The sequence below is a fragment of the Pleurodeles waltl genome, chromosome 4_2 (genome assembly GCF_031143425.1).
Source record: "Pleurodeles waltl isolate 20211129_DDA chromosome 4_2, aPleWal1.hap1.20221129, whole genome shotgun sequence".
NCBI lineage: Eukaryota > Metazoa > Chordata > Amphibia > Caudata > Salamandridae > Pleurodeles > Pleurodeles waltl.
Genome location: NC_090443.1, coordinates 1,048,535,591 through 1,048,679,769, shown reverse-complemented (window position 1 = coordinate 1,048,679,769; position 144,179 = coordinate 1,048,535,591). Strand labels below are relative to the sequence as shown.

Below are 144,179 nucleotides of genomic sequence, written 5' to 3'. Positions count from 1 at the left end.
TAGGTGCCGCGGGTACATTAGGTGCTGTACTGTAGGTGCCGCAGGTACATTCGCTGGTGTACTGTAGGTGCTGCAGGTATATTAGGTGCTGTACTGTAGGTGCCGCGGGTATATTAGGTGCTGTAGGTGCCGTGGGTATATTAGGTGCCGTACTGTAGGTGCTGCGGGTACATTAGGTGCCGTACTGTAGGTGTCTCGGGTACATTAGGTGCCGTACTGTAGGTGTCTCGGGTACATTAGGTGCCGTACTGTAGGTGTCTCGGGTACATTAGGTGCTGTACTGTAAGTGTCGCGGGTACATTAGGTGCAATGATTAAGGTGTTGCGGGTACATTAGGTGTTGTACTGTAGGTGCTGCGGGTACATTAGGTGCTGTACTGTAGGTGCCGCAGGTACATTAGGTGCTGTACTGTAGGTGCCGCAGGTACATTAGGTGCTGTACTGTAGGTGCCGCAGGTACATTCGCTGCTGTACTGTAGGTGCCGCAGGTACATTCGCTGCTGTACTGTAGGTGCCGCAGGTACATTAGGTGCTGTACTGTAGGTGCCGCCGGTACATTCGCTGCTGTACTGTAGGTGCTGCGGGTACATTAGGTGGCGTACTGTAGGTGCCGCGGGTACATTAGGTGCTGTACTGTAGGTGCCGCAGGTACATTCGCTGCTGTACTGTAGGTGCTGCAGGTATATTAGGTGCTGTACTGTAGGGGCCGCGGGTACATTAGGTGCTGTACTGCAGGTGCCGCGGGTACATTAGGTGCTGTACTGCAGGTGTCGCATGTACATTAGGTGCTGTACTGTAGGTGCCGCGGGTACATTAGGTGCTGTACTGTAGGTGCCGCGGGTACATTAGGTGCTGTACTGTAGGTGTCTCGGGTACATTAGGTGCTGTACTGTAGGTGCCGCGGGTACATTAGGTGCTGTACTGTAGGTGCCGCGGGTACATTAGGTGCTGTACTGCAGGTGCAGGAGGTACATTAGGTGCAGTACTGTAGGTGCCGTGGGTACATTAGGTGCCGTACTGTAGGTGCCGCGGGTACATTAGGTGCTGTACTGTAGGTGTCGCGGGTACATTAGATGCAATTATTAAGGTGTTGCAGGTACATTAGGTGCTGTACTGTAGGTGCCGCGGGTACATTAGGTGCTGTACTGTAGCTGCCGTGGGTACATTAGGTGCTGTACTGTAGCTGCCGTGGGTACATTAGGTGCTGTACTGTAGGTGCCACGGGTACATTAGGTGCTGTACTGTAAGTGCTGCAGGTATATTAGGTGCTGTACTGTAGGTGTCTCGGGTACATTAGGTGCTGTACTGTAGGTGCCACGGGTACATTAGGTGCTGTACTGTAGGTGCCGCGGGTACATTAGGTGCTGTACTGCAGGTGCAGGAGGTACATTAGGTGCAGTACTGTAGGTGCCGTGGGTACATTAGGTGCCGTACTGTAGGTGCCGCGGGTACATTAGGTGCCGTACTGTAGGTGCCGCGGGTACATTAGGTGCTGTACTGTAGGTGTCGCGGGTACATTAGATGCAATTATTAAGGTGTTGCGGGTACATTAGGTGCTGTACTGTAGGTGCCGCGGGTACATTAGGTGCTGTACTGTAGCTGCCGTGGGTACATTAGGTGCTGTACTGTAGCTGCCGTGGGTACATTAGGTGCTGTACTGTAGGTGCCACGGGTACATTAGGTGCTGTACTGTAAGTGCTGCAGGTATATTAGGTGCTGTACTGTAGGTGCCGCAGGTACATTAGGTGGTGTACTGCAGGTGCCGGAGGTACATTAGGTGCTGTACTGCAGGTGCTGCGGGTACATTGGGTGCTGTACTTTAGGTGCCGCAGGTACATTAGGTGCTGTACTGCAGGTGCCTTGGGTACATTAGGTGCTGTACTGTAGGTGCCGCAGTTACATTAGGTGCTGTACTGCAGGTGCTGCGGGTACATTAGGTGCTGTACTGTAGGTGCCTCGGGTACATTAGGTGCTGTACTGCAGGTGCCGTGGGTACATTAGGTGCTGTACTGCAGGTGCCGCAGGTACATTAGGTGCTGTACTGCAGGTGCCGCGGGTACATTAGGTGCTGTACTGCAGGTGCTGCGGGTACATTAGGTGCTGTACTGCAGGTGCCGGAGGTACATTAGGTGCTGTACTTTAGGTGCCGCAGGTACATTCGGTGCTGTACTGTAGGTGCCGCAGGTACATTCGGTGCTGTACTGTAGGTGCCGCAGGTACATTCGGTGCTGTACTGTAGGTGCCGCAGGTACATTGGGTGCTGTACTGTAGGTGCTGCGGGTACATTGGGTGCTGTACTGTAGGTGCTGCGGGTACATTCGCTGCTGTACTGTAGGTGCTGCGGGTACATTCGCTGCTGTAGGTGTCGTGGGTATATTACGTGCTGCACTGTAGGTGTTGTGGGTACATTTGGTGCTGTACTGTAGGTGCCTCGGGTACATTACGTGCTGTACTGTAGGTGCCGCGGGTACATTAGGTGCCGTACTGTAGGTGCCGCAGGTACATTCGGTGCTGTACTGTAGGTGCTGCGGGTACATTGGGTGCTGTACTGTAGGTGCTGCGGGTACATTCGCTGCTGTAGGTGTCGTGGGTATATTACGTGCTGCACTGTAGGTACCGCGGGTACATTACGTGCTGCACTGTAGGTGCCGCGGGTACATTAGGTGCTGTACTGTAGGTGTCGGGGGTACATTAGGTGCTGTACTGTAGGTGCCTCGGTACATTAGGTGCTGTACTGTAGGAGCCGCAGGTACATTAGGTGCTGTTCTGTAGGTGCTGCAGGTACATTATGTGCTGTACGGTAGGTGTCGCGGGTGGTTAAGGTGCCGTGAGTAGATTAGGCGCTGTACTGTAGGTGTTGCAGATACATTAGGTGCTGTACTGCAGGTGCTCCAGGTACATTAGGTGCTGTAGGTGCCGCGGGTACATTAAGTGCTGTACTAAACGTGCTCCAGGTACATTAGGTGCAGTACTGAAGGTGCTCCAGGTACATTAGGTGCTGTACGGCAGGTGCTGCAGGTACATTAGGTGCTGTACTGCAGGTACATTAGGTGCTGTACTGCAGGTGTCGGAGGTACATTAGGTGCTGTACTGTAGGTGTCGGAGGTACATTAGGTGCTGTAGTGTAGGTGTTGCGGGTACATTAGGTGCTGTAGTGTAGGTGTTGCGGGTACATTAGGTGCTGTAGGTGTCATGGGTATATTAGGTGTGTACTGTAGGTGCTGCAGGTACATTAGGTGCCGTACTGTAGGTGCCGCGGGTACATTAGGTGCCGTACTGTAGGTGCTGCGGGTACATTAGGTGCCGTACTGTAGGTGCCGCGGGTACATTAGGTGCCGTACTGTAGGTACCGCAGGTACATTTGGTGCCGTACTGTAGGTGCCGCGGGTACATTAAGTGCTGTACTGTAGGTGCCGTGGGTACATTAGGTGCTGTAGGTGTCGCGGGTACATTAGGTGCTGTACTGTAAGTGCCGCGGATAGATTAGGTGCTGTACTGTAGGTGCCGCAGGTACATTAGGTGCTGTACTGTAGGTGCCGCGGGTACATTAGGTGCTGTACTGTAGGTGCCGCGGGTACATTAGGTGCTGTACTGTAGGTGCCGCGGGTATATTAGGTGCTGTACTGTAGGTGTCGCGGGTACATTAGGTCCTGTACTGTAGGTTTTGCAGGTATATTAGGTGCTGTACTGTACGTACCCCGGGTACATTAGATGCTGTACTGTAGATGCTGTACTTTAGGTGCCGGGGGGACATTAGGTGGTGTACTGTAGGTGCCGGGGGTACATTAGGTGGAGTGCTGAAGGTGTCGCAGGTACATTAGGTACTGTAGGTGTCGCTGGTACATTAGGTGCTGTAATGTATGTACCGCAGGTACATTAGGTGTAGTACTGCAGGTGCCCCGGGTACATTAGGTGTTGTACTGTAGGTGTCGCAGGAACATTAGGTGCTGTACTGTAGGTGTCGCGGGTACATTAGGTGCAGTGCTGAAGGTATCGCGGGTACATTAGGTGCAGTACTTTAGGTGTCGTGGGTGCATTAGGTGCTGTACTCTAGGTTTTGTGGGTACATTAGGTGCTGTACTGTAGGTTCTGCGGGTACATTAAGTGCTGTAGATGCCGCAGGTATGTTAGGTGCTGTATTGTAGGTGCAGCGGGTACATTAGGTGCTGTACTGTAGGTGTCGCGGGTACATTAGGTGCTGTACTGTAGGTGTCGCGGGTACATTAGGTGCAATGATTAAGGTGTTGCGGGTACATTAAGTGCTGTAGATGCCGCAGGTATGTTAGGTGCTGTACTGTAGGTGCAGCGGGTACATTAGGTGCTGTACTGTAGGTGTCGCGGGTACATTAGGTGCTGTACTGTAGGTGTCGCGGGTACATTAGGTGCAATGATTAAGGTGTTGCGGGTACATTAGGTGCTGTACTGTAGGTGTCGCAGGTACATTAGGTGCTGTACTGTAGGTTCCCCGGGTATATTACATGCTGTACTGTAGGTGTCGTGGGTACATTAGTTGCAGTACTGCAGCTGCCCCGGCTACATTATGTGCAGTACTGTAGGAGATGCAGGTACATTGGGTGCCGCAGGTACATCAGGTGTTGTACTGTAGGTGCCGCGGGTACGTTAGGTGCTGTACTGTAGGTGCCACGGGTACGTTAGGTGCCGTACTGTAGGTGCCACGGGTACGTTAGGTGCTGTACTGTAGGTGCCGCGGGTACGTTAGGTGCCGTACTGTAGATGTCGCGGGTACATTAGGTGCCGTACTGTAGGTGCCTTGGGTACGTTAGGTGGCGTACTGTAGGTGTCGTGGGTACATTAGGTGCCGTACTGTAGGTGTCGCGGGTACATTAGGTGCCGAACTGTAGGTGCCACGGGTACATTAGGTGCTGTACTGTAGGTGTCGCGGGTACATTAGGTGCCGTACTGTAGGTGCCTCGGGTACGTTAGGTGCTGTACTGTAGGTGTCGCGGGTACATTAGGTGCCGTACTGTAGGTGCCGCGGGTACATTAGGTGCTGTACTGTAGGTGTGTCAGGTACATTAGGTGCTGTACTGTAGGTGCCGCGGGTACATTAGGTGCTGTACTGTAGGTGCCGCGGGTACATTAGGTGCTGTAGGTGCCGTGGGTACATTAGGTGCCGTACTGTAGGTGCTGCGGGTACATTAGGTGCTGTACTGTAGGTGTCTCGGGTACATTAGGTGCCGTACTGTAGGTGTCGCGGGTACATTAGGTGCAATGATTAAGGTGTTGCGGGTACATTAGGTGCTGTACTGTAGGTGCCGCGGGTACATTAGGTGCTGTACTGTAGGTGCCGCAGGTACATTAGGTGCTGTACTGTAGGTGCCGCAGGTACATTAGGTGCTGTACTGTAGGTGCCGCAGGTACATTCGCTGCTGTACTGTAGGTGCCGCAGGTACATTCGCTGCTGTACTGTACGTGCCGCAGGTATATTAGGTGCTGTACTGTAGGTGCCGCAGGTACATTAGGTGCTGTACTGTAGGTGCTGCAGGTACATTCGCTGCTGTACTGTAGGTGCCGCGGGTACATTAGGTGCTGTACTGTAGGTGCCGCGGGTACATTAGGTGCTGTACTGTAGGTGCCGCGGGTACATTAGGTGCTGTACTGTAGGTGCCGCCAGTACATTAGGTGCTGTACTGTAGGTGCCGCGGGTACATTAGGTGCTGTACTGTAGGTGTCGCAGGTACATTAGGTGCAATGATTAAGGTGTTGCAGGTACATTAGGTGCTGTACTGTAGGTGTCGGGGTACATTAGGTGCTGTACCGTAGGTGCCGTGGGTACATTAGGTGCTGTACTGTAGGTGCCACGGGTACATTAGGTGCTGTACTGTAGGTGCTGCGGGTACATTAGGTGCTGTACTGTAGGTGTTGCGGGTACATTAGGTGCTGTACTGTAGGTGTCGCGGGTACATTAGGTGCAATGATTAAGGTGTTGCGGGTACATTAGGTGCTGTACTGTAGGTGCCGCAGGTACATTAGGTGCTGTACTGTAGCTGCCGCGGGTACATTAGGTGCTGTACTGTAGGTGCCGCGGGTACATTAGGTGCCGTACTGTAGGTGTCGCGGGTACATTAGGTGCCATACTGTAGGTGCCTCGGGTACATTAGGTGCCGTACTGTAGGTGTGTCGGGTACATTAGGTGCCGTACTGTAGGTGCCGCGGGTACATTAGGTGCCGTACTGTAGGTGCCGCGGGTACATTAGGTGCCGTACTGTAGGTGCCGCGGGTACATTAGGTGCTGTACTGTAGGTGCCGCAGGTACATTCGCTGCTGTACTGTAGGTGCCGCGGGTACATTAGGTGCCGTACTGTAGGTGCCGCGGGTACATTAGGTGCTGTACTGTAGGTGTCGCGGGTACATTAGGTGCCATACTGTAGGTGCCTCGGGTACATTAGGTGCCGTACTGTAGGTGTGTCGGGTACATTAGGTGCCGTACTGTAGGTGCCGCGGGTACAATAGGTGGCGTACTGTAGGTGCCGCGGGTACATTAGGTGGCGTACTGTAGGTGCCGCGGGTACATTAGGTGCTGTACTGTAGGTGCCGCGGGTACATTAGGTGCTGTACTGTAGGTGCCGCAGGTACATTCGCTGGTGTACTGTAGGTGCTGCAGGTATATTAGGTGCTGTACTGTAGGTGCCGTGGGTACATTAGGTGCTGTAGGTGCCGTGGGTATATTAGGTGCCGTACTGTAGGTGCTGCGGGTACATTAGGTGCCGTACTGTAGGTGTCTCGGGTACATTAGGTGCCGTACTGTAGGTGTCTCGGGTACATTAGGTGCCGTACTGTAGGTGTCTCGGGTACATTAGGTGCTGTACTGTAAGTGTCGCGGGTACATTAGGTGCAATGATTAAGGTGTTGCGGGTACATTAGGTGTTGTACTGTAGGTGCTGCGGGTACATTAGGTGCTGTACTGTAGGTGCCGCAGGTACATTAGGTGCTGTACTGTAGGTGCCGCAGGTACATTAGGTGCTGTACTGTAGGTGCCGCATGTACATTCGCTGCTGTACTGTAGGTGCTGCAGGTACATTCGCTGCTGTACTGTAGGTGCCGCAGGTACATTAGGTGCTGTACTGTAGGTGCCGCCGGTACATTCGCTGCTGTACTGTAGGTGCTGCGGGTACATTAGGTGGCGTACTGTAGGTGCCGCGGGTACATTAGGTGCTGTACTGTAGGTGCCGCAGGTACATTCGCTGCTGTACTGTAGGTGCTGCAGGTATATTAGGTGCTGTACTGTAGGGGCCGCGGGTACATTAGGTGCTGTACTGTAGGTGCCGCGGGTACATTAGGTGCTGTACTGTAGGTGCCGCAGGTACATTCGCTGCTGTACTGTAGGTGCTGCAGGTATATTAGGTGCTGTACTGTAGGGGCCGCAGGTACATTCGCTGCTGTACTGTAGGTGCTGCAGGTATATTAGGTGCTGTACTGTAGGTGCCGCGGGTACATTAGGTGCTGTTGGTGCCGCAGGTATATTAGGTGCTGTACAGTAGGTGACACGGGTACATTATGTACTGTAGGGGCCGCGGGTACATTAGGTGCCGTACTGTAGGTGTGTCGGGTACATTAGGTGGCGTACTGTAGGTGCCGCGGGTACATTAGGTGCGTACTGTAGGTGCCGCAGGTACATTCGCTGCTGTACTGTAGGTGCTGTAGGTATATTAGGTGCTGTACTGTAGGTGCTGCAGGTACATTCGCTGCTGTACTGTAGGTGCTGCAGGTATATTAGGTGCTGTACTGTAGGTGCCGCGGGTACATTATGTACTGTAGGGGCCGCGGGTACATTAGGTGCTGTTGGTGCCGCAGGTATATTAGGTGCCGTAGTGTAGGTGTGTCGGGTACATTAGGTGCCGTACTGTAGGTGTGTCGGGTACATTAGGTGCCGTACTGTAGGTGCCGCGGGTACATTAGGTGCCGTACTGTAGGTGCCGCGGGTACATTAGGTGCCGTACTGTAGGTGCCGCGGGTACATTAGGTGCTGTACTGTAGGTGTTACGGGTACATTAGGTGCTGTACTGTAGGTGCCGTGGGTACATTAGGGGCTGTACTGCAGGTGCCCGGGTACATTAGGTGCTGCGGGTATATTACATGATGTAGTGTAGGTGTCGCGGGTACATTAGGTGCTGTACTGCAGCTGCCCTGGCTACATTAGGTGCTGTGCTGTATGTGTCGCAGGTACATTAGGTGCAGTACTGCAGGTGCTCCAAGTACATTAGGTGCTGTAGGTACATTAGGTGCTGTAGGTACATTAGGTGGTGTACTGCAGGTGCCGTGGGTACATTATGTGCTGTAGGTGGCACGGGTACATTAGGTGCTGTACTGCAGGTGCAGTGGGTACATTATGTGCTGTAGGTGCCGCAGGTACATTTGCTGCTGTACTGTAGGTGCTGCAGGTATATTAGGTGCTGTACTGTAGGTGCCGCGGGTACATTAGGTGCCGTACTGTAGGTGCTGCGGGTACATTAGGTGCCGTACTGTAGGTGTGTCGGGTACATTAGGTGCCGTACTGTAGGTGTGTCGGGTACATTAGGTGCTGTACTGTAGCTGCCGTGGGTACATTAGGTGCTGTACTGTAGGTGCCGCGGGTACATTAGGTGCTGTACTGTAGGTGCCGCGGGTACATTAGGTGCCGTACTGTAGGTGCCGCGGGTACATTAGGTGCCGTACTGTAGGTGCTGCGGGTACATTAGGTGCCGTACTGTAGGTGTGTCGGGTACATTAGGTGCCGTACTGTAGGTGTGTCGGGTACATTAGGTGCTGTACTGTAGGTGCCGCGGGTACATTAGGTGGCGTACTGTAGGTGCCGCGGGTACATTAGGTGCTGTACTGTAGGTGCCGCAGGTACATTCGCTGCTGTACTGTAGGTGCTGCAGGTATATTAGGTGCTGTACTGTAGGGGCCGCGGGTACATTAGGTGCTGTACTGTAGGTGCCGCGGGTACATTAGGTGCTGTACTGTAGGTGCCGCAGGTACATTCGCTGCTGTACTGTAGGTGCTGCACGTATATTAGGTGCTGTACTGTAGGGGCCGCAGGTACATTCGCTGCTGTACTGTAGGTGCTGCAGGTATATTAGGTGCTGTACTGTAGGTGCCGCGGGTACATTAGGTGCTGTTGGTGCCGCAGGTATATTAGGTGCTGTACAGTAGGTGACACGGGTACATTATGTACTGTAGGGGCCGCGGGTACATTAGGTGCCGTACTGTAGGTGTGTCGGGTACATTAGGTGGCGTACTGTAGGTGCCGCGGGTACATTAGGTGCCGTACTGTAGGTGCCGCGGGTACATTAGGTGCCGTACTGTAGGTGCCGCAGGTACATTCGCTGCTGTACTGTAGGTGCTGCAGGTATATTAGGTGCTGTACTGTAGGTGCCGCGGGTACATTATGTACTGTAGGGGCCGCGGGTACATTAGGTGCTGTTGGTGCCGCAGGTATATTAGGTGCTGTACAGTAGGTGACACGGGTACATTATGTACTGTAGGGGCCGCGGGTACATTAGGTGCTGTTGGTGCCACGGGTACATTAGGTGCCGTAGTGTAGGTGTGTCGGGTACATTAGGTGCCGTACTGTAGGTGTGTCGGGTACATTAGGTGCCGTACTGTAGGTGCCGCGGGTACATTAGGTGCCGTACTGTAGGTGCCGCGGGTACATTAGGTGCCGTACTGTAGGTGCCGCGGGTACATTAGGTGCTGTACTGTAGGTGCCGCGGGTACATTCGCTGCTGTACTGTAGGTGCTGCAGGTATATTAGGTGCTGTACTGTAGGTGCCGCGGGTACATTAGGTGCTCTACTGTAGGTGCCGCGGGTACATTAGGTGCTGTACTGTAGGTGCCGCGGGTACATTAGGTGCTGTACTGTAGGTGCCGCGGGTACATTAGGTGCTGTACTGTAGGTGTTACGGGTACATTAGGCGCAGTACTGTAGATGCCGCGTGTACATTAGGTGCTGTACTGTAGGTGCCGTGGGTACATTAGGGGCTGTACTGCAGGTGCCCGGGTACATTAGGTGCTGCGGGTATACTACATGATGTAGTGTAGGTGTCGCGGGTACATTAGGTGCTGTACTGCAGCTGCCCTGGCTACATTAGGTGCTGTGCTGTATGTGTCGCAGGTACATAAGGTGCAGTACTGCAGGTGCTCCAAGTACATTAGGTGCTGTAGGTACATTAGGTGCTGTAGGTACATTAGGTGGTGTACTGCAGGTGCCGTGGGTACATTATGTGCTGTAGGTGGCACGGGTACATTAGGTGCTGTACTGCAGGTGCAGTGGGTACATTATGTGCTGTAGGTGCCGCAGGTACATTTGCTGCTGTACTGTAGGTGCTGCAGGTATATTAGGTGCTGTACTGTAGGTGCCGCGGGTACATTAGGTGCTGTACTGTAGGTGCCGCGGGTACATTAGGTGCCGTACTGTAGGTGCTGCGGGTACATTAGGTGCCGTACTGTAGGTGTGTCGGGTACATTAGGTGCCGTACTGTAGGTGTGTCGGGTACATTAGGTGCTGTACTGTAGCTGCCGTGGGTACATTAGGTGCTGTACTGTAGGTGCCGCGGGTACATTAGGTGCTGTACTGTAGGTGCCGCGGGTACATTAGGTGCTGTACTGTAGGTGCCGCGGGTACATTAGGTGCCGTACTGTAGGTGCTGCGGGTACATTAGGTGCCGTACTGTAGGTGTGTCGGGTACATTAGGTGCCGTACTGTAGGTGTGTCGGGTACATTAGGTGCTGTACTGTAGCTGCCGTGGGTACATTAGGTGCTGTACTGTAGGTGCCGCGGGTACATTAGGTGCTGTACTGTAGGTGCCGCGGGTACATTAGGTGCTGTACTGTAGGTGCCGCGGGTACATTAGGTGCCGTACTGTAGGTGCTGCGGGTACATTAGGTGCCGTACTGTAGGTGCCTCGGGTACATTAGGTGCCGTACTGTAGGTGTGTCGGGTACATTAGGTGCCGTACTGTAGGGGCCGCGGATACATTAGGTGCTGTTGGTGCCGCAGGTATATTAGGTGCTGTACTGTAGGGGCCGCGGGTACATTAGGTGCTGTTGGTGCCACGGGTACATTAGGTGCTGTTGGTGCCACGGGTACATTAGGTGCTGTTGGTGCCACGGGTACATTAGGTGCTGTTGGTGCCACGGGTACATTAGGTGCTGTTGGTGCCGCAGGTATATTAGGTGCTGTGCTGTTGGTGCCACGGGTACATTAGGTGCTGTTGGTGCCGCAGGTATATTAGGTGCTGTACTGTTGGTGCCGCGGGTACATTAGGTGCTGTTGGTGCCACGGGTACATTAGGTGCTGTTGGTGCCACGGGTACATTAGGTGCTGTTGGTGCCGCGGGTACATTATAGAATGGTTGTAAACCACTGAGAAAACAACACTGAACACGGGACGGCCTAACTACATGCTAGGAACAGATGTTTTCAGGGTAACATTTGCATTCACAGCATCTGTTGTAGATACACATTCTCTGCAAAGTCTGTAACACAGTACCTCACCCCCCCACCTACAAGCAGTGGGGAGTGTTTGTGAGTATTTAGGACATCTGCATCATCCAAACGCCAGCTAGCAGGATGTTGATGGAAGGCCCATGGTTGCTGCTCTTGAGTGTAGCCTGCACCTGGGTAAGTCATGAGGGCTCTAGGCTTTGTGATAACAAGTCTGGACTCACCTGACATCCAGCCTGGCGACACAGGCCTCGGGCAGAGGCTGCAACAGGTCAGCCTTGCAGAAGGGATTGGCCACGTCCACATATTGCATGAGAGCCCATGTGACGTCTATGGTGTGAAGGGCTAGCTCTGCTCACGAGGCTGGTTGAGGTAAACAATCGGGAGATATATTGTTTGGTTGAGGTGAAAGGGGGGAACGTCGTGTTGGCTCTCAGTACAATCCTATCTTCGTGGACCAGAATGAAGGGTTCTTCTAGCCTGAGGGCCTGCATCAGATGTTCTTGCTAGGAAGAAGGCAACACTCCAGGGAAGAAGAGACGAGGGCAAGAGTGCAGGGGCTCAAGGGAGATGGGGGAGAGCATGTTAAGGACCATATTAAGAGAGGGATCATCCATAAACCCTTCACTACAGGGATGCAGAAAAGGGAGGTGTCTCCTGTTTTGCATGCAAGTGGTTGTACCTGTTAATGGAGCTGTACTGAGGTATATCCAAGATGGAGCAGGTAAATGATTATTGTCCTGGACAGTAGCCTTAAGGGGGTCCAAGTGGATGCAATAATAAGCATATCTCTTCCATTTTTCCGCATAGCAGGCTTGTGTTTTAAGCCTGCAGGACTTAAGGAATATCCACGCACTCCTGCGGAGGGCACAGGTAGCTGAAATCTAGGACCTCGTGTGCTAGACTGAGGTGTCCGATCTGGCCTTGGTTCTTTTGGAGAAGGTCCGTCCTTGTGGGAAGCATTTTGTGGGGGCTGTTGTCATCAAGGAGTTTTGAACACCAGGGCTATCAGGCCCAAAAGCGACCAAGTGAATACATATGCAGGTGCAGACAACGCCTGACTTCTGCAGGTGAAGTAGGGAACAGACAATATCCTGAACTGTAGGTTTGAAAGCGTTCAAGCATTTTCAAATACAATAGTGGACACACACTTGCTGCTTGGCAGCATAACAGGTGAGTTTTAAGGGTCAGCGTGCTTCTTTGAAATGGTCCATGCATTCTTCCACCTCAGGAGCCAAAGGGCCATCTTGAGCTGCTTAGGGTTCAGGTGTTTGGTCTTGCATGTATCCTGCATGAGAAGGTCCGGCAAGTTGTGGAGCTTCATGTGGGACATGACTGACATCTTGAAAAGGGTCGTGAACCAGGATTGTATAGTCTACGTAGGAGCCACCAGGCTAAGGGGTGGGGGGTGGTCAAGCTTCCTGACCATGTACGGAAGTCATGGGAAAGGAGGAAAGCGTAGGCCAAGATCCCATCGAGTGTTGCCCATGAATGAGTGTGGAAAGCTGAAGTTGAGGGCAAACTCTGGGACCCCACAGAATGAAAATGTCACTTACCCAGTGTACATCTGTTCGTGGCATCAGTCGCAGTAGATTCGCATGTTCTGCAATAGCTCGCCATCTGGTGTTGGGCCGGAGTGTTACAAGTTGTTTTTCTTCGAAGAAGTCTTTCGAGTCACGGGACCGAGTGACTCCTCCTTTTGTCTCCATTGCGCATGGGCGTCGACTCCATCTTCGATTGTTTTTCCCCGCAGAGGGTGAGGTAGGAGTTGAATTGTAGTAATAGTGCCCATGCAATGGAGTGACTAAGTATGCACCTATTTAAGGTTGAGATGATACATATATAAATAATTGAAGGTAACTTCCAAACTGCTACAGGCTCCCGGGGAGGCGGGTGGGCACATGCGAATCTACTGCGACTGATGCCACGAACAGATGTACACTGGGTAAGTGACATTTTCAGTTCGATGGCATCTGTCGCTGTAGATACGCATGTTCTGCATAGACTAGTAAGCAGTTATTTCCCCAAAAGCGGTGGATCAGCCTGTAGGAGTGGAAGTAGTGTGAAATAATGTTCTTAATACGGCTTGACCTACTGTGGCTTGTTGTGCGTCTAGCACGTCTACACAGTAGTGCTTGGTGAATGTGTGAGGCGTAGACCATGTGGCTGCCTTACATATTTCTTGCATTGGGATGTTTCCTAGAAAGGCCATGGTAGCACCTTTCTTTCTGGTTGAGTGTGCCCTTGGTGTAATGGGCAGCTGTCGTTTAGCTTTAAGGTAGCAGATTTGGATGCATTTAACTATCCATCTGGCTATACCTTGTTTTGATATTGGGTTTCCTGCATGAGGTTTTTGAAATGCAATAAATAGTTGTTTAGTCTTTCTGATGTTTTTTGTTCTGTCAATGTAATACATCAATGCTCTTTTGACATCTAATGTATGTAGTGCCCTTTCAGCTACGGTATCTGGCTGTGGAAAAAACACTGGAAGTTCCACTGTTTGATTTAGATGGAACAGTGAAATAACCTTTGGCAAAAATTTAGGATTGGTCCTTAGGACGACTTTATTTTTGTGTAGTTGTATAAAAGGTTCCTGTATTGTAAACGCCTGAATCTCGCTTACTCTTCTTAGGGAAGTAATGGCGATGAGAAATGCCACCTTCCAGGTTAGGAACTGTATGTCGCAGGAGTGCATGGGTTCAAAAGGTGAACCCATAAGTCTAGTTAGGACCACATTTAGGTTCCATGAAGGAACAGGTGGTGTTCTTGGTGGTATAATTCTCCTGAGGCCCTCCATGAATGCTTTAATGACTGGTATCTTATATAGGGAAGTTGAATAGGTAGTCTGCAGGTATGCAGATATTGCTGCAAGGTGTATTTTAATGGAAGAGAAAGCCAGGTTAGATTTTTGTAAGTGAAGCAAGTAACCCACTACATGTTCTGGAGTTGTGTGTAATGGTTGTATTTGATTAATATGGCAGTAGCAAACAAACCTCTTCCATTTACTTGCATAGCAGTGCCTGGTGGATGGCCTTCTAGCTTGTTTTATGACTTCCATACATTCTTGGGTAAGTTGTAAGTGCCCGAATTCTAGGATTTCAGGAGCCAGATTGCTAGATTCAGCGATGCTGGATCTGGGTGTCTGATCTTTTGGTTGTGCTGTGTCAACAGATCTGGCCTGTTGGGCAATTTGATGCAGGGTACCACTGATAGGTCTAGCAGCGTTGTGTACCAGGGTTGCCTTGCCCAAGTTGGTGCTATCAATATGAGTTTGAGTTTGCTTTGACTGAGTTTGTTTACCAGGTAAGGAAGGAGAGGGAGAGGAGGAAAAGCGTAAGCAAATATCCCTGACCAGTTCATCCATAGGGCATTGCCTTGGGATTGTTCGTGTGGGTATCTGGATGCGAAGTTTTGGCATTTTGCGTTCTCCCTTGTCGCAAACAAGTCTATCGGAGGTGTTCCCCAGAGTTTGAAATAAGTGTTCAGAATTTGGGGGTGAATCTCCCATTCGTGGACCTGTTGGTGATCTCGAGAGAGATTGTCTGCGAGTTGATTTTGGATCCCTGGTATAAATTGTGCTATTAGGCGAATTTGGTTGTGAATTGCCCAACGCCAAACCTTTTGTGCTAGCAGGCTTAACTGCGTGGAGTGCGTCCCCCCCTGCTTGTTTAGATAATACATTGTTGTCATGTTGTCTGTTTTGACGAGAATGTATTTGTGAACTATTATTGGTTGGAAAGCTTTTAGTGCTTGAAAAACTGCTAGAAGTTCTAGGTGATTGATATGCAGTTTTGTTTGATGTACGTTCCATTGTCCTTGTATGCTGTGTTGATCGAGGTGTGCTCCCCACCCTGTCATGGAAGCATCTGTTGTTATTACGTATTGTGGCACTGGGTCTTGGAAAGGCCGCCCCTTGTTTAAATTTATGTTGTTCCACCACAGAAGCGAGAGGTAAGTTTGGCGGTCTATTAACACCAGATGTAGAAGGTGACCCTGTGCTTGAGACCACTGTGATGCTAGGCATTGTTGTAAGGGCCTCATGTGCAGTCTTGCGTTTGGGACAATGGCTATGCATGAAGACATCATGCCTAGGAGTTGTAATACCATCTTTGCTTGTATCTTTTGTGTTGGATACATGCGTTGTATGATGGTGTTGAAATTTAGAATTCTTTGTGGACTTGGAGTGGCTACTCCCTTTGATGTGTCTATTATGGCTCCTAGGTATTGTTGTACCTTGCGCGGCAGAATGTTGGATTTTGTAAAGTTGACGGTGAACCCGAGTTTGAAGAGGGTTTGTATGATCTGATTTGTGTGATTTGAGCACTCTATGAACGAATGGGCCTTGATTAGCTAGTCGTCCAAATATGGGAACACATGTATTTGCTGCCTTCTTATGTGTGCAGCGACTACCGCTAGGCATTTGGTAAAGACTCTTGGTGCGGTTGTTAATCCGAAAGGCAGTACCTTGAATTGGTAATGTATTCCTTTGAATACAAACCTTAGGTATTTCCTGTGCGATGGGTGTATTGGTATATGGAAATAAGCGTCCTTGAGGTCTAAAGTTGCCATGTAGTCGTGTAGTTTTAGCAATGGCAATACTTCTTGTAGTGTGACCATGTGGAAGTGGTCCGATTTGATGAAAGTGTTCACTACTCTGAGGTCTAGGATTGGTCTCAGCGTTTTGTCCTTCTTTGGTATCAGAAAGTACAGTGAGTAAACTCCTGTGTTTATTTGTGTGTTTGGCACTAATTCGATTGCATTCTTTTGCAATAGTGCCTGCACTTCTATCTCCAGGAGATTGGAGTGGTGTGTTAAATTTTGTGCTTTTGGTGGTATGTTTGGAGGGAATTGTAGAAATTCTATGCAATAACCATGCTGGATAATTGCTAGAACCCAAGTGTCTGTAGTGATTTCCTCCCATGCTTTGTAATAATGACCTATTCTTCCCCCCACTGGTGTTGTGTGGAGGGGGTGAGTGACATGTGAGTCACTGTTTAGTAGTAGGGGTTTTGGGGCTTTGAAATCTTCCTCTATTTCTAGGGAATTGCCCTCCTCTATATTGTCCCCGAAAACCTCCTCTATACTGTCCCTGGTAACTGGACGGTGTTGCTTGTGAGGTGCTGGCTTGTGTGCTCTGACCCCGAAACCCCCCTCGAAAGGGCGTTTTACGGAATGTGCTGTAATTCCCTCTGCTCTGCGGGGAGTAGAGTGCGCCCATGGCTTTGGCAGTGTCCGTATCTTTTTTGAGTTTCTCAATCGCTGTGTCCACTTCTGGACCGAACAGTTCTTTTTCATTAAAAGGCATATTGAGAACTGCTTGTTGAATCTCTGGTTTAAATCCAGACGTTCGGAGCCATGCATGCCTTCTGATAGTTACAGATGTATTAATTGTCCGTGCAGCTGTATCTGCAGCGTCCATGGAGGAGCGGATCTGGTTGTTGGAAATGGCCTGTCCCTCCTCAACCACTTGTTTTGCCCTATTTTGTAAGTCCTTGGGCAGATGTTCAATGAGATGTTGCATCTCGTCCCAGTGGGCTCTGTCATAGCGCGCAAGTAGTGCCTGGGAGTTCGCGATGCGCCACTGGTTTGCAGCTTGTGCTGCGACTCTTTTACCAGCTGCATCGAACTTGCGGCTTTCTTTATCTGGGGGTGGTGCATCTCCAGATGTGTGAGAGTTGGCCCTTTTCCTAGCTGCTCCTACAACGACAGAGTCTGGTGGCAGCTGTGTAGTGATGAAAACCGGGTCTGTAGGAGGCGGCTTATACTTTTTTTCCACCCTTGGTGTGATTGACCTGCTTTTGACCGGCTCCTTAAAGATGTCTTTTGCGTGCCGGAGCATACCAGGGAGCATAGGCAGGCTTTGGTACGAGCTGTGGGTGGAGGAGAGTGTGTTGAATAAAAAATCATCCTCGACCTGTTCTGAGTGGAGGCTTACGTTGTGAAATTGTGCTGCTCTAGCCACCACTTGAGAATACGCGGTGCTGTCCTCTGGTGGAGATGGCTTCGTAGGGTATGCCTCCGGACTATTATCTGACACTGGGGCGTCGTATAGGTCCCATGCGTCCTGATCTTGGTCACCCTGGCTCATGGTGGTGTGAGCTGGGGAGAGTGATGGAGTTTGTGCTGGTGAGACGTGAATCACGGGCGGAGGAGAGGGTGGTGGGGTAACTCTTTTCACCACTTTTGGTTGTGGTGTCTGTTCAGTCTGGAACTCCAACCTTCTCTTTCTCCTAATAGGGGGAAGGGTGCTTATCTTTCCTGTCCCCTGCTGTATGAAGATACGCTTTTGCGTATGGTCCACATCAGTTGCTTGTAGCTCTTCCTCAAACCTATGCTTTTGCATTTGGGAGGTTAGCGAGTGCTCTTCTGTATAAGAGCCTGAAGCTGGGTCGCTTGCAGTTTGTTTCGGCATCGAAACCCTGTCTGCGTGTTTTTTCGGCTCCGAGGTGACTTTTTTCTTTTTCGGGGCCGAAACCTCTCGGCGTCGATCTGCTTCGGTGCCGCTGTCTCGGCGTCGAGCCGTGTCCACACCGGCATCTCGGTGTCGAGGCTTGTCTCCAGCACTTTCTCGGTCCGAGAAGGCTGCGTGCCGGTGTCTCGACCGGAGTCGGACGACCTCGGCACTGTTTGGGCCTTTTTCGGTGCCGACGGTCGGTCACCGAATTTATGGGTGGAGCCATGGCCGGATGGCAGTGGCGTCCCCTGGGCCTTGTAAATGTGTCTCTGTGTGGTTTTCGACGTCTTACTCACGGTTTGTGTATCGTCGAATCCTTCGGAGTCTGAGTCTTGGATCGAGAAGGTACCTTCCTCTTCCTGTTCCTCGAACTCCTGTTGGGCTGTCGGTGCGGACGCCATCTGAAGTCTTCTGGCTCGACGGTCTCGGAGTGTTTTTCGGGACCGGAACGCACGACAGGCCTCGCAGGTGTCTTCGCTGTGCTCAGGTGACAGGCACAGGTTGCAGACCAAGTGTTGGTCTGTGTAGGGGTATTTATTGTGGCATTTGGGGCAGAAACGGAACGGGGTCCGTTCCATCGGCGTTCTTCAGCACGCGGTCGGGCCGACCAGGCCCCGACGGGGGATCGAAAAAACTACCCTGAAGGGCACCGGAGTTTTCGATGCGGTGTGGAATCTAAGTACGCCGATCCCGAACGCAACAATACCGACGAAAATCTTCCGAAATTAGCTAATTTTCCGTTCCGAAACTCGGAGCGACAGGAACACGTCCGAACCCGATGGCGGAAAAAAAACAATCGAAGATGGAGTCGACGCCCATGCGCAATGGAGACAAAAGGAGGAGTCACTCGGTCCCGTGACTCGAAAGACTTCTTCGAAGAAAAACAACTTGTAACACTCCGGCCCAACACCAGATGGCGAGCTATTGCAGAACATGCGTATCTACAGCGACAGATGCCATCGAACACAGAATTACAGGAATTAGGACTTGAGTGGAGCTGCCACTCATGGACTTGTTACAGCCCCCTCCTGAGCAGGTCTGGAAAGTTCTCCACTCCTTCAAGGTACTTTGCCAGGAAGTGTAGCTGATGGTGAATCGCCCAATGCCAATTACTCTGCATCAATGCGGGTAGCTGTGGGTAGTGTCTGCTGCCTTCTTCTGTAGGTAATCCATTGTGGTTACTTCATCAGTCTTCAAGGACTACTTTGTATTGCATGACCTGAAACGCAGCCTTGAGAGCTGGCTGGCTAAGGGCTCCCTGGACTGCCCACAAGCCCTGAATTGTTAGGTCTTGGAGATGTGCTCTCGATCCTGAAAGTAAAGCATCTGTGGTCATGGTCACCTGTAGAACGGGCACTATGAAGGTCCAGCCCCTCCACAGGTTGTTGCTGTTTCACCACTGCAGAGCGCAATAGGTGCTGGCCCACACCAACACTAGATCTTCCCAGCGACTCTGATCATAGTGTGATTGGTACTGCTGGAGAAGAAACATGTTGTCTGGCATGGGGGGGGGGGGGGTTACTATGATGGAGGCCATCACTTCTAGGAGAAACACTTATGCCTGTTAGGTGGTGATGTGGCTTCAATAGAGGCACCAGATGTTGGAAAGCCTGTACTCTTGGGTGGCTGGTGTAAGCTTTGCTTGTGACCGAGTTCTCGACAGCCCCTAAAAAGAGGCTGAATCTAAAGTAATTGGAGATGCGATTTGGTGCCATTTACGATAAATCACAACCTGTTAAGGATGGAGGAGAACGTCTGATTGTGCACCAGGAGGGCTTGCCTGCACTCTTGATCAGCCAATCTTCGAGACAGTTTAACACGTGAACGCTCCTCACCTCTACCTGAGATGGGCAGCCACCATAGTTGGGTTTTAGTGAGAAGCCTTGTGGCTGTGGTGACTCCAAATGGCAACACTTTGAACTAAATGTTGTCCGCTTACCATGAAGCATAGGTGGCAGCGGTTAGTGAGATAGATATGAATGTGGGAGGAGGTGTCCTTCAGATCGAGTGCAGTCATGAAGTCACATTGCTGCAGTAGCAGAATGACATCTTACAGAAAAGTCACAGAAGTGTTCTGAGGATGACATAGTTGAGGGGCCTGAGGTGCAGCATGGGTCTTGGGGACAAGCCTTTTTTTGGGATCAGAAAGTATAGAGAGTAAACCCACTTGCCATGTTAATGCCGTGGTACTGGCTCTATAGCACCGTTGAGGGTGACTGCTTGCACTTATTTTTGCAGGCGGTGCTGGTGTCAGGCTGAAGGTGTAGGGTGGGATGTTTAGTGGTGCTCAGATGAGCTTGAGGCCGTACACATGCTCTATAATGGAAAGAACCCACCAATCAGAAGTGATCTTCCCAGCAAGGAAGAACCCCTGGCATCTCCCCCCCCCCCCCCCCCCCCGTAAGATGGTGTGGTCCGGGGGGGATGAGGCATGTCAGTTTCTGGAGGTAGAAGCCTCTTAGAGGGAGTGCCTCTGGAGAGGTTACCCTTGAAGGAACCCTGCATGTAGCCTCTACTCCTTGCTGCTGCTGGCGCTGATAGGCCTGGGATTGGTCAGGGGAGATGGCGTTGGAGTTGCCTCTACCTTGCTACCTCCAAAATGAACCCCTGGCTGAAGCGGTCTTAAGAAGGACACTTCTAAAGCCATCGGTGCCCTTTATTTTCTCTGGTACCTCATCAACTTGTGACCCAAAAAGGTGTTCCATATTGAAGGGCAAGTTGATGAGATGCTGCTGGGTGTCCGGCTTGAAGACAGGAGCGCCAGTGCATAAGGAAGCGGTATTAGGCCCTCTAGCAGAGGTATCTGCAGCATCTAGGGCACAACTGATAGTCAGAGATGAGCTTCCCGCTATCTTTTCCCCTGTTTTCCTATATTCTGGAGGGAGATGATGGAGCAGGTCTTCCATCCCACTGCATTGTGCCCTTATAATGACACAGGAGGCCCATAGAGTTGACAATGTACCAATAGGTTGTGGCACCTACCGCTACCCTCTTTCCTGCAATATCCGTTTTTTTCCTTTATGAGGAAAGGCAGGGGTGGGGGTGTTGAAGAGTCACCCATGGCCTGTCGGCCACTCGCTTCCGGGCAGTGGCAACCACTAGGGAAACATGTTTGAGGCAGGCATGTCCTCTAAAGTATAAGAGGATGGATGAGGAAAAAAAAATATTATCTTCTCTGCCCTGGGTGTGACAATCAGGAATGTCAGTGGCTTCCTGAATATCTCTGGGGCAGCCTTGACCGTGGGAAGGAACAGAAGCAAATGTTCCATCCTAGAGAGTACCTCCACCAGGAAGTAGTCATCCTCAGGAATGGTGTGCATGTCTACAACATGGTAGGCTGCTATACATTGAATTATTACCCCATGGTGTGCAGCAGCGTCATCTGGGTGAGAAATCCTGCCGGGGGGGGGGGGGGGGATATGCTTGAGGTGTTCCCCTGGGGGCTCTATGTGATAGTCTTCCCAGGGGTCATAAGTGGGGTGCAGGAAGAGAGCTTGTTGAAGTCCTTTAAAGGGTAATAGGGATTGTGGCTGTGTCCAAAAAGGACTGTGGTGACCCTGGGAGAAGCTAAAATGGAGGGGGTTGTGGGTGGCACCGGAGGTTTGGAATAGGAGGAAGGCTGGTGGCCTTGCAGAAGAGTGCCTTCTTGGGGGCAGGAGCTGACGAATCAGAAGAGCAATCTGGCTCATGAGAGTCCCCAAGGAGAGACTGATTTTCTTGGGCTCCCCTACAGCAAGGCCAAAAGAAATGGATGAGAATAGTCTTTGCCTTAAGTTGAGCTTATGCATTCATCTTTTTGAGCATTGGTCTGTTGAAGTCCGCTTTTGAGGTCTGTTTTGGGTCCGACAGCTTTCGGTACCGAGCGCTGTGGGAGCTGGCAGGGCTTTTGGCTTCAAAGATAGTTTAGGTGCTTCAGCCCCAAGGTGTTTCTTCAGTCTCTAAGGCCAATGGAGGTCAAAATGAGGATTGGTCAAGCGTCACGGCTAGATCCAGACTCTGCTCCGATGCCTTGCCTCAATGTCGACCGGGGCCAGAGGTAGCGGAGCACCTTGAGGTAGTGGTGGCTTGATACCCAACCACTGTAGGGGAGGTGATCCACCTCGGTGCGTGGGAGTTGTCTCGACAGTATTTGCGACTCTGCATCCTCTTGGTGCGTAGGCCACCAATGGGAATGTGGATGGCGCCGAGGAGTCAGAACCGATAACTTCTGGACCGGGTTGATGGGCAGGAAACCTGCGCCGTCCTCTTTCAGCGCTGAGCATGTCAGCTTCTCCAAAGATATCTGGCGTTTCCTCGAAGGATCACTGCTTCCCGAGTTGGGCCCGGTGTCTGGCTCAGCTGTCCAAGGGTCTTCTTGCGCCTCAAGGGAAGGCAGTAGGCACAGCGAGTATAGTCATGCTCTGGGAAGAAAGATATTAGAGACCCCGTGCGGGTCAGCCAGGGAAATTCTGCACGGCATTGAGGGCACTTGCTAAAGAACATCCTGTTGCATCACCCTCTAAGCCTCTTCATTCTCCAGGGTAAGAATGGAGGGAGCATCTGGAGCAGGGGCGTTCCAAAGATGGAGGACCTGGACTTCGATGACAGCCTCTGAAGCACGTCGAGCAAGAGAAGAATGACCAACAAAGGTTTGTCGATGATGGGACAGGAGAGGATCAAGCTCTGGGAACCACGAACGTCAAAGGCAAAGAGTCGAAGAGCTGCCATCAAAACACTTCCAAACCAGATGACGAAAAAAAAAAAAAAGTCTAATAATGGAGCAGATGTCCATGCGCATTGTCAACTATGGGTGGATATCATATACCTCGTGACTCTAAAGACTTTTGAAGAAAAACAAATTGCAAACATCCGAACCCAGCACTAGATATCAGGAGTATGAAGAGTATGTGTTTCTAGAGGCCATATGCTATGAACAAGAAGTTTCACATGAGTGTTGGTGCCCACCACCATCTGCAACCACTGGCTTATAGGAGGCACCACCACAACCCCTCTTTCAGCATCCAGCTTCTCAGCTTACTCCACCCTGGTCAGACATTTTTTTTCCATTTACCACCACCTAGGTTGCATTACTGCAGATGGGACACCAGAGTTCAAGGTTTGAACTACTCTGTACTTTCACATGGCTAAGGGTTGCTGTCTATGGCTGCTGACAGCTGCATGGTCCATAGCATCCTGTGACGGGATAGGAATTTGATGGCATCTGTTATATTCTAGTACAAATTTCTTAACCCTATGGAGAAGCATCTTGAGGTGCACATTATCAGGAGTGGAGGTTGACAAGCACCCCGCCAATTTTCCAAGCCATAGGTAGTTACGCAGATGAAATGAAGAGAACAAGGAATAGAGAAGATTGGTGAACATGGGCTTTAAGAGAGATTCAGAGATATAACTCCTAGCTGATCAGAAGACTGCCTGCTGACAGCCACTGCACAGAAGGAACTGTGTGAATCACAGCAGTAGTGTCTATGAACACACTGATTGGCAGACCACATTTGGGGTTGGGGGTTTGGTCACAGAACTGAGGCTACTGAGCCCCAAACCTCAGCAGTTGAGGTAGTTCACCTCCGGTGTCCTGGGCTAAGAACAACCTATTTCCACATGTGACCCAGTGTAGCAAGAGCAACCAGTCACAAGCTGCTCAGGGAGGTAATGGGGCGGGTCAAGAAATTTGAATGAGGCAACAGACAATAACAATGTACAACCCAGTGGTTGTTTTATTATTAGATAAAAAGAAAGTACTTTAATGACAGAGGAGAACTAAATACTACAAAATTCAATGCGATTAGTAAATAGGGTTGCATCCCTGGTGCTGATCTTCAGTGATCACTAGAGCCCACCACGTACGCCGATTCCCTCCCTGCCCGATAGTTACTGTACTGGGACTGTGGGGAGAGGCATGGGAAGGCGTGGGCGCACATTATTTCACTTTTACCCTCAAGGATTATATCTGCAGCTCAGTCTGATAGCTATTGGCCCAGGTATCAAAAAGACTCAACTGCAGACGCTTTGTGGTTGCAACTCTTAGCCCTAAGTCTATTTGCAGGCTAAGCGACCCTTGAGCTGTTCAATGGCATTTTGCAGCTTGTGTGGGTTGGCGGGTGAAGTGGCCTCAGGCTTCAGAACCAGAATTACTGATTTACTTAAGCAATATAGGTCCTGCATAGTAGCACATCTTCACCATTTGCAACCCTGCCGGGCAAGTGCAGACTAGTCTAAGGAAAAGCAGTTGTGGCCCGCCCAGGCCAATAAGTGGTGGCCTCCTAGCGGCAGGTCCTAGGCTCCGCTCTTCCCATGCTGCTCTTGATTTATCCCCCTCGATTGTGCGCATTCTCCATGCTTTTCCACACACCTCCAGACCATCACCTCACTTCCAGAACTCCAAAGGGCCCTTGAGACCCGGCTGTTCAAATGAGCCTCTGGAGCCTGCAAGCACCTGGATACCCGGTCAGGTGATTCACTGCCCTTTACAAATCCCGACTTAGGCTGACTGAGCTCCATGCAGCTTTCCTCTGGCGTTGGCAATAGCACCACCAGCTCACAGCAGCTGCCAGTAGACAATGACACTTCTACCTCTGAAGTCTTCGGCGGTTAACAATGGAATAGCGTAGAGACCAGGTGACACCCTCAACACTAGGTGGGTCACTTCAGAGAGTGACCAACCCCCTTTTTTGGGTTACTTAAGGGCTCCCTCGTGGGTGGGTCCTCCGATTTGTTGACCAAGACTCTATAAGGAACTCTGCAAGACATCTTCTGCTTCTAGCCTCGGGAACCACTGCTGGTCTGCTTTGAAACCGAAACATGCCTCCTTCTGGTGGGAAGGCTCCCATTGCAACATTGCTTCTGAGGATCCAGCAAGAATTCTGCAACATCAAAGGCTGTGCATCCTCCAGGGTCAAAAGGACTCTGTACCTGGAAACACGAAGGAATCTCCCTCGGAGTGAATGAGCCACTCCTATGCAACCGCAGGCACCTCAAGAAAACATTGGCCAGCTGGTGGGGTCTGCTGTTCCATGAACACCGAAAGGCTCTACTTCACAGATGGTGAGTCTGACTTCTTCTGGGTCCTGCTTGTCTTTTGAATAACTTGGGAGACTGTGGGCCTTTGCTACTGGAACCCCTGTGCACTGCGACTGTTGCACTTGCTAAGGCCTGTTAACTCTTCCTCCAGGAGATCTTCAGGTGCCCAGAAGTCCCAGCCTACAGCACTCTCCAACTCAAAGATCAGTCCCTGTCCTGCGACTCCTGCGTCTTCTGTTCTGTTGTGCTGGTGAGGCCTCCTTGTGACTCCGTATCACCATCGCCTGAAGGTCAGTATTAGGCGCTCCATCGACTGCTGCCTTCCTGCAAGCTAAGGGTCAGCCCTGACTCCTCCTCAAGGGTAGAGTCTCCCGAACCCTGCTGGTCCCCAAAACTCTGCAAATACTTCTTCAGCTCCTGCTTGCATTTGTCTGTGCTTGTTGGTGACCTGGCTGGTCACTAACCCTCCTGCAATCCGAAGACTATTGAGGGACAGCTCGGAGGAGACTTCTGGGATCTTCTGCAGCTCCTGGACCCTGCAGCTGGACTTCTTCCACAGACTCACCTCCAGGAGAGTGGGCCTTGTCACCTGCACCACCAAGGGTGCCGGACTGTCCCCTTCCTTTGCAGGTCCACAGGTCGTGACAGCAGCTGGACAATCCAAGGCTTCCAAGAGTCCCTTCTTTATTCTGCATTTGTGTCTTGGGGTGCAGGTACTCCATCTTCTGGGTAACCTCGGGTGGGGGCCCTCTCCAACCTTCCTCTTGTCTTGGTTTCCTCAGGGTCCACTGGGAAGGGTCCTGAATCCCACAAACTCCAACCACTACTCTCTGTATTAGTCTATGGGATGACTGGGTGTGTAACTACCTTGCACCTGGTTGCTGGGGGCACTTACCTCTAGTGTTTTTTGCACTACCCTCAGCTAACTACCATACTTACCTTGGTTGGGGTTCACTATTTCACATTCCACTTTTAGTACATAGTCCTACCCCCCCCAAATCCCTATTATGACCCTGCATATTTTTATGCTATTTCTGTTGGTTATTTTGTGTACATATTGTGTGTATATATCTCCATAGGGAGATATACCAATGCTAGTCTAGTAGTTAGTGCTGTAATAAAGAATTAGTTATTTTTGTAACACGTGTGGTCCTTTCTTGTGAGTAAGTTACTGTCTGACTACTGTGGTATTGCAGTGCTTTACATTCATCCTGGAAAAGCTTCTGCTACCGCTAGAGAGCTTTTGCTATCTGACACCTATTCATTATCACTAAGGGTTGCCTGGACTCAGTATAGGGTACCACACCACAGATGTCGACCATAAACCGAACCAGCCTCCTACATCTCTGAACACATTCTTTGCATATTTCTGGGAGTGACTTGGAGTGTGCAAATGCTCCATAGCATCTAATTCATTTAGCCACTGTGCAACTGGCCTCATTTACGTAATCAATTACGGGCAGTAAGTGTGCCCGGATGAGTTGCGCCACCAGCCACCGGTTATGGAATCATATCTGTTTCAGGGTTAATGAGAACTCAAGTCTTCTGTCAGATGCCACCACATCAGGTCTTTGATTTGTCGATGTGTGTGTATGGTCTCTTCTCACTTCTCCAGTAACAGGTCAAACACAGGGTCCTCAAGGGCATTTGACACAGGCATGCTACTGGAAGCTTTCGTCCAACTTAAGGTCCACGAGCTCCTATCAGTTCAAGACCTGAAAGGTGTTGCAAACACGGCATAGCCAGACAGAGCACATTGGTAGCTGCGTGCCACAAGAGAGGTATAATGAGGATTTCAGGCGGGATCACAGTGGGCTCAACACGTCTTATTTCATTAAATGAGTGAGGATGTAACGAAGACAAACTAATTTAGACATTAATGCCAACACCTGGTAGTCTAGGTTCTCTCAGGTCAAGACTGGTGGTATTGTTTCTGAAATAAGACAGCCTGATGATCAGGTGAGCACAAAAGTAAACAGGAAGACAAAGCAATTCTCAGCTGCCAAGATTATCCTTTATTAAAAGGTTTTTATTAAATTCAAATAGCAGAAAATACATAAAATAGCACAAGAAAAATCAATGACGTGTGAAGATTGATGGGAACAAGAGGATGCGCTGGTCCCAAGCCCAGGCACCCCGGGTATGTGGCAAGAGTTCTTGGTCCATGGGACTGGAAACTTTTTCTAGCTCTGCCTTCCAATGCTTCTGGTATCTGTACCACTGTTTTACATCATAGCCCACACTCCTTACGTTCAAAGAGTCTGACATATCATGGCAGGGCAACAAGGTCAGCGGTAAGATTATAGAAGACAGGCCTGATTGCTCACGTCCATTTCTCTAGATCCTCACACCATTTGACAGGTCATCTGACAGGTCCGATGAAAGATTATTGCTAAGCAAACCCTCTAATCTATACCCTGCAGTCTGTCCAACTCTCTGCAAATGCTTAAAGTCTCCAAGGATATGCCACAGATGCCAACACACAGTGTGGCACATAAGTTTTCTGTTCCCTGGAGCGGTCCTGAGGAGTAAAGGGTGTGCAGTCAATTGTTGGCAAGAACTGAAGGGAGAACAGGCAGGAGACTGCCACACTGTCCCTTGGGCTGCTTTAGCAGGGATAGCCACTTCAATGTGATACCTCAACCTGTCCTCCCATGACTACCTATTCCTCATCAGATCCAGATGCTTCTGAGCTAGGCGGTGTGCTAAGGATCTCCTCCTCCTCTTCATCAGAGCCCTGCTGAGAGATGAAAGAAGAGCAGTTAACACAAAGCAAGAAGCTTTTTTTTTTCCATAATAAGTACTAAAACCTGGGCTCAGAATAACAAACTGCAGGGGTAAGGGTTCAAGGACAGTAGAGAGCAAGTTAATCACATTTTCTGAACTATGTCCAGATTGCTAATTTAGAAGTACCTTCAGCCACTGACCCGGAGGGTGTCACTTCTAAAGTAGTAAGGAAGCTTACAAAAGGCACTATGCAACAGAAGGAGCAGGCACCTGGACACCCTGAGAGCCTCTGCTTACCTGCGCCAGGACTTATTCCTGCTCCTTTTTCTTTCAACTCCGCTGCCGGTAACCCCTCCCCCAGATTCTTAGCCCCGCCAACCGCAGGATTTACTTAATGTAGGCCGCAGAACAACAGCATAGTGAATGCACAGCTATCGTGCCAAAGAAAAGCCCGTCCGCACCTGGACTGTGCCCAGGGCAAGGAACCCTGCTCCTCCAGGGGCCAACAGATGCTCCCCGACAAACATCTGCGACTCAACCCTGGGACGCCACCAAGACTGCTGCGGCCGCACTGCACCCCAAAACTGCTGCTTCACCTGCTGCACTGCCGCAACCTACAGACACACCCACTCATGCAGTACCTCTCCTGACGCCACCTCCCACAGCTCAAACACCTCACCAACAGTTGTTAACATGCACACACCTAAACACCCACTCGCTTAAGCACGCCACTGAGGTCTGGAACTTCATACACACCTGACAGTCTTCCTCACCGAAACCTGCCTTGGTATTATCGGGGCAGACAAAGGGCTAACGCCACAAGGCATCACACCAGGATACAAGATACTGCACCAGGACCGAACCACAAAACCAGGAGGTGGCATCGCCACCATCCACAAAGACAACATCATATCCACCAAAGACCCAGAAACTACTTTCATAAAAACACTCATTTCAAGTTCCAGACAGACAGAAAATCCACAATCATGGGGATCCTCACATACTGGCCACTGGGATCCCGGAGCAATTTCAGCAACCTCCTCATCAACTTTGTCACCCCCATCGCCATTAATACCAAAGACTTCTTACTCCTAGGCAACCAACTTCCATTTTGACGACCCGCAGACTCCAATACCACAGACCTATGACAACCTACAAAATATCACCACAACTTGTGAAGAGGCTCACGGACTCTGCAGGAAACACAGTGGGCCCTATCTTCACCAGTGACCAAACCAAGCTCAGCCACGTCTCCCAGATCACTTGGTTGGACAATGTCATCATACACTAACATCTCGACCGCATCCACTGAACCGACAGACTACGCATCCCTAGCCGCAGTTGGAAGACTGTGACCAAAGTCACTTGGCTCAACACCCTACAGCTCCAGCCACTGACATTCTCCAATGACACCAACAGTAACAGACTGTTTAAGTAAATAGATCTCCACCAGTGCCAACATCCTCACACCCCTCAAAAACACCAACCCGAAGAGGACAAACAAGCAAGGTGGTACACCAACCCACTCAAGAATCCAAGCGGTGATGTAAAGCATTAGAAAACTGAGAACCTCACATAAGCCCACCTCTAGGAATGCCTTTAAGACTTCACTCAGGAGTTACTATCCCAAACTGAAAGAGACCAAGAAGAAAGCTCTGACCCAGAGGAGTGAAGCCAGCAACAACAAATACAAAAAAACTCTTTGTTAAAGAATTCAAACATCCTGCAGCTACCTCCAAATCCATTACCCAGTCACAAGGATTCTGCAACCAACTATCAGGCTTCTTCCATGACAAGATATCTACAAGAACATCGACCCTCAACCACACAGAGTGTCCCTCTCATCTCTGACCTCCACCACTAAGGTCACCCCTCTCACAGAGGGGACTCCGCTGACAAATGACAGCAGCCATAAGATCCATCCACTCAGGGGCTTCCACGGACCCATGCCCCCCACCACTTCAGCCTAGGGAGACCCACCATAAGCATGGCACTCAAACACCTCTCACTACAGCCACCTTCGAAGACACCTGGAAACACACCACAGTCACCCCACTCCTCAAGAAACCATCCTCAGGCCCGGAAATTCTCAGCAACTACTGACCCATCTCCCTGCTCCCCTTCCCAGCAAAAGTCATAGAAAAGGCAATAAACCATCTGCTCTCTCACTACCTTACACACTACCTACTCCTGGACAACTCATAACCAGGCTCCGCAGCAACCAGAGCACCAAGACAGGCCTCAATGCACTAGCAGACATTCACACCATACTAGATCAGGACCAGACTGCTGCACTCATTCTCCTGGACCTTTCCGTTGCCTTCAACAGACTCCCACCACCCACTCAACTCCAGACTCCACAAAACCGGAACCCAAGAACAGGTTCTCAAGCTAATAGCCTCCTTCCTGACCATAAGAGCGCAACAGTTCAAGCTCCCTCCGCAGACGTGGTCCTTGGGTTCTGAGATCAATCAATCAGTAATTTGTAAAGCGCACTACTCACCCGTGACGGTCTCAAGGTGCTGAACAGAGTCCCACAAGGCTCTTCACTCAGCCCCACTCTCTTCTACGTGTACATAACTCCTCTAGCAAGCATCATTTGCACCCACAGACTCATCTTACGCCAGCAACACCAAACTCATGTTATCCCTCTTAGAAGAGGGAAACACTACCAAAAGTAAGCTCAAAATATGCATGGCCAACAAAGCCAACTGGATGAGGGAACTGCCTTAGACTCAACGCTGACAAGATGAAAGTTCTGATATTCGGCAACAAGAGCTCACCCTGGGACTCTACCTGGTGGCCCACAGAACTAGGCCTCACACCAGAAACCTAGGCATCATCTTGGGCACCAGCCTCACCATCAGATCAACACTGTCACCTCCGCCTGCTTTCACATACTTCACATGCCCAGAAAATTGATCAAATGGCTCCCTCCTGACATCAACAAGACGGTCACCCAGACAGTCATCACAAGCAGACTGGACTACGGCAATGGGCATCTGCGCACACCTGCTGTACAAACTGCCAACCATCCACAATGCCACTGCCAGACTAGTACTCAACCATCCTCGCCACACGCACATCACACCTCTTCTCCGACATCTTCAATGGCTCCCTATTCAGGAACACTACCAGTTTAAGATACTACACTTCCATTAACCAACTAGGAACCTCTGTGGCCTCACTTGCGCTCCCCCACACGCCTGGTATCCGCTGAAACAAGACAGGAGGCAGGGCGTTCTCTTACTTGGCAGCCAAATCCTGGAACGACCTCACTCAGCACAATATGACAGCCACATCTCTTATGGAGATGCACAAGAAACTGACAACCTGTCTCTTCAACTGAGCCCGCTTGCATAGCCCTGCACCTACTAAACACCTGATCACCCTTGAGGGGGTAAAACGTTTGTGCTCTACAAATCCACATCACATTACAGATGATACTTGCCTACTGATGGTGACTGATCCTGAGACTAAAGAAATGCCCAAGATGTAATATTCAAATGAGGAACCACCCGGCAAAATCTGTATTAGACAGTGGCGTGTCACTGAATTAAATCTGTGTCAAGGAATACAACAAAATGAACTCGAAGCACAGGTTGCACAAAGTGTAGGGGTTCAAGGGCAGGACTCCTGAGTCGAGAGAGGACGACACGGAGCTTCCACATGTGCAGGGGTGCATTTGTACCTTAAGAGAGGAGTACTTTCTGCTCTGAAAATACATCGCAACTGCGATCAAATGTAGGCGTGTAAAAGTGTAGACAAGGCCTCTCATGCACAGGTGCAGGAGGTAAGAAACAGTCTCCTGCACTGAAATCTTAGAGGTCTACCTGTTTATAGATGCAGTGATGCATCAATCTTTTCCACGTAGCCATGTAACGCCACTTAGCCTTTTGCACCTCCAGCAGAATAGCCGAGCATTCTTCAGGAAACTGAGGCAGCCAAACTCTTGTGAACACAGGTGTCTGCTTGCAAGGTTCAGTTGCTTGGATCTGGGAGCTTGAGCTGACCCGGATGCGGACCGAGATGGCCTGGCCTTAGAGGGAGTTTCATGTGGGGGTGACTCATCTCTAGGATCAGTGAATAACAAGGCTGTCTTGCCGGGTTGGTGCCACTAGGATGAGGGTCATGAACACCTGCCTTATCTTCTTCACCACATATGTGGAGAGCTGGAAAAGCACAGGCAAATATCCCTCACCAGTTCTTCCACAAACTGTTGCCCATGGACTGTGGGTGCACATACTTGAAGGTTAAGTGTTGGCATGAAGAAAGCTGGGCAGAGGTTTGCCCCGCATAGGAATGTGGTACATGGCTATCATGCCATCTGTCTTTATTAGTACCGTTTTCCTCCAAATAAGAGGGAGGAACGCCTTCAGGGCTAGTCTGATGGCTAATAAGCTATTGTTAGTTTATATGGTGCCCCGGTGCTGAAGGGGGCCAGATGCCTTGGACCGTAATCTCGTGGAGACGAGCTCCCCATGAGCGGGGCTCTTCACGGGCAGGTGAGCTCCTCACAAGCAGGGCTTCTCTAGTGATGGTCACCTGCAGAAAGGGCCTGCCAAGCAATGGATAGCTGCTGTTTCACAGAACCAGAGTGCTGAGCCCTGGTCATTCCTAACACTAGATCTTCCCAATGACCTTCCGTTTGTACTCATTGCTGTTAGAGACACTGGTAGTAAGTGCATGCCTATTGTGGTACTATCACTGTGCATGAAGTCATCATCCCCAACAGTTTACTCATAGTTCAGAGATAGATGGTTTGTCTGAAAGGGAGGTTGCGGCTCTTGGAACGCTATCATCCTCTGTTCGTTAGAGTATTATTTGCCTGTTACCGCATTCACAAAAGTGCAGAGGATTGACAAACTGTTGCACCTGAAGGTGTGGCTTGTACGTGTTGATTGTGAGACTAGGCTATGAAGTAGGCACTTTGCTTCCTAAGTGTGTGCTTGGTAGTGCCATTTGCTGTGCCTCTTGATGAGCCAATCATCTAAGGTTGGAACAGCGTGTGCGTTTCTGTGGGGGTGTGCTGCTACTCCTGCGAGGCACTCGTAAACCCCCTTGGAGCTCTAGTGACTCCAGAGGGTACTACCGTGAACTGTCAGTGTCATCCACTTCAATCATCAACCAAAGGTATTGGTGCAGCGCTGGGTGGACTGGATATGAAAGCATGCTTCTTTCAGATCCAGCCCTGGAATGAAGTCTCCTTGGCATAGCAGCGGGATGACGTCCTGTAAAGTGATCCTTTGGAAGTATTCAGATAGGATGAAGCTATTTATTGATCAGAGGCAGAGGACTGGTTGGAGCAGGCCATCATCTTTCAGGATCAAACAGTACAGAGAGGACATCCTTATAACACATTAGTCTATGAGTACTGGTTCTACTCTGTCTTTGCAACTCTGAGGTTAGGGTAGTCTGAAATCAGTACCTGGAGAGTGGGTTGTTGGGAGGGGTGAGAGGCAGTACCCTTCCCGCTCAATGGAGAGAACCCATTGGCTTTTCCTCCTGAGAGAGGAAATACCTCAGCGTTACCCCAAACTGTGTGATGAGTCAAAGGGAAGGGACGAAGAGCCAGTGTCCTGCAAAAGTGGCACACTTTGCAAAGCACCTCTGCTCATCCCAAGCCCATTTCCCCTCTTGCAAACGTTGTAGGTTGCTAAGGATCATGAATAGACTGTTGGTACGGGGGTCTGACCTGAGCCAGCAAAGTTTTCCACTTCCCTTACTTTGCTGCCTGTGGAAGGTAGATTTGGGACTGGGTGAACTGTAGGGCGGCTCATGGATTTGACTAGGTCAATGTCCTTTTTTATTTTTTAGATCTGGCTTTCCTGGAGGCCGAACAAATGCTTTCCAAAAAAGATGTTTAGGAGATGCTGTTGAGTGTGTCAAGCCCAAACCCAGATACCCAAAGCCAGGCATGACTGTGGAGGAGGATCCTGGCAGTAACACCTCTTGCGTCCACATCCGCTGAGTTGAGAACAAATATAATTTTGGCACTGAGGATGATTTTTCCCCTCAGCAACCAACTCCCTGGTGCCTGAGAGATGTTTTGCCAGCAACTCCATTTCCTCCCATTAGCAACAGTGGTACCTGGAGAGGCGACCCACAGAGTTTGCAATACGCCTATGAGTGGCTATCGCAAGCACTTCCTGCTTCCTAGCGATGTCTATATACTTGGACTCCTTATCAGGTAGACAAACCTCACACCTGTAGCCTGGGCCGACACCCTTATAGGGGCCATATGAACAACTAGGAAGTTGTGGTAATCGGTCCACAAATGTGAGACGGATAGTCAGGAGCAGGCCTGTATTTGTTCTCAATCTGAAGAGTGACCACCTCGGCCTTTACCAGCTCCTTAATGCTGTAGCCGACTTAGATATTCCCTTCAACATGCTAATGTAATGCACTGCACGCTCAGTCTTGGACAGGGTCTCAACCAAGAAGTCAACCTGAACTGTATGCATGTCAACCTGTTGGTGCAGTGCGGCTCGCTGAAGTAAAGCGCAGAGATGTGAAAGAGGGGTGGGGGTGTGGGGCGGCGGGGCAGTAATGGTGAAGAAGGTGGCATGGGTGGCAATGGAAGGGGCGGTGTAGTATTGGCCACTGAATCTGATCCTTTTGGCACTTGGTGGTCTGGAATGGTGGAGTCATCACTCTGCACTTGGACACGGGGCGGAAGGCTGGGCTGAACCACACGTCCCAGCAGAACCCGAGGGAGGAGGCCGCCGCCCACAACGCCCGACACGCCAAAGTCACCTTAATTGGGACTTGCGCTTCCACTGCACGCATCACTCTGCACTTGGACATGGGGGCAGAAGGCTGGGCTGAACCACACCTCCCAGCAGAACCTGAGGGAGGAGGCCGCCCACAACGCTTGGACCGTCAGCGGCTGGGCCCACCCTCTTGGTTTTTAACTTTTTTTCCCTCTTATGTTTTATAATTATACATACTTATGGACCTTTTAAACTTCCCTGTTATGTAGCATGTAGTGTGAGAAGAATAGACCTGCAACCAGGACAGATTCAATACCACAAACGTAGGTTTTTGGGTAACAAAGCCATAGAGAGAACACAACTACCTAAGGAGGCGGGAAATCTAACTTAATTATGGGCAAGAGGAAGGTGGGGGGGAGGGGGTCAGAAGGTAGATACGGAACCCGGCCACACAACGATTGACTCCTTCCTAGTTAGAGCGCTAGGGGTCATCTCAAAGGAAATTGACCTCGCGGAAAGAGGTTTATCCATGGGGACAGCTGGATTGGGAGATGGGATAGGGGAACTTTAGCACCACATGAATATATACCAGTTACTCACCCCTCAGCTGACACAGTGGCTCTGATAAATGGAGATTCCCAAATAGAGCCAATGACCCCCACAAGTAAAAACCCCACACCTCAAAGTCAGTCACCCATCATAATAAGAAATAAACGATGCAGAAGGGGGCCCGAAAGCATATTTTCACCCATGGTAGGGCCCAGGTTACTATCTACTGACCAGAAAGATCTCACATCCCTCCTTGATAACCTGCTTAAGCCTATCTATACTAAACTGGATGAATTGGAAGAGGAGGTGGGGAAAATTCTGGAAATCTACCATAAAACTCCCCTTGCCAACGTTGTCCCTTAACCCTAAGAACCGAACAGTACGGAATGCTACTCCGATTGTGACAGGCCATTCACATGTGCCACAGGGCACAGATACCTTAGATCTGCAAGGAACTGTATTGAGCACTAATCCTGGGGCCCCTACACAAGGGCAAGTAAGGAAGTCCCTAAATAGACTCCATCCTAGTCAACCAAGGGCGGCTCAAAATATTGATCATCCTAGTGGGTGGCACATAGCCTATAAGAGCAGAACACAGGGCTCCGGCTTCAGATGACCCATACCCGATACCAAACCTTGCAGCGCTAGGACACTTTTCCTCGAACCCCCTGAAAAATGGCTCCGCCCGCCAACACTTCAGAGAAGAACTGCCTATTGTTAATTTACGCCACAAGTCTTGCCCCTATGTTATCATGACCAAAGCCCCCCCCCCCCACCCACCCACGGTCTGATCAAAGTCAGCAACAGGGTGACCTACCTGAAAAACACGGTTATGCACTGGTTAGCGCAGAACAATCTTTTCTCAATGAATGATTTCCCACCAGATCATACTAACCCGGAACGTAGGGTGGGTGGGGCCTTAGGGAAAGATCATTTTGGGGGGGAGGGAGGACAGGTGGGGGGGGTTGTGTAATTATTAATTTCAGAAGCTCCTGGATGGTGAGGGATATCCTGTGCAGGGCCTCTTATCACCCCCAAGATAGAAGCTCCCCGGAATTGTTACCACTAGGTGTATTTTATAGACATTTGCAACTGGGCCAGTCAGGACGTAGATTCGTGCCCTGTATGCCGCCATGGTCTACATTGGCATACCCAGGCCCCGATCCTATCAATAATGCACACCCTACTACCCTGCTACTACTAAGCAATAAATATCAGACATTAGGTACTTTGTCAGATAATGACTGACTGTTAGGCAAGGGGTCTGTAGCCTGCGAGAGGACGAGGTTAAGGGCAGAGGAAATAACCATACATAAGATGGATACGAGCCCTAACAGGCTATTATTAGTCCAGCAGGACAAGGATGACATGGGCATTGGGGATACAACACATAATGGGGATAGGGAACCAATTGAAGTAACTCCAAATGCAGTAAGCTATGGTAGGGAAGAATCATGCAACCAGGAGCCTGCCGATAGCACCTTTGGGTGCCACTATTTTGCTACATGGAATGTACAGGGCCTACGTGGCACAACCGAGGCTGAAGAGTGGGGTTCATTAATCACTAAGCTAGATGTGGTTTGCATCCAAGAATTCTGGTGTGCCTCACCTGCCTATGTGCATGGATTTACCTCACACTCACTGCTAGCTACACCATCACCACCTGGGAGGGCCAAGGAGGGGGAGGGGCTCCTGGTGCTTATTTCTAATAAACTCCCTATAGTGGTTAAAAAGACCTTTATGGAGACCACACATTTCCAATTGCTGTGGCTCAAGTACAAGAATAAGGTAGATATGGTCATAATTAACTACTACAATAACATTGTTGACGCCACCAGCTGTAGGATTGCCTATTCCTTGAACCAAAGCCTAAGTAAGTTTCTATACCCACATTAGCTCCAATCCCACTATTATTTGGGCCGGGGATTTCAATATCCAGCCTTGCACCCGCACTGCCCCTCAGTCCTGAGGACTTACCACCCCAGATGGGACAGGATTTTACCATTTTTGCCACAACAAGTATGGAGAGGCCCATAATTTGATGCCGTCCACTTTTGACTTAACGCTTATGGAACGTAAGTGCAGAGCTTCCGACATAATTCCAACTCATAGGGGTCCCAACTCAACTTCCGTTGTAGACCACATTATTTTGTCAGCTAAATGGTTGCAACACCCTATACTGAGCTGACCCTTCTTAGTGATCATGATCCGATTATCCACCCTACGTTCTTCTGGGGGCAAAGGGATGTGTTTTATACTACCCCGAATCAGATCGAAGTACATAGAACCATGAGGGTGAGACAGAAATGGGAGGATATTGAGCCTGCTGATATTCCGGGATGTTATATGTGGCTGCCCGCATGAAATTGGCTACTGCCTACAGGAGGGTATTGAGGTTCCTATGTTATTAAGATGTTTTAGCACAATCACCGCTTATATCCAGGGGCTCCTGACCTACAGCCCACAACACAGACGACCTTTACATAAAAAGGGGTGGTTCGACCAGGCCTGCACGAAAGCTAGGAGGAATCTTAAACTAGCCCTGCAGACATCCCCTACAGACCCGATAGTAATTAAGTGGCCCACTACTCAGAGGTTTTCAAGGAAGGAACTGGGTCGGTAGATATAACCGGGCAGATCGAGCTGGGTCAACCTAACTTCTTAGAGATCACTACAGATGAGGTCCACTCTGCTATCTTGCTGGTGCTGAAGGTAAGGCCCCAGGACTGGATGGTGTTCCAGTGGATGTTTTTAAACATAACATCTTTTTTGGGGTACTAATTTTGACTAGAATATTCAATTTGGTCATTCTGGTGACACCCTGTTGACATGGTACACATCTACCAATATAGAAGAAGGGAGATAAGGCCGACCCTAAAAACTATCGAATAATTTCTCTGCTGGACTCCTCTTTCAAAACATTTAGTAGAATTATATTGGAAAGATTAAGCGACTGGGTCGTAGAAAATAACATCTCATCACTGGTACAGTTTGGTTTTAGGAAAGGTCTAGGAACCATAGACTAATGTGTTAACCTAGACCTAATTATAGGAAAGTATACCAAGGCTAAAAAAGGTGTCCTATATCTATGCTTTGCAGACCTCAGTAGTGCTTTTGACCTACTAGAACATGCTCTCTTATGGCCAACTCTGATTGAGTTAGGCGCCCCCAGGTATATCATCAATTTCTTGGCTCTCCTGTATAGAGACCTGACATCTAAAGTCCATTTCGGCCAACTCTGAGAATGCACCACCTCTTTCAAGCTAGGAAGAGGTATCCGACAAGGTTGCGTCCTTGCCCCATTATTGTTCTCTTTATACATTAATGGGATAGATAAACATTTCCAGCGTTTAAAGGCCGATCTCCGTACGTGGCCGGACGTCTGGTGCCTGCACTACTTTATGCAGACAATGTTGTCCTGATCTCCCAATCACCCATGGGGATCCAGAAGTTAATGTGTGGATTTGATCAGTTTGTCATCCAAGGTTATGATAATCAATAAATCCAAAACATTTGCTATGGCCTGTGGAAAGAAGGTAAGGAAATGCAGAAGTTTTTATATTCACATTATGGAGATTAGTACTGTCAATTGCTTTAATTATTTTGGGTGGTTTATTTTCTAGCAATGGAAAGTGGGACCAGCTGCTTTGTTCGGGTAGGAACAAACTTTGAAGAAATTCAGGTGGTATATTCAGATTTGCTAGTAAACTAGGGAGTCGCTCCATAGCCACCATGTTGGACATTTACAGAGCTAGAGTTGTTTCCACGGTTACGTAGGGTGCCGGGTTATGCCAAAAGCGCTCACCTACAACTAGAGAATTGTTTCCTAACACACGTTATGTCTACCAACATCAGCCTCTAACTGGATCACGCATCAAGAAATGGACTTACAATATCTGGAAGATGTGCTACAGGCGAGACCCCTGCTTTTAAGGCATAGTATATGGTCTGAGGAAGCCACTGGTTTTACTAAAGATCTTATACTAGACTGTGAAACTGGACTATGCCATGTGTATACCCTGGATAGCTTTTATTGAATAGTCCTTTAAATCTGTTTTTAACAGATCTAAAAAACAATCCAGAGGACGTGCGGTCATTATCAAAAAAATGTATCAGGGATACTTATATGATATTTAAGGCAGATGCAAGGAAGCTTACTGAATCTACTAAAACCACTGTTGGTCTTTACTTGTCTTCTCATTAGATGCAAGTACGTTTGGTTACCTTTCCATAGTCACCAACAGGAAGCACAGGTTTGTGTTAATTAGTCTAAGACTAGGTATTGCGCATCACATAGAAGCCCTCTAGAGTCAGATAGATGCCCTTGTAAAGCAGTTAGCAAACAAAGCACTTTGCATTTTGTCCTACTCTGTAAATTCTATGAACATCTTAGAATCACCTAGCTTAAACCACTTTTTAATATATTTAATATAAGAACCTATCAGGAAGCACTTGAACTCCTTTTAGCCTTAGATTCCCCGAATGTATGCTACAAGGTGGCAAACTATATCCTAAAAGCAATTCGCGTAACGAAAAGTCTTACTGCACTCTAAAAATTTGTTTTAAACACCAACTGTATTTTATCTATTTTAAATTTCATTTCCCAGCCTTTTTTATGAGTTTGTTTCATATATTACTGTTCTATTGTATTTTATGCACTTTTACGGCTTACCCTTGGTATAGCTGAATAAAGATTACAAACTGGTGGAGTCAAGGTTCTTTCTCAAAGGACAGCTGGTGTTTTTTCAGTGATCTGATGATCTGGGGAAAGAGACTTTTCCCCATATCTGGGTGAATGAAGAGCTTAAAGGAGTGCCTTGATGCTGGCTTTGAAGCCATTGCAGCAGATTTGGCCATCTTTTTTGCTCAGTGTGACTTTTCGGAGCTTCGGGCAGATGCGGATGTTGAAGCCTGATGCAGTCTGATTTCCGATCAACCCACCCCTCCAAATTACAGGAGGTGGGAGATCAAAACCCAAATGTCTGCAGTTTCTGGATCAACGCTCAACTCCCTCAGTTGATGGGCATGTCGGAGATTGAGACTGATCTTGCAGCTGTGAGCAGGCAAGTGGAGTTGACCTGTTCCTTAGCCCCAAAGCTGGTGTGTGTTGTGCACCAACTTGAGGAACTCTACCTCCACTTCAACGTAAAAGCTGGTTTAATTTCTGCCACATTTTTTTTTTTTTTTTAATTACCCCAAAATTTTGCCATACCCTTTGCAGTTATCTGTGTTAACTTGTTTATTTTATTTTTCTTATTGAATTTGTATTTTGTGTTTTAACAAGGTACCACCATTGCAAAGTCTTGATAGTATTTCATTTCTATTCTGCCTACTGGTTTACATAATCTTTCCAGCTAAATTATCAAATGTGGAGTAAGGTGAGAAACATGTTACTGAAACCTGCTTAGCTCTGGGGATCATTATACAATAAGCAAGTATCACACACAACAGAAGTCACTGTGAGAGCTGGGGAGCAGTGCGGGAATCCACGGTTACTTCAATAGAGAGCAAGCTGTGGAACGATGCTTTGCCTCAAAGGTTGTCTCTATACAGGTTTTACTTCAGAGTACTGCAAAACAGTCAAAGTTTGGGACACTTGGGCAGTAAGCACAGACTTTACCCCGCACTGAGCTTTTCTATATAAATGGGAGGGGTTACAAGCTGTACACCACAGCCTAGTGCGAACAGCTTCCTAGAAAGACATTTTTGACCTCTCAGACTTAGGGGATTAACTGGTAAAGCACATTTCAATACACAAGAAGCCAGGGAAAAATCTGCTTGCTTTACCTCACTCTTCTTCTTGCTCCCACTCTCACCCGAGGAGCTCTCGTCACTGGATACAAACTCTTTGCTCTTGAAGCTCTCGTTCACGGACTTGTTTGCGTTCTTGGATGGAGTAGACTTCTCAGATTTTTTGTCCGCTTTCTTGTCCGGCTTCTTGTCAGATTTCTTGTCTGACTTTGCTTTTGATTTCTTCTCCTTTTTATCCCTGGAAGAGAATTTCTAATGAGTGGAACGCATGCAGCTGGTCTAAGGACAACAAGAGACTGACCGGATCATGTCCAGCTAGGAGTTGTTGATCCACTACAAACAGCGCGACACAATAGACAACTGATAGTTATTAACACAAACACAGCTGACGAGAGGACTAAACGGCATATCATTCACATCTCACCAAGAGAAACTTTTCTGGCAAATGATCTGGGTGCAGACAAAATCTCCTTGGTCAACAGTTACTTACTAAGGATAAATAGTTACAAGATACACAACTACAATTACGGGGACAGAGAAAAGTATGCGTAGATAAGATAAAAACTCCAATAGTTACCAATATGTCTTACATGTAATAAGTTACTAACAATTTACATACTGCCAACTGAGTAACATACCATGAAGACACAAACTAGAATCACCAATATCCGCACATCCCAAAAGGGCTACTGGCTATAAATACATTCTAGCACGCAGTACATCAAACAGCTATTGGTACAGGATAGACGCAAACAAACCACAGCCAAACTAGTATATTTATCAACAAAAATCACCAACATGATTCACTCCAGCACGAGTTCAAAAAATGTAACCCAGCAGCTTGCTAAGAACTGCTGATGTGTTTGAAAGTCTTAATAGGATACGAGATTCAAAGAAAGGTTAGCAGCCACATAAAAACTTAGTTTTCATAAATGACAATTTATTAACGCAGTGAACTTTTATGCAAGTGATACCAAAAAATGCATTAATTACAGATGCAGGCCATTTTCAGAGCTCAATGTTTGTATTTGAAGAAATATCTTTACACAAATTATTAGTTTAGCATTTTGGGAGTAAGTGTTTTAGCTAATTTATAAGAGCACAGCAAACAGCGTGTCTCTCATTACTAATAAGTCCATATTTAGGTCTGTTGAGTTTAGAGACCCCCCCACCCCCTTGTCCGTACCTCTGAATCTAGGCTCCAAGTATGCTTTTAAATCTATGCCTACTTGTGGATTCTACACTGTAAAAACACGTCCGGTAACCAAAACTGCTGAATTATCATAAATCCACAAACAGTAATGGGTAATGTGCTGTTAGTTGATGCAACCCAAAAGAGGGTCTCCTTCACCCTACGCAGAAGTGAAATATAACCGTCTAACTAGTAATGACTGGGGGCGTTAGCTGAGTAGCTGCGAGTACTAGCAGAAGGGGAACTGTGTTCTGGCGTGCTGGGAATACATCACAACAAAAAATCATCACTGCAGCCCTGCTCAAAACGCAATGCAGCAAAGATGAACTGCATCAAGAACATTTTTAAGTGTTGATGAGGATGCCACATTCAAAGGACAGCTGTATGCATCCCAAAGTCGTGTCCAATCTGATCACAGTGACATCACCATGTGGCAGCTCTGGCATGGTCTCTTGTGAGCTGGAGGGTTAATCCTGCAGAAATCTGGGATTTTAGTCCAAAAAAAGAAAAAAAGACCACAAAAAAGCACACAAACAAGCGTGCATGGAGGGCCATCAGTCGACTGGATCTTGGAATGGGTAAGTACGTGAAGTACAATCAACAAACAAATGGTTAAACCAAACAAAAAATCTACCAAGCAAACCTGTCACTGCTCGAGATGCTGGTAACAACGGAAGAAAGGAGAAAGCAGATGTTAAGAAAAATAAAAAAACAAAAAAAACAACAACAAAAAAAAAAAAAGGACAGCACAAAATATTCTACTATTTGTTCAGTGGTTTTCAATTTACTGAGGAGACTTCAAGCCTTTTCTATTAAGGACTTCTAAGACCATCTAATTTGCATAGTCCGAAGAACCACACAAGAAACATTCACACTTCACAACGCTTCATCCTTCCTCAAAGATCATATTTTCCCAGTGACTTACAAGCAGTGAACATCCACCCAAAAAATATTGAAATTAAGGGCTTGAAATGCCGTGCAGTGATCAAATCTACCGCTCCTCTTAGATTACATGTACGCGAGAGCACCAATACAACCACTGTGACCAACCGCTTAAGGTAAGCTTTAGGTTACCAAGTGTGATGGAGAACAAAATTAGATCAATAAAGAAAGTCGCTAATAAGACATTATTACTCCTGTGCTGTGGTAGAGTTCAGAGGAAAGAAGACTTTGTGAAGCAACATAACTAAATACCTTCTCTCCAATCATATTTTACCACTCTTTGTTGTCACATACGATTCTGAACAGTCACGGTGCATATGAACAAAAATTGGGTTCCCATGCACTTTTTAAAATAATCATAAGAACCTTTACTTTTTATTTTTTTTAAAGAACAAAGGAAGTTAAAAATAATAAAAATAGGAGATCAACTGGCCAAAAGTCCAACATAGTAAATGTATATGTATGTACATTCATTACAAAATATAGGTTTATGTAGTCCATGCCATTTGGCTGATGGCACAAGTCTTCCTCTGACACACTGCACTGAACGTTCACCTTAGTTTAACTAAGAAGAAGTGAATTTTCCAAAAGTGATAGACAACAGTGCTGACGTGTTAATGCAGCTACAGGGAAAGGTGCTTGAAAGGTTTTCTACCTGCTGTCTGGTTTTCTTTGCCACACAAAATGGTGCTGTGATTGTGTCTGACTTCCAGTACAGGGGTGTTAGTAGGCTGTGCTTGGGAAAGATTAGTGGGGACTTTTTCTGGCTTTCTTACATTGGGGAGATGTTTTCATTTCACTGCATTCATGTGAACGTAAATATATATTTTATTCTTAAGACTGCCAAAAAAGCAAATGCTGAAATGTTACAATTACTCAACATAGGTAAATAAGGAGTGCACATTCCACGAGTGACTCGGATTACTGGTAACTAAACTCTGAAGTGTACAAATGGTTATCGTTATCAGGAAGTTATAACCATTCAGACAAAAATAAAAAAATAAAAGAAACAGCAGGGTAAAGGCCTCTGCTTCCGCTGTCTGCTGTTTGTTCCTAGATTGAACAAGGTTCGCCTGGAGGAGGCAGAGACTACTTTGGCAGCTATGCTTTGGAATTCTTTCCTTTCAAGCTCTGCTTTATTTCCTCCATGAGAGCTTTTAGGAAGGCTTTCAAGACGTGGCTTTTTTTTGGTTGCTCTTAAGGAGGGAAGAGTCAGTCACCTCACCTTGGGATATGAAACCTGTTTGACAGTGCAGTTCAACAATACATACACAACCTTAAGAGTTTTGGAATATTCAGGTAGGATATTTTGTTTGACTGAATAATAAAACATGTTTATGCATCTATACGCCGACAACATAAGTCTACTCATGTGCCTCTAACCCACCCAGCATAATCTGGAGATCATCCTTGAAAAACGAAGCAACTGGATGTGCACTCTCTGAAATGGACTCCAACTAAAACTGGATTTGTTCCCTGCTCCGACGACTCTCTACCCACATTACATAGTGCATTTTCTCCCTTCTGGTGCCTCACAGAAAATCTGATGTCTTTCTCACAGACGGACATCTCAACCTAACAAACCACATTGCCAATTTGAGAAAATCCTCCTCCTTTCAACTACATTTGCTAAGAAAAGCCACCGACTTCAGATCAACTGGTCAACGATGGTACTAAGCCATTTGGATCGAGGAAACGCAGTCTTGGCACACATTCCTACCTCTGCTGTGGAGCATCTAAAATCTCTTACCTGCAGCTAGTTGCCAATCATGGCAGCTGTAAAATTACATCACACCACACAAATTCTAAGACACCTCCATTGGATCCCTTTGGAATCAAGAATTGATTTCTTGCTTGCTTGACACATACGGCATCCTACCTGGATGACAAACTTCAGCTCACCTAAGCCCTCAGTCCAGGAATAGTGGAGAGATGCACATTGTGAAAGATGGTAGTGTCTTGGAGCAAATAGTTCAATGAATGGGGTAGGTGTAGGAAACTGCATGGTATACCTTTTTTTGGTATACTAAATAAAGAGCCAAAAAGTCCAGGTATCCCTTATAAGTGGACCAGGCTTGCTCTGGCAATCCCAAGGTGCTCTTAGGGAGTAGTGTGGTCGAGCAGCCTTAGGCTTATCAGAGGAGTATGAAACATCTGCTGCATGCACACAGTCAATAAATGACACCTCAATAAGGAGATCCACACCAATTTATAAAAATAACTTATCTTTATATATTTTAGGCACCAAACTCATCACAATCTGGTAAGTACGTTTTAAGTTAGTGTAGGAAGTTGGCTCTGTATGTACTATTTCAAAGTAAGGAATAGTATGCACAAAGTCCAAGGGTTCCCCTTAGAGGTAAGATAGTGGCAAAAAGAGATAATACTAATGCTCTATTTTGTGGTAGTGTGGTCGAGCAGTAGGCTTATCAAAGGAGTAGTGTTAAGCATTTGTTGTACATACACACAGGCAATAAATGAGAAACACACACTCAGAGACAAATCCAGCCAATAGGTTTTTGTAAAGAAAAATATATTTTCTTAGTTTATTTTAAGAACCACAGGTTCAAAATCTACATGTAATACTTTGCATGAAAGGTATTGCAGGTAAGTACTTTAGGAACTTTGAATAATCACAATAGCAAATATACTTTTTAAATAAAACACATATAGCTATTTTAAAACTAGACGGTGCAATTTTCAACAGTTCCTGGGGGAGGTAAGTATTTGTTAGTTTTTGTAGGTAAGTAAACCACCTACGGGGTTCAAGTTTGGGTCCAAGGTAGCCCACCGTTGGGGGTTCAGAGCAACCCCCAAAGTTACCACACCTGCAGCTCAGGGACAGTCAGGTGCAGAGTTCAAAGTGGTGCCCAAAACGCATAGGCTTCAATGGAGAAGGGGGTGCCCCGGTTCCAGTCTGCCAGCAGGTAAGTACCCGCGTCTTCGGAGGGCAGACCAGGGGGGTTTTGTAGGGCACCGGGGGGGACACAAGTTAGCACAGGAAGTACACCCTCAGCAGCACGGGGGCGGCCGGGTGCAGTGTGCAAACACACGTCGGGTTTGTAATAGGAATCAATGGGAGACCAAGGGGTCTCTTCAGCGATGCAGGAAGGCAAGGGGGGGCTCCTCGGGGTAGCCACCACCTGGGCAAGGGAGAGGGCCTCCTGGGGGTCACTCCTGCACTGGAGTTCCGATCCTTCAGGTCCTGGGGGCTGCAGGGTCTTTTCCAGGCATCGGGATCTTAGAGTCAGGCAGTCGCGGTCAGGGGGAGCCTCAGGATTCCCTCTGCAGGCGTCGCTGTGGGGGCTCAGGGGGGACAACTTTGGTTACTCACAGTCTCTGAGTCGCCGGAGGGTCCTCCCTGAAGTGTTTCTCCACCAGTCGAGTCGGGGTCGCCGGGTGCAGTGTTGCAAGTCTCACGCTTCTGGCGGGAAACGCTGTTGCCTTTAAGTTGCTCCTTTGGAAACAAAGTTGCAGTCTTGGGTGAACAGGGCCGCTGTTCTCGGGAGTTTCTTGGTCCTTTTAGAGCAGGGCAGTCCTCTGAGGATTCAGAGGTCGCTGGTCCTGGGGAAAGCGTCGCTGGAGCAGTTTTCTTCAGAAGGGGAGAGACAGGCCGGTAGAGCTGGGGCCAAGGCAGATGGTGTCTCCGTCTCCTCTGCAGGGTTTGTCAGCTCAGCAGTCCTCTTTTTCTTAGGTTGCAGGAATCTGAGTTCCTAGGTTCTGAGGAGCCCTTAAATACTAAATTTAAGGGCGTGTTTAGGTCTGGGGGGTTAGTAGCCAATGGCTACTAGCCCTGAGGGTGGGTACACCCTCTTTGTGCCTCCTCCCAAGGGGAGGGGGTCACATTCCTAACCCTATTGGGGGAATCCTCCATCTGCAAGATGGAGGATTTCTAAAAGTTAGAGTCACCTCAGCTCAGGACACCTTAGGGGCGGTCTTGACTGGCCAGTGACTCCTCCTTGTTATTCTCATTATTTCCTCCGGCCTTGCCGCCAAAAGTGGGGCCGTGGCCGGTTGGGGCGGGCAACTCCACTAGCTGGAATGCCCTGTGGTGCTGGAACTAAGGGGGTGAGCCTTTGAGGCTCACCACCAGGTGTTACAGCTCCTGCCTGGGGGAGGTGATAGCATCTCCACCCAGTGCAGGCTTTGTTACTGGCCACAGAGTGACAAAGGCACTCTCCCCATGTGGCCAGCAACATGTCTCGAGTGTGGCAGGCTGCTAAAACCAGTCAGCCTACACGGGTAGTTGATTAAGGTTTCAGGGGGCACCTCTAAGGTGCCTCTGGGTGCATGTATTAAGAAATCCATCACTGGAATAAGTGTGGGTTTATTAACACGAGATGTCTGATACTAAACATCCCTCGTTTCAGTGAAGCCCCATCTTGTAGCTGGTGAACTCACTTTGAGTCTCCAGCACATGTATTTGGAATGGCTTCCCGGGTCACTCACTATGTCCAAGAATCGAAAGACACAGAAAGGGAGTAGCTGCTCTTGCTGTTATGTCCTCGCATCCAATTTAATGCACCCTGCCCTAAGGCTGTAAGGCCTGCTGTAGGGGTGACTTACGTATTATTGCATGCTGTGTTACGGGACATGGCACACAGGCTGTTGTGTTTTCACTTTTAGTTGCACCAAGAGACAGCCTGCAATGTTTTTGGTGAGGGGTCCCCGAGGGTGACACAATACATGCTGCAGCGCTTGGGGACCGTCTTTGGCACCCATGCCCTAGGTACCTGGGGTACCATTCACTAGGGACTTAGTGGTGCCAAGAGGTATTGCCAATAGGGGGAACAATTGTACAGTTTAGGGAAATATCTGGCTCTGGGGACCTGGGCAGCAGGAACTCAGTGCACTTTGTCAAAATTGCATCAATTACAGGGCAAAAAGTAGGAGTGACTATTTAATAAGGGCCACTTTCCTACAGTAAGCTAAGAATCTGTTCGAGCAAGAGGAGTGGATTTACGTGAGAACAAAAATAAAGTGGCAATATTGCCTCCGGAGAGGAGTATTGACGGGGGAGTATAACACTCGCGGTAAATTGGGTGGGCACTGGATAAAACTTTAAGATGTGGCTCTGCCTTAGTTTGGGGAGTTCCACAGCTTAAAGAACTGAAGATGGCAGTAACGTTGAGTCTGAAATAGGATTGTTATACTACAAAGGAGGTCTTTGAAAACCTTTTGCTGTTGTCATAAGTTTACGAAGAGAATACTTACTTGTTTGTAGGTTGATCCGATAAAGAACAGAATTAGTTATTCTGCTGAAGGGAATAGTTATTTAGTGGACTGGCGCGACTTGTCCACCGGGGGGCAGAAGCCTCCTGCAGATTCATTTCTGATGCGATTCGTGACCACAGAGCCATATACTTCATTCCTGTATAGATCGCCACAGATGAGGGGAAGCATTTATTCGTAATGTACGTGAGGCTTTGGTTGTTTTAATGCATCAAAAGCAACCAGGAGGTTTCGCGGACAACCAAAGTGCTTCAGAAGACGGCAGGGTCTGTCGGGGACTCTTGTAATGTTACTCCCGGGTTACTCCGCAGTTTGGGACGAGTGTGTTGAACGGATCTTTAGCGCACGGTTCCGCCTCTCAACCCCACGCTCCGAGGGCTTGCAAGACAGGGGGGGCTCGCTCTGCTCTGGGGGCTTCTGCTCTTTATGCCTCCCCCTCTCCAACCCCCCCCCCCCCAAAAAAAACCTCCTCTCGTGGAAAGTGCTTGTACGCAGGGAGATTTTAAGGATTTGGGGTGGGGGCCCTGGCCAAGCGTATTTTGGGGGCTCCTGTTCGGAACAGCTTTGCATTTATGACCCAGTTTCTCCTCTCGTGCCCTCTTTGCCCAGGTCACTGACAGTGACACACACTGGTTGGAATTCTAAATGTGTTTATATCTAATATTCAGAAATAGTGACGTGTGTTTTCAATATTGTAACAGCAGCTGCTCACTAATGTTACTGCAAATAATCTGACAGGCTCACACTTCTTATATGTGGTGACCTGCATTGAACTTTAAGAAAACGAAAAAAAAAAACGTCGCCTCTGTATTCCGTGCTCGCACATTTAATTGCAGAAGCCGCGAATTTCAGAGGAGAGCTTTGGGCACCGGCACCTTTTTATTTACAAATTAAGCCCTGCCTTATAGCAGACACTTCCGGTCCCGCCCACTGCTCCCTGTGCAATCACCTCTTCACTGCTCATGTACCTCGCCTCCTCCGGACTGAAGGGCGCCAATGTGTTCGTGCTCCGCACAGCGACTGAGTTCCCGCAAGGGCTGGATGAGCGCCAGAGTATGGCGGCCGCAGTCATGTCACCCGTGCACAGCACTGCAAGAGGCAGGTCTCCGCTTCGGACTGATGTATGCAACCTGTGATCGCAGGTGCATCTCCAACTGGGCTGCCTGACGTCACGCCGAGGAGTCTATTCATTACATTAATTAATGTGATCACCAGGCACACAACTCATGGAGTATGAACGGACTGTGATGGTGTCGTTCTATGCTTACAAATACCTCTTTAATTCACATTAACAGCAATCCGCCCTCATCACAGCCCTACAGACTAACAACTGAGAGTCACAATAAAGACATCCGGCTACTGCCTTCGCATAACTCATTAAAAACCACCAGGCGCCATTTCTAAAGGCCTCTGTGCTCAGTCCCTTCTGTAATCAACGAAGTCCATCTCTGAGGTCCCACAGAGGGTGGGCTCTCAGGTCCCTCACTCCAGCCAGGGGCTTGCATGGCTTCTGGTCTGCCATTGGTTGGCGGGGCTGTCAATCAGGGTGACGCACTCGGTGCCCAGTTACACTGCCCCGTCTATATTCTCATTGCGTTTCCACGGTGGCTTCAAGCTGCCGTTTTGCCAGATTTCAGGATCCACATGTAATTCTGGCTCCGTGAGCGGCTTCTCTGCCGTGTCTGCTTTTCCAACAAGTCATCGATGGTTTATAACTTTCTTCCTTGAAGGAAACACGTTCACTCTGGTCACGCAGTCTGTCCAGCAGAGGTCCCTACACCCAGTTTGCACATCTCGAGGTCGTTTTCTTGTCCTCAACCGAAATTATTTCAGGTGTGTTTTGTGGCGCTATAGTTTAATCTTGGTTTCTAAATTGATAGCACAGTCGGTCTGTGTAGGAAGTTGGCTCTGTACGCACTATTTCAAAGTAAGGAATAGCATGCACAGAGTCCAAGGGTTCCCCTTAGAGGTAAAATAGCGGTAAAAAGAGATAATACTAGTGCTCTATTTTGTGGTAGTGTGGTCGAGCAGTAGGCTTATCCAAGGAGTAGTGTTAAGCATTTGTTGTACATACACATAGACAATAAATGAGGTACACACACTCAGAGACAAATCCAGCCAATAGGTTTTGTATAGAAAAATATATTTTCTTAGTTTATTTTAAGAACCACAGGTTCAAATTTCACATGTAATAGCTTGTTTGAAAGGTATTGCAGGTAAGTAATCTAGGAACTTTGAATCATTACTTTAGCATGTATACTTTTTGCATAAAACACAATACGCTGTTTTAAAAGTGACACTTCGTGCAATTTTCACAGTTCCTGGGGGAGGTAAGTTATTGTTAGTTTTAACAGGTAAGTAAGTCACTTACAGGTTTCAGTTTTTGGTCCAAGGTAGCCCACCGTTGGGGGTTCAGAGCAACCCCAAAGTTATCACACCAGCAGCTCAGGGCCGGTCAGGTGCAAAGGTCAAAGAGGTGCCCAAAACACATAGGCTTCAATGGAGAGAAGGGGGTGCCTCGGTTCCAGTCTGCCAGCAGGTAAGTACCCGCGTCTTCGGAGGGCAGACCAGGGGGGTTTTGTAGGGCACTGGGGGGGACACAGGTCAGCACAAAAAGTACACCCTCAGCAGCGCGGGGGCGGCTGGGTGCAGTGTGCAAACAAGCATCGGGTTTCCTTTAGTTTTCAATGTGAGACCAAGGGGTCTCTTCAGCGAGGCAGGCAAGGGGGGGGGGGCTCCTCGGGGTAGCCACCACCTTAGCAAGGGAGAGGGCCTCCTGGGGGTCACTCCTGCACAGAAGTTCCGTTTCTTTAGGGGCTGGGGGCTGCGGGTGCAGGGTCTTTTCCAGCCGTCGGGAAATGGAGTTCAGACAGTCGCGGTCAGGGGGAGCCTGGGGATTCCCTCTGCAGGCGTCGCTCTGGGGGATCAGGGGGGACAACTTTGGTTACTCACAGTCGTAGAGTCGCCGGAGGGTCCTCCCTGAGTTGGTTGTTCTCCACCAGTCGAGTCAGGGTCGCCGGGTGCAGTGTTGCAAGTCTCACGCTTCTTGCGGGGAGTTGCAGGGGTCTTTAAATCTGCTCCTTGTAACAAAGTTGCAGTTCTTTTGGAGCAGTGCCGCTGTCCTCGGGAGTTTCTTGTCTTTTTCGAAGCAGGGCAGTCCTCAGAGGATTCAGAGGTCGCTGGTCCCTTGGAAAGCGTCGCTGGAGCAGGTTTCTTTGGAAGGCAGGAGACAGGCCGGTAAGTCTGGGGCCAAGGCAGTTGGTGTCTTCTGTTCTTCCTCTGCAGGGGTTTTTCAGCTCAGCAGTCCTTCTGGTTAGTTGCAGGAATGAAAATGTCACTTACCCAGTGTACATCTGTTCGTGGCATCAGTCGCAGTAGATTCGCATGTTTTGCAATAGCTCGCCATCTGGTGTTGGGCCGGAGTGTTACAAGTTGTTTTTCTTCGAAGAAGTCTTTCGAGTCACGGGACCGAGTGACTCCTCCTTTTGTCTCCATTGCGCATGGGCGTCGACTCCATCCTCGATTGTTTTTCCCCGCAGAGGGTGAGGTAGGAGTTGAATTGTAGTAATAGTGCCCATGCAATGGAGTGACTAAGTATGCACTTACTTAAGGTTGAGATGATACATATATAAATAATTGAAGGTAACTTCCAAACTGCTACAGGCTCCCGGGGAGGCGGGTGGGCACATGCGAATCTACTGCGACTGATGCCACGAACAGATGTACACTGGGTAAGTGACATTTTCAGTTCGATGGCATCTGTCGCTGTAGATACGCATGTTCTGCATAGACTAGTAAGCAGTTATTTCCCCAAAAGCGGTGGATCAGCCTGTAGGAGTGGAAGTAGTGTGAAATAATGTTCTTAATACGGCTTGACCTACTGTGGCTTGTTGTGCGGATAGCACGTCTACACAGTAGTGCTTGGTGAATGTGTGAGGCGTAGACCATGTGGCTGCCTTACATATTTCTTGCATTGGGATGTTTCCTAGAAAGGCCATGGTAGCACCTTTCTTTCTGGTTGAGTGTGCCCTTGGTGTAATGGGCAGCTGTCGTTTAGCTTTAAGGTAGCAGATTTGGATGCATTTAACTATCCATCTGGCTATACCTTGTTTTGATATTGGGTTTCCTGCATGAGGTTTTTGAAATGCAATAAATAGTTGTTTAGTCTTTCTGATGTTTTTTGTTCTGTCAATGTAATACATCAATGCTCTTTTGACATCTAATGTATGTAGTGCCCTTTCAGCTACGGTATCTGGCTGTGGAAAGAACACTGGAAGTTCCACTGTTTGATTTAGATGGAACGGTGAAATAACCTTTGGCAAAAATTTAGGATTGGTCCTTAGGACGACCTTATTCTTGTGTAGTTGTATAAAAGGTTCCTGTATTGTAAACGCCTGAATCTCGCTTACTCGTCTTAGGGAAGTAATGGCGATGAGAAATGCCACCTTCCAGGTTAGGAACTGTATGTTGCAGGAGTGCATGGGTTCAAAAGGTGGACCCATAAGTCTAGTTAGGACAACATTTAGGTTCCATGAAGGAACAGGTGGTGTTCTTGGTGGTATAATTCTTCTAAGGCCCTCCATGAATGCTTTAATGACTGGTATCTTATACAGGGAAGTTGAATAGGTAGTCTGCAGGTATGCAGATATTGCTGCAAGGTGTATTTTAATGGAAGAGAAAGCCAGGTTAGATTTTTGTAAGTGAAGCAAGTAACCCACTACATGTTCTGGAGTTGTGTGTAATGGTTGTATTTGATTAATATGGCAGTAGCAAACAAACCTCTTCCATTTACTTGCATAGCAGTGCCTGGTGGATGGCCTTCTGGCTTGTTTTATGACTTCCATACATTCTTGTGTAAGTTGTAAGTGCCCGAATTCTAGGATTTCAGGAGCCAGATTGCTAGATTCAGCGATGCTGGATCTGGGTGTCTGATCTTTTGGTTGTGCTGTGTCAACAGATCTGGCCTGTTGGGCAATTTGATGCAGGGTACTACTGATAGGTCTAGCAGCGTTGTGTACCAGGGTTGCCTTGCCCAAGTTGGTGCTATCAATATGAGTTTGAGTTTGTTTTGACTGAGTTTGTTTACCAGGTAAGGAAGGAGAGGGAGAGGAGGAAAAGCGTAAGCAAATATCCCTGACCAGTTCATCCATAGGGCATTGCCTTGGGACTCTGTGTGGGTATCTGGATGCGAAGTTTTGGCATTTTGCGTTCTCCCTTGTCGCAAACAAGTCTATCTGAGGTGTTCCCCAGAGTTTGAAATAAGTGTTCAGAATTTGGGGGTGAATTTCCCATTCGTGGACCTGTTGGTGATCTCGAGAGAGATTGTCTGCGAGTTGATTTTGGATCCCTGGTATAAATTGTGCTATTAGGCGAATTTGGTTGTGAATTGCCCAACGCCAAATCTTTTGTACTAGCAGGCTTAACTGCGTGGAGTGCGTCCCCCCTTGCTTGTTTAGATAATACATTGTTGTCATGTTGTCTGTTTTGACGAGAATGTATTTGTGAACTATTATTGGTTGGAAAGCTTTTAGTGCTTGAAAAACTGCTAGAAGTTCTAGGTGATTTATATGCAGTTTTGTTTGATGTACGTTCCATTGTCCTTGTATGCTGTGTTGATTGAGGTGTGCTCCCCACCCTGTCATGGAAGCATCTGTTATTACGTATTGTGGCACTGGGTCTTGGAAAGGCCGCCCTTTGTTTAAATTTATGTTGTTCCACCACAGAAGAGAGGTAAGTTTGGCGGTTGTAAAGAAATGGCTCCCTGTTGCAGTTACCCCCCACTTTTTGCCTGATACTGATGCTGACTTGACTGAGAAGTGTGCTGGGACCCTGCTAACCAGGCCCCAGCACCAGTGTTCTTTCACCTAAAATGTACTTTTGTATCCACAATTGGCAGACCCTGGCATCCAGATAAGTCCCTTGTAACTGGTACTTCTAGTACCAAGGGCCCTGATGCCAAGGAAGGTCTCTAAGGGCTGCAGCATGTCTTATGCCACCCTGGAGACCTCTCACTCAGCACAGACACACTGCTTGGCAGCCTGTGTGTGCTAGTGAGAACAAAACGAGTAAGTCGACATGGCACTCCCCTCAGGGTGCCATGCCAGCCTCTCACTGCCTATGCAAGTATAGGTCAGTCACCCCTCTAGCAGGCCTTACAGCCCTAAGGCAGGGTGCACTATACCATAGGTGAGGGTACCAGTGCATGAGCATGGTACCCCTACAGTGTCTAAACAAAACCTTAGACATTGTAAGTGCAGGGTAGCCATAAGAGTATATGGTCTGGGAGTTTGTCAAACACGAACTCCACAGCACCATAATGGCTACACTGAAAACTGGGAAGTTTGGTATCAAACTTCTCAGCACAATAAATGCACACTGATGCCAGTGTACATTTTATTGCAAAATACACCCCAGAGGGCACCTTAGAGGTGCCCCCTGAAACTTAACCGACTGTCTGCGTAGGCTGACTAGTTCCAGCAGCCTGCCACACTAGAGACATGTTGCTGGTCCCATGGGGAGAGTGCCTTTGTCACTCTGAGGCCAGTAACAAAGCCTGCACTGGGTGGAGATGCTAACACCTCCCCCAGGCAGGAGCTGTGACACCTGGCGGTGAGCCTCAAAGGCTCACCCCTTTGTCACAGCCCAGCAGGGCACTCCAGCTTAGTGGAGTTGCCCGCCCCCTCCGGCCACGGCCCCCACTTTTGGCGGCAAGGCTGGAGGGAACAAAGAAAGCAACAAGGAGGAGTCACTGGCCAGTCAGGACAGCCCCTAAGGTGTCCTGAGCTGAAGTGACTAACTTTTAGAAATCCTCCATCTTGCAGATGGAGGATTCCCCCAATAGGGTTAGGATTGTGACCCCCTCCCCTTGGGAGGAGGCACAAAGAGGGTGTACCCACCCTCAGGGCTAGTAGCCATTGGCTACTAACCCCCCAGACCTAAACACGCCCTTAAATTTAGTATTTAAGGGCTACCCTGAACCCTAGAAAATTAGATTCCTGCAACTACAAGAAGAAGGACTGCCCAGCTGAAAACCCCTGCAGAGGAAGACCAGAAGACAACAACTGCCTTGGCTCCAGAAACTCACCGGCCTGTCTCCTGCCTTCCAAAGAACTCTGCTCCAGCGACGCCTTCCAAGGGACCAGCGACCTCTGAATCCTCTGAGGACTGCCCTGCTTCGAAAAAGACAAGAAACTCCCGAGGACAGCGGACCTGCTCCAAAAAGACTGCAACTTTGTTTCAAGAAGCAGCTTTAAAGAACCCTGCAATCTCCCCGCAAGAAGCGTGAGACTTGCAACACTGCACCCGGCGACCCCGACTCGGCTGGTGGAGAACCAACACCTCAGGGAGGACCCCCGGACTACTCTACGACTGTGAGTACCAAAACCTGTCCCCCCTGAGCCCCCACAGCGCCGCCTGCAGAGGGAATCCCAAGGCTTCCCCTGACCGCGACTCTCTGAAACCTAAGTCCCGACGCCTGGAAAAGACCCTGCACCCGCAGCCCCCAGGACCTGAAGGACCGGACTTTCACTGCAGAAGTGACCCCCAGGAGTCCCTCTCCCTTGCCCAAGTGGTTTCCCCGAGGAAGCCCCCCCTTGCCTGCCTGCAGCGCTGAAGAGATCAGTTGATCTCTCATAGACTAACATTGCAAACCCGACGCTTGTTTCTACACTGCACCCGGCCGCCCCCGCGCTGCTGAGGGTGAAATTTCTGTGTGGGCTTGTGTCCCCCCCGGTGCCCTACAAAACCCCCCTGGTCTGCCCTCCGAAGACGCGGGTACTTACCTGCAAGCAGACCGGAACCGGGGCACCCCCTTCTCTCCATTCTAGCCTATGCGTTTTGGGCACCACTTTGAACTCTGCACCTGACCGGCCCTGAGCTGCTGGTGTGGTGACTTTGGGGTTGCTCGGAACCCCCAACGGTGGGCTACCTTGGACCAAGAACTGAACCCCGTAAGTGTCTTACTTACCTGGTAAAACTAACAAAAACTTACCTCCCCCAGGAACTGTGAAAATTGCACTAAGTGTCCACTTTTAAAGTAGCTATTTGTCAATAACTTGAAAAGTATACATGCAATTGAAATGATTCAAAGTTCCTAATGTACTTACCTGCAATACCTTTCAAACAAGATATTACATGTTAAATTTGAACCTGTGGTTCTTAAAATAAACTAAGAAAAGATATTTTTCTATAACAAAACCTATTGGCTGGATTTGTCTCTGAGTGTGTGTACCTCATTTATTGTCTATGTGTATGTACAACAAATGCTTAAAACTACTCCTTTGATAAGCCTACTGCTCGACCACACTACCACAAAAAAGAGCATTAGAATTATCTCTTTTTGCCACTATCTTACCTCTAAGGGGAACCCTTGGACTCTGTGCATACTATTCATTACTTTGAAATAGTGCATACAGAGCCAACTTCCTACAATGAGTCTTCAGAGAGGTGTCACACGGAGTGAATGTATATTATGTCTTAACTGTGATAAATGACTGCTGTAAAACCCAAGCGGTCAGTCCTGCACTGATCCAGTAGCCAGTAACATCAGACCCTGAAGAGGTCAGAAGACAGAATTTAGCCCCAGCAGCGCATGCATCCCAGCTCTCACAACAAAAACAATTAAGGAGAAAATATTCTGCAAGCATTATCCTGGTCTCTCATCTTTAGGTGGCTAAATATGAAATAACCACACACCTAAATCAATGACAAATCATACATGTTAAAGAAAATGCTGGTAAATGGATTATTTCACACTAACTATGAAACCTTATTTGGTTAATCCGAGGTTTGGGGTGTAACCAGAGAGGAGGGCGGACTTGGGGGGGGGGGGGGGGGGGGGGGGAATGGAACAGTGACTACAGTGTTACTGGGCTACAAGCTCGCAGCCGGTGACTAACCTCAATATGTACATTGTTATAAACTTGTGTTACACACAATGTAAGGGAGTCGGTCGCAAAACGTGCAGACATTCATAGTTTATTATAAAGCAAGTTGTAACCTCCGTTTCAGGGGTTCTGCAGCAGGTTCGCAATATTTTTAGAACTTCTCATTACTCAAAACGAAGTCATTTCTGATAAGTATCTCTTTCCTTGCTTGCTTTAACTCAGAGACCGCGTCACTCTGCACACATTTAGCAGTTTAATGTCACTCAGTGCACTGGAACCACTGTGAAGCCAGACAAGCACTCTCAAAACTTGGCAGCTCTGGCCTGGGGAGGAAGGTCTAAGCCCCTGAACTCTGACCAAGGAATCCGCCTGCGAGCACAGCTCCAAGGATCCAATGAGCAGCAGCTGTTCAGAAACAAGTCTGCTAAAGTCAGCTTTTAAAATGAGGCAGCCCTGCAGCAAATACAGGACCAGAAAAAACTAACCAACATGTGAACTCGCATGAACGGACCATAAAGTACCCCAGCCGGAAATTACATCACTGTCTCACCTCAGAGTTCCAGGGCTTTATGGAGGCGTTCAGCTAGGGATCTCATATGTCTCTATGTCTTGTACTCTGACGTAGCTCTGAATACCCTCAGTAGTCTCACATTACACAGATTGTATTCCTTGTAATACACTGCTTTAATCACCTCTCACACAGGCCACAGGCACTGGTCGGCTCTGGGCCGTTTCCTATACGGCCTATGTCACAGCAAGGGAAGTTAACCTGTTTAATTACATTAGCTTAAAAAGAAGGCAAACACCCCGCCTATAAATTGTATTTACCTTTAGAAAAGCACTAGCTCTACGACCACTTTAGGGTCCCAGCCCCATGAAGGACCAGAAGAGATGGAAACAGCTTGACGGTCTGAGGGGGCAGAACACTTGAGTTTAATCTTGGGACCGTAGGAGTATTAATAACACGTTTTTAACCTACCACTACATTTTGGATCTTTATTTGGGAGCAACATTAAAAAAAATAAAAAAATAAAAATAAAAAACACCCTTTCAAAAATAGATACAAATAAATGAAAAATAAACAAAAGAATGTCAAGATCTGGATGCTAAGAGCCTGAAAAAGGCACGCCTTAGACTCATGCGCTGGAGGAGGCGTAACCCTACAACGAAGCGCATCCCTTTGAGCGAGTGAGTTTGCGCCTTTTTTAGAATCAACATATTAAAAGGTTAGATGGCGGTTTAGCACTCCCTCTTGGCTACAAGTATATCAGTTCTGTGGTCTTCGTGAAAGAGCGTGGGAAGAATGATCTTATACACTCTGACGCGGATGAGTATGTGCCAACACTGACGTGGCTGAAAGGTAGGTACTGCCATACCCCCATGTAGACTTCTCTTGCTCTCTCTATAGCTTTAGGGTTGATGTGCCTGGCGAGTGACATCCGTGCTCTGTGTTTAAAGCACATGCAGAGGCTCCAATTAGAATCTTTACTCCAATCATGGCTGCAAGGGTCTGATCCATCAGCCTGATTTCCACACTGTGGGTCACAACACGTGACAAGCGGTTTCATGTCGGTTACTCATTCGAAAGAGCTGCGGTACAATGCAAGGCACTCACCCGCTGTCTGAATCCGCTGCTCCCGCTGCTCCCCCGCCGCTCTCGTTGTACGCCTTCATGGCTTTCTCGTAGTCCTTCTTCGCTGCTTCAGCCTTGCGGTCCCACTGCTACGAAAGGGAGACAAAGCACACAGTAGTCACAAGACTAGACGGGGCGACGCGTGGGAGGGGCAGAAAATGAGGGGGTGGGGTTACGTGTGCACTCCCAGCAATCCTCACTCACATTCACTCAACCACTAACTCTAGGGCTCCCAGTTTTCCGTTTTTACTGATTTTTACAGAGAGAAAGTATCTATTTTTCTATCTGTATTTATATTTAACTACGGACAAATACATAAAGTAGGTCTTCCTTGGATGCCCCTCACTACTGTCAATCAGAAGTGTAAGGTCAGTAAATGAGCAACTTCACAGAAAGGAGGGGGAGGGGGGAAGAGTTAAAAAAAAAAAAAAAAATGGAACAAACTTTAACCTGATTAAGATTAAATCAGTGCAGATATATAGTAGTTTATGCTATTCTGCAATGTAAATGTTTTTAGGTCACTATGCTGTGCACAACTAAATCCTGTTGGGCATTCTAATGACTATACATTTGTCAGTTAAATACATGTGGCTATATACCCATTGCAGCTTCATTTATCCAGTTAACACAAGATAAAAAATAAAATTGATAAATACCGAAAATTGAGAAGAAAAAAAAAAGGATAAATACAGATGGAAATGTAAAATAAATGAACACCATAAAACTAGGAGCCCCATTCATAACAGAGATAACTACCTATGAAGCCTTCCCCTCTGGGTGCAGCAGAGATGCTGTGATGTTTGCGCCAACAGCGCTGAAGACTGGTTTTTGAAAAAGGATGGGCCCCGAAAGCAAAACCCTGAGCCAGCGTGCACAAGAGGGAAGGCAGTGTTGTATCCTGAAGAGGACACCAACAGCACTTTAGGACTAAAGCTTCTCCCGTCTGCGCTCAGTGCAGAGGCGGAATCCGCCTGTCCCAGAGGAAGAGACTGGTGAACTCAAGAGGAATCTGTGGCCTCGTCCGGAGGATCCACAACGGAGTGTGGAATGGCTGAAACTGAGGAATTCTTCTACACACGTAACCCACAGGATGCTGAGCCTGAATGCATTACATCCCTCCCGGGCATTTTACCCAATCAGAAGGGAGGATGCACATGGGTCTTTTACCAGCAAACGGAGGAGAAAACAAATAACAGAAGGGGAGCTTTTCCCATTACTGCAGCTGTTCATGCACCAACCCGAGAAATACAGCTACCCAAACAGCAACCTGATAGGACTACTACAGCTGGGTAAAACTATGCCAAACACACACAAACAAGACCAGAGGGAGAGAAGATGAAACAAAGGGAGAAAGGGAAAGAGACCTCTCGAAGAGCACACAAGGCAAAGGGAAAACTGGAGCTCAAGCATTAGGTCTAAACTACAAAAGTGAAACTAACTACTGCCCAGAAGCTAAAAATAATTTCAAAGGACTTATGTGGGAGTAGAGTCAGGCTACAGCATGCAACTCTGGGGGGAATGTACTGGCAAACTAGGGTCTTCTCCCAGCACAGTCATCCATGGTCTTCCCTCCTAGATCTCATGCTGGCAAGCTAGGGTCTTCTCCCAGCACAGTCATTCCATGGCCTTCCCTTCTAGACCTCCTGCTGGCAAACTAGGGTGTTCTCCTGGCACGGTCACCCATGCTCTTCCCTTCTAGACGACCTGCTGGCAAACTAGGGTTTTCTCCTGGCACAGTAATTCCATGGCCTTCCTTTCTAGATCTCATGCTGGCAAGCTAGGGTCTTCTCCCAGTGCCTTCATTCCATGGCCTTCCCTTCTAGACCTCCTGCTGCCAAACTAGGGTGTTCTCCTGGCACGGTCATTCCATGGTCTTCCCCTTCTAGAGCTCATGCTGGCAAACTAGGGTCATCTCCTGGCACGGTCACCCATGCTCTTCCCTTCTAGACGACCTGCTGGCAAACTAGGTGTAGGAAGTTCGCTCTGTATGCACTATTTCAAAGTAAGGAATAGTATGCACAGAGTCCAAGGGTTCCCCTTAGAGGTAAGATAGTGGCATAAAGAGATCATACTAATGCTCTATTTTGTGGTAGTGTGGTCGAGCAGTAGGCTTATCAAAGGAGTAGTGTTAAGCATTTGTTGTACATACACACAGGCAATAAATGAGGAACACACACTCAGAGACAAATCCAGCCAATAGGTTTTGTTATAGAAAAATCTCTTTTCTTAGTTTATTTTAAGAACCACAGGTTCAAATTCTACATGTAATATCTCATTTGAAAGGTATTGCAGGTAAGTACTTTAGGAACTTTGAATAATCACAATAGCATATATACTTTTTACATAAAACACATTTAGCTGTTTTAAAAGTGGACACAGTGCAATTTTCACAGTTCCTAGGGGAGGTAAAGTAATGTTAGTTCTTGCAGGTAAGTAAACCTCCTACGGGGTTCAAATTGGGGTCCAAGGTAGCCCACCGTTGGGGGGTTCAGAGCAACCCCAAAGTCACCACACCAGCAGCTCAGGGCCGGTCAGGTGCAGAGTTCAAAGTGGTGCCCAAAACACAGGCTTCAATGGAGAAGGGGGTGCCCCGGTTCCAGTCTGCCAGCAGGTAAGTACCCGCGTCTTCGGAGGGCAGACCAGGGGGGTTTTGTAGGGCACCGGGGGGGGACACAAGTCAGCACAGAAAGTGCACCCTCAGCGGCACTGGGGCGGCCGGGTGCAGTGTGCAAACACGCGTCGGGTTTTCAATGGGTTTCAATGAGAGACCAAGGGGTCTCTTCAGCGATGCAGGCAGGCAAGGGGGGGCTCCTCGGGGTAGCCACCACCTGGGCAAGGGAGAGAGCCTCCTGGGGGTCACTCCTGCACTGGAGTTCCGATCCTTCAGGTCCTGGGGGCTGCGTGTGCAGGGTCTTTTCCAGGCGTCGGGATTTCAGAGTCAGGCAGTCGCGGTCAGGGGGAGCCTCGGGATTCCCTCTGCAGGCGTCGCTGTGGGGGCTCAGGGGGGGCAACTTTGGTTACTCACAGTCTCGGAGTCGCCGGAGGGTCCTCCCTGAGGTGTTGTTTCTTCACCAGTCGAGTCGGGGTCGCCGGGTGCAGTGTTGCAAGTCTCACGCTTCTTGCGGGGATTGCAGGGGTCTTTAAATCTGCTCCTCTGGATACAAAGTTACAGTCTTTGTTGAATAGGGCCGCTGTCCTCGGGAGTTTCTTGGTCTTTTGGAAGCAGGGCAGTCCTCTGAGGATTCAGAGGTCGCTGGTCCCGGGGAAAGCGTCGCTGGAGCAGTTTGCTTCTGAAGGAGAGAGACAGGCCGGTAGGGCTGGGGCCAAAGCAGTTGGTGTCGTCTTCTTTTCTGCAGGGTTTTTCCGCTCAGCAGTCCTCTTCTTCTTTAAGTTGCAGGAATCTGAGTTCATAGGTTCTGGGGAGCCTCTTAATACAGAATTTAGGGGTGTGTTTAGGTCTGGGAGGGCAGTAGCCAGTGGCTACTAGCCCTGAGGGTGGCTACACCCTCTTTGTGCCTCCTCCCAAAGGGAGGGGGTCACATTCCTATCCCTATTGGGGGAATCCTCCATCTGCAAGATGGAGGATTTCTAAAAGTCAGAGTCTCCTCAGCTCGCCTTAGGGGCTGTCCTGACTGGCCAGTGACTCCTCCTTGTTTTTCTCATTATCTAACCTGGACTTGCCGACAAAAGTGGGGGCTGTGTCCAGGGGGCAGGCATCTCCACTAGCTGGAATGCCCTGGGGCATTGTAACACGAAGCCTGAGCCTTTGAGGCTCACTGCTAGGTGTTACAGTTCCTGCAGGGGGAGGTGTGAAGCACCTCCACCCAGAGCAGGCTTTTGTTTCTGTCCTCAGAGAGCACAAAGGCTCTCACCACATGGGGTCAGAAACTCTTCTCTCAGCAGCAGGGTGGCACAGACCAGTCAGTCCTGCACTGAACAATTGGGTAAAATACAGGGGGCATCTCTAAGATGTCCTCTGTGTGCATTTATTAATAAATCCAACACTGGCATCAGTGTGGGTTTATTATTCTGAGAAGTTTGATACCAAACTTCCCAGTATTCAGTGTAGCCATTATGGAGCTGTGGAGTTCGTTTTTGACAGACTCCCAGCCCATATACTCTTATGGCTATCCTGCACTTACAATGTCTAAGGTTTTGCTTAGACACTGTAGGGGCATAGTGCTCATGCACCTATGCCCTCACCTGTGGTATAGTGCACCCTGCCTTAGGGCTGTAAGGCCTGCTAGAGGGGTGACTTACCTATGCCACAAGCAGTGTGAGGTTGGCATGGCACCCTGAGGGGAGTGCCATGTGGACTTAGTCATTTTCTCCCCACGAGCACACACAAGCTGGCAAGCAGTGTGTCTGTGCTGAGTGAGGGGTCCCTAGGGTGGCATAAGACATGCTGCAGCCCTTAGAGACCTTCCCTGGCATCAGGGCCCTTGGTACCAGGGGTACCTGTTATAAGGGACTTACCTGGGTGCCAGGGTGTGCCAATTGTGGAAGCAATGGTACATTTTAGGTGAAAGAACACTGGTGCTGGGGCCTGGTTAGCAGGGTCCCAGCACACTTCTCAGTCAAGTCAGCATCAGTATCAGGCAAAAAGTGGGGGGTAACTGCAACAGGGAGCCATTTCTTTACACTAGGGTGTTCTCCTGGCACGGTCATTCCATGGTCTTCCCTCCTAGATTTCATGCTGGCAAACTAGGGTCTTCTTCCGGCACTGTCATCCATAGTCTTCCCTTCTAGATCCCATGCTGGTAAACTAGCGTCATCTCCCAACGGTCTCGCCTCCCAGATCTCATGCCGGCTTCTCTTGGACTACCTGATCTCCTCCCCATCTTTGGCCATTCTCCAGACGCATCCGCTATCATACTATTGCACAAAAAACATCTTAATGTCTCTGCTCTATCAGGTCATCATTCTCTGGAACCGGCCCCATCTCCTCATGAAGTCATGACCTTGTGTTTGGTGACTGATGTGTTAAACCCTTAGCTGCCTGCAGGTTTTCACACCTTCAGAACCCTCAACTTGTCGCATTCTACGCAGCTCTGCCATTCATCCTTTCACCACTTCCCTTGGCTATGTCCATCACCCCCTACACCGCTACCTCAGGGATTACATTGTCGCTGTGCCTGGTCATGCCCATCACACCTGCTAATCTGAAGACCTACCTCCTTGTCTTCCTTGGTCATGCCCTTCCACAGCTCCCCTGCCCTTTTAGACAGGTCAATGATGCTGATGCCAGGAATTTCAGATTTGATCTTCTCTCGATTGGCATTCAGCCAGATCATGTACGCAGACATGGGCCGCTTGGGGGCATTGGGGTCCTTTGTCTTCTTACCCTGGATGAGGATGAAAGTGGAGAACATAGTCAACTGCATATTTAGAGATTATATTGCTGAAGTTCACCTAAAAACATTAAATCACAAAAGAAGCCCCCAAATTGTAGATTTATGGCATTTCACACCAAACAGCTTGATTTCTTAAGACGATATGAAGGAACAGTAGTCAGTGCTCACAGAGTATCCTTCTAGACTGTCTCCGTTTTGTCAGTACTCCACAAAAAGCTCAAGGAATGAAGGGCTTTGATGACCATTCAATCCTTGGACTCTGAAGGAACACGCAAAATTCCAATCCAATCCTGGATGTCTGTGGACATTAGAAGTATCAGGCCAAGTTCAACTGCTTGACCATTCTATCCATGGCCCTTCTGCAACCAATGGAGAAACTGGAAGTCACCTCCATTCCCATTCAATCTATGCCATTTTCCAGAGGTCCTTCCTGGGATAAGAATGAGTTCAATCTTACTTCCATTGAAAATTCAACCTCACTGAAACTTAATTTGGTCTTTCAACTGGATTCAATTTTTTGTTCATAAAAGAGGGTAGGAATGAAAAGCTGTGCAGTGCAATGCAAGTCAAGCTTCTTAACGTTTTTACCTTTTTTATGTGATGCTTTGGTAGGAAAATCAACAGGGGTTACAAGAGACAAGGCAGCTGACCTTGCACCAGGGGTAAGTTATTTTTTTTTTTTTTTTTTTTTTTTTTTTTTAAATAGTAGCTACTATTCATTCAATACCACAACCTTTTGAACATTTACATGCAAAAAAAACTGCATTTAAATTGACACGCAATTGTTTTGATGGGGCAAAAAAAAGATTAATTTTAAAGCACAGGTGTTTTGCAACAATCCATACTTTCTTTGAAACAGATTCTTTGAAACCCCTTTCAGGTCAGAAAGCAGCAACACCAAAGTGCCTTCTTGAGTCGCATACTGTGGCCACTGGTTTGGACATTCACTGGGATGCTGCAAATGGACACTTTTGTTCCGCTGGGAGTACTACCTTGCCTTTACAGTAAACAGAATGACACTTATTTGTTGGGATGGAATCATGAATGAAAACAATTAAAATAAACCAACAAAACAGGGTGATGGGAATAGGCTACCACTGCAGTATGTACTTATCTTCCCAGAGAAGCAACCACAGGCTAAGATCTATGTTTGCTACCTGACTCAACTAATCATGGGATTTCTACTTCATCTCGACCGACCATCTGTATAGAAAACAAAAGACCTGAGAAAGCCTCATCCCAAGTAACAAAACACAAAAATGACAGCTGGAGGATAATCATCTGCCCAGGTCAGGAACAAATATCAAAATTAAAAGGACCTCAGTTGAAAAAGTCGAATCTTTCCCCTACATGAGAGTCGCTACTGCCTTCCAATGCAACTGGAGCCCCCATCAAGTAGTCAGCGAAAAGAAACCAGAGCAGAACAAAGTGAGGCACAAGTTACAGAACAGTAGCAAGATAGTGTCCTGACATTTTCCAGAGAGCTAAGAGCCAAGGGGGAAAACTGCTCTGGAGGGATAAAGTGTGGAATCAAACACAGGCATTAGCTTGGGCTGTTGTCAGGCTTCCTAGGTGGCTCAAAGCTCTCTCCTGGAAACCGCCTGTGTATTACACCCCCACAATTATTGTGTTGGAAAATAGCAAAGCAGTTTGCAGCCAAAATAAGAACAGTGCTGAGCGAACAAATGTTGGCACCAAATAGTTTAGAAGTCTTACACCACAAACTATATTTGCATTAGGCAGAGTGGATGAATTGAACAATCCCAAAAGATTCTTCTTAAGGCAGAAGCAAATGACCGCGCCTTCTTACCCCCCAAAAAAAAAAAATAAAAAAAAAAATAAATAAAAAAAAAAAAAAAAAACTTGCTCCTAATCTATAGCGAACTGGTAAAAATAGCAAGGGATAAGATGATTTTAACAAAGACCAGTAACCGAAAGCAATTTTCAATGTCCACTTCTGTGCAACTGCACGTATTAGAAAAAAATGTAATATCCTGATCATAAGACAGATGGGATAATGCAAACACTTCCCTATATGGCTGCTATAAAGGGTGGAAGAAAATCTGCCACGCTCAGTTCTTTGACCAAGGCCTAAGGGAAACAATCCTACTAAATAACTAGGATGATACAGGCATCAAAGGAGGGTACAAAGAAATGAGAACATCCTGGCTGGGACAGCAAAGGAAACCCCAGGCAGACGGTGAACAGAATACTGCCATCGCTTTTCACCATCTTAAAATTCATTGATAGTCTACATATTGAACGAAAAGTGATGTTCGGGGGGAGAATAAATTATGTGGGTGAGCACGCGTGAACATCTATGAAGGTTAAAGGAAGCCGTGGCTCTTAAATAAATCCACGCCAATATGGTGCCAAGTGTTCTACGATCAGAGGAACAACCACAGAGGTACTTATTTGGCAGCATGCAAGTCACAAGTGGTACTTATAATCGAGGCATACTTTTTTTTTTTCAAATGTTCACACATTTTTTTAAGTTTAAACAGAGGATACACTGCAGTCATAAGAGACTCATAGTAAGCATCCTCTGGATTCATTAAATGCCCCAATACAGACAAGGAGAGTTTTCTACAGTTCATGAAATGTCCAGGGGCTTTCCATCCACATTACTAATGAAACGTTTCAGCCCACGAGCTGGAATGCCATCTAACCTGCCTGGGTGCAGTCAGACGTAAGAACGAAGGGTTAAATGCTTTTTCTAGAGCTGAAAGGCAGTAAGACCATATGTCTCTATGTTCTCACCTCCGATGCCTTCTTCCGTGGCTTCCTTTCCTTCACCACCTTGACTTTTTTGGGAGCTTTTGGCTTAGGTTCTCCATCAGTATTCTCGCCTTCGCTGGAGGAGCTTGCAGAGACGTTACTGTCAAACCTAAACAAAACCAGATTAATTTCACATTACTTCCAAGATACCAACAGGAAGGGCACCTGGTGTAGGTCCAGAAACAAGGTGATTTAATTCTAGACTGGCTGTGGAATGGGTCTAGGAAATGGGTCCTCTCTGGCAACTTACAAAAGGAAACAGGAACAGTTTTAAAAAGAGCCAATGTCCTCGACAAAACTTATGACTGTAGACATAAGCCCTTGAGCCCCAGGGTGGACATGATAAAATGAGGATGCACCTTTATCAAGCAGTGTGAACTGAGACAAAGGGACCCAGCACGTCAGGTCCCCATGGCTGACCTCAGAAGAAGCATATTTAGTCGAACTGCAGTCCAATGGGACCACATTCACTTTAGTGGTGCTCTGGGACTAGAGTTCTGCTAGACAGGAATGAAGGCAGAAGTGCTGCGAGTCTAGACAATACTTACTCCTCAGCCACCTCCTCCTCCTCCTCTCCGGGAGCGAAAGATTCATCTGAAAGCAAAACAGAAGCGGTTGTTACAAACTAAATTTGAAAGCAGGGATGCAATTAGGGGGAAGAGACACGCTGCCGGGGTGACTGGTTAAGTCTGATAGCTCCATGCGGGTGGTGGCTACTCTGACCTGTTTAGAAATGAAACCAAACCCCATTTATGTTACTTAAGGATTATATCTGCCCTTTAAATTAGGTGTCAGTCGATACAAGCCACTTCTCTAAAAATGCATAAAATGACCACAGGGGTGCAATGCCCCAAACCCCTTATCCTTGAAAATGCCGCACTCTTAGTGTTTGCCGTCAAATTGTGGTTGGGGACCCAAAAAAAACCTTTCCACATGTCAAGAGCAGTGACAGCAGGTGGAGTCCTAAGTTTCATGACCCCAAAGATGCAGCAACACTGTGTGAGGGTTGTACTGGAGTACATCGACTCTGCAGCCACAAATGAATCACTAGCTAAGGAGTAGGAAGAGCACAGCGGGCGGAGAGGCTTGCGAGTAGACACAAGTATGTTTTGGCATCAGATACTTAAATGAGTGATGCAGCAATGTGTGAGGTGTGTTGTGTGTGACAAAGCAAACGTCAAGGGGTTCTCCTCTTCGTTCTGGAGATCACCTAGATTGAGGAGCTCTCTCATTACTCAGGTGTGTTCTCATCAGACAGTGGGGGAGAGGGACTGTAGCGGGTGCTCGCTCCACGAGCTCTCCCCATGTGAGACAGGAGACCCTGGCGATGCCATTAACTTCTTGGAGGTGACCACATTTGAGGGAGGGCAATCGTAAGACAGTAGGCGCAGATAGTATGGGTGCTGCAGAGGCAACAGAATGGCAGCTTACCAGTCTCATCACCAGAGTCTTCGCTGCTTCCGTGCTCCTCCCGAATCTTGCCTTCGGCCTTCATGCGCTCAAGGTAGGCGTCATGTTGATCGTCATCTGAATCCGCATAGTCGTCATAGCCTTGCTTCATGCCCTGCAACGTGGAGACTGGTTAGAGAATATACTAGCAGCAAACCACTACCCACAAGGCACAAGCAGCCCACACATCCACTGCCGCAGGCGATCCAACACAGCCATATTGCAGGCAAAAGCCTACACCACAGGCATCAGTGTGAGCACAGGAAATATCATGGCTTTCAACTATACACCTGGTGAGAGCATGCAGAGGTGCATACCTACCATATCAGGGGAATAACCAAATACTGGCCAAACACACACTTTCCATCTCACCTCTCAAGATGCCGCACATCTAGCAAGCCAGGTACCGTACAGCACACCCCAGTTCAACTGCTCGATAGCACAGCTTCCATGAGTCTCAACAGATAAAGCACCAATGAAAGCAAAACATTCAGACTGGGAACCTACATGGATTAAATCAACTATTCTCTCCAACAAAAACCACACCTCCCCATGTCTGTCTGCTCACAACAGAACCTTAAAATTAGCCACAAGAATGTCACCCAATGAGCACAAGAATTCCTCATCCGAGGACCAGAGTCCAAGGCAAATACATAGCATTCTAGTCATACTTTCCTGTCTGAGTAATTGATCAAGGTTTCTGGCAGACCCAATCGGCCTTCAGTCATTCCCACAGAACCTGAAGCGAAGCTCTTCAACCGAGGAAAAGGACTCTGCCCCTTTCTATTGAGAGAGAAAACCCTCCCAAACATACAGCGGTAAAGCAATTAGAGAAAACAGTAAATCTGCTTGTGCATTCGTTTGAGAGACTACTTGGGAGAAGTCCCACACCACCTTTTTTCATTAGGTATGTGTCTCCTAGAAAAGCAGGTTTAAGCTATCCAAGAGATGTACTGATACTAGATTTATGTATCTAAGGTAGAAAGGCCCACCCTCAGCAGCCCTAGCAGATTCCTAATCCTGCTGGCTTTGGACGATGGAAACAGGGGCACTAAGTTTACCCTGGAGAGTTCTGCGGTCCTAAAGACATCCTCTACCAAGACAAATGATCTCTAGTGCTTCAGTCAGCTTGCCATGGGCTTGTAGACTATGGAGAAGAAATGAAGAGAATTGTGGCAACAGTCTACTTCTCAATGTTTCGGTTTAAGACACCCATAAATCATCAGAAGTACAGCTCTGTGTTTGAGAGTAGGGTGGTGCGACGACGAGGGATGGCATATCCTGCACATTTCGGTCACATTCAAGCTTATGAATTGAAGGAATGAGTGCTGACCAGGAGCTGCCAAGCTTCGAGTAAGGCACTGATTCAAGATGGATTTGTTTTGTCACTGTACGCAAGGGATCCAGAGGTCGTCATTTTTGGAAGTCTGACACCACCATAGCAATGGCTACAGCCTGGTGAAAGAAATCGGTACCAAGCAAGTGCCTGACCGTGGAACCGGTGACTTGTCGCTGAAAGTGTCTGCACCAAACTGAATTACTTTGTCACCAAGAATCTTTAGGCAATGATACCCTACGGTGAGTAAGAGAAAATCAATTTCTGGCTTGTGTCTGCAAGGGCTGAACCCAGTGCCTAATAACTAACAAAGCGATCTTCTGCAGCGAGGGTTTCAGCGTCCGACTCTCTCAAAGATGGCCCTCGCTAACCCACTAAGGGCTCCGGTTCAGAGAGAGATTGCCCGGCTAGAGTACAGCATGACACATAAACCTCCGCAATGTAGGCCGGTGACTGCACGTTTCTGATTTTCTTCACAAGGGCTTCGGAAACAAGATATGAAAATTTATGGTAGACACAGCAATGACAGCAGAGGGAAGCCACTGTACTGTTGGAATAGAGACCTGCTAGTCACTCAGAAACCACTTACAGCATACTATGAATGGCTGCTGGAGCACTAGCACTAAAGAGGGATTGCTTTTAAAGAGAAGAATGCCCCCAGGGTGGTCGACAAGAGGCTAAAACTAGTGCAGTACTTAATAGCTTGTCTTGATATAGTGTGCATTTCTAAGCACTGTATTAACAGCTGCTGGCTTATTACTTGGTGAATACTGCTCTATTTACAGATACCAGGTGTCCACGGAGGGGGATGTGACCACGAGGCCTACAGATCACATCAGATGTCACCAGTGAGTAATTAATTCACCGAACCATGTTACTGGCAACACAGAGGAGGAGGAAATGAGAGGGCACAAGCCCAGGACTAAAACAACTGTATTATGGTCTAGTGAGACGGGAATTTAATATGAAGCACCAAACTTTGAGAGTAGCTTAAGCAGTTACCTTCTGGGTACCACCGCCCTGTACAAACCAGACAAGGTGGGGGACTCAGTTCATTCGAACCCTTTGACAAGAACCTGAAAAAAGGCATTCCTGCTTGCAAGGGGACTCGTGCAAGTTGTATCACGTGGTCACCGATGCCTAAGGAATACGCCAACAGACTTATTTCACCACTCGCTACTTTGGAAATCTTTTCCCCATCTGCAGAGAAGCCAGGCTAGATACAAGATTCAAATATATATATACACATAAGTGGACAACTCTGGTTCACCAGCCAGCATAACACATGACTTCTGGTGACAGAGGGCAGTTATTCTACTGCTATTACATTATCTCCCAAAGCTTGCAAGAAGCAGGCACATAAGTACTATTCCTATATACTGTGATAACAGCCTTCCCTAATATTTCCTCTACAGACAAAGTAGGCACTCCCCTAAACATGCAGAGATTTGATATTTTCTTTTGGATTGTGATGAGTTGAGTTCTTGAGACAGAGCAGCATGAAGCCAGGAAATGGCTTAAAGCCCTCTCCCATCAGCTGAAACAACTTGCATTCTACAAAGACAATCTAGTCACAAACTCGTACTCCAAGAAACACATGCTCATAGTTTGGTGTTTCTTCTGCCAAAAGGACCTTTAAAGTTACCACCCAAAGAGGGGGAAGGTGGAGGAAGATCCAGGACTGCATGGAGATAACATTTGTCAATATTCCCCTTAGCAAATGTTAGAAGCTTTATCGATTATTTCTTTAAGATTATGTATAGTTTTGTACGAGCACGCTAGAAGCACAGAAAAAAATGCCAGGTCAATTGTACTGCATGTACAGGGGAATGGAATTTGTTTAGCCCAAGGCCCAGGACATATGGTTTGGGATGAAGGAGAACATGTTTTTGTTTATTCTGTCCTTGGGACAAGTAGGCCCAACACCCTGCAGCAGAAATCCGTTAGGCTGCCAGTTTACAGTACCACATTGAGGATCTGGGAAGTTCATTGTCTGCAGTTAAGGTAATATGTATGTCCATATGTTAATGCTGTTCGAACGTGTATTTATGGCTCATTAATGCAAAGTCTTTATTATTATGGTGAGGGCTGTAGGGAAATGTTGTAAGCCCTGAATGCACTACTTAAAGTGGTTCCAGCATAAAAAGGTCTACACAAGTCTGAAAACTTTAACTAATTGAGGCTATGTGTAAGGCTCCCAGAAAGCTCTCTCAGTAGATGCACATATTTGCAGAAGCTTGAAAGCACGATTGATGATGGCCTTCAAAATAAAATGCTTACAAAAAATGCAGCTAGGAAACAAAACGTTTTGCTAAACTACAAGTACCATTTCTCTGGAAAATCGATGTAACCAATTTCAACAAGATTATGGGAAACATGAAAATAAACGAGCACTGACAAAGCAAATAGGTTTGACAGTGGTGGGCAGCCTTGTGGTTATGTCAATGGGCGTCTTGTTTTGACATGGTTTTCATAAAACTTTGTTGTGGGACCTGCCAGGTTCTAACTATTATAACAAACACTTTCAAAAAGCAGAAATATTTTTTGGTTAAAAAAAAAAACACACACATTCTTAAACGAAACAGAACTACTTTGTGTGCAGATGTACTCCTCGTGAAAGAGCATAATGCGGCCACTCGCAGTGAAGCCAACCGAGAGAGGGACAGAATTTTAATAAAAACAAAAAAAAGTCTCAGTTAACGACAGACCTAAGTAAAGGCCCAATTCTTGAAGAAAGTCACAAACGTGCACCCATGGTATATGTCCTTGCATTAGTGGAGATTTACAGCTTTCATGAATTTGCAGAAGTAGGCCAGGAAATATTTGTGAACTGCATTTTAACCCGACCAAATATGCATGTGATTTGCTCATGTGACAACCTGCTGAGCATTTACAAGATCACTTTTCCTCTAACCCCTTTATACTTCTGCTCTTGTCAGGAGTACATTTCCAACCTTTCTCTGAATGGGAAAAGATTAGAGAAGAGCTGGTGAAAACCCACAAAACATGCAAGTTAGTAGGTTTGCACAGACTCAACAGGGCATTCCGACACAGACTATTGCTTACCATTACCGCCAGCCCCAGTATGTAGATATGTAGAAAGGTGGGAAAAATCAGTCCATTGCTAGTATTCACACACTACTAGAGTATGAGCTCTGGCATAATCAGAGAGGCTATTATCACAGCTCTCATATAATGAGATTGCTGCCATAATCTGCTGCCGCACTATGTGGTACCAAAGAGACCAGTAGATTTTGTTTTTTGTTTTTTAAAAGGACAAGTAGATCAATGAAGTAACCTGTCCCATAAACAAGCAGATATTTTATCAAATTCCACACCCTGCATGCAGGGTACCAGGTCCAGAATACTGCAAGCCATAACTTATTGGAGTGGCACTTACACCACACAGAAGCACCAGCATACTTAACATGCACACAAACCGCAAGATTAAAGCAGGCGCCATAATAACAAGAAAGTAGTAAAGGTCATACAGTAGAAATAGAACTTCTAGTGGGAAGGAAAGTGACCGAGCGCCTTGGGTCAGGTAGGAGCAGATTCTATACTTATGGCATATACAAGATTCAGGCACATTGGATGACGCAATAATATAAATGAGAGATCTCTGGTGCACCCTTTGAGTTTATACCTGTGACCTTTGCATTCCCAAGCACAAAACAACGCATGAAGAGTAAACACAAAAAAAAAAAAAAGAAAACCAGGATCCTTGGGTCCAGTTTTTCTAACGCTATATTAGCATTGCAAGCACATACACAATCCAATACTAACAAGGTCCATGCACGTCGACTTGTGCTAGAGAAGGTTAGAGAAGGAAGTTCAAGCAGCAAACATTTCCATCCACATGCACACAGACCTGCAAGTCGAAGGGTTAAATGGTCAGTGAAGACACGTTTGTACCTAGATACATTGGCCTGTCTACTCAAAAAACACTTACTATAAATGGTGTATTGGAAATAGCTGCTACAGGGTGGCACCACTTGTGTAATCTGTGTGGCGTGGATGAATAGAAGCCTGGAAGTAGGGCTGAACTATTCCGGCTCTTTCTACATATCAGCACAGAATTGGTTTCGGGTAGGGTTAGGGGCCCACAGGGTTAGAGCTGGGCCCGGCGCACTGCCCAGCTTCAGGAGGTAGGTGTTGGGGGAAGGGGTACTAGAGAAGGTCCATGTTCTCCTATACATCATCTGTCTTGGAGTAGAAGGGTATTAGGTCTGTATTTTCCGGTATAGTGCCAACCACAGAATAAAACAGCCAAGGGCTGCTGTGCACCCTATACCGTGGGCCTGATGGTGGGGTAGGGATCTTCTGTACAGAACCTGCCCTTTCACAGAAAGATCCAAGCGTGCACTACATAGTGCCTGGCTGGAGATACAGGATTACTTGCACATGATCCAGTGCTCCACTGGAAAATCCTAGACTGTAGTTCTACAGATCAACACCCCCTCGCATGGCCATCTGTGGATTCCTGTCCTGAGGCGAGGGGTGGTCACCTGCAGGTTACTGGGTCCGTTAGTAGGGGAGAGGTAGTTGGTCTTGCTTTAAAAAGCGCACTCTAACAAAAACAGACGCTCTAGTAAGGACTGCATTTGCAAGTTCTCTAGTGTAACATTGGTCAGTGTCTCCTCATGCAGATGGTTATGTATCAAACACATGCAAGTTAACCTGGCACAGCTGAACGTAGCTACTAACCTCTTTCTTCTAAAAGGACAGAAACAAAATGGAAGAATGAGATGATCAATGGCCCAATGGAAAGAAAGCCAACAGAATACTGGAGTGCAAGAGAAACGGAGGAGTGGGAGAGAAGACCATAACTTCAGGTTATGAAGAGGGAAATAGGAGAAGCAAAGGTGTAGAGGACAGAGATGTAGCATGAATAGTGAAGAACAAAGAGCAGTATGTCCAGCACCCGCCCCCTCCATCGAGACCCGCACCCCTCTGTACAACACTACCAGATACCTCTTTCAGTCCTCGGTTCTTGATATTTAGTTTCTTTGCATTCACAAAGTCAAAGAGCTTCCCGTACTCCTCCCTAAAAGGAAAGAACAGATGAAACCAGGAGACAGTGGGGAGAGCAAAAAATGAGAAACAATAGGAGGGAGTGAACAGAAAAGTGGGATGGGTGAGGGAGGGAGGAGGCCCAGAAGCAACACTGTGTAAGCTGTAAGCAGAGGTTCATACGGAGGGAATCCGAGAGCAGGAGATCAGTACTGACAAAAAGTGGAGCAGAAGTGATACGGAGGGAAAGGGGCAAAAGAACGGAGAGCCACAGACTAAACCAGAGGGTAAGGAAGCAGAGCGGAGATCACCAGTACTGAAGGAACGAGGAGAGGGAACCAGAACTCAATACTACGGAATAAGAGCCTGTAGCGAAAAATAAGTACTGAAGGGATAGGAACAGAGAGCAGCAGAGCAACATGGATGGAAAAGGTGGGGAGGGATCAGAGACCAGGAGAGCAATACTGAGGTAGGGGTGAAGTGTGGGAAAGTGAAATAGTAGCAGTAGGACAGAAAGGGTGAGAAAGTATTCAACAGGAGGCCACAACTGGGAGAAAAGAGCAATGAAAGAGCTGTGAGGGATTTGGGTCACAGGAGACCAGACAGCGCCGAGTACAGAGGGGAATGGATCATGAAAAAAAATACATTCTGGGGCCTCCTGCTTTGTATGGCGAACAGTACTTTTAAAATGGGCAGCAATTGCTGCGGTCACAAGGGACCAGGGAAGCCGGAAATGCTCTTTCTTTCAACATAACAAGGTGCTGTGTCAACACTCCTTGATGGGTGGTATCAGATGCCAGTGTTTCTCAAGGTGTCCTCCAATCCTCAATAAATACTGCTCTATGCCCAGGGAGTGAAACAGGGATTCTGTTGGGGGGGGAAGGGTAAACCAAGTACAGCAGGATTCTAATCTGTAGGTTGGGCTCTGCACTGTGTGCTCTTCTTCACTGGGATGTAGAATTCTGCTCTTACTGAGAGCTCACCTCTTGGTGCAGCTAATGGGCCACTTAGGACTTTGGGAATCACACAGGGGGGCTCACCTCTCAATGCTGCTGAAGGTATACGGTGATCCTTGCTTGGTCTCGATCTCAAAGTCAAAGGAGCGGGTGGTGGTAGTCCCACGAGCAAAGTTGACATTGGAGATTTCATCAAAGCGGATGTGCACAGGTGGTTTGTGCACGTAGATAAAGCCACGCTCCAGTGGGTACAGGAGCCCAGAACTTGCCTTGTACGAACAGGTAATGCACTGGCCCCCTGAATGTCTGCAAAGGGAGAGAAGTGAATAAGGGGTAAGCATGGAAGATTACTGATCAAATAATGTAGCAACAAACACTAAAGAAACCACACACTGATGCACACAGAGGAGCTAGTTCAAACCCCACAATAAAAGGTGACAAGAAATGCACCTTGCAATAAAGCAACTGTTTTGGGACATGAGTTGTTTAGAGAAGCTATGCTACCCCAGTAAACTTAGTTCAGAATTTACAACCTAAAAAGCTACAGAAGTGCTCCCAATTTTACATTCAAAGAAGATTATAACTCAAGGGCCCAGGGCCTTCATAAGTGCATCCAGATTGGGAACACTTCTTTCAGGTTCTCCTACATATGTCCATCCAGTCTCCCATACCTGGGGTCTGTGCAAGTATGTTCTTTAGTTTATCACTTGTGCTCAAGTGGAAACACTAAAGCAGATAGTTGGTGCTGATAGTTGGTGCTCATTTGTGACACTATGTGCAAAGCCTCAAGTAATCACCAGTGGCTGAGATTAGTTGAAGCTTTCCACCAATCACTTTTTTTTTGTGCATTTCTATGCGCAACAGAAGGGAAGGTCCCCAGCATAATGCACAGGGGTATTTCCTAGCTACAGACTGCAACTATATGGTGGTGTTTTTTTTATTTTTTATACTGGTCACATCCTGGCACAGTGTGCGAAGAGGCCTAGGCCGGTCTCTTGGCATTAGTAAGGTCCTGGGCCTGCCATGCGACATGGAGGGTCACACCAATAATGCATTCCAAGTGTACAGACAGTGGACTGTTGTCCCGGTCACATGCTTAGCACGAGATGTGGTGGTGGCTGCAGTGTTCTCTGAATTCATAGTTTTGGCCACACCGTTTTAACCACATCATCTGAGTGAAGTCGACTGGGTCCACTCATGTAAATTGCTGCTGTAAGTACCGGCTAGGATCCTAACACCAACAAGTCTGTGAGTGCAGCCGACATGGCATATGGATGATTCATGAGTGAACCAGGGTAATGGTTCCATTTTAGATACCTCAAGCCTGGCGTTATTGAAGATGGAGGGAGCAAACCTAGACAATGAAGTGAGGAGCAGGAGACAAGGCACCTTTGGAAGTTCTAGTAGGCTTTCTGCTGAGGGGGGCTGCTCATCCTTCCTGAGGCGCTCCTAACAATCAAAGTAGAGTTTCATCTTCAAGGCAGCACCGATATGTATTTCTGTAGTGTGCACTTGTAGAGCGATGTAACATAATGAAAATGTCACTTACCCAGTGTACATCTGTTCGTGGCATCAGTCGCAGTAGATTCGCATGTTCTGCAATAGCTCGCCATCTGGTGTTGGGCCGGAGTGTTACAAGTTGTTTTTCTTCGAAGAAGTCTTTCGAGTCACGGGACCGAGTGACTCCTCCTTTTGTCTCCATTGCGCATGGGCGTCAACTCCATCTTCGATTGTTTTTCCCCGCAGAGGGTGAGGTAGGAGTTGAATTGTAGTAATAGTGCCCATGCAATGGAGTGACTAAGTATGCACCTATTTAAGGTTGAGATGATACATATATAAATAATTGAAGGTAACTTCCAAACTGCTACAGGCTCCCGGGGAGGCGGGTGGGCACATGCGAATCTACTGCGACTGATGCCACGAACAGATGTACACTGGGTAAGTGACATTTTCAGTTCGATGGCATCTGTCGCTGTAGATACGCATGTTCTGCATAGACTAGTAAGCAGTTATTTCCCCAAAAGCGGTGGATCAGCCTGTAGGAGTGGAAGTAGTGTGAAATAATGTTCTTAATACGGCTTGACCTACTGTGGCTTGTTGTGCGGATAGCACGTCTACACAGTAGTGCTTGGTGAATGTGTGAGGCGTAGACCATGTGGCTGCCTTACATATTTCTTGCATTGGGATGTTTCCTAGAAAGGCCATGGTAGCACCTTTCTTTCTGGTTGAGTGTGCCCTTGGTGTAATGGGCAGCTGTCGTTTAGCTTTAAGGTAGCAGATTTGGATGCATTTAACTATCCATCTGGCTATACCTTGTTTTGATATTGGGTTTCCTGCATGAGGTTTTTGAAATGCAATAAATAGTTGTTTAGTCTTTCTGATGTTTTTTGTTCTGTCAATGTAATACATCAATGCTCTTTTGACATCTAATGTATGTAGTGCCCTTTCAGCTACGGTATCTGGCTGTGGAAAAAACACTGGAAGTTCCACTGTTTGATTTAGATGGAACGGTGAAATAACCTTTGGCAAAAATTTAGGATTGGTCCTTAGGACGACTTTATTTTTGTGTAGTTGTATAAAAGGTTCCTGTATTGTAAACGCCTGAATCTCGCTTACTCTTCTTAGGGAAGTAATGGCGATGAGAAATGCCACCTTCCAGGTTAGGAACTGTATGTCGCAGGAGTGCATGGGTTCAAAAGGTGGACCCATAAGTCTAGTTAGGACCACATTTAGGTTCCATGAAGGAACAGGTGGTGTTCTTGGTGGTATAATTCTCCTGAGGCCCTCCATGAATGCTTTAATGACTGGTATCTTATATAGGGAAGTTGAATAGGTAGTCTGCAGGTATGCAGATATTGCTGCAAGGTGTATTTTAATGGAAGAGAAAGCCAGGTTAGATTTTTGTAAGTGAAGCAAGTAACCCACTACATGTTCTGGAGTTGTGTGTAATGGTTGTATTTGATTAATATGGCAGTAGCAAACAAACCACTTCCATTTACTTGCATAGCAGTGCCTGGTGGATGGCCTTCTAGCTTGTTTTATGACTTCCATACATTCTTGGGTAAGTTGTAAGTGCCCGAATTCTAGGATTTCAGGAGCCAGATTGCTAGATTCAGCGATGCTGGATCTGGGTGTCTGATCTTTTGGTTGTGCTGTGTCAACAGATCTGGCCTGTTGGGCAATTTGATGCAGGGTACCACTGATAGGTCTAGCAGCGTTGTGTACCAGGGTTGCCTTGCCCAAGTTGGTGCTATCAATATGAGTTGGAGTTTGCTTTGACTGAGTTTGTTTACCAGGTAAGGAAGGAGAGGGAGAGGAGGAAAAGCGTAAGCAAATATCCCTGACCAGTTCATCCATAGGGCATTGCCTTGGGATTGTTCGTGTGGGTATCTGGATGCGAAGTTTTGGCATTTTGCGTTCTCCCTTGTCGCAAACAAGTCTATCTGAGGTGTTCCCCAGAGTTTGAAATAAGTGTTCAGAATTTGGGGGTGAATCTCCCATTCGTGGACCTGTTGGTGATCTCGAGAGAGATTGTCTGCGAGTTGATTTTGGATCCCTGGTATAAATTGTGCTATTAGGCGAATTTGGTTGTGAATTGCCCAACGCCAAACCTTTTGTGCTAGCAGGCTTAACTGCGTGGAGTGCGTCCCCCCCGCTTGTTTAGATAATACATTGTTGTCATGTTGTCTGTTTTGACGAGAATGTATTTGTGAACTATTATTGGTTGGAAAGCTTTTAGTGCTTGAAAAACTGCTAGAAGTTCTAGGTGATTGATATGCAGTTTTGTTTGATGTACGTTCCATTGTCCTTGTATGCTGTGTTGATCGAGGTGTGCTCCCCACCCTGTCATGGAAGCATCTGTTGTTATTACGTATTGTGGCACTGGGTCTTGGAAAGGCCGCCCCTTGTTTAAATTTATGTTGTTCCACCACAGAAGCGAGAGGTAAGTTTGGCGGTCTATTAACACCAGATGTAGAAGGTGACCCTGTGCTTGAGACCACTGTGATGCTAGGCATTGTTGTAAGGGCCTCATGTGCAGTCTTGCGTTTGGGACAATGGCTATGCATGAAGACATCATGCCTAGGAGTTGTAATACCATCTTTGCTTGTATCTTTTGTGTTGGATACATGCGTTGTATGATGGTGTTGAAATTTAGAATTCTTTGTGGACTTGGAGTGGCTACTCCCTTTGATGTGTCTATTATGGCTCCTAGGTATTGTTGTACCTTGCGCGGCAGAATGTTGGATTTTGTAAAGTTGACGGTGAACCCGAGTTTGAAGAGGGTTTGTATGATCTGATTTGTGTGATTTGAGCACTCTATGAACGAATGGGCCTTGATTAGCCAGTCGTCCAAATATGGGAACACATGTATTTGCTGCCTTCTTATGTGTGCAGCGACTACCGCTAGGCATTTGGTAAAGACTCTTGGTGCGGTTGTTAATCCGAAAGGCAGTACCTTGAATTGGTAATGTATTCCTTTGAATACAAACCTTAGGTATTTCCTGTGCGATGGGTGTATTGGTATATGGAAATAAGCGTCCTTGAGGTCTAAAGTTGCCATGTAGTCGTGTAGTTTTAGCAATGGCAATACTTCTTGTAGTGTGACCATGTGGAAGTGGTCCGATTTGATGAAAGTGTTCACTACTCTGAGGTCTAGGATTGGTCTCAGCGTTTTGTCCTTCTTTGGTATCAGAAAGTACAGTGAGTAAACTCCTGTGTTTATTTGTGTGTTTGGCACTAATTCGATTGCATTCTTTTGCAATAGTGCCTGCACTTCTATCTCCAGGAGATTGGAGTGGTGTGTTGTTAAATTTTGTGCTTTTGGTGGTATGTTTGGAGGGAATTGTAGAAATTCTATGCAATAACCATGCTGGATAATTGCTAGAACCCAAGTGTCTGTAGTGATTTCCTCCCATGCTTTGTAATAATGACCTATTCTTCCCCCCACTGGTGTTGTGTGGAGGGGGTGAGTGACATGTGAGTCACTGTTTAGTAGTAGGGGTTTTGGGGCTTTGAAATCTTCCTCTATTTCTAGGGAATTGCCCTCCTCTATATTGTCCCCGAAAACCTCCTCTATACTGTCCCTGGTAACTGGACGGTGTTGCTTGTGAGGTGCTGGCTTGTGTGCTCTGACCCCGAAACCCCCCTCGAAAGGGCGTTTTACGGAATGTGCTGTAATTCCCTCTGCTCTGCGGGGAGTAGAGTGCGCCCATGGCTTTGGCAGTGTCCGTATCTTTTTTGAGTTTCTCAATCGCTGTGTCCACTTCTGGACCGAACAGTTCTTTTTCATTAAAAGGCATATTGAGAACTGCTTGTTGAATCTCTGGTTTAAATCCAGACGTTCGGAGCCATGCATGCCTTCTGATAGTTACAGATGTATTAATTGTCCGTGCAGCTGTATCTGCAGCGTCCATGGAGGAGCGGATCTGGTTGTTGGAAATGGCCTGTCCCTCCTCAACCACTTGTTTTGCCCTATTTTGTAAGTCCTTGGGCAGATGTTCAATGAGATGTTGCATCTCGTCCCAGTGGGCTCTGTCATAGCGCGCAAGTAGTGCCTGGGAGTTCGCGATGCGCCACTGGTTTGCAGCTTGTGCTGCGACTCTTACCAGCTGCATCGAACTTGCGGCTTTCTTTATCTGGGGGTGGTGCATCTCCAGATGTGTGAGAGTTGGCCCTTTTCCTAGCTGCTCCTACAACGACAGAGTCTGGTGGCAGCTGTGTAGTGATGAAAACCAGGTCTGTAGGAGGCGCCTTATACTTTTTTTCCACCCTTGGTGTGATTGACCTGCTTTTGACCGGCTCCTTAAAGATGTCTTTTGCGTGCCGGAGCATACCAGGGAGCATAGGCAGGCTTTGGTACGAGCTGTGGGTGGAGGAGAGTGTGTTGAATAAAAAATCATCCTCGACCTGTTCTGAGTGGAGGCTTACGTTGTGAAATTGTGCTGCTCTAGCCACCACTTGAGAATACGCGGTGCTGTCCTCTGGTGGAGATGGCTTCGTAGGGTATGCCTCCGGACTATTATCTGACACTGGGGCGTCGTATAGGTCCCATGCGTCCTGATCTTGGTCACCCTGGCTCATGGTGGTGTGAGCTGGGGAGAGTGATGGAGTTTGTGCTGGTGAGACGTGAATCACGGGCGGAGGAGAGGGTGGTGGGGTAACTCTTTTCACCACTTTTGGTTGTGGTGTCTGTTCAGTCTGGAACTCCAACCTTCTCTTTCTCCTAATAGGGGGAAGGGTGCTTATCTTTCCTGTCCCCTGCTGTATGAAGATACGCTTTTGCGTATGGTCCACATCAGTTGCTTGTAGCTCTTCCTCAAACCTATGCTTTTGCATTTGGGAGGTTAGCGAGTGCTCTTCTGTATAAGAGCCTGAAGCTGGGTCGCTTGCAGTTTGTTTCGGCATCGAAACCCTGTCTGCGTGTTTTTTCGGCTCCGAGGTGACTTTTTTCTTTTTCGGGGCCGAAACCTCTCGGCGTCGATCTGCTTCGGTGCCGCTGTCTCGGCGTCGAGCCGTGTCCACACCGGCATCTCGGTGTCGAGGCTTGTCTCCAGCACTTTCTCGGTCCCGAGAAGGCTGCGTGCCGGTGTCTCGACCGGAGTCAGACGACCTCGGCACTGTTTGGGCCTTTTTCGGTGCCGACGGTCGGTCACCGAATTTATGGGTGGAGCCATGGCCGGATGGCAGTGGCGTCCCCTGGGCCTTGTAAATGTGTCTCTGTGTGGTTTTCAACGTCTTACTCACGGTTTGTGTATCGTCGAATCCTTCGGAGTCTGAGTCTTGGATCGAGAAGGTACCTTCCTCTTCCTGTTCCTCGAACTCCTGTTGGGCTGTCGGTGCGGACGCCATCTGAAGTCTTCTGGCTCGACGGTCTCGGAGTGTTTTTCGGGACCGGAACGCACGACAGGCCTCGCAGGTGTCTTCGCTGTGCTCAGGTGACAGGCACAGGTTGCAGACCAAGTGTTGGTCTGTGTAGGGGTATTTATTGTGGCATTTGGGGCAGAAACGGAACGGGGTCCGTTCCATCGGCGTTCTTCAGCACGCGGTCGGGCCGACCAGGCCCCGACGGGGGATCGAAAAAACTACCCTGAAGGGCACCGGAGTTTTCGATGCGGTGTGGAATCTAAGTACGCCGATCCCGAACGCAACAATACCGACGAAAATCTTCTGAAATTAGCTAATTTTCCGTTCCGAAACTCGGAGCGACAGGAACACGTCCGAACCCGATGGCGGAAAAAAAACAATCGAAGATGGAGTCGACGCCCATGCGCAATGGAGACAAAAGGAGGAGTCACTCGGTCCCGTGACTCGAAAGACTTCTTCGAAGAAAAACAACTTGTAACACTCCGGCCCAACACCAGATGGCGAGCTATTGCAGAACATGCGTATCTACAGCGACAGATGCCATCGAACTGAAGGTTTAACATGTAGCACAGGAAGGGAAAAGGGACTCTGATAATGTAAGCAAATGCCTCTTTTTGTATGGTCACCAAGATTTGACATGCTGCAGTTGTGACTCTCAGTGCACTAAGGCCTCCTAACCAGATGCCAGTGCCTCAAACCCAAAATGAGTAGGTTACATTGGCTATACTCACATGGCATAGGCTAACCTGTCAGTTAATAGTATATGGTGCTCGGGTGCCCAGGGCATGCAAGTTAGAGTCTCATCCAAGGGACTGCAGCGCTGGCTCTCCCTGTAGCTGCCTGAAGGGTGCGTCATCTGTGGAGGTAACTGATTCTGAGGACCTTGTTGGTCCCCCTGACTGGCTCCCTTCTGGAGTTGGTCACCTGAAGTGACTCTAAGTGACCACATTACAACTAGCCCAACTTTTTACTGAAAAAGTTTACAAGAGTCAAATCAGTTTTATTCGCCAATGCTGGTTCACACTTGAAGGAAATGCTGCAATTCACTATTACTGTATCTCCAGAAACATCTGGTGGATCTTTTGTGGTGTCTAAAAATACGTACAAATACAGTCTATTTTTATAAACTGGTGTCACATTTCTTTGGTGTCTTGTAGATTTATTCTTCAATTGTTTTTATCTGTTTAAATGCTTTACACTTGTTCCTTTGTGTAAGCCCTGCTGCTCAGAGCCAGCGCTACCCAGGGTTGAGATAAAGGTTTGACAAACAAAAACTACTGGTCCTAAAGGGATTTATAAGTATTACATGGTAAGCCCCACAACTACACCATATAATACACCCAAATCCTCACAGAATAAATGAATGGTTACGGTGCAGAAGACAAGGATGACAGGTGAAGGAGAAAAGCAGAACTGTGTCCGAGAGCGGGTGGGAGTGAACCTCTGTCAGAGGTTGCTCACCACCTGGATACATACTCTGAAACCCTCCAAAGTATTGCTAACACTAGTGAAGCTGATCTAAAACCAGAACTTTGCAGCAACCAGTCACTCTTCGTTCACTTACCCAATAAAATTGCCAGGCACTGTGATCTTCCGATTCACCAAAGCCTTCATGACACGACTCACCACTTCATACAGCGACCCAGACATGTTTTTCGTCAATTTACCCTCAAAACGTTTTTCAACCTCCTCCCTAGATGGCAAAAGTCAATGATTAGATACACAAGATGGAAGAGTAAGGTGGGAGAATCTATCGGGGAAACAGTGGCAGACAGTGTATTAGGCTCAGGGTTCACGAGTGATCAGGAGAAGCAGTGAAGCAGAGAATGGACAATTCAAAGTGTGGCAGCATGGACAGTAGAGGATGCTGGGTAAAGAGAAGTACTGTGCCCATTATGCATACTGGAATGTAAAAGGTAAATAGAAGCTAAACCAATTATGTATTACTAGGTAAAGACAAACATGGAAATCATCCCAAATGTGAAGGGAGGTACAGTGGCAAGAAAAGGAGACAAATGCTGAAAAATACTAAAAACAAACGCGGGAAGGCCATTATAGAAAAGCCTTTTACCAAACCACAATAAGAGGTATAATGGCTTTTCCCTTTAACAGGGACTGACATTTCAAATGAAAAAAAGAAAGTCTAAACAGAATTCACGCCCGGGCTTACTCGTTCATGTTGAGCGTCAGGGAGATGTCTTCCTCTTTGGAGAAGAGCAGGATCAGGAAGTGGTACCTGGTCTGTCCCTGCTTAATAGGAGGGTCCAAGCTGATCTAGAAGGGAGCAAAGACATTTACAAGTGTAACTGAGCAAGAAGAAAAGCCAAGATTCCTCTCAAGGTAAAGCAAAACCACCACCCATGACTGACGCCTGTAGAAACCCAATTCCCGGTCAACCTCACGCAGCCAAGCTTCCACTGGTAAAATGGGTGGCGTGGCGTTTCATTACCACACCGCTGTCCACAAACTGCAGTTGGAATGGCTGAATTATGCAAGGTTGGTCTCTTGCCATAATGGAAAATCTGGACACCAGCACCATGCAAGTGCTTCTGGGATTCGGTCAGTGATGCAGTGGAACAGAGGAGACTGACATTTGCTGTCACAAATCTACAGGCATCCCTCTTCGACTTATGAACCTCATGCTAAAGAGATACGCAAGTGTGCTCATTCCCGGCTCACATCCTACAGCATTTTTTTTTTTTTTTTTACACTGAATTTCTGGGTGAAGTTCAGAAATTTTTGGACAAAAGGTAAGCCATCAGTAGTGGGCGTTTTTTTATGCGGACTATTCTATAATCCACTCTGAGTGCCTGGTGGACATTCAAGGGGAGCTGAGATCAAGCATTAAAGAGAACGCTGTGGTCAGGCAGGTTTATTCAGAGATTACCTTTTTCTCAGTGCCAAACCTGAGTGCATGGAACAAGGTTCAAAGATCTTTGTCTTGCAATACTCAGCAGGTGGGTAAGTAGTTCCAAGAGCTTCCTTAGGTACCCCAAGCATGCGAGTGAGGATCAAGGGTTGAGAATTGTCACTTGCTGTACACTACCTGCCCAAATATGCCATAAAATGTCCACAAAGTGTGTCCTAACAATTACTGTAAGGAAATGCCTCCTTGGCATGGTTACCCCCTGACTTTTTGCCTTTGCTGATGCTATGTTTTGAATTGAAAGTGTGCGGAGGCCTGCTAACCAGGCCCCAGCACCAGTGTTCTTTCCCTAACCTGTACTTTTGTATCCACAATTGGCACACACTGGCATCCAGGTAAGTCCCTTGTAACTGATACCTCTGGTACCAAGGGCCCTGATGCCAGGGAAGGTCTCTAAGGGCTGCAGGATGTCTTATGCCACCCTGGAGACCCCTCACTCAGCACAGACACACTGCTTGCCAGCTTGTGTGTGCTGGTGAGAACAAAATGAGTAAGCCGACATGGCACTCCCCTCAGGGTGCCATGCCAGCCTCTCACTGCCTATGCAAGTATAGATAAGTCACCCCTCTAGCAGGCCTTACAGCCCTAAGGCAGGGTGCACTACACCATAGGTGAGGGCACCAGTGCATGAGCACTGTGCCCCTACAGTGTCCAAGCCAAACCTTAGACATTGTAAGTGCAGGGTAGCCATAAGAGTATATGGTCTGGGAGTCTGTCAAACACGAACTCCACAGCACCATAATGGCTACACTGAAAACTGGGAAGTTTGGTATCAAACTTCTCAGCACAATGAATGAACACTGATGCCAGTGTACATTTTATTGTGAAACACACCCCAGAGGGCACCTTAGAGGTGCCCCCTGAAACTATATCCAACTATCTGTGTAGGCTGACTGGTTCCAGCAGCCTGCCACACTAGAGACATGTTGCTGGCCCCATGGGCAGAGTGCCTTTGTCACTCTGAGGCCAGTAACAAAGCCTGCACTGGGTGGAGATGCTAACACCTCCCCCAGGCTGGAGCTTTAACACCTGGCGGTGAGCCTCAAAGGCTCACCTCTTTGTTCCAGCACCGCAGGACACTCCAGCTAGTGGAGTTGCCCGCCCCCTCCGGCCCCGGCACCCACTTTTGGCGGCAAGGCCGGAGAAAATAATGAGAATAACAAGGAGGAGTCACTGACCAGTCAGGACAGCCCCTAAGGTGTCCTGAGCTGAAGTGACTAACTTTTAGAAATCCTCCATCTTGCAGATGGAGGATTCCCTCAATAGGGATAGGATTGTGACCCCCTCCCCTTGGGAGGAGGCACAAAGAGGGTGTACCCCACCCTCAGGGCTAGTAGCCATTGGCTACTAACCCCCAGACCTAAACACGCCCTCAAATTTAGTATTTAAGGGCTTCCCTGAACCTAAGAATTTAGATTCCTGCAACTTACAAGAAGAAGAGGAATGCTGAGCTGAAAAACCCCTGCAGAGGAAGAACAGAAGACACCAACTGCTTTGGCTCCAGACTTACCGGCCTGTCTCCTGCCTTCCAAAGAAACCTGCTCCAGCGACGCTTTCCAAAGGACCAGCGACCTCTGAATCCTCAGAGGACTGCCCTGCTTCAAGCAAGACAAGAAACTCCAGAGGACAGCGGCACTGCTCCAAAAGAACTGGAACTTTGTTACAGAGGAGCAGATTTAAAGACCCCTGCAAATCCCCGCAAGAAGCGTGAGACTTGCAACACTGCACCCGGCGACCCCGACTCGACTGGTGGAGAACCAACACCTCAGGGAGGACCCTCCGGCGACTCCGACAGTGAGTAACCAAAGTTGTCCCCCCTGAGCCCCCACAGCGACGCCTGCAGAGGGAATCCCGAGGCTCCCCCTGACCGCGACTGCCTGAACCTAAAGTCCCGACGGCTGGAAAAGACCCTGCACCCGCAGCCCCCAGCACCTGAAGGAACGGAACTTCTGTGCAGGAGTGTCCCCCAGGAGGCCCTCTCCCTTGCCCAGGTGGTGGCTACCACGAGGAGCCCCCCCCTTGCCTGCCTGCACCGCTGAAGAGACCCCTTGGTCTCCAATTGAAACCTACAGAGAACCCGAGGCTTGTTTGCACACTGCACCCGGCCGCCCCCACGCTGCTGAGGGTATACTTTTTGTGTTGACTTGTGTCCCCCCCCCGGTGCCCTACAAAACCCCCCTGGTCTGCCCTCCGAAGACGCGGGTACTTACCTGCTGGCAGACTGGAACCGGGGCACCCCCTTCTCTCCATTGAAGCCTATGTGTTTTGGGCACCTCTTTGACCTCTGCACCCGACATGCCCTGAGCTGCTGGTGTGGTAACTTTGGGGTTGCTCTGAACCCCCAACGGTGGGCTACCTTGGACCCAAAACTGAGACCTGTAAGTGATTTACTTACCTGCTAAAAATAACAATACTTTACCTCCCCCAGGAACTGTGAAAATTGCACTGTGTCCACTTTTAAAACAGCTATTGGTGTTTTATGTGAAAAGTATATATGCTACTGTAATTATTCAAAGTTCCTAAAGTACGTACCTGCAATACCTTTCAAATGAGATATTACATGTAGAATTTGAACCTGTGGTTCTTAAAATAAACTAAGAAAATATATTTTTCTATAACAAAACCTATTGGCTGGATTTGTCTCTGAGTGTGTGTACCTCATTTATTGCCTGTGTGTATGTACAACAAATGCTTAACACTATTTGTAGGAAGTTGGCTCTGTATGTGCTATTTCAAAGTAAGGAATAGCATGCACAGAGTCCAAGGGTTCCCCTTAGAGGTAAGATAGTGGCAAAAAGAGAATACTAATGCTCTATTTTGTGGTAGTGTGGTCGAGCAGTAGGCTCATCAAAGGAGTAGTGTTAAGCATTTGTTGTACATACACACAGGCAATAAATGAGGAACACACACTCAGAGACAAATCCAGCCAATAGGTTTTGTTATAGAAAAATATATTTTCTTAGTTTATTTTAAGAACCACAGGTTCAAATTCTACATGTAATATCTCATTTGAAAGGTATTGCAGGTAAGTACTTTAGGAACTTTAAATCATTACATTAGCATGTATACTTTTTTCATAAAACACAATAAGCTGTTTTAAAAGTGGACACTGTGCAATTTTCACAGTTCCTGGGGGAGGTAAAGTAATGTTAGTTTTCACAGGTAAGTAAGTCACTTACAGGTTTCAGTTCTTGGTCCACGGTAGCCCACCGTTGGGGGTTCAGAGCAACCCCAAAGTTATCACACCAGCAGCTCAGGGCCGGTCAGGTGCAAAGGTCAAAGAGGTGCCCAAAACACATAGGCTTCAATGGAGAGAAGGGGGTGCCCCGGTTCCAGTCTGCCAGCAGGTAAGTACCCGCGTCTTCGGAGGGCAGACCAGGGGGGTTTTGTAGGGCACCGGGGGGGGACACAGGTCAGCACAAAAAGTACAACCTCAGCAGCGCGGGGGCGGCCGGGTGCAGTGTGCAAACACGCGTCAGGTTTGTAATGGTTTTCAATGAGAGATCGAGGGATCGCTTCAGCGTTGCAGGCAGGCAAGGGGGGGGGGGGGGGGCTCCTCGGGGTAGCCACCACCTGGGCAAGGGAGAGGGCCTCCTGGGGGTCACTCCTGCACAGGAGTTCCGTTTCTTTAGGTGCTGGGGGCTGCGGGTGCAGGGTCTTTTCCAGCCGTCGGGAAATGGAGTTCAGGCAGTTGCGGTCAGGGGGAGCCTCGGGATTCCCTCTGCAGGCGTCGCTGTGGGGGCTCAGGGGGGACAACTTTGGTTACTCACAGTCGTAGAGTCACCGGAGGGTCCTCCCTGAAGCGTTGTTTCTCCACCAGTCGAGTCGGGGTCGCCGGGTGCAGTGTTGCAAGTCTCACGCTTCTGGCGGGGAGTTGCAGGGGTCTTTAAATCTGCTACTTGAAACAAAGTTGCAGTTCTTTTGGAGCAGGGCCGCTGTCCTCGGGAGTTTCTTGTCTTTCTTGAAGCAGGGCAGTCCTCAGAGGATTCAGAGGTCGCTGGTCCCTTGGAAAGCGTCGCTGGAGCAGGTTTCTTTGGAAGGCAGGAGACAGGCCGGTAAGTCTGGGGCCAAAGCAGTTGGTGTCTTCTGTTCTTCCTCTGCAGGGGTTTTTCAGCTCAGCAGTCCTCTTCTTGTAGTTTCAGAAATCTAAATTCTTAGGTTCAGGGGAGCCCTTAAATACAAAATTTTAGGGCGTGTTTAGGTCTGGGGGGTTAGTAGCCAATGGCTACTAGCCCTGAGGGTGAGTACACCCTCTGTGCCTCCTCCCAAGGGGAGGGGGTCACATCCCTAATCCTATTGGGGGAATCCTCCATCTGCAAGATGGAGGATTTCTAAAAGTTAGAGTCACCTCAGCTCAGGACACCTTAAGGGCTGTCCTGACTGGCCAGTGACGACTCCTTGTTGTTTTCTTTGTTTCCTCATGTCTTGCCGCCAAAAGTGGGGGCCGTGGCCGGGGGGGGGCGGGCAACTCCACTAGCTGGAGTGTCCTGCGGTGCTGTGACAAAGGGGTGAGCCTTTGAGGCTCACTGCCAGGTGTTACAGCTCCTGCCTGGGGGAGGTGTTAGCATCTCCACCCAGTGCAGGCTTTGTTACTGGCCTCAGAGTGACAAAGGCACTCGCAACATGTCTCTAGTGTGGCAGGCTGCTGGAACCAGTCAGCCTACACAGATAGTCGGTTAAGGTTTCAGGGGGCACCTCTAAGGTGCCCTCTGGGGTGTATTTTACAATAAAATGTACACTGGCATCAGTGTGCATTTATTGTGCTGAGAAGTTTGATACCAAACTTCCCAGTTTTCAGTGTAGCCATTATGGTGCTGTGGAGTTCGTGTTTGACAAACTCCCAGACCATATACTCTTATGGCTACCCTGCACTTACAATGTCTAAGGTATTGCTTAGACACTGTAGGGGCACAGTGCTCATGCACTGTTGCCCTCACCTATGGTATAGTGCACCCTGCCTTAGGGCTGTAAGTCCTACTAGAGGGGTGACTTATCTATACCTGCATAGGCAGTGAGAGGCTGGCATGGCACCCTGAGGGGAGTGCCATGTCGACTTACTCGTTTTGTTCTCACCAGCACACACAAGCTGGCAAGCAGTGTGTCTGTGCTGAGTGAGGGGTCTCCAGGGTGGCATAAGACATGCTGCAGCCCTTAGAGACCTTCCCTGGCATCAGGGCCCTTGGTACCAGGGGTACCATTTACAAGGGACTTATCTGGATGCCAGGGTGTGCCAATTGTGGAATCAAAATTACAGGTTAGGGAAAGAACACTGGTGCTGGGGCCTGGTTAGCAGGCCTCAGCACAATTTCAATTCAAAACATAGCATCAGCAAAGGCAAAAAGTCAGGGGGTAACCATGCCAAGGAGGCATTTCCTTACACTACTCCTTTGATAAGCCTACTGCTCGACCACACTACCACAAAATAGAGCATTAGTATTATCTCTTTTTGCCACTATCTTACCTCTAAGGGGAACCCTTGGACTCTGTGCATACTATTCCTTACTTTGAAATAGCACATACAGAGCCAACTTCCTACAATTACGTTATCCTTGTCCAGGCCCAAGGGCTTTGGCTGCCTCTTGCAGAAAGGATCATGTTAAATATTCTAATAAAGACCCACATGTGCTGCTTCATTTGTCGGTGCAGTTTCAGACCGAGCTATCCCATCTGTCCAGGGCACCCACACTCCCAGCCTTTAAATGTTTGGAACAGCACATGCAATGAGGGCCTCGGGGATAACAGTGGTGAATGTTTTGTCGCAGGGTCTTTACAATATCAAAGAATATTCAAAATTGGCATATGCCCTCAAATCTAATTTCTGATTACATTTCCACTTGGTAACTTAAGAACAGGGGATTCCAGAACTCCTAGACTGAATAATCAGAATTGCACCTCACACCACAGGCTCAGAAAGACCACTAGATGCCAGTGGGAAGGCACTGCAAAAGGCTCGACTTAACTACAGTAAGATAAAATTGCTACTGTCAAACGCACTGAGGGCTCGATTGCCTGTGCCCAGGATTTTTGCAAACCCTGCACTTAGACCTGTGAGTAGAGCTCATTATTACAACCAGTGCAAATTTACCACAGTGGAGACTTACTGGGTGCAATAAAGCAGGCCCCACAAATTCTTTCAAGACCAGTAAAACCTACTGAAAAATGAACAGAGAAAGATGCCCCAGTAAACATCGTAACACGTGGATCTTAGTGCACAAAGCACCATTATGTTATTCTCCATTTCAAGGGAGAAACTTGTACCATAGAGGATTATTGTACCTGGATAATTCCCAATCCAGGAGCAGCGGATTTTAATGTGTGGGATAATTCACATACAACTCTCCAGGGTTGGTAATGCAGTTGTAAATGGGATGATTCAAGGCAGACTAAAAATTAATCTATCACCTGCAGCGTGAATTACAACCAATGAATCACAACAGATAAACTTATTGAGTTTGTCAACACTGCTATTTGCCTCCCCCTTTAACACTTTAATCCATGCTGTGGAGAGGCACAGCAGTCGTTCCTCAAAGTTGCCAATGTTTGTAGTCACTTGCCTAAAGGTACCTACCACAAAGAACATCTGCCTCTGGTCCTTGTGTGGCAGGAGGAAGAGCCTCAACACAGTCGTGTAGGGGATTTTGTAGTCAAAGGTCTTGCCATGAAGATGTAGGAAAGAAGGATAGATTCGGATATCGTATCGGCCTCGAGGAGTAAGACACTGCAGCTCCCGGAAGATGCAGACAGCATCCCCAGTGGCTTGAATGACATCTGCTTTGGAGAGAACGTTCTGCGAGAAGGCCTTAAGTGACCAGAGGGAAAAAAACATTAGCACAGGCAAGGAACAGCAAGAAATAATTAATGCCATACAAATAGAGACACTGAAACAAGCTGCAGCACACAGTATGAAAGAAAGAACACCACATTTACGCTGAAGGAGAGCACACCTTAAGCAATAACTTTACACATCACTCTGACGGACAAAGGAAAACCTCTAACAAAAGCCAAAATGATGAATGAGGAACACCTACAAAAAAGTGCAGAGCAAGAATAGATATGCACGGATGGGACCAAGAAAGGAAATACTCAATGCGTGCAAATGAACAAATGCAGATGGAACATCAAGCACAGCGCAAGAAGCAGGTGAACCTGACATTGCTGCACACTGGAATAATGTTTCACGAAGGAACAGGCCCAAGAAGAAACACCGACCAATTGAGGGTCAGAGGTTTAGAGGAAAGCAGGGAAAAGAGTACTTTATTCTGGTTTTGCTTCAATGTATGCCTTTTTCCTCTGCAGTAATTTCTTGACTACCCCATCAGAGGTACAACTCTACAACATGCCCTATTATGTAATCGCTCATTTATCCCAAAATAGCCCAGCTGGTCTCCAGAGTTGCAGAGTGGGGGCTGTCCAGCAGGAAGGCTTAGTAAATCAGACATACTGATCATCACCCTCCAGGCAAGTGCATTCTTAGCAGGGCAAATCATTAACCATGGTAGGACAATCCATGAGCCATTCCCACTTGCCTTTCCTGGTGTTTGGTCTTTAATTTTACAACCAGCAGGATCACACGAGGCAAGCTAGAAGCATGCGACTGGTCTGGGGCAACAAGTGGTCTACTGGAAAACTCCCAAAAACCTGCAAGAAATCCCAGCTGGTTGAATTGCAGAGCAACCTGCCTGCGTGTGAACACACCAACTACAGGGTACACATTACGAGTTGTCTCTCTAAGATGGTGATGGAAGCCAGAAGGCAACCCCAGGACCGTCAGCACTGTACTATCGGTCCTCTGGAAACTGGGGCTGTACAATGCTTTTTCAGCACATCTAATCGGTGCATGTACCTACCTCCACAGGATCTGTGCTGTCCTCCTGGTTGGGAGGGACATAGAAGCGCACCTCCATCAAAGAGACCTCAGCATCATCATTCTGGTGGAACTCCAGCGTCACCTCATTCTTACCCGTCGTGCACTGCGAGACATTGCCAAGAGGTAGCTCAAATGCCGGTTGGTCCCCAATGTCAAAGGTCAACAGTTGACCTGAAGCAAGAAAGGCAGGGGAAAGAAAAGAGAATGAATGACTAAATCCAAGACCCTCAAGAGAGACTCACACCAGATCCAGCAACACTGACAACCACATGGGCTCAATGGGGAAAACTCCTAAGCACCCCAGTTCAACTCACCTCCAAAGCGCACAGTTCCCCAGTTCCAGCCCTTGACACACATATCCTTCTCCACCAGATCTACCCGGAAGTGAGACTTTAAGAATTCAGACAGCTTGTCAAATTCCTGCAACAACAAAACGCATGCAATGATCCTATGTCAGTCGGTGTATGCTGCAGAAGAGGATTGCAAATATGGTTACAAGTATCACGCCCAGCTCCTGCAAAGGAACTGCAGTAAGCCTAGTGAGTGTATCACAGGACAACATAGGCCACTTTATCTAACCCCAGGCCAATCCACCAACAGAACCAGCTGAAGCACTAAACATACACCTATAACAAGGTCTGGCACGCAGCTACAGAGCTACGCCTCTGGGTAAAGAAATGTATAGGGTTAAGGTCTGGGGCATCAGGCTACACAGCATTCAGTTCAGGCACAGTACAGTAGCGGGAGTGACAGAACAAACCTTCAGGCAACACATTACATGCCACGCACGCAAGAACAGATTTATACATCTGACTGCATAGACCTTCAAACACAACAGCAAAGGCCCAACTCAAATCACACAGATCTAAATGTTTGGCATGGACAGCAGAGATGCGTCATCGCTGTTACCCTTACTTCTGTCCTACAAGAGGTCCCCATGGACCAAATCTTACCCCATCGCGGAAGCCATCATATTTGTAGACATGGCCGGCTTTCGTGGTCAGCTTGATTCCATGGCCTAATGCCACTCTGCGCCAAAGACCCTCAGACAGGTCAGTGCCCTGGATGTTGTCTACTCTGCCAGTCTTGTTGTTTTTGAAGATGATGCCTTGTTTGCTCAGACGTAAACGTCCATCATTCTAAAAAGGAAGTGAGAAAGAAATGTCAATACACATGTAACAGTCAGATATCAGGCATTACAGGAACCTCCTGCGGACTTGGCAAATAGGGCATTAGCCCCTAATCCCCCTATCCTGCCCCCGCTACTTTGCAGACCGAAACATTACTCTCAGATTCTATATAGCCAGCACCACCCTCCCCAAAATGAAACAGCAACCACACCCTATAGATCAAACTCCTATCTCCTCTATAGTGAGCATTACAATCCACGTACTGACCCAGCGCCAATAACCCACAAAACCAGATATTACAGTCCCCTCATCCACAACAGGCCCGATGCAGTGCTGTTCCCAGAAACAATGCCTTTTGCAGATGCAATGATCAGAGACTTAACATATTTGCCAAAAAATTTGCCACTTATCACAATCCACTGATATTAGCAAATAAATATCCTGTACATCAAGTTAACCAATAGTTTATATTCTGCCTGGGAAATGCATGCTATTCAGGACACGCAGCAGAGGTTACCGGCTAACACTTTCTGTACTAATTGCTACAACAGGACCTTAAAGACTCCCCTAATTTCTCCTACCCCAAAAAGTGACACTGCATCAACAAAACTTTATGGTCTTATTACTACAGTAGTCCTGAAACACTAGGTTACAGACCAAGAGGTGGAGAAAATACAAAGGAAAGCCAATGTCAACTCTAGATGGTGGAAGCAAATGAGGTTGTCGGTGGGCAGTCTCCTTCTAAGAGTTCCTCACTGGGATGGTCTTACCCAATGTGGCAAAAGGTAAAAGCCCATTTACTGCTGTGATCAATTGGAATATCCTTCCAATTCAATGAATACAGATAAAGGTTCAAGCTAAAACAGCTTATGACGGGGACACACAGACTATTTCTGTCTGTCCCTTCCCAACGCTAGACTTGAATCTGGCTTTAAATTCAAAATATTGTCCTGTAGGTCTTGGTCCCACACTGTGACTTTAGATCAGTCTTTCTGAAGCCCAGAGAGTCCTTAACTATCTGGATAATCAAAGGAAACTGAAAGCATAGCTTAAATATCAGAACAACTACTTCTGTAAATCTTTGCAAATTTACAAGCAAAAGAGGAGCATGGGCTAAGGTGTTAATCCAACATCTAAATAAACTACATCAGACAACGGTTAAAGTCATCGCAGCACTTTTCACATGTGATGGGAAAGGTAATTTTGGCACCAAATGTGGACCGTACCCTACCTACTTTTGGGCACTGCACATTCTCCATCCTACATATAAGGGGAGAAAACTGATTGCATGTTTAAGCTGTTAATACTAAACATCACTTATGAGTCTTACAATGTAAGCAGTTTGCTACTAATGAAAGAAATAGCAGATAATGCCCCAAAGGGACATCGGAGCACTTTATCCAAAAAAACATCCACAGTACCACTTTACAAAGAATAAACTCCGCTACAAGTAGGCAACCAGCTGGAAGGCTCGAACTATGTGTGGGTATACTATACTGGGAGAGTACTAGGCATTCTGGGTAACGAGGTAAATATAAAAAAAGGTCAAATTCTGTAACGGTGCACCCTTGGAAGACCACACCCCAGAGTCTTGATATGTGCTCATGCACTATTAAGATCATTAAATACAAGAGGCACTCATTATATCAAAAAAATAGTACTCATGAGTCAGTGTACGTTAAAGAATGTTTTTCATATATTTCTGAAAATTAATAAGATTACTTTCAACATAATCCTCAAATTGAATATCAATGTCCAAATCCAAATGAAGAGAATTTTTAGGTCTGTTGCTCCAAATTTGTTAAGATCCAAAGTCCAGATTTCTCCAATCAAAGTTCAATCATATTCTTCAAAGGCGTTATATAAGCAATGCCTTTTCCAACTTTATATCCAAATTTAACAGCCACATCCAAATTAACAGCCAACACGTGTTCCGTCCGGGAATTTCCCAATGACTTCATCAGGGCTGTAATTATATAAGTGCCTATTATTACATCTATATCCATACTTCCCAATTATAAAAACCTCCACCAATATAATTAAATGGTGGGATAGAGAATCATGTTAGTTCTCAATGCACCTTAGTCCCCAAGGTGTGAAGGTATCGTAACATCCCAAAGCTGTTAAGGATCTCAAGGCCGTTCTCTGAAGCGGTCACTCACATTGACCTAGAAGTCTGAAGCCAACTCAATGCGTAGGACAGCCAAGTAGCTGGGCTCAAAGAGCCTAGATGTACAGACCGAGTCTGACTCTCAAACAAACAGTAGCCCAACATGGGCAGACCCACTCAGGAGTACTGGTGATGTCAAATGCTTAGTCTAGCAAGGTCTCTGGTTTTCTACTGAGGCATATTTGATGGGCTTTGCACAGGAGATTGATGTGGCGGAATAAGTCCTACGTTATCTGGAGAAGGGAGCCCAGTAGACACTAACTCAATGGAAACTGAAGAGGCAGTGCAAATGAGAGAAGCCCGATACAAGAGAAGAAAATGATTTAAAAAAACAAAGTAAAGGATGTGAAAAAAGAAGAGGACTTATCTGAGCAGGCTGTTTACCAAATACAACATCTTGTGTAAAAAAACAAGAAAGGAAGAAGGATTTCAACATGAAAAATAGGCAGGCAGCAGCATAATAAACGAATTGTGGACTGCAAATGGTTGAAGAGGAAATGAAAAGATAAAACCTGTTAAAGGAAAAAGAAAAATCAATGACAAAAAACAAGAAGAGAAGTTGGTTAACAAAGAGGGAAAGGAATTCAAAATTAAAAGGAATGCTTTTCCTTTATCTGCTCCTAGGAAGTTGTAAGGAAATGCCTCCTTGGCATGGTTGCCCCCTGACTTTTTGCCTTTGCTGATGCTATGTTTACAATTGAAAGTGTGCTGAGGCCTGCTAACCAGGCCCCAGCACCAGTGTTCTTTCCCTAACCTGTACTTTTGTATCCACAATTGGCAGACCCTGGCATCCAGATAAGTCCCTTGTAACTGGTACTTCTAGTACCAAGGGCCCTGATGCCAAGGAAGGTCTCTAAGGGCTGCAGCATGTCTTATGCCACCCTGGAGACCTCTCACTCAGCACAGACACACTGCTTGCCAGCTTGTGTGTGCTAGTGAGAACAAAACGAGTAAGTCGACATGGCACTCCCCTCAGGGTGCCATGCCAGCCTCTCACTGCCTATGCAAGTATAGGTCAGTCACCCCTCTAGCAGGCCTTACAGCCCTAAGGCAGGGTGCACTATACCATAGGTGAGGGTACCAGTGCATGAGCATGGTACCCCTACAGTGTCTAAACAAAACCTTAGACATTGTAAGTGCAGGGTAGCCATAAGAGTATATGGTCTGGGAGTTTGTCAAACACGAACTCCACAGCACCATAATGGCTACACTGAAAACTGGGAAGTTTGGTATCAAACTTCTCAGCACAATAAATGCACACTGATGCCAGTGTACATTTTATTGCAAAATACACCCCAGAGGGCACCTTAGAGGTGCCCCCTGAAACTTAACCGACTGTCTGTGTAGGCTGACTAGTTCCAGCAGCCTGCCACACTAGAGACATGTTGCTGGCCCCTTGGGGAGAGTGCCTTTGTCACTCTGAGGCCAGTAACAAAGCCTGCACTGGGTGGAGATGCTAACACCTCCCCCAGGCAGGAGCTGTAACACCTGGCGGTGAGCCTCAAAGGCTCACCCCTTTGTCACAGCCCAGCAGGGCACTCCAGCTTAGTGGAGTTGCCCGCCCCCTCCGGCCACGGCCCCCACTTTTGGCGGCAAGGCTGGAGGGAACAAAGAAAGCAAGAAGGAGGAGTCACTGGCCAGTCAGGACAGCCCCTAAGGTGTCCTGAGCTGAGGTGACTAACTTTTAGAAATCCTCCATCTTGCAGATGGAGGATTCCCCCAATAGGGTTAGGATTGTGACCCCCTCCCCTTGGGAGGAGGCACAAAGAGGGTGTACCCACCCTCAGGGCTAGTAGCCATTGGCTACTAACCCCCCAGACCTAAACACGCCCTTAAATTTAGTATTTAAGGGCTACCCTGAACCCTAGAAAATTAGATTCCTGCAAACTACAAGAAGAAGGACTGCCTAGCTGAAAACCCCTGCAGAGGAAGACCAGAAGACGACAACTGCCTTGGCTCCAGAAACTCACCGGCCTGTCTCCTGCCTTCCAAAGAACTCTGCTCCAGCGACGCCTTCCAAGGGACCAGCGACCTCTGAATCCTCTGAGGACTGCCCTGCTTCGAAAAAGACAAGAAACTCCCGAGGACAGCGGACCTGCTCCAAAAAGACTGCAACTTTGTTTCAAGGAGCAGCTTTAAAGACCCCTGCAACTCCCCGCAAGAAGCGTGAGACTTGCAACACGGCACCCGGCGACCCCGACTCGGCTGGTGGAGAACCAACACCTCAGGGAGGACCCCCGGACTACTCTACGACTGTGAGTACCAAAACCTGTCCCCCCTGAGCCCCCACAGCGCCGCCTGCAGAGGGAATCCCGAGGCTTCCCCTGACCGCGACTCTCTGAAACCTAAGTCCCGACGCCTGGAAAAGACCCTGCACCCGCAGCCCTCAGGACCTGAAGGACCGGACTTTCACTGGAGAAGTGACCCCCAGGAGTCCCTCTCCCTTGCCCAAGTGGAGGTTTCCCCGAGGAAGCCCCCCCCTTGCCTGCCTGCAGCGCTGAAGAGATCCGTTGATCTCTCATAGACTAACATTGCAAACCCGACGCTTGTTTCTACACTGCACCCGGCCGCCCCCGCGCTGCTGAGGGTGAAATTTCTGTGTGGGCTTGTGTCCCCCCCCGGTGCCCTACAAAACCCCCCTGGTCTGCCCTCCGAAGACGCGGGTACTTACCTGCAAGCAGACCGGAACCGGGGCACCCCCTTCTCTCCATTCTAGCCTATGCGTTTTGGGCACCACTTTGAAATCTGCACCTGACCGGCCCTGAGCTGCTGGTGTGGTGACTTTGGGGTTGCTCTGAACCCCCAACGGTGGGCTACCTTGGACCAAGAACTGAACCCTGTAAGTGTCCTACTTACCTGGTAAAACTAACAAAAACTTACCTCCCCCAGGAACTGTGAAAATTGCACTAAGTGTCCACTTTTAAAGTAGCTATTTGTGAATAACTTGAAAAGTATACATGCAATTGAAATGATTCAAAGTTCCTAATGTACTTACCTGCAATACCTTTCAAACACTATATTACATGTTAAATTTGAACCTGTGGTTCTTAAAATAAACTAAGAAAAGATATTTTTCTATAACAAAACCTATTGGCTGGATTTGTCTCTGAGTGTGTGTACCTCATTTATTGTCTATGTGTATGTACAACAAATGCTTAACACTACTCCTTGGATAAGCCTACTGCTCGACCACACTACCACAAAATAGAGCATTAGTATTATCTCTTTTTACCACTATTTTACCTCTAAGGGGAACCCTTGGACTCTGTGCATGCTATTCCTTACTTTGAAATAGCACATACAGAGGCAACTTCCTACATTGGTGGATCAGCGGTGGGGTACAAGACTTTGCATTTGCTGGACTACTCAGCCAATACCTGATCACACGACAAATTCCAAAATTGTCATTAGAAATTGATTTTTGCAATTTGAAAAGTTTTCTAAATTCTTAAAAGACCTGCTAGGGCCTTGTGTTCGATCCTGTTTAGCATTTCTTTTAGAGTTTAAATGTTTGTAAAAGTTTGAATTAGATTCTAGAACCAGTTGTAGATTCTTAAAAAGTATTCCAACTTTTAGAAGCAAAATGTCTAGCACAGATGTGACTGTGGTGGAACTCGACACCACACCTTACCTCCATCTTAAGATGAGGGAGCTAAGGTCACTCTGTAAAATAAAGAAAATAACAATGGGCCCCAAACCTACCAAAATACAGCTCCAGGAGCTTTTGGCAGAGTTTGAAAAGGCCAACCCCTCTGAGGGTGGCAACTCAGAGGAAGAGGATAGTGACTTGGAGGACAATTCCCCCCTACCAGTCCTATCTAGGGAGAACAGGGTCTCTCAAACCCTGACTCCAAAAATAATAGTCAGAGATGCTGGTTCCCTCACAGGAGAGACTAACACCTCTGAAATCACTGAGGATAACTCCAGTGAAGAGGACATCCAGTTAGCCAGGATGGCCAAAAGATTGGCTTTGGAAAGATCCTAGCCATAGAGAGGGAAAGACAAGAGATGGGCCTAGGACCCATCAATGGTGGCAGCAACATAAATAGGGTCAGAGATTCTCCTGACATGTTGAAAATCCCTAAAGGGATTGTAACTAAATATGAAGATGGTGATGACATCACCAAATGGTTCACAGCTTTTGAGAGGGCTTGTGTAACCAGAAAAGTGAACAGATCTCACTGGGGTGCTCTCCTTTGGGAAATGTTCACAGGAAAGTGTAGGGATAGACTCCTCACACTCTCTGGAAAAGATGCAGAATCCTATGACCTCATGAAGGGTACCCTGATTGAGGGCTTTGGATTCTCCACTGAGGAGTATAGGATTAGATTCAGGGGGGCTCAAAAATCCTCGAGCCAGACCTGGGTTGACTTTGTAGACTACTCAGTAAAAACACTAGATGGTTGGATTCAAGGCAGTGGTGTAAGTAATTATGATGGACTGTACAATTTATTTGTGAAAGAACACCTGTTAAGTAATTGTTTCAATGATAAACTGCATCAGCATCTGGTAGACCTAGGACCAATTTCTCCCCAAGAATTGGGAAAGAAGGCGGACCATTGGGTCAAGACAAGGGTGTCCAAAACTTCCACAGGGGGTGACCAAAAGAAAGGGGTCACAAAACCTCCCCAGGGGAAAGGTGGTGAGACAGCCAAAAATAAAAATAGTCAAGAGTCTTCTAAAGGCCCCCAAAAACCTGCACAGGAGGGTGGGCCCAGAGCCTCTTCACAAAACAATCCTGGGTACAAGGGTAAAAACTTTGATCCCAAAAAGGCCTGGTGTCGAAACTGTAGTCAGTCTGGACACCAAACTGGAGACAAGGCCTGTCCCAAGAAAAGTTCCACTCCAAACTCCAATCCAGGTAACACTGGAATGGCTAGTCTCCAAGTGGGATCAACAGTGTGCCCAGAGCAAATCAGGGTCCACACTGAAGCTACTCTAGTCTCTGAGGGTGGGGTGGATTTAGCCACACTAGCTGCCTGGCCCCCTAACATGCAAAAATACAGGCAGCAGCTCTTTATTAATGGGACAAGTGTAGAGGGCCTGAGGGATACAGGTGCCAGTGTCACCATGGTGACAGAGAAACTGGTTTCCCCTGGCCAATACCTGACTGGAAAAACTTATACAGTCCCCAATGCTGACAATCAAACTAAAGCACATCCCATGGCAATGGTAACTTTAGAATGGGGAGGGGTCAATGGCCTGAAACAGGTGGTGGTCTCCTCAAACATCCCAGTAGACTGTCTGCTTGGAAATGACCTGGAGTCCTCAGCATGGGCTGAGGTAGAACTAAAAACCCATGCAGCCATGCTGGGTATCCCTGAACTGGTGTGTGTAAAAACAAGAGCACAATGCAAGGCACAGGGTGAAAAAGTAGAGCTGGAGTCTGGAAAAATGGCCCAGCCTACCAAGAGAAAAGGAAAGTCAGTTGGGAAACCAACTGCAACACAGTCAGAAAAAGGGAACCTCTCTTCTCAGGAAGAAGTTCTGCCCTCTGAGGGAACTGAGCCTTTGGAGCTTGAACCTTATCAGGTTGAGCTCTTAGGCCCAGGGGGACCCTCAAGGGAGGAGCTGTGTAAGGGACAAGAAACCTGTCCCTCTCTTGAAGGCCTTAGGCAGCAAGCTGCTGAAGAGTCCAAGGGCAAGAAAAATGGAACACATAGGGTCTATTGGGAAGATGGACTCCTGTACACTGAGGCCAGAGACCCCAAACCTGGTGCCACTAGGAGAGTGGTAGTGCCTCAGGGTTTCAGAGAGTTCATTCTGACCTTAGCCCATGATATTCCCCTTGCTGGGCATTTGGGACAAACCAAGACGTGGGAGAGGTTAGTCAACCACTTCTACTGGCCCAATATGTCCCAGAAGGTTAAGGAGTTTTGCCTCTCCTGCCCCACCTGTCAATCCAGTGGTAAGACAGGTGGGCACCCAAAGGCCCCCCTCATTCCACTTCCAGTGGTGGGGGTCCCCTTTGAAAGAGTGGGTGTGGACATAGTTGGTCCACTGGAACCTCCCACAGCCTCAGGAAATATGTACATCCTAGTAGTAGTGGATCATGCTACTAGGTATCCTGAAGCTATTCCCCTTAGGTCGACTACTGCCCCTGCAGTAGCCAAGGCCCTCATTGGTATCTTTACCAGAGTGGGTTTCCCTAAGGAGGTGGTGTCTGACAGAGGTACCAACTTCATGTCAGCATACCTAAAACACATGTGGAATGAGTGTGGAGTGACTTACAAATTCACTACACCATACCATCCACAAACCAATGGCTTAGTTGAGAGATTCAACAAGACATTAAAAGGCATGATCATGGGGCTCCCAGAAAAACTCAAAAGGAGATGGGATGTCCTCTTGCCATGTCTGCTTTTTGCTTACCGAGAGGAGCCACAGAAGGGAGTAGGATTCTCACCCTTTGAACTTCTGTTTGGCCACCCTGTAAGGGGACCACTTGCTCTTGTTAAAGAAGGCTGGGAGAGACCTCTTCATGAGCCTAAACAAGACATAGTGGACTATGTACTTGGCCTTCGCTCTAGAATGGCAGAGTACATGGAAAAGGCAACCAAAAACCTTGAGGCCAGCCAACAGCTCCAGAAGTTTTGGTATGACCAAAAGGCTGCACTGGTTGAGTTCCAACCAGGGCAGAAAGTCTGGGTTCTGGAGCCTGTGGCTCCCAGGGCACTCCAGGACAAATGGAGTGGCCCTTACCCAGTGCTAGAAAGGAAGAGTCAGGTCACCTACCTGGTGGACCTGGGCACAAGCAGGAGCCCCAAGAGGGTGATCCATGTGAACCGCCTTAAGCTCTTCCATGACAGGGCTGATGTGAATCTGTTGATGGTAACAGATGAGGATCAGGAGGCAGAGAGTGAACCTCTCCCTGATCTTCTGTCATCAGACCCAAAAGATGGCTCAGTAGATGGAGTGATCTACTCAGACACCCTCTCTGGCCAACAGCAAGCTGATTGTAGGAGAGTCCTACAACAGTTTCCTGAACTCTTCTCCTTAACCCCTGGTCAGACACACCTGTGTACCCATGATGTGGACACAGGAGACAGCATGCCTGTCAAGAACAAAATCTTTAGACAGTCTGACCATGTTAAGAAAAGCTTCAAGGTGGAAGTCCACAAGATGCTGGAATTGGGAGTAATTGAACGCTCTGACAGCCCCTGGGCTAGCCCAGTGGTCTTAGTCCCCAAACCTCACACCAAAGATGGAAAGAAAGAGATGAGGTTTTGTGTGGATTACAGAGGGCTCAATTCTGTCACCAAGACAGATGCTCATCCAATTCCTAGAGCTGATGAGCTCATAGATAAATTAGGTGCTGCCAAATTCTTAAGTACCTTTGACTTGACAGCAGGGTACTGGCAAATAAAAATGGCACCTGGAGCAAAAGAGAAAACAGCATTCTCCACACCTGATGGGCATTATCAGTTTACTGTTATGCCCTTTGGTTTAAAGAATGCCCCTGCCACCTTCCAAAGGTTGGTGAATCAAGTCCTTGCTGGCTTGGAGTCCTTTAGCACAGCTTATCTTGATGATATTGCTGTCTTTAGCTCCACCTGGCAGGATCACCTGGTCCACCTGAAGAAGGTCTTGAAGGCCCTGCAATCTGCAGGCCTCTCTATCAAGGCATCCAAATGCCAGATAGGGCAGGGAACTGTGGTTTACTTGGGCCACCTTGTAGGTGGAGGCCAAGTTCAGCCACTCCAACCCAAGATCCAGACTATTCTGGACTGGGTAGCTCCAAAAACCCAGACTCAAGTCAGGGCATTCCTTGGCTTGACTGGGTATTACAGGAGGTTTGTGAAGGGATATGGATCCATTGTGACAGCCCTCACTGAACTCACCTCCAAGAAAATGCCCAAGAAAGTGAACTGGAATGTGGAATGCCAACAGGCCTTTGACACCCTGAAACAAGCAATGTGCTCAGCACCAGTTCTAAAAGCTCCAGATTATTCTAAGCAGTTCATTGTGCAGACAGATGCCTCTGAACATGGGATAGGGGCAGTTTTGTCCGAAACAAATGATGATGGCCTTGACCAGCCTGTTGCTTTCATTAGCAGGAGGTTACTCCCCAGGGAGCAGCGTTGGAGTGCCATTGAGAGGGAGGCCTTTGCTGTGGTTTGGTCCCTGAAGAAGCTGAGACCATACCTCTTTGGGACTCACTTCCTAGTTCAAACTGACCACAGACCTCTCAAATGGCTGATGCAAATGAAAGGTGAAAATCCTAAACTGTTGAGGTGGTCCATCTCCCTACAGGGAATGGACTTTATAGTGGAACACAGACCTGGGACTGCCCATGCCAATGCAGATGGCCTTTCCAGGTTCTTCCACTTAGAAAATGAAGACTCTCTTGGGAAAGGTTAGTCTCATCCTCTTTCGTTTGGGGGGGGGGGGGGGGGGGGGTTGTGTAAGGAAATGCCTCCTTGGCATGGTTGCCCCCTGACTTTTTGCCTTTGCTGATGCTATGTTTACAATTGAAAGTGTGCTGAGGCCTGCTAACCAGGCCCCAGCACCAGTGTTCTTTCCCTAACCTGTACTTTTGTATCCACAATTGGCAGACCCTGGCATCCAGATAAGTCCCTTGTAACTGGTACTTCTAGTACCAAGGGCCCTGATGCCAAGGAAGGTCTCTAAGGGCTGCAGCATGTCTTATGCCACCCTGGAGACCTCTCACTCAGCACAGACACACTGCTTGCCAGCTTGTGTGTGCTAGTGAGAACAAAACGAGTAAGTCGACATGGCACTCCCCTCAGGGTGCCATGCCAGCCTCTCACTGCCTATGCAAGTATAGGTCAGTCACCCCTCTAGCAGGCCTTACAGCCCTAAGGCAGGGTGCACTATACCATAGGTTAGGGTACCAGTGCATGAGCATGGTACCCCTACAGTGTCTAAACAAAACCTTAGACATTGTAAGTGCAGGGTAGCCATAAGAGTATATGGTCTGGGAGTTTGTCAAACACGAACTCCACAGCACCATAATGGCTACACTGAAAACTGGGAAGTTTGGTATCAAACTTCTCAGCACAATAAATGCACACTGATGCCAGTGTACATTTTATTGCAAAATACACCCCAAAGGGCACCTTAGAGGTGCCCCCTGAAACTTAACCGACTGTCTGTGTAGGCTGACTAGTTCCAGCAGCCTGCCACACTAGAGACATGTTGCTGGCCCCATGGGGAGAGTGCCTTTGTCACTCTGAGGCCAGTAACAAAGCCTGCACTGGGTGGAGATGCCAACACCTCCCCCAGGCAGGAGCTGTAACACCTGGCGGTGAGCCTCAAAGGCTCACCCCTTTGTCACAGCCCAGCAGGGCACTCCAGCTTAGTGGAGTTGCCCGCCCCCTCCGGCCACGGCCCCCACTTTTGGCGGCAAGGCTGGAGGGAACAAAGAAAGCAACAAGGAGGAGTCACTGGCCAGTCAGGACAGCCCCTAAGGTGTCCTGAGCTGAGGTGACTAACTTTTAGAAATCCTCCATCTTGCAGATGGAGGATTCCCCCAATAGGGTTAGGATTGTGACCCCCTCCCCTTGGGAGGAGGCACAAAGAGGGTGTACCCACCCTCAGGGCTAGAAGCCATTGGCTACTAACCCCCCAGACCTAAACACGCCGTTAAATTTAGTATTTAAGGGCTACCCTGAACCCTAGAAAATTAGATTCCTGCAAACTACAAGAAGAAGGACTGCCTAGCTGAAAACCCCTGCAGAGGAAGACCAGAAGACGACAACTGCCTTGGCTCCAGAAACTCACCGGCCTGTCTCCTGCCTTCCAAAGAACTCTGCTCCAGCGACGCCTTCCAAGGGACCAGCGACCTCTGAATCCTCTGAGGACTGCCCTGCTTCGAAAAAGACAAGAAACTCCCGAGGACAGCGGACCTGCTCCAAAAAGACTGCAACTTTGTTTCAAGGAGCAGCTTTAAAGACCCCTGCAACTCCCCGCAAGAAGCGTGAGACTTGCAACACTGCACCCGGCAACCCCGACTCGGCTGGTGGAGAACCAACACCTCAGGGAGGACCCCCGGACTACTCTACGACTGTGAGTACCAAAACCTGTCCCCCCTGAGCCCCCACAGCGCCGCCTGCAGAGGGAATCCCGAGGCTTCCCCTGACCGCGACTCTCTGAAACCTAAGTCCCGACGCCTGGAAAAGACCCTGCACCCGCAGCCCCCAGGACCTGAAGGACCGGACTTTCACTGGAGAAGTGACCCCCAGGAGTCCCTCTCCCTTGCCCAAGTGGAGGTTTCCCCGAGGAAGCCCCCCCCTTGCCTGCCTGCAGCGCTGAAGAGATCCGTTGATCTCTCATAGACTAACATTGCAAACCCGACGCTTGTTTCTACACTGCACCCGGCCGCCCCCGCGCTGCTGAGGGTGAAATTTCTGTGTGGGCTTGTGTCCCCCCCGGTGCCCTACAAAACCCCCCTGGTCTGCCCTCCGAAGACGCGGGTACTTACCTGTAAGCAGACCGGAACCGGGGCACCCCCTTCTCTCCATTCTAGCCTATGCGTTTTGGGCACCACTTTGAACTCTGCACCTGACCGGCCCTGAGCTGCTGGTGTGGTGACTTTGGGGTTGCTCTGAACCCCCAACGGTGGGCTACCTTGGACCAAGAACTGAACCCTGTAAGTGTCCTACTTACCTGGTAAAACTAACAAAAACTTACCTCCCCCAGGAACTGTGAAAATTGCACTAAGTGTCCACTTTTAAAGTAGCTATTTGTGAATAACTTGAAAAGTATACATGCAATTGAAATGATTCAAAGTTCCTAATGTACTTACTTGCAATACCTTTCAAACAAGATATTACATGTTAAATTTGAACCTGTGGTTCATAAAATAAACTAAGAAAAGATATTTTTCTATAACAAAACCTATTGGCTGGATTTGTCTCTGAGTGTGTGTACCTCATTTATTGTCTATGTCTATGTACAACAAATGCTTAACACTACTCCTTGGATAAGCCTACTGCTCGACCACACTACCACAAAATAGAGCATTAGTATTATCTCTTTTTACCACTATTTTACCTCTAAGGGGAACCCTTGGACTCTGTGCATGCTATTCCTTACTTTGAAATAGCACATACAGAGGCAACTTCCTACAGAAGTCATTAGAGTTCATAATTCATTCAACCAGAGGGCAATGTCTGAATAAACATGGACATGGGAGGGTGATGCTAATACTGTCATCTAATCAAACCAACACATCTGGGTCAAACGTTCTAGATCACGTTGTGTTGTGTGCTCTCAATAACTGCAGTAGTTGTATATTTAACATAAATCGGATTCTAGTATTTTTCTTGCAAAGATTTCCTAACAATTAAATATTTCTGAGCTGCTCCTAAATGCTACCAGCAAAGTACTTGGTGCATACCGTGGAATATGAGCAGTTACAGGCTGGAGTGAACATTTATGCTGTTTGTGGGAATTAATTTTATAAAACAAACTTGCCCAAGAGACAAGATGCTTCAGAAATAGAGTCAAATGTTCAACCTCTTACAATTTTGTTGCCCTAACCATTCCAGCTCAAAAACGTGATCAAACAAAAAAAAACATTTTTCGAGTTTGATAGTCTTCAACACAACTAGTCCAAATTAGCCTTTCGGGATTACTACATCTAATCACTGAACTGCACAGCAACGCCTAGCAAATGCTGACGATCTAAATATCCCCTCCACTATTGAAATTGGTTTACGACAGCGGACATGTATTCATGTTTTAGCACAGAAAATATTCTTCAGATTAATTAGAAGTCAACTAAGGTAATGTTATTTGGCTGTAAGAGGCCAAAGTATATCTGGGTAGTTGTTCAATGAAGACTAAGTATGCTCTCCAATACAAGTCTATAAGATAGGGGATAAAAACAAACCGGAAAACACTTACACAGCAAAACTTTGAATATAACCAAACTTATAAAACAATATGAATAAAACACTGGGGGTGGCTGGTCCAACTTCAACTGTAGACAAATCAAAATTAGTTCTGGTTCTCTCCTATCGCTCTCTAAATTAGAAATATAATACAACTGAAAACCTATAAGGCATATTTTGATTAGGTATACCAGAAACTCAGTCTAAAACGTTCAACCTCTCAAAGCCACCTAAGACCTGAATAAGGACTTCCATCCTTGAAGGCAGACATTGCCCTTCATCAAATAAACTACCACACTGGCCGTCAATCTTCAGGGATAAATACTTTAAACACAGTCATTAAAGAAGAACTGGCAAGACAAGAGCAAGAGTCACTGGTCTCTGAATGCATCATTATCCAGGTCTTGCAAGTCCACAATTCTTTATTATTGAAGGAATTAACAAAGAAGCCCAAAGCAGCCCTAAATCAACTATATATTAAAAAAAAAAAAAGTTTCTTTCTAATGATACTGAACAATCACTAACATACAATAGCAACAATTATCATAGAAATCTGTACTTTGCAGAGACAACCATATCTAAACTTCAATATTAATATGAATGCAAAGAAATCCTTTTAAAGCTTAGATTGCTGTACCTTCACTTTAAGTCAATTTGACGGCTCCTTGAAACAACTGATGAAAGGTCAGACCTATACCAGCCCTGCAATGCAGCACCAGAATCGATTGAACATACATTTTTTTATATGAACACTTTAGTGTGGGAGGAATCTGAACAATTTCGGACACAATTTTCTTCTGTTTTATGTGTACATCCCCATATGAAAAGGCATGTGTCTCAACCTGCGACGCTTGCCCATGACTTCATCTCGGTTGATATCTGCAGTATTCCTCATCATGCTCAATGTACTGTAAGTCCATATCATGTTGCTGAACTGACTCTTTCATCTCATGGCTGTTGTCACTAAAACCAAATCAAGTACTACACCTCCCCAAGGCTTGTCTTGCTGTAGTGATGGAAAACTGTCCTGTAATAATTTGAGTGGTGGTCTTGGTGACATCTTGGGTGACAACATTGCCTCTTGCACTGGTTCAGCCATTTTCTCTTGAAGCTCCTCAAAATTTCATGCAACCTATACGGTGTTGCTGATGTTTATTTGCCACCGCTGGTTTGTTAAGCAATATAATTACATTTGCCAATGTTTTTTGTTATTTATCGCATCTGACTTTGCGAAAGCTTGTTTGTCGCACATTCGCTTTCGCCAATGCTTGCGTCCTATTGTCCGCCAATGACAATGGCAGCCACTCGCTGCTCTTCTACAGCAATGTTTTTGGATGTTCTATTAGAACTTTGGCTTTGCCGACAGCATCTTCTTCAAAACACTGTAGCGTGTCTCTCCTTTGCCAGAGTCTCTTTCCTCATCGGCGAAGGCAACAGTGTAGTGTGCTTCTCCTTCACCAATGGAGTGTGTCCTTGAGGAAAGCAACAATGTAGCCGCATTCTTCTGCGGTTTGAGCTCTCCCACAACCATCTCATTAAACGCCCACCTCGCTGTTGTCTACAGGCTCTCCAACAGCAAACACATACCAGTCACTGCTGAAGAGCCTTCTTCCATCGTCGATAGTGATATTTGCCCTTTATTTTTTGCTGCTTTGGCAGAGTTCATTTTTATGGCACTGTGCTGATTGTTAAAAGTTTTTGGCATTTTGGCAACATTTCATCGCCAGGAACACATTGTGTTATTTGACCTAATGATCTACTGTCTGACTCTTGTCAGAGGGACACTTATCAGTTGAGGGTTTATCCGCTGCCTTCTCTTTACTTAAACTCTTGGATAAACGGATAACAGCCAGTGACCTCTGTCTTTTAATGTTTTTACTGTGAAAGTTTGACATATTTCACAGCCATCTGGCGTATGATCATGGTGTAGGCACTAAAGACACTTCTCCTTTTTACCACATGACAAGTCCTAAAAAGAGATTTCTTCAATATAGCCAATGTCATAATTAAATTCTTTTCTGTGAAAAGGTGTCAGCGTCCCTGCACTCTGAACGGGCGGCAGAAAATCTGACCGTTGGAAGGTTCAGTGGGAGATCAGCTGGAGGCAATGCATTAAAACTGGTTGAAGTCTGGGTCAGAAAAATATGATGGGTTGCAAAAGTTGCCAGTTGGTTTAATACGTTATGTTATAGATTGAATATGTACTGCTGTTGAAAAAGAAACAGGGGTTCCCAGTCTGACAACCGGGAATTATTCTAGCATGTGAATCTATGAAACATCGAATGCTGGAGAATGTTGGCTACATCAAATACCTAGACAGGATTATTTAATCATATGGGAGAAGAAACATGGGATAATACTAATACATTTAACCAAAATGTTTATAAACGTTTGGTGACTGGTTTGTTACGATACTTTCTGTACTGTAACAGATAGTAATGTACAGCATTTTATGAAATGATATTCATAGCATTGTGTTTAAGACAAACTTAAAATAACTTAATTCATTCAGAAATCTAGTTGTCGTGTAAACGAATCCACTTGTCCCACTGGTGCCATGTAATAAGGTGAAAGCATGTGGCTGCATTCTCATAACGGAGCAATATTAAGAGACCCTGATTTTGCCAGGCCTCATTAGGTCAGGATTTGGATTCTAGCAAGGCTCTGATCATACTCCTTGATGGTTATAATGTATTTTGAATATCCCAGGGCTCTAGTAATCTCACCTCTAGAATGATTCACAGGCTCTGCATGGGAAGCCAGATTTAAGGAAGGGCTCTACAGGAAAGGTAAATATCTTGAGTGGACAAGCGCACCCTTCTGAGGATCAGTCCACCACCTGCTACGTGTCACAAATTAAATAAACCTGTGTTCACTCACTTGTGACCTGACATGAACCAGTGAGGCTAAATCAAAGGCAATGCGTTAAGTATTTAAGCAGTGCATTCATAGTAGAAAAAGGTCACAATACAATAAAATTCCACAATCTAAAAAATAAAGATAAACATAATTTTAGTACAAAGATAATATTGAATAAGGGGGAACTGAAGAGACAAACTAAATCAAAGTCCAAACACAGAAAGGGATTGTCAGTTTTTGAGATGAAAATTTGTCCCTGAGAGGTCAACTGCTGCTCTAGAACAAAAAGCCAGATACTTAAAGCAGATTGGTCCCATCAGAGCTTTTGAGATTTTTCCTGAAAATGTTCTAATCTACAATGCAGAATGGAATTTAGTTGTTTTTTGGAGCTGCTTGAGGCCTTGATCAGAACATAAGGGAAATCCAGTCCGATGCCGTGGGATTGTCCTTTGAATACTTTTGCCTACAAGCCCACTAAAGCTCTGGAGAAAAGCTTTTCCAAACTTTCTTCTGGTACCCAAACAAATTAAGGAGCATATTTCTTAGGCCCTAGGACCTTAGGGTAGAGCACTTAGAAACTTTCAGGGTGCTAGGCAGAGGCACACAACAATGCTTCTTGCAGCTAGTGCCCTTGAAGCCACACAGATCAGCCAACTGACCCTCAGAGTCCACTGCTCTGGCCCATGTACAAGAAGGAGCACGATCCATCCTCTGATCTTCTGAAGGGTCAGAAAGTGTTCTGAGGAGCTACATTGTGGCGACACATTTATGCCTGGCACCAGGAGGTAAGGGTGAACCCTGGGCACTGCCTAACCAATGGGTTAAAGTTACCGTGGGCAATTCTACCCACTTTTTCAGCAGTTTGTTTACTCTACTGCAAAGAAGCCCACATTGACCCTTACCATCAAAATCCAAGATAAGGAAGCCATTCTTCCCTTGTGCGTGTCCCTTGTGCGACGGAAGCCATTCTTCCCTTGTGCGTGTCCCTTGTGCGTGCAGAGCCTGTGTGCCAACTCAAGCGTCACTTAAAACCCGTTCAAGGGTAGCTTTCCTCCTACTGGGTTTGGTGCCAGCATGGCAATGGGGGAAAAAGCAGAGGATTTCCAAGTGTCAGCTAATATTTGCTTGCAACAGGGCAGGCTTTTTAAAGTTAATTACATTATCAAGCTCCTTAAACTGGTCTTCCTGCCAGGGGAAATAATACACCTCCCCACTCCCAGGCTATTGTCCCTCCTCAGAAATCAGTTTTCACATCTCTAATTTTGGCCAAGTACAGACTGGGGTATTACTAAAGAACTAATGTAAATCAGCTGAGGGCAGCTTCAGGCAGGATAAAGGTAGCTTTCTGAAAGTTACATTTCCCACATATTTAATACAAATCTGATTTTACAATTGGACTGGATTTCATTTTAGAAGTCTCTCAATAGAGTCTGTAGCTGGCACAGGTCAAAGGTTGCAGGATAAAGTATAAGGTCTATACTTTGACTTTTCCAATGTACCAGTTACAGCTTGACGCAACATCACTGTAGGCCTAGCAACTGTGGTAACATGCCATTTCTAATGTTCTACTCTTGAGTGCTATGTACCCTATCTTGTAGGCAGCAAGATGTGCTCAGGGGTGGATTATGTGATATTTAAAATCAGGTTTCTTACCTGGCAAAAGGATGATTTTGACAGGTCTGCACAGCAGGGTTCAAACTGCTGCTGTCAGACTACACAAAGCGAAGCCATGTTTTTAATGACCTTGTAATAGATGCTGCAGTTCACAAGCTGCAATTGACTTTCCAACGCCATGAGTAATTCTACACCATATACTGTGGCGTTATATTCAAGTGCAATGTGCTAATCAGGCTAGGGTTTAAGGCAATTTCAAAATGTTTTAGGGTTCGGAGCACATACATTGGGCAAAAATCCACCACCACAAGATGCCCAGCAGCGAGAAATTCCTAATTGCTTCAGATTTCCCTAGAAACACTATTAGGTTGCAAGTGTCCAGATGAGGGAGCAAAGTACAGGTCTGGATGTTGGAGTACAGTTAATTATTGGTTTTATAGCACCAAATACTGCTTAATTTATCTATGCATTCAATGGCCTTTTGGGACATGGTCCTACGTTTCTGTAAATGTCAGATGCAGTGAAGTTTTTAAGAGGAGAGGCGCACACAGCCAGCACAGAGAGCCTTTGGTAAGATTAAGGAAATAGGTGACTGCAGTGTCAAATGTCTATTTTTCTAGAACGGTAAGGGTTTGAATGATGGCTCAAATGGTTTGGGCATTGGCTTTGCGAGGACCCTCAGCAAACATTTTTATGTCTGGAGGTGGGCATGTGAGTGATCAACAGCGTAACATGTTCAATATCAAGGAGCACGCTTCCTGGATCAGAGGGTGAGTGGCAACCACAGAGGTTCACTCCTAGGCCAATGGTCTTCCTTTCCTATACAAACATTTTAGGTGTCATTTTAACAAAGATGAACCAATTACAAAGTGTTAGCATACCTTGACTCCTTGGACCTCTTTGACTTAAGTGATGTGTAAATTAACTGGGCATTGCACCTGGGAACCTCTAACAGTGGTTCTTAACCTGTGGTCTAGCGACCCATGGGGGTAAGGAATTTCTGGATACCAATAATGATTCAGTGGGGGTCCAGCGGTCCCAGTTATGATAAAGTGTGGTGTCCCCAGAATTCAAGAGGTTGGGAATCACTGCTCTAGACATTGTACAGGCCTGCAACCCTGGAAAGGCAGAAGTCAGTGACCTACTCCTGACTTGAAGTGTGTGTTTGCTTTCCATGTGCTCAGAAGGGAATCAAATCATTGCATGGATGTAAGAACGGAGATGACATTTTCAAAGCTGTCAAGTCGGTGCAATTTTACCAATCCTTGCATATATTTAGGCCATACTTTAACATTTGGTTATTTAGAAGATAAATCTGCCATTTTTATTCCACGTATGGTTATCTCTACTTAACTTGTCTTTAAAGGATTAGAAGGAGTGGTGAGCAGTCGGGCATAAAGTCTGTATCAACACTATATTGTACACCTCTCCATTACTCTTTGTGATGAAGGACATGTCACCAGCCATTGCAATAAAGTTCCTGCAACTGATTTCTGCAAATGCCCTGTAACGGTAGGTAGCAAACATGGCTTGTGTTTTTAATCATGTTGCGGGTGGCACGTGAATAGATTTAACAATCACAATGAGAGTGCAAACATGTGTCTGTACTGGTGGAGAGACACACTTACAGGTTAACTTCACACATATTTAAGACAGGGTGGAGCACAAATCTAATAGGTGGGGTCATTTCAAGTTTGGGACTGCAGAGCTCAGTCTGGACCATTAGTGATGAGCAGTCTAGACTCCACATATTCTGTACAAATACATACTGCTGACATGCCCTTAACTCTCCTCAGGAGCGCACCAATGAGAAGTGTGCAACGGTGAATTTTTGAAGATCAGTAACCCTTGATGGTTCCTATGAGGTCTTTTTTCTTTGGAAGTACAGGGTTGGCACCTTACGTTACAGCTACAGAAATCATGTACGCATAATATAGCTAAATTCTGCAGTATTGACAGGAAAATTACGTTTTTACTGGCACATGGGAGTAAGTTTAGGGAAGCAGACAAGTTGTAGGGTTGGTAGAAAAGGTGCAGAAAAGGCTGTGAAGAACGTACAAGGAGAGGGCAGCACTGTGGTCTTCAGCGCATGGACGACAATCATTCCCTTCCATTCCAGATGCAAGAAGGGGTGTGTAGAAGGGGCCAAGCCTTTGTCAAGAAAGGTAATTTTAAACATTGGCTTTGTGAAGACCCTCAGCAAACTTATTCTTATGTCTGGTGGTGGGGGCATGTGGGTGATCAACAGCATAGCATATATTAAAGGGCCTCCGATTTTACAGATAACATCCTTATTTCAATGAAATACAGACTACTCATTGGTGCTGTCAAACGTGTTAAAAGACTGCCATGCACATGGTGATGCTGTGAGAAATGTTCAGTGGCGGAACACGCTTCAACAGTCTTTGGCTTGCTAGGTGCATTTGTGAAGGCCCTGAAAGTGTTCTAACACAAAAGACAAGATATCACATGCTGCCTAAGATGGCAAGGCATGTCATCATAATTATCAAAGCATCAGTATTCTCTAAAGCATTAATATATTTTGTGTCAGTGAATGCTACAAAATGCACGTTCTGGGTTGCTTTTATTTGCATTATACAAGGTAGCATCCGAAATTACAAGATTCAGTTTGCCCATTTGACTCAAAAGTCTACCACACATTACATCCAGTGGCACCCAGAGACCAAGTAGAATCAGATAGGACTCGACTAAATTTGGAAATGTATTTAGTGTTCTATTAGTGCTTTATTTACTGCAGGTTTCCCAGAAACATCAACCTAATGGCATTTAATTTAATTAATGGACTAGGAAGGATGAAGGCCAGAACAAACTCTTCTGGGATTATTAGCAACAAATGCTCAACTGAGCCACCATACCAGCTTCCCTTAATGAACAGGACATCGGCAGCGCTGATGGAGGATCAGACATTTGAAGCCTGCTGCATAACCCACCATGGCTGAACAGGACACAACATAATACAATATACACGAGGCAGGTATGAACCAGAGGGCATAAGTAGACATAACATCTCCATGCAGATCAAACTCCATACCCTATGATTTCAGACACAAAGATAAAGAGCTGTGGTATTCACACCACTACATTACACTTTCTTGGTATAACCTCTACCCCCTTACCATAGAGCCCTTGACCTCCTGGTATATTTCGTTGAATTCCAGTGTGTCCGCCATTGCGTCCGTTGATGGTTCTGTGTAGCCACTCTTCTTAGGGACCCAGCCCAGTTACAATGCAGTCGAGAACGAGTAACACTGTAAGTTGGGCAGTCACAAGTGCCACACTGGGGAATTGCTGGAGGGTTTTCGTCTCTGCAAATACAAGGAAATTGTTGAGTGAGGGCATGCTCATCCAACTCAAGTAATGCTGCCAGCCCACCTTGCCCTGGAAACACCACCACCGATCCTCCCTCACTCAACAGTCCCACACTGCCTGCAGCTCCACTGTTTAGTGTTTTGTGTTCCTCGCCCTCTTTTGTTTGTATCACACTCGGAGCAGCTGACTGCGGACTACGCCCCACTTGGACATGCCCCCCCTTCACCTGGCGGGCTTTTTCTGGGGTTAGTAACTGTCAACTTGAGTTTGGGAACAGTTAGAAAAATACTTCTTCCACTCATCCGAATTGTCTACTCTTTAATGGTGAACTTGGGGGGGGGGGGGAATCAATCCACACCTCATTTTCAGGACAATCAAACGATGTGCAAATGATTGCCATTTATATCCACTACATATGGAGGTGTTTTGGGTGGATATCCTGAAAATCTGCCTTGGATCCAGCTCTCTGGAAGAGGAGGACTCGTCCGCTCCATTTTCAGCAACTCCTGACACCAGCAAGCAGCTTTTGGCACAAGTTCTATATTTTTAAATCCTGCAAATTAGCACAAACTCCCAAAAGGGAGCTAAATCTCCTGCTGCCAGGGAAGTGACAGAAAAGGCTTTTTTTGGATTCAGTGCCAAACCCACTGTAGACAGCAGTTCTGCAGAGCAAGGATGATGTCCTCCGAGGTCTCATACAAAGATCGAACGCTATGGCTATGCTCTGGTACAGCCATCTGCCCAGAGCATTTCTGTCAACACTGAGCTCTTACCACTGGTCATTCGTGGCAGGCGGATTCTGTAGACCGGCAGAGACCGCAGCCTTTAGTAGCTTGGAGGGGAGCTATCACAGAGACAAGTGGAAGCTGTGAGATACAGCATTCTTCACCACACAAGTGAAGCCTGCTGTATCTCACTTCTATGCTATCTTACCCCTCCATTAACTCTAACCTGCACCAGGACGGCGTGAACAAGGCAGGCTCAGTCATTAAAGTGGAACAATTCATTACAATTTATCCCTGTACACATCTGTACATGTAAAACAAAAAATATTAAATAATAGTCCGCTTCACAATTTGGTGCACAATTTAGTGCCCTGAAAGGGCCGGAGGACAAGATGTTAAGTTGTATATAAAATAAGCAGTGGATGACCAACCTAGTTCTCTTTCTCATGTAACAGCAGTCAGCTGCCTCAGGGTAACTTTAAAGAATGGGAGGCTCTACAAGATAAGAAAGGTGAAGTGACATGCCACAGCAGGACTGCCAAACATGCACAGGTTCTGGCCCCTTCCCAGCTACAAGAATTCACGGTGTAGCCCATGGGCGGTGCTGTGGGACTAGGATGAACACACATCCTTTGCTGAAGGGGTAGGTTAGAGGAAATAAGAACGGGTGCCAATAGGACGTGCTTTGGGTGTCTCTCAGCATTTATCTGTCCCTTTTGCTAAAGCAGACTCATCATGTTTCCTGGTAGGATGAAGGGCTACTCCTAGCAACTCTAACACCTAAACACCTCTAAGCTAAAAACTGTGATGGGTGGGGTTTAACAAGCTACCATATTCATCAGGACACATACATAGAAAGGGTTGAAAGGTGAAAGTTATTCTCTTGGCATCAAGATAACCGGTACAATGTTATGCATTAGGGCTAAACAACTGGGTATGACATTTTAATCTGTGCATAGTTTGTTTCCTGCTGGCAACAGCGGGCAATGCACTGCTTTAAATCTAAGATATTGAAGGATCTTCCAAGCACGTCCATACATACTATTTATGGTGGAGGTGTACTTCTAAGGTATCCTAGAAGAACCATTACAGGCACTCCCTCCTCCACAGCAATCATATGTTTGCATAGCACTGCCCCACAGCTAGTGCTATAAATTACAGGACTTAGTTTAGTTGTGGCGTAAAAGAGGTGAATACTTCTGTGCAGGTTGAAGAGTTATGAGTGTGTGTGCTACCTTCTTTTCAGTCTTCTCAACAATCCACCAGCCTCCACCCTATCTACAGGTACAACCAGCGTCAACGAGGATTTCTTAGACTAGTTCACTATATCATCTCTCGTATCTCCAGCAATGTTTAACGCAGACATCAATCTTCCTGAGGGACTCCACTGCCATGTCCACAGTGAAAGCATTCATATAACAGCACAACACTCAATTTCACTCACGAAGTGGAGCACCAATAGCCCAGGCTGTCCTCTAATCCTTAAAGAGTTCAGGAAAATTTGCAGTGGGTGGGGGTTTAATCAAGAAGTGATTTGCTTATTTTACCCTCTCAATTTCTTTTTTTGAAGAAATAATAAGGGCCCTACTGCACAGATTGGCCACCTCTGGAGAAAGAGTATTAAAGCCAGTGACCGTGGGTGTAACCAGTGTGATGCTGTGAAGGAGCAGGAAATAAAGGCAAAAGTCCTCATATAGAGGTAACCTAACAGGCACAAGTCCATAAAGTGGGAGACTGGTGAAGAGAAATTATGAATGTTTCTGATTTGTCAGAGCCGGCTTCCACAGTAGTTTAGGATTCATACCACAAGTTCTTCACTGAAATACCAGGCTACATGTTACCTCGAGGATCTTCTGTTGATTTCAGCTCACACAAGACTCCATGGCAACCAGAAAAACTAATTTGTTCACGAAGTGCATTCAGCATGTCATGCCTGACCAACAGTATCCAAACAAATCTTCTCACATCTGCCCTGTAACTGGAGAAAGACCAATCTTATTGCTTGAAAGTCTCTTGTGATTCAGCACAAAAGATCTTTCCATGCAGCCAAATATTCCATTAGATGCATTTAACAGCTTGTATTGTACGGTTATGCTGAGAACCAGATATTCCTGGGCATATTTCCTGGTATGCCCTGCAACTTGCAATGTAGCTGTCACACAACGGACTATGCGAGTTCAAGGTATGGATAAAATATATCAAGTAGCTATTAAATCTTTTACAAAAAAAGAGGATTCTCCCCCTCTTCTCGTGTCCAAAGGGGTAGAAACACACTGACAGTGAGAGATGTTGTAGGAAGTTGGCTCTGTATGCACTATTTCAAAGTAAGGAATAGTATGCACAGAGTCCAAGGGTTCCCCTTAGAGGTAAGATAGTAGCAAAAAGAGATAATACTAATGCTCTATTTTGTGGTAGTGTGGTCGAGCAGTAGGCTTATCAGAGGGTAGTGTTAAGCATGTGTTGCACACACACAGGCAATAAATGAGGAAAACACACTCAGAGACAATTCCAGGCCAATAGGTTTTGTATAGAAAAATATTTTCTTAGTTTATTTTAAGAACCACAGGTCACGATTTTCAAGAAATACTTCAAATGAAAGGTACTTCACTTAGGAACTTTGAATTAGCAAAATAGCATATACAGTTTTCACATAAATGACATATAGCTATTTTAAAACTAGACAGTGCAATTTTCAACAGTTCCTGGGGGAGGTAAGTGTTTGTTAGTTTTTGCAGGTAAGTAAACCACCTACGGGGTGCAAGTTTGGGTCCATGGTAGCCCACCGTTGGGGGTTCAGGGCAACCCCAAAGTTACCACACCAGCAGCTCAGGGCCGGTCAGGTGCAGAGGTCAAAGTGGTGCCCAAAACGCATAGGCTTTAATGGAGAAGGAGGTGCCCCGGTTCCAGTCTGCCAGCAGGTAGGTACCCGCGTCTTCGGAGGGCAGACCAGGGGGGTTTTGTAGGGCACTGGGGGGGGGGGGGGGACAAGTCAGCACAAAAAGTACACCCTCAGCAGCACGGGGGTGGCCGGGTGCAGTGTGCAAACACACGTAGGGTTTCCAATGGAAATCAATGGGAGACCAAGGGGTCTCTTCAGCGATGCATATAGGCAAGGGGGGGGGGGGCTCCTTGGGGTAGCCAGCACCTGGGCAAGGGAGAGGGGCTCCTGGGGGTCACTCCTGCACTGGAGTTCCGATCCTTCAGGTCCTGGGGGCTGCTGGTGCAGAGTCTTTTCCAGGCGTCCGGATCTGGGAGTCAGGCAGTCGCAGTCAGGGGGAGCCTCGGGATTCCCTCTGCAGGCGTCGCTGTGGGGGCTCATGGGGGGGGGGGGGGGCAACTCTGGCTGCTCACGGTCTCGCAGTCGCCGGGGAGTCCTCCCTGAAGTGATTGTTCTCCACAAGTCGAGCCGGGGGCGTCGGGTGCAGAGTAGCAAGTCTCACGCTTCCGACGGGAAACGCAGTTGTTTTAAAGTTGCTCCTTTGGAAACAAAGTTGCAGTCTTGGGTGAACAGGGCCGCTGTCCTCTGGAGTTTCTTGGTCCTTCTAGAGCAGGTCAGTCCTCGGAGGATTCCGAGGTCGCTGGTCCCTGGGGAAAGCGTCGCTGGAGCAGTGTCTTTAGAAGGGAGGGAGACATGCCGGTAGAGCTGGGGCCAAAGCAGTTGGTGTCTCCATCTTCTCTGCAGGGTTTTTCAGCTTAGCAGTCCTTTTCTTCTTAGGTTTCAGGAATCTGAGTTCCTAGGTTCTGGGGAGACCTTAAATACTAAATTTAAGGGCGGGTTTTAGGTCTGGGGGGTTAGTAGCCAATGGCTACTAGCCCTGAGAGTGGGTACACCCTCTTTGTGCCTCCTCCCAAGGGGAGGGGGTCACATTCCTATCCCTATTGGGGGAATTCTCCATCTGCAAGATGGAGGATTTCTAAAAGTCAGAGTCACCTCAGCTCAGGGCACCTTAGGGGCTGTCCTGACTGGCCAATGACGACTCCTTGTTTTTCTCATTATCTCTCCTGGACTTGCCACCAAAAGTGGGGGCTGTGTCCAGGGGGCGGGCATCTCCACTAGCTGGAGTGCTCTGGGGCATTGTAACACGAAGCCTGAGCTTTTGAGGCTCACTGCCAGGTGTTACAGTTCCTACAGGGGGAGGTGTGAAGCACCTCCACCCAGAGCAGGCTTTTGTTTCTGTCCTTAGAGAGCACAAAAGCTCTCACCACATGGGGTCAGAAACTCGTCTCTCAGCAGCAGGCTGGCACAGACCAGTCAGTCCTGCACTGAACAATTGGGTAATATACAGGGGGCATCTCTAAGATGCCCTCTGTGTGCATTTTTTTTAATAAATCCAACACTGGCATCAGTGTGGGTTTATTATTCTGAGAAGTTTGATACTAAACTTCCCAGTATTCAGTGTAGCCATTATGGAGCTGTGGAGTTCGTTTTTGACAGACTCCCAGACCATATACTCTTATGGCTACCCTGCACTTACAATGTCTAAGGTTTTGCTTAGACACTGTAGGGGCATAGTGCTCATGCACCTATGCCCTCACCTGTGGTATAGTGCACCCTGCCTTAGGGCTGTAAAGCCTGCTAGAGGGGTGACTTACCTATGCCACAGGCAGTGTGAGGTTGGCATGGCACCCTGAGGGGAGTGCCATGTCGACTTAGTCATTTTCTCCCCACCAGCACACACAAGCTGGCAAGCAGTGTGTCTGTGCTGAGTGAGGGGTCCCTAGGGTGGCATAAGACATGCTGCAGCCCTTAGAGACCTTCCCTGGCATCAGGGCCCTTGGTACCAGGGGTACCAGTTACAAGGCACTTACCTGGGTGCCAGGGTTGTGCCAATTGTGGAGACAATGGTACATTTTAGGTGAAAGAACACTGGTGCTGGGGCCTGGTTAGCAGGGTCCCAGCACACTTCTCAGTCAAGTCAGCATCAGTATCAGGCAAAAAGTGGGGGGTAACTGCAACAGGGAGCCATTTCTTTACAGATGTCAAAACAAATTCAAAAGATTTTGTGAAAAATAATAGTTTCAAGACCAAAGCCTGGCATTGTAGTGCCACCCACATCACCATCTCTTCAAATCCTCTCCATCCCAAATATGAAAACATTATCTTGGCCCCCAAAGTGTGCCTTTCCTCCCGATCCCTACTGAAGATACTCTTTCTGCTCACCTTGGAGATAAGCAATGTCGCCCACTGACTGGCTCTCTGAGAGCTATGTCTGCAGGACAGCAGAGACCTGTGAACAACAGAGAATGCAGCGAGAGGCAGAGAGCTGCCCCTGTCATCCCAACTCCAAAGGTTCTATGGAGACCAGACAAAGACAGAAAGGCGCTAATGAGCCAACGAGCCAACACTTCGCTCAGAACTCTGGAAACCTGGGAAAAGATCTGGAACGCCTCTCAAGCCAACACGTCCACCTGTGATGTAACACCACACAGACGCCGTGAATACTCAGATTTAGAATCCAGAGTTCACACTTCTGGCACTCAAGAACAGCCATAAACAACAGAATTATAGATGAGTAACTAGACAACTGCGTAGTTTTTCACAGCAAAGGCCGGGCTGTCCTTTTATGTCACAAAATATGACTGTTTTTGAGATACTCACGTACAATTATAGGTTACCTGTGGTTCGTGTTGGGGGCGTGTTGCCCAGGATTTTACCACTTCAGGTATGTGCCATTTTGGCTTCATTGGAGTACCGTCAAGATGAAGATATGTGACAGAATAATACAATGGTGTCCGAGTGTGGTTGACCATGCGCCTTTAAATACGTCTACCTGCAGATACTATGACAATTAGCCACGAAGGAAGGAAAAGAGAAATTTGATGTGTCATCCACATACAGGGGACACGTTAAACTAAAAGGAGGAGATGGTATGTGCAGTGGTACAAAAGGAAGGCAAGAGGCAGCCAGGACTGACCTAGAGTCAAGTGACAGGTACTAGGAAACAGACTGAACATTTCACTGCTGGGCCAGATACCCAAGAAGGGAAAGTGCAAGAACAGTGGTAGTGAAGGGTACTGAAGGCTGCAGACAGGCCCAGGAGTACAAGGAGTTAAGAACGTTGGCCATCGCGGGCTGACTAAAGAAGGCCACCTCAGAGGATATATTAAACAAAAAAACAAAAAACACTGCTTGTTTAGAGGTTACTACGATGACAGGAACCCAGCTGAACAGTAGTCATTCCAGCAGCAATATTACACAGCTTAATGTTCAAAATATGCGTACAATCCTAACAACAAACCCAAAGGAAGCCGGGTTAAAAACTAATTATGTCCAAGATTAGAACGAAATCACTCTTTTTCCCATGCTTGGAAACTTCAGTGGCATGCATTCCAAAATGTTCTGCATTCAAGAGGCCCAAGTGAAAGGGGCGTGGGGGGGGTGACCTCAATTCTTCTGTGGTAGATAAGTAAGGGACAGCAGGGCACACAAGCATCCCATTTATACTTATCTACCTTGAGGGATGGGGTGTCTGTGGACAGAATCTTGCACTTGAGAGGCACAGTCGCTCGCAACCAAGACTGCATCCAATACCAGACTGCAAAGAGTGAAGTGAAATACAGAGAGAAGGTTCGCCAGTCAGGGGTCATTACTGCAGGCTCCCCCACAGTCCTTGACACTAGTGATTGTATGTTCTTGTTTTCTCAGTCGAGTTGTTAAGACAATCTTCTGATCTGTGGCACTATGTAAAGTGCATTCAGGCTGGATTGTTCCCATTGGGGGTGGGTCAAGACAGATTTCCACATGACTGGGTCCAAACTGAGGTGGCAAGGTGTGCAAAATAAATTATGGACTGGGATGAGGCCCCAGTAATTACCATTGGCTGAGTTTAATTCTAGCATTCCATCTATCACTTTTTCTTTGTATACTTTAGTGTGTCACCGTAAGTGGGACAGGTATGCCCAGAAGTGGGTCCTATGGGCACGGATACTGGAATCAAGCTATGCCCGGCTGCTGAGCCTTAACTAGGGTGAAACAAGTCCTGAGTTACTTGTATTCCAGTTCAAGGAGGACCTGGCCTGGCACTTTGGTCTGGACTGTTCTCATTGGAGCAGAGTCAAGAGTGATTTACATATGGTGGCCGGGGCCAAACTGAAGTCTCAAAGTGTGCAAAATAATGATGGACGGGGATGCGGTCACAGTAATTACCAGTGGTTGGGATTCATTCAAGCATCTATCTATCTATCACTTATTGTATAATTTAGTGTTTATATAATCCTGCACCTTTAGAGCCACTCTCGCTCACAAACAAGACATCTAGCCTACCCAATGCCAGACTGCAAGGAGTGAGGTGATAGGGTGTTAAGTAGACAGAGCAAGTACACCAGTCAGGCGTCACTGCTGTGGTCTCTTCCAAAGCCCTACTGATTACGTATTCTTGGTCATGACAGAAAGCCGGTCAGACAATTTTCTATTCTGGCACACTATCTTTCTAAAGCATGTCCTCACAGTAAAGGTGTCAATTTGGCTTTCAGTCTGATCCAGAAAGTCAAGGGCACATCGTTCCTATACAGCGCAGTCCATCTCCTCTTCTTTCTCACAGGGTTCAGCTGCTGGGGTGGCACCAACAGTCAAATATCTGCGAGTATCCGGTCAAGCCTTCCTTAGTGCAGGTGCAGACTGTTGCCTTGGATGTCCAGGTGGAAATGATTTATCTTAAAGGAGGCAGTGTGTATCCACTATGCGGAGGGAAACAAAAAAATAAGTACACTATAACGAGGAGGGCCATCTATGAAACTCGGGAGGCTGACCAATCAGCCACATGTCTGGAGGACAGATTCACTCCAGTTAAGAGACCAACTTGATTCCACCATGCAGTACAGAGGTGCAAAGAAAAAGATCTGTCTCCTGCAACTAATTTCCAGCTGCCAGCCCATCGACTGCCTGGTGACTGAGCTCTAGCCTTTCGACAGTTTCTCAACAATTACACTTTGAATTTATCAAAGTTTATGAGAGTCTACAATGCTGCTAGACAGAAAAATCACAAAGCACACTCCCGCTGTGTGGATATAAAAATAAAAAATAAAAATAAAAAAACAACGTATCTGAGGAACAAAGCGATGTAGAAATCTTGTCCTGTAATGCAATCCACTTGTACTTCTGCCGCCTAAAAAAATTCGATGAACCGGCATCGGTGCAATACTAGTCTGCTCCAGACTCCAAAGTAAGCTTGCTTCCTCAGACTATTCGCGCCCCACCACCCAGTGACAACAATTACCTTCCACACATTCTCTTGCTGTAGCACAAAACAGGTTTAATTTCCTTCACTTCTTGTAGACGTCATTCTCTTCAAAACAACACACATCACGTCCACTACCTTTTCCTTATATCACAATATTAGCTTTATATCTTCTCCCCCATTCTTCCCACCACATGGTCCATATTATCTTCTCCCCCCTTACTATATGCTTTATGCCTTTTTGTCCCGGTTTCTCTTCAGTATTAACTGTTCAGTATTGTCTTCAAAACTTCCCTACCCTAATTGTCAGTAGGCTCCTCTCCCTTTCTATCCACTGTCACCACAGGAAAGGAGTACAGAACCAACACTGAGCCACCTAGGATAGCAAAGTACACAGTGGATGAAGTAAAATTGACTAAACGTACTGGCTGTATCAGCGCAAGGACGGCCGGGGGACACAGTTGGCTAGCTCTGTGCAAGTTGGAGGGAGAATGGATGCTCCTGCCGAGGACTGGAGAAAAGCAGGGCTAAGACAGGGTGAAGGAAAACAGGGGGCTGGCAGGACAGAGCATAGTACCAGTTGCAGAAACCTGCAGAGAGGTCCTATGACTACACTGAGGGGTGGATTTAAAGGAGCTGGCGTCTGGTATAGGGCTCAAAGGTAGGGATGACATTAGAAACCTTCGTGAAATCTGAAGTGCAATAACAAAGGCATGCTCAAAAATACCAAATGAAACGGAGCAAGATATATATATATATATATACACACACACACATATATATATACACACACACACACACACACAATATATAAAGGTAAGCAGATGGGGGTGGTGGAATCAAACCATCTCGGTACTAGGGGGCAGTAAGTGACTGGACAGGATCATAAAGGGAGAAACTAGAACCACTGCTTGAGGCTCACAAATGCAGAGCATAAGAGAGAAGAGTCAGAATTTGCTAACTGGACAGACCGCTCCGTGGTTTAAGGTTGGCTCCCGACATGCAGTACGATCTGCCGGTCAAAAGCTGAAAACCTGGTCAGGCAGACAATCTTTCCTGTTTATGTGGTTGGTAAATGCAGTGCTATTACACTGAGTAACAGCAACATGTGTTATTTATAGCACTTAAAAACAGATGAAGTGTGGAAAAAAGTGTTATTTTAACAACAAGCAAGATGAGGAGTATGGCAAGCACTAGGGAGAAGCTGTGCTATGGCTCAAGCACAAGGAAGCAGTGCAGAAAGGGACAAGGCGACATCCGGGCAAAGGCCAAAGTTGAAAGGTTTAATGGAAATGAAAGGCTAGAGGCAGATGTGAGACCTGAGTGAAGTGACTGATGAAGGTAGTGGGACACTAGGACTGAGCAGAGGTGCTGCAGCAAAGATCAATGAGACTAGGCAGGTAACAGTTGGCTGAGTGTGGGAGGACCAAGGCAGGAGAGAAAATGTACACACCAAGTGAAGGGGAGCTGGAGTGGAAGTGGATGGAGAACGCCCCCTATTGGGGAGCTGATAGGAGGTTATAGCAATAGAATATAGCAGCAGGAAAAGGAAAAAAAAAAAAGAAAGAAAATCACAGAGTACAAGGAGACAGTTGAAAAGGGAAGAGGCAGAATAAGCAAGCAGGCTTGCTGCTGGCGTCTCCTGTAACCTTCAGGCCACAAAATAAAATACCAGCAAAGCAAACTCAGTCTTCCATCTTTCCAACGTTGGTAAATGGACTGCTTTAAAAGGAGGGGAAAAGTAAGATCTTCTACCTGTTGCACTTAGGAATAGTAAAGATGTGATATAAAGCTCTTAAAAGTTATTGTTGAGGGATGCATTGAAGGAGCACGGGAGAGTGGGTTGCAGGGAGGTGCTATGTGTAAGGGAAAATAGATAAGGTTTCAGTGGGAAACCTTGGTGAACTCTGAAGTGTGGTGTCCATGGCAGGAGCTGAAGTACCAGAGGACGCAGCGGGAAACAAAGCTGGAAAGAAATAAAAGTGGATGCATTTCATGGAGTACAGACCAACCGGCAAGATGGTTCAATGAGCAGGGGTGTGGAATTCCTATAGCCCGACACCCAGGACCTATAGTGTGCGGTCAAGGACAACAAGTTTTCATGTTTATTTTGTCCTTGGGACAAGTAGGCTCAACGCCCAGCAGCACAAACTCTTTGGCTGCCAGTTCACAGTACTACATTATGGATCTGGGAAGGGCATTGTCAGCAGTTAAGGTAATATTTGTGTCCATATGTTAATGATTGTATTTATGGTTCATTAATGCAAAGCCTTTATTAGGAAGTGTTGTAAGCTTGGACTGCACTACTGTCAGTGGTTGCAGTATAAAAATGTGTACACAGTTTGCAAGGTTAAACCTTATAAGGTATAAGGCTCCCACAATGCTCTGATTAGATGCAAATATTTGCAGAAGTTTGAAAGCAAGACTGATGATTCTTTGTTTTCAAAATAAAGTGTTCTCAGAAAAATGCAACTAGGAAAAATGTTTTTGCTAAACTACTGAGAAATTTTAGGTACCATTTCTGTGAAGCATAATTTAGTAAAATGTGTTGATGCATGCTAGTATTTCCAAAAATATTCATAATGGAAAAATCAGTATAACCAGTTTCAACAGGATTATGGCAACATAAAAATAAACATGCATTGGCAAAGCCAACCATTTGGACATTTTTGGTCAGCATTTCGGTTTTATCACTGTGTTTGTTTTGACATGGTTTTTGTAAAACTCTGCTGCTGTGGGGGCTGTCGGGCCCTCACCATTATAACAAACATTGGCAAAAATACTTTTTGGTCTCAAAAAGCACATTGCCACAGTAGTCCCTTGCACCAAACAAAACTACTTTGTGTGCCAAAATGCTCCTGTTCAAGTGCAGAATGCAGTTACTCACAGTGAAGTAAGTCGATAGAGAGAATTTTATTAAAAAACAAAGTTTGTGGTTAATACAAGACTTAATATGGAGTCCAATTTTTAAAGATAATCACAGAAGTGCAACCAATGGTAAATGTCCTTGGAGCAAATTTACAGCTTTAGTTAATTTATAGGAATGTAAAGGAGTAAGCTGGGAATGCTATTCCTAGAAAATATTTGTGAACTGCATTTTAGCACAAGCAAATATGTATATGTAGATTTGCTCATGCAAAAAATGTGCCATTTACAAGTTCACTTCTCCTCCAAGCCCCGTTTTCTCCGCCCTGTAAGAAGTTTTAGTTCTGCCCTTGTCAGAAGCAAATTTCCAACCTTTATCAGTCAGGGAAAAAATTAGAGCAGAGCTGGTTAAAACTCCTAAAGCATGCAAATGTGTAGGTTTGTACAGGTTCAAAAGGGGATTTCAACCCTGGGACTATTGCTTACTGCTACTTCCAGCCCCAGTATGTATAGCTGTGGAAAAGTGGCAAAATGCTAGTATTTAAACCTTATTATAGTACGAATGCTGGCATAATCAGAGGGGCTATATCAGATCTCCTATATAATGAGATTGCTGCCATAATTTATTGCTGCACTGTGTGGCACCAAAGAGACAAGTTAATTTGTTTTCAGGACAGGCAGAATTATAAAGCAACCTATCCTATGAACAAATAAATATTTTATAGATTTCCACACCCCTAAATGAGTTAAGGTTTATCACTCGCATGTGAAACCTGCAAGTCACAAACTGAAATAATCTCAAGGAAGATACCACCTTCTATCCTTCTTGGGTTGATAAGTGTAATTCCATTTCATTTGCCATTAGCTACATGTTATTTATGGCTGCTAAACAGGAAAGCAGTGTACAAAGCACTGTATTAAAACACATTGCAGGTATTATCAATCTAGAAGAATGATGGCAACTACTGGGAAAGAAAATGGTGCTGTGACTCATTCTGAGAAGTATTGTAGATCAGAGCAAAGACCATGGTTGGATGGGCAAAAGGCAGTATAGTCGAGAGAAAGGCATGATTTTGAAAATAACTTAGCGAGATTAGCAGATTCACCCAAGGCCACTGAGATGTGCACAGTGGCGAGCAGAGGTGCTGAAGAGAGGATCTATGAAAATGAGCAAGTAGCAGATGGGTGAGTGAGCAAAGCACTGGTGACAGGGACAAGGGTGAAAATGTACAGATTTGAAGAATGAGACAGATGGGGGATTGCAGGAGGTGCATGGACTGGACCCATGCGAGGGGGTTATAGCAATGGTGTATGCTTTGGGATCACAAAGTGGGGATGCGCAGAGGGTACTGGGTTTATAGAGTGGTCAAGAGTGTAAAATAAGGATCAGACACTACACTGAAAGTGAGCAGTGTAGGAAGAGAAAATGTAAACAGGCAGTGGGCACAAGCAACTGAAGGATCATGGGCACATGGGAGCATCAAGAAGCAAAGCGGGTATCTAAGTGAACAATGTGGCACAAAGGGCCATGGTATTTACGGATCAGAATTCAGACACAGTGGGCTGGTGGTTTGAGAGGTGAGCAGATGTCAAAGAAGGATCAGTGCTTTTTAAGTCTCCTAGGACCTTGAGTGAGTAGCTTATCCGGGCCTGGATTTTTCTTTAGATAGTGGAACATATAATTTAAATTTTCTAAAAGGGACAACTGTGCTATAAATCCCAGAATTCGAAACAGAACCCTGGTTTAAAAACAGAAATGATTCAGTGAAACGTTAGAGCTGTGCAGTGACTGCAGGACACAAGAATCAAAGAACGATGGCAAAGGGTGAAGCACTAAGTGCAAGCACGGATTGGAGACGAGTGATCGGATCAGATGGGTGCTTGATGACAAGGAAGGACAGGCAAGCTAGGAGCTTTGAACACAACGCTGAGCACTTGAAAGATACCTTCCATTTTACTCCCACTCAAGTACTCGCTGCCATACCATCAGCTAACTGGGAGAGAAGCATTAAGTCCACCATCTGCCTCCATAGCTACAGGGAAACAAACCACTCCATTCGGGAACAGCCACTTCATCTGTGGTGGCCACTTGAGTTTCATGTGCAGGGCTGCAACCCACCCCTCTCTCAAGGGTGGATTTCCTCAATATGTGGACAGCGTGCCCTGTTTCAGTCTTTGGCCAAACTTTCGGTAATGAGCAAAGCTGTTCCAGTAAGCAACATTTAATATTTCAGTCAGTGAACTGAAGCGGCAAGCGCCTTGAGACAATAAGAGGCTATACGTTTCCACCACAGACGGATTCGAAGTCCCACCCATTGGCTGAGCACCATGGCACCCAGACCCCTGTTTTGCTTAAATCATTACCATAAATACATGCAAAAAGGTGAAATTACGAAAATTCTGACTGCAAAATGAAACTGCTGGCTTTGTGGCATTACTAGAAGCAGGAGGGCAAGAGATAATATTTACCTGTCTGGCAGACTAAATGGATATTAAAACTTCTTGTCCTCAACAGATATCCTCATGCCCTGGGCGTCTGACAATATAAATTCTGCACCCCTGTAACTCAGACTCACAGGAAAGATACGATGTCAGAATAGAAAGATATGATGAGGCTGACGCCGGTCATGATCCCAGCAAGGTCTCCGGTCCAAACAGCCAAGTCTACTGAACCACTTCCGGCCAGTGATAACACTCTTCGTAGCCAAGATGTAATCTGAGTATCAATGGAACAGACAGGCTTAGTGGGAGGTCGCCACTGCAGTCTGTGCATACAACTATCCAATGTTTCTCCCCAAACACCACGATGCACCTGGGTGGAGCTCACCTGCTGTACTAACACTTGGCTCACACACATCTCTACCCACTCGAAGAAAAGTTCTACAACTCCCAATGCAGGGTGATGGCCACACCAAAATGCATAATCCTGAAGCCAGCAACAACGAAATTCAAGCTATAATAAAATAAAAAAGCAACTGCTTGAGAAATGCCCCTAACACATGACTGTTCATTGCTTCTGTTGGACCAAAATACTTTTGGGCTCGTGTCTACATCCACAAATTCCACTCCACATGTGAGAGGATGCATCTTCCTAGACTTGTTCAAAGAGACAATCAACTGGCTCATTACCTTGTAGGAATTGTTACTACATGTTTCGCGACCTTATCCCTCCTGTTACTCAGAGTTCCAAAAGATGTCTTTTGTGACAATGTGCCACAGACCACTGCTTTTGAGGGCTAGTGACTGCTAACATCTGCTACCCAGATTTATCCCCAAAACTGGCACCCCCAACATGGATTTCAATAAACAGGTTTTGCAGCAACTATGGGAATAAATTCAACAACATTCAAAGACGTACGGTGAAAATATAAAATATTCCTTAACATCTTGAGTAGCACCACAGAGAAAAAGCAACCAAAAAACAAAACCTAAATCAACAAACTACAGCATAACAAAACATAAAGCCTATGCATAGTATTTCAGAGCTTGAAAAATCTACTTGACCACATTTCAAAATATATATATCAGTAGCTGTGAAAGACCATTTTTGTACTTCTGTGTGATGAAAAAAATATTTTAATAGAATGAAAAAAAGTCATAACACTTTACTTGGTGATGTGCAAATGATTAATGTTTTCTGAAACCGAGTTTTTACAGAGTATTGTTAATACATTTTATAGTTTTATCAGTAAAGCTGTAAGTTAGTGGGAATGTTTTCGGACCTTTCTTGGAAATGTACTGTCTAACAGACATTGCGCTACCACATCATGCTTTAGTAATATATTTATTACAAGTGAGTGTTTCAACAAACTGAGAAACACTCCTGTCTTGTTGGCAAAGTTATTAGTAAAATAAGAGGCAAATCATGCATGGATCATGTGTACCCTATATGCGTGCTAGATTTATTATACATGGAGCAAACGTTTAGTGTATTTAATCAAACAAAAGTGGATTTTTTTTTTTTTTTTTTAACAGCAGAAATGCTGAACTCACATATTTGGAGGTGCACTCATATGTGAGAATGAAGAAAAAGGCGACTGAAAATACAATATTTGCCTAGGATCACACAATGTGAGACCCGTTTCCAGGTCAAGTACATTACAGTTAGGACGAGTAGATTATTCAAGCTACTCGGCCTGCAGGACTAGTGTCATTTTTATGATTTTTCGAGGCCTGGTATTTGGGGAAAGAAAAATAAACTTGTGTTGAATCCAGATTACTAACTGGGGCAACAGGACTCCTGTAACTTAAAATAAAGGGAGGCAAAGGATTCGTCCAACTAGATTTACTAGAATTTTAAAGGGCATTTTAAGACACATCTGAGAGAAGTAAAATGTGCACCACCTATGCAGCATCAAAAAACCACAGTATGTTAAAAAAACAGACCTCTTTTTTCCCCCCCCAACATGCAATTTTGGCAAAAGGAAAATGACAGCCTTATTGCGATTTAGGTGAAGATGTGTGAAGATAGTGAACCAGATGGCCATCTAGAAATAGCCTAGCAATACTTAAGGGTTTTTTCCTTATAGAAACTCATTATTGCATTTTAAGTTTAGAATTCTAGCCTGTTCTTGTTTTCCAAGACCTCGGATGTACCCCTCAAGGACCTCTCCTGATAGATGCATTCAACCCTGTTACCAGGGAGAATGTCTTTCAGTGCCCACGCAGCTGCCTGCCTTAATCAACTCCCTGGACCTCCTCCATCAAAACTACCATGGACAACTGGGTCGGAGTCCCGCGTATCACTACTTTGTGCCCAGTGGACCTCTAATCACGGTCCCCTTTCTATACCCATGCAGTATTCACCACCAGCCACATGCTTAGTTCAAGGTCCTCTCTAATCCACGCCTTCATGGATGGGCCACCAACAAACTCCAGGATATAAAGTGTACCCCAGCCCTTCAGCTATTACACACAACCTCTAGATGATCGCACTAGACCCAGTTTATGGATGTTACCATCAATACTTCAGACATCTTTCAGAGTACCGCACAGTGGCCGCCTCTCTTGGACAACCCACGAGCAAGGGTGTCCAACGAGGAGCTTGGGAGCTACTGGTAGCTTATCATTACACTGGAAGTAACTCACTGAAGTGCAGTCCAGCACAGTATGTAAATCAGAGGGTCTAGCCATACTGAAGAAGGCTGGATCCGCAGAGGCAGCCAGCCGAAGCAGCTATATGCTTACACACAGACTGACAGCCTGGGAGATGTGACACATTATCACCTGTCTCCACTCTCCAATCAGTAAAGTCACATTAACGTTACTTTTCAAGCCCCAATCTATCAGTCTCGCAGTGTGTGCGGAAAAAGTGTTTTGGGGCGTTTTTACCCAAAATATAACATGACACATTTCATAAAACAGTTTGTATTTTGAGCAAGTGGTACGCTGATATTTGAAAACAAAATAATTTAAAATATAAACCATATTTAAAACTGCTCTGTTATAATTTGTCTTTTGGGGGGGGGGGTGGGGGGTTGGTTATGGCTGTTAGTATTTCATTTGTGCTAACTGACATCTGTTGCCATGGCTGCTCTTTTATTAGCCATGCGGGGGTACTGTCTATTGATAAAGTGGTTCCCAACTGTTGGTTACTCCATCTTATGCGGTGAGATGGTTGGTGTTTTATCAAAATATTTAAAGTATCGCCCTGCCAAAACACTGTATGCAGTATATCGGCAACCACAATACCATGAAGGTAAATACCTACAGCTAGGTATAGTGTTATTTATATTTTAATTGCACAACTGCATACCCTGAAGATATACCTATAGCCATTACATAGCTGCAAGGTATGCAGGAATGAAGCTATGAGTAGTAAATCTATACTTACGCAAAAATACCTTCATATCATGTATTGAGTGTATTGGATGCAAATTTTGGCCGACTGCATTTTGTCACTCCATATTGTGAATGGATCCGAGTGGTCACTACTATAATCCTGCATGGTCTAGTCACGATTATGGTGGTATCGTAGTGGATATGGTCACTATGGCAACAACAATCAAAGTCATAATTTGTTTGGGATTAATTTCAGTCACCACCGTTCTCATTCTTCATAGTGCAGTATGTCAGTGCCCGTTTCCTCTGACCCCTCTGTGCACCCCACAGAATCTCCTGTGTTTTCACCACTGTGTACATCACTGGATTTTTGTAGTCTAAGACGTCAGTGCACACCACTCCCACCATTCGCGATTCCCAGTGCATCCCCGACTGATATATATATATATATATATATATATACACACACACACACACACACACACCCCCACCCACATCCGTGGGGACCTATCGCACAGACACCATAGATCTTTCCCAGTGTGTCATACACCACTGCTGTACCGTCCACCATCAGTTCCTCTATTATACCAGGTTACTTTGTTCTTCTACCACACCCTTGTAGGCTCTATGATTGCACAATTACCCCGAGGGGGGTGGGGGGAGTGTAGGAAAACAATCCCCACTCTTGCTGTCTTTTCTTTAGGGATTCCCAGCACTTCCCATGGTCCTTCTATACAGCACCCCCTTTTCTCACAAAAAGAGCTCTGACTTCCAGAACCGCCCCCTCCACCTAAAGCTCACCCACAGACATCCTAGTACAGTACTACAGTGAGACGCAACGGTCCTTCCCAGAGCCCCACTGGCTCGACAACGTCATCCCCCTGGATCTCCCACTATACTATGGACACCCCCAGTTCCTCCTCCCATCCTTCAGGGACCTTCCCAACCTCCGGGGGCCTCACCCACCAGGGACCTTTGTCTCCCATCTCCTGGGTCCTCTTTCCCATCCTCTAGGGGCCTCCTGCTCCAGGGTCCTCTCTCCCAGCCTCCAGGGTCCTCTCTCCCAGCCTCCAGGGACCTCGCCTCCAGGGTCCTCTCTCCCAGCCTCCAGGGACCCTCGCCCTCCAGGGGCCTCCTGCTCCTGGGGACCTCTCCCCCACCCTCCAGGGGCCTCCTGCTCCAGGGACCTCTCCCCCACCCTCCAGGGGCCTCCTACTCCAGGGACCTCTCCCCCACCCTCCAGGGGCCTCCTACTCCAGGGACCTCTCTCCCAGCCTCCAGGGACCTCGCCTCCAGGGGCCTCTCCCCCAGCCTCCAGGGGCCTCCTGCTCCAGGGACCTCTCATCCACCCTCCCTCCAGGGGCCTCCTGCTCCAGGGACCTCTCTCCCAGCCTCCAGGGACCTCGCCTCCAGGGGCCTCTTGCTCCAGGGACCTCTCCCCCACCCTCCAGGGGCCTCCTGCTCCAGGGACCTCTCTCCCAGCCTCCAGGGACCTCCTGCTCCAGGGACCTCTCTCCCAGGATCCAGGGACCCTCCTGCTCCAGGGACCTCTCTCCCAGCCTCCAGGGACCTCTCTCCCAGCCTCCAGGGGCCTCCTGCTCAAGGGTCCCTCTCTCCCACCCTCCAGGGGGCCTCCTGCTCCAGGGGCCTCTCTCCCACCCTCCAGGGGCCTCCTGCTCCAGGGACCTCTCTCCCAGCCTCCAGGGACCTCGCCTCCAGGGGCCTCTTGCTCCAGGGACCCTCTCCCCCACCCTCCAGGGGCCCTCCTGCTCCAGGGACCTCTCTCCCAGCCTCCAGGGGCCTCCTGCTCCAGGGACCTCTCTCCCAGCCTCCAGGGGCCTCCTGCTCCAGGGACCTCTCTCCCAGCCTCCAGGGGCCTCCTGCTCCAGGGACCTCTCTCCCAGCCTCCAGGGACCTCTCTCCCAGCCTCCAGGGACCTCCTGCTCCAGGGGCCTCTCTCTCACCCTCCAGGGGCCTCCTGCTCCAGGGACCTCTCTCCCAGCCTCCAGGGGGCCTCCTGCTCCAGGGGACCTCTCTCCCAGCCTCCAGGGACCTCTCTCCCAGCCTCCAGGGACCTCCTGCTCCAGGGGCCTCTCTCTCACCCTCCAGGGGCCTCCTGCTCCAGGGACCTCTCTCCCACCCTCCAGGGGCCTCCTGCTCCAGGGACCTCTCTCCCAGCCTCCAGGGGCCTCCTGCTCCAGGGACCTCTCTCCCAGCCTCCAGGGACCTCTCTCCCAGCCTCCAGGGGCCTCCTGCTCCAGGGACCTCTCTCCCAGCCTCCAGGGACCTCTCTCCCAGCCTCCAGGGGCTTCCTGCTCCAGGGGACCTCTCTCCCACCCTCCAGGGGCCTCCTGCTCCAGAACCTCTCTCCCAGCCTCCAGGGCCTCCTCTCCCAGCCTCCAGGGTCCTCTCTCCCAGCCTCCAGGGGCCTCTCTCCCAGCCTCCAGGGGCCTCTCTCCCAGCCTCCAGGGGCCTCTCTCCCAGCCTCCAGGGGCCTCCTGCTCCAGGGACCTCTCTCCCAGCCTCCAGGGGCCTCCTGCTCCAGGACCTCTCTCCCAGCCTCCAGGGACCTCTCTCCCAGCCTCCAGGGACCTCTTGCTCCAGGGACCTCTCCCCCACCCTCCAGGGGCCTCCTGCTCCAGGGACCTCTCTCCCAGCCTCCAGGGGCCTCCTGCTCCAGGGACCTCTCTCCCAGCCTCCAGGGGCCTCCTGCTCCAGGGACCTCTCTCCCACCCTCCAGGGGCCTCCTGCTCAAGGGTCCTCTCTCCCACCCTCCAGGGGCCTCCTGCTCCAGGGGCCTCTCTCTCACCCTCCAGGGGCTCCTGCTCCAGGGCCTCTCTCCCACCCTCCAGGGGCCTCCTGCTCCAGGGACCTCTCTCCCAGCCTCCAGGGGCCTCCTGCTCCAGGGACCTCTCTCCCAGCCTCCAGGGACCTCTCTCCCAGCCTCCAGGGACCTCCTGCTCCAGGGACCTCTCTCCCAGCCTCCAGGGACCTCTCTCCCAGCCTCCAGGGACCTCTCTCCCAGCCTCCAGGGACCTCTCTCCCACCCTCCAGGGGCCTCCTGCTCCAGGGACCTCTCTCCCAGCCTCCAGGGGCCTCCTGCTCCAGGGACCTCTCTCCCAGCCTCCAGGGACCTCTCTCCCAGCCTCCAGGGGCCTCCTGCTCCAGGGACCTCTCTCCCACCCTCCAGGGGCCTCCTGCTCCAGGGACCTCTCTCCCAGCCTCCAGGGGCCTCCTGCTCCAGGGACCTCTCTCCCAGACTCCAGGGACCTCTCTCCCAGCCTCCAGGGACCTCTCTCCCAGCCTCCAGGGACCTCTCTCCCAGCCTCCAGGGACCTCTCTCCCAGCCTCCAGGGACCTCCTGCTCCAGGGACCTCTCTCCCAGCCTCCAGGGGCCTCCTGCTCCAGGGACCTCTCTCCCAGCCTCCAGGGGCCTCTCTCCCAGCCTCCAGGGGCCTCCTGCTCCAGGGACCTCTCTCCCAGCCTCCAGGGACCTCTCTCCCAGCCTCCAGGGACCTCCTGCTCCAGGGACCTCTCTCCCACCCTCCAGGGGCCTCCTGCTCCAGGGACCTCTCTCCCACCCTCCAGGGGCCTCCTGCTCCAGGGACCTCTCTCCCACCCTCCAGGGGCCTCCTGCTCCAGGGACCTCTCTCCCAGCCTCCAGGGGCCTCCTGCTCCAGGGACCTCTCTCCCAGCCTCCAGGGGCCTCCTGCTCCAGGGACCTCTCTCCCAGCCTCCAGGGGCCTCTCTCCCAGCCTCCAGGGGCCTCTCTCCCAGCCTCCAGGGACCTCTCTCCCAGCCTCCAGGGGCCTCCTGCTCCAGGGACCTCTCTCCCAGCCTCCAGGGACCTCTCTCCCAGCCTCCAGGGGCCTCCTGCTCCAGGGACCTCTCTCCCACCCTCCAGGGGCCTCCTGCTCCAGGGACCTCTCTCCCAGCCTCCAGGGGCCTCCTGCTCCAGGGACCTCTCTCCCAGCCTCCAGGGACCTCTCTCCCAGCCTCCAGGGACCTCCTGCTCCAGGGACCTCTCTCCCAGCCTCCAGGGGGCTCCTGCTCCAGGGACCTCTCTCCCAGCCTCCAGGGGGCTCCTGCTCCAGGGACCTCTCTCCCAGCCTCCAGGGGCCTCCTGCTCCAGGGACCTCTCTCCCAGCCTCCAGGGGCCTCCTGCTCCAGGGACCTCTCTCCCAGCCTCCAGGGACCTCTCTCCCAGCCTCCAGGGGCCTCCTGCTCCAGGGACCTCTCTCCCAGCCTCCAGGGACCTCTCTCCCAGCCTCCAGGGACCTCCTGCTCCAGGGACCTCTCTCCCACCCTCCAGGGGCCTCCTGCTCCAGGGACCTCTCTCCCAGCCTCCAGGGGCCTCCTGCTCCAGGGACCTCTCTCCCAGCCTCCAGGGGCCTCCTGCTCCAGGGACCTCTCCCCCACCCTCCAGGGACCTCTCTCCCAGCCTCCAGGGACCTCTCTCCCAGCCTCCAGGGACCTCTCTCCCAGCCTCCAGGGACCTCTCTCCCAGCCTCCAGGGGCCTCTCTCCCAGCCTCCAGCTCCAGGGACCTCTCTCCCAGCCTCCAGGGGCCTCCTGCTCCAGGGACCTCTCTCCCAGCCTCCAGGGACCTCTCTCCCAGCCTCCAGGGGCCTCCTGCTCCAGGGACCTCTCTCCCACCCTCCAGGGACCTCTCTCCCAGCCTCCAGGGGCCTCCTGCTCCAGGGACCTCTCTCCCACCCTCCAGGGGCCTCCTGCTCCAGGGACCTCTCTCCCACCCTCCAGGGGCCTCCTGCTCCAGGGACCTCTCTCCCAGCCTCCAGGGACCTCTCTCCCAGCCTCCAGGGACCTCCTGCTCCAGGGACCTCTCTCCCAGCCTCCAGGGGCCTCCTGCTCCAGGGGCCTCTCTCCCAGCCTCCAGGGGCCTCCTGCTCCAGGGGCCTCTCTCCCAGCCTCCAGGGGCCTCCTGCTCCAGGGGCCTCTCTCCCAGCCTCCAGGGGCCTCCTGCTCCAGGGACCTCTCTCCCAGCCTCCAGGGGCCTCCTGCTCCAGGGACCTCTCTCCCAGCCTCCAGGGGCCTCCTGCTCCAGGGACCTCTCTCCCAGCCTCCAGGGGCCTCCTGCTCCAGGGACCTCTCTCCCAGCCTCCAGGGGCCTCCTGCTCCAGGGGCCTCTCTCCCACCCTCCAGGGGCCTCCTGCTCCAGGGACCTCTCTCCCAGCCTCCAGGGGCCTCCTGCTCCAGGGACCTCTCTCCCAGCCTCCAGGGGCCTCCTGCTCCAGGGACCTCTCTCCCAGCCTCCAGGGACCTCTCTCCCATCCTCCAGGGACCTCCTGCTCCAGGGACCTCTCTCCCACCCTCCAGGGGCCTCCTGCTCCAGGGACCTCTCTCCCAGCCTCCAGGGGCCTCCTGCTCCAGGGACCTCTCTCCCAGCCTCCAGGGGCCTCCTGCTCCAGGGACCTCTCTCCCAGCCTCCAGGGACCTCTCTCACACCCTCCAGGGACCTCTCTCACACCCTCCAGGGACCTCTCTCCCACCCTCCAGGGACCTCTCTCCCACCCTCCAGGGACCTCCTGCTCCAGGGACCTCTCTCCCAGCCTCCAGGGACCTCCTGCTCCAGGGACCTCTCTCCCAGCCTCCAGGGGCCTCCTGCTCCAGGGGCCTCTCTCCCAGCCTCCAGGGGCCTCCTGCTCCAGGGGCCTCTCTCCCAGCCTCCAGGGGCCTCCTGCTCCAGGGGCCTCTCTCCCACCCTCCAGGGACCTCCTGCTCCAGGGACCTCTCTCCCAGCCTCCAGGGGCCTCCTGCTCCAGGGACCTCTCTCCCAGCCTCCAGGGGCCTCCTGCTCCAGGGACCTCTCCCCCACCCTCCAGGGACCTCCTGCTCCAGGGACCTCTCTCCCACCCTCCAGGGGCCTCCTGCTCCAGGGACCTCTCTCCCAGCCTCCAGGGGCCTCCTGCTCCAGGGACCTCTCTCCCAGCCTCCAGGGGCCTCCTGCTCCAGGGACCTCTCTCCCAGCCTCCAGGGACCTCTCTCCCAGCCTCCAGGGACCTCCTGCTCCAGGGACCTCTCCCCCACCCTCCAGGGGCCTCCTGCTCCAGGGACCTCTCTCCCAGCCTCCAGGGACCTCTCTCCCAGCCTCCAGGGACCTCTCTCCCAGCCTTCAGGGACCTCTCTCCCAGCCTCCAGGGGCCTCCTGCTCCAGGGACCTCTCTCCCAGCCTCCAGGGACCTCCTGCTCCAGGGACCTCTCTCCCACCCTCCAGGGGCCTCCTGCTCCAGGGACCTCTCTCCCACCCTCCAGGGACCTCCTGCTCCAGGGACCTCTCTCCCAGCCTCCAGGGGCCTCCTGCTCCAGGGGCCTCTCTCCCAGCCTCCAGGGGCCTCCTGCTCCAGGGACCTCTCCCCCACCCTCCAGGGACCTCCTGCTCCAGGGACCTCTCTCCCAGCCTCCAGGGGCCTCCTGCTCCAGGGACCTCTCTCCCAGCCTCCAGGGGCCTCCTGCTCCAGGGACCTCTCTCCCACCCTCCAGGGGCCTCCTGCTCCAGGGACCTCTCTCCCAGCCTCCAGGGACCTCTCTCCCAGCCTCCAGGGACCTCTCTCCCAGCCTCCAGGGGCCTCCTGCTCCAGGGGCCTCTCTCCCAGCCTCCAGGGGCCTCCTGCTCCAGGGGCCTCTCTCCCAGCCTCCAGGGGCCTCCTGCTCCAGGGGCCTCTCTCCCACCCTCCAGGGGCCTCCTGCTCCAGGGACCTCTCTCCCAGCCTCCAGGGGCCTCCTGCTCCAGGGACCTCTCTCCCAGCCTCCAGGGGCCTCCTGCTCCAGGGACCTCTCTCCCAGCCTCCAGGGGCCTCCTGCTCCAGGGACCTCTCTCCCAGCCTCCAGGGACCTCTCTCCCAGCCTCCAGGGGCCTCTCTCCCAGCCTCCAGGGGCCTCTCTCCCAGCCTCCAGGGGCCTCTCTCCCAGCCTCCAGGGGCCTCTCTCCCAGCCTCCAGGGGCCTCCTGCTCCAGGGACCTCTCTCCCAGCCTCAAGGGGCCTCCTGCTCCAGGGACCTCTCTCCCAGCCTCCAGGGGCCTCCTGCTCCAGGGACCTCTCTCCCAGCCTCCAGGGGCCTCCTGCTCCAGGGACCTCTCTCCCAGCCTCCAGGGACCTCTCTCCCAGCCTCCAGGGGCCTCCTGCTCAAGGGTCCTCTCTCCCACCCTCCAGGGGCCTCCTGCTCAAGGGGCCTCTCTCCCAGCCTCCAGGGGCCTCCTGCTCCAGGGACCTCTCTCCCAGCCTCCAGGGGCCTCCTGCTCCAGGGACCTCTCTCCCAGCCTCCAGGGACCTCTCTCCCAGCCTCCAGGGACCTCTCTCCCAGCCTCCAGGGACCTCTCTCCCAGCCTCCAGGGTCCTCTCTCCCAGCCTCCAGGGTCCTCGCCTCCAGGGGCCTCTCCCCCAGCCTCCAGGGGCCTCCTGCTCCAGGGACCTCTCTCCCAGCCTCCAGGGGCCTCCTACTCCAGGGACCTCTCTCTCACCCTCCAGGGGCCTCTCTCCCAGCCTCCAGGGCCTCTCCCCCAGCCTCCAGGGGCCTCCTGCTCCAGGGACCTCTCTCCCAGCCTCCAGGGTCCTCGCCTCCAGGGACCTCTCTCCCAGCCTCCAGGGGCCTCCTGCTCCAGGGTCCTCTCTCCCAGCCTCCAGGGTCCTCTCTCCCAGCCTCCAGGGTCCTCGCCTCCAGGGTCCTCTCTCCCACCCTCCAGGGGCCTCTCTCCCAGCCTCCAGGGGCCTCTCTCCCAGCCTCCAGGGGCCTCTCTCCCAGCCTCCAGGGGCCTCTCTCCCAGCCTCCAGGGGCCTCCTGCTCCAGGGACCTCTCTCCCAGCCTCCAGGGGCCTCCTGCTCCAGGGACCTCTCTCCCAGCCTCCAGGGGCCTCCTGCTCCAGGGGCCTCTCTCCCACCCTCCAGGGACCTCTCTCCCAGCCTCCAGGGACCTCCTTCTCCAGGGTCCTCTGCATTCCTCCAGGGACCTTCGCAGCCTCCAGGGGCCTCACCTCTCCTCCCTGCCCTCCTGTGTGGACCAGTGCATCCTCCAGGGGGCTCTCCCTCCTCCACTGACCTGTGACAACTTTCATGGGCCTCTCCCCATGTGCAAACCGCAGCGTCACCCACAGGTCACTTACCACCAGTCTAGGGGGCTCCTCTGCTCTCCACGGTCCCCCGCGCCTCTACCGGTCGCCGGCCTCTTTCCCGCGCAGCCTCCACGCACGGACACAGCGTGACGCAAGGTCTGCGTGCTGACGCCGTCCGGTGAAGTCTCAGGCTGCGCGAGGGATAGTCTGCGCATGTGTATAACTAGCCGAGGCGGCCATACCCGTATCAGGCACAACAGTTTTGGACGTGTCATTGGGAATGAGTCTGAAACCCCGTGCCTGACCGCGTCGCGAGGGTCGCTGACTGGCCAAGGGCTGCGGAAGTTAGACCGTCCCATCATGGCCCCCAGGTGCGCCACGGCGCCGACTCTATGGTAGAGAGAAAGATCTATGGTCAACAACAGCACGTGCGGTAGGAGGGGCATAGAGCCAAAGAATAAAGCCAATGGGCCTGGCTTCATTATCATGTTGTCACATACTTCTAACTTTTCTGATTGTAATGATTGTCAATTTGCCAACTCTCGACCTTATTTACCTTGTTTTCGGTAATATTTGGTCATTTCGAACCCTCTTCAATTGTCATCTATCAACATGTATAACGCAAAGTTCTCTGGTACCTTTGGGTAATGGCCACAGTATATAAATATGCTTAAATAAATACATAAGCTAAACTGAAGCAAAAGGGATTGCTTTTAGTTTGGAGTTTGTGTAGTTGACAAAGTGACAAATGGTGTCATGGGCTTTTATACTCTAAATATCCCCCAGTGAATTAAAATGAAAGCACTCCTAAGAAGGAGAAATCTCTTCTAGGAGGCAGAATGGCATAGCAAGCCGCCAGTAGCGTTATATGAGAGAATGACATTTGTTTCAGCTATTATACAATTCCATTAAAAAGACAGAGGCAAGGATTATGCTTCTCCTTTCTTTACTGCAAAAATAACAGGTAATCAAAACATTCCAACTGCAAAACTACACTTCCCATCTAAACATGAACTGTTGATAATGTACTCCTCCAATCACCGTGGACCTAACCCTCCAACTACTACAGACACCGTCTTGCTGCTTCTGTGTTTGCAAAATTGTCTTCTAGTTAAAGGATAAAGTTCCAAACACTAATATAACTACGTTCCATGTTAAAATCCTTTTGACATCTGCGCCTGTCTCGTGCAACAACTGTTTACCTTTGCTGGAGACTGACAGGCACTGAGCTCAGGGTGAATCTTGAGGTTCTTCCAGACCTGCCAACTCACACGGTGCAACCGTGTGTCACACACCTGCAGCTCCCTTCACACGGTCACACGGTGAGGAGACGCAATCACACGGTGGCAGGGAAAACGAGCTGAAAACTACCATAAACAGTGGATGGCCTCGTTTTCGGAGGCTGTAAACAGCCAATGTCCATAGAAGGTGTGAAAACACCCCAGGACATCGACCACAGCCTCTATGACACTTTGTTTTTTTAGGAGGGAGTGAGGGGTTGGTGAGGGGCAGAGTGCCTCTTAGTTATCCCTTGGCACCAGCCCCCCCCCCCCTCCAACCCCCCCCCCCCCCCCCACACTGTGAAAATGTTTTGTAAGTTGGCAGGTATGATCTTTATCTGCCATGGGTATGAAGGTTTTCATTTATTAGCTGTAGGAGGCTGGACTGGCTTGTAGTGAGTACCAAGGGGTACTTGCACCTTGCACCAGGCCCAGGTATCCCTTATTAGCGTATAGGGTGTCTAGCAGCTTAGGCTGATAGATAATGGTAGCTTAGCAGAGCAGCTTAGGCTGAACTAGGAGACGTGTGAAGCTACTACAGTACCACTTAGTGTCATATGCACAATATCATAAGAAAACACAATACACAGTTATACTAAAAATAAAGGTACTTTATTTTTATGACAATATGCCAAAGTATCTTAGAGTGTACCCTCAGTGAGAGGATAGGAAATATACACAATATATATATACACAATAGCAAAAATATGCAGTATAGTCTTAGAAAACAGTGCAAACAATGTATAGTTACAATAGGATGCAATGGGGAAACATAGGGATAGGGGCAACACAAACCATATACTCCAAAAGTGGAATGCGAACCACGAATGGACCCCAAACCTATGTGACCTTGTAGAGGGTCGCTGGGACTATTAGAAAATAGTGAGAGTTAGAAAAATAACCCTCCCCAAGACCCTGAAAAGTGAGTGTAAAGTGCACTAAAGTTCCCCTAAGGACAAAGTAGTCGTGTTAGAGGAATAATGCAGGAAAGACACAAACCAGCAATGCAACAACTGTGGATTTCCCATTTAGGGTACCTGTGGAACAAGGGGACCAAGTCCAAAAGTCACAAGCAAGTCGGAGATGGGCAGATGCCCAGGAAATGCCAGCTGCGGGTGCAAAGAAGCTTCAACTGGACAGAAGAAGCTGAGGTTTCTGCAGGAACGAAAAGGGCTAGAGACTTCCCCTTTGGTGGACGGATCCCTCTCGCCTTGGAGAGTCGTGCAGAAGTGTTTTCCC

At 48.2% G+C, this 144,179-nt stretch overlaps 1 protein-coding gene across 3 annotated transcripts; it reads right to left on the bottom strand.

The window, feature by feature from the left end:
* Nucleotides 1-26,910: 26,910 nt before the first annotated feature.
* Nucleotides 26,911-141,848, bottom strand: SSRP1 (structure specific recognition protein 1). Of its 3 annotated transcripts, XM_069233039.1 has the most exons (18): nt 141,712-141,817; nt 118,613-118,749; nt 115,854-116,042; nt 94,039-94,224; nt 93,400-93,505; nt 93,066-93,256; nt 91,787-92,017; nt 84,463-84,566; nt 83,857-83,985; nt 75,513-75,734; nt 74,434-74,506; nt 68,106-68,238; nt 67,223-67,268; nt 66,657-66,783; nt 63,717-63,887; nt 58,525-58,631; nt 40,695-40,896; nt 26,911-27,658 (listed from the first exon to the last, which is right to left on the bottom strand). In XM_069233039.1, the coding sequence occupies exons 3-18, from the start codon at nt 115,905-115,907 to the stop codon at nt 27,581-27,583; spliced, it is 2,160 nt and encodes a 719-aa protein (XP_069089140.1). In that variant the 5' UTR covers nt 115,908-116,042; nt 118,613-118,749; nt 141,712-141,817; the 3' UTR covers nt 26,911-27,580. The 3 variants fall into 3 exon arrangements, with proteins under 3 accessions (XP_069089140.1, XP_069089139.1, XP_069089141.1); XM_069233038.1 differs by lacking the exon at nt 118,613-118,749 and having other exon boundaries at nt 141,712-141,848; XM_069233040.1 differs by lacking the exon at nt 118,613-118,749 and having other exon boundaries at nt 26,911-27,655; nt 141,712-141,848.
* Nucleotides 141,849-144,179: the final 2,331 nt, after the last annotated feature.

Bases quoted from the DNA above. Each gene is read 5' to 3' on its own strand.
- SSRP1 (XM_069233038.1), bottom strand. From the start codon at position 115,907: ATGGCGGACACACTGGAATTCAACGAAATATACCAGGAGGTCAAGGGC. The intron at 94,225-115,853 runs GTAAGGGGGTAG...CTTCCTTTTTAG, and splicing joins AGGAGGTCAAGGGCTCTATG to AATGATGGACGTTTACGTCT. The intron at 75,735-83,856 runs GTAAGTGAACGA...CTCCCTTTGCAG, and splicing joins GTGCCTGGCAATTTTATTGG to ACATTCAGGGGGCCAGTGCA.